This window comes from Trachypithecus francoisi, unplaced genomic scaffold (genome assembly GCF_009764315.1).
Source record: "Trachypithecus francoisi isolate TF-2019V2 unplaced genomic scaffold, Tfra_2.0 Lachesis_group5, whole genome shotgun sequence".
In the NCBI taxonomy this organism is placed as follows: Eukaryota; Metazoa; Chordata; class Mammalia; order Primates; family Cercopithecidae; genus Trachypithecus; species Trachypithecus francoisi.
The window spans coordinates 19,360,056-19,504,234 of record NW_022681470.1 but is presented as its reverse complement, the minus strand read 5'-3'; the positions used below and the strand labels follow the sequence as shown (position 1 = coordinate 19,504,234).

Here is a 144,179-nt window from a genome sequence, read left to right as displayed (position 1 = left end):
CTTGTCAGTGCACCAGGCTCTGGGAGAGCAGCCAGACCCAGAATGGTGGCAGATGCTCCACTCCTTAAAGAAACAGCAAATTGAGCAGTCCTTCCCTATTTCCCAGGCCTGGGGACTCCTCAGATGAGCATGGTAAAAATTTATATACTTATTCAGAGGTTTAAAGATCCCCCAAATACATAAATACATCAGCCAATCAAATGGTATTGCCATCAAAGGACAGCATCCTTGGAATTTATCTATCCATCTTTCAATTGGCCATTTAGCTCAGTTTGGGCCCTTAACAATACAAGCATGATAAGGTCTCGTCACTGCGTCTCCAGGATCTGATCACTGCAGACACTGAGAAGTGATTAGGGAGCATGGGCTCTGGAGGACCAATGCCTCTGACTCTCTATGGCCCCAGGCAAGTCTCCAGGTCTCCATTGCCTCACCTCTAAAGTGAAAGCACAACAGTCACCGCCTCACCTGTTCCTGTGAGAAGTGAATGAGGTGGTAAAGGTGATGTGGCTAGAAGGGTCTAGAACAGAGGCCAGTACGTGCTGACGGTACCCACATCGCACTGCCAGGGGTCTCGGGCTCTGCTCTAGCAGCTTGGCCTGGACCACGGAGCTCTTTGACCAGGACCTGCTCCACCTGAGGCTGATGCCCTGTGGTGTCGCCTGGCCCAGTCACACCCACGATTCTTTGCCAGGGTCTCCGAGAAGGAGAAGAACTTCCTCCTTCTGCTCCTGGGTTCAACCAAGCAGCTTCTAGACCGCTCCAGTGATTCAGCAGCAGTGACCCGCAGGTCCCCAGGACAGCAGACGAGTCCTCTGCTTCTCTGGCTCCCTCTCCGTCCCCTGGCTCTTCCTGGAAATGTGCTTTCACTCAGCTTTGGGCCCACTTTCCCATCCCTCTGGGGACACACCCCCTTGCTTGCCCTGAGACCCACACTTGAGACCCACACCTGGGTTCCAGCCTGTCTACTGCTCTTTTTACTTCCCAAGCTGGCCCACGGTCCCTTCAGGCTCAGCTCTCCAGGCATCTGCTACCCCGTTCCTGCCTCCAGGACCCACTCCACCCTCCTGGCACTGGCTGGGTCCTGGTGGAGGAGCTACCATAGGCAGCAGAGAAGCAGAATTCTGCTGGGAGCTGTGACCTGAAGACACTGGCTCCACCAAGCCCACTGTGCAGACCCTGGACTGCTAGAGAGGGTGGTAGCACCATCCGCTCCAGGAAGAGCCACCAGGCCTGGAGGAAAACCTACACTCTGAGAGCCTCAAAGGAGCTGTGCCAGTCAGAAGGTGCCGCTCAATGGTCCTGGTCCTCTGGGGGTGACAGGGTCATGCTGTGAGCCGGACCTTACACAGCACGTCAGTGTGAAGGATGTCAGCATCCTTGTCTGTCATCTTCCTAATTATAATCCTGCTCAACCCCTCCCCAGCCACCTGGCTTAGGCAGGGAGTTCACTTCTTTGGGCCTTTCCCTCCTTCATACCTTGAGAAGTAAAGGTCAAGAAAGGTCACAGGACATAGGCCCTGGGTCTAGAAGCAACGCCAGTGTGGATGTGTGTATACTAAACCCAGGGCAGGGCAAAGAGAAACACCAGAACCCAGAAAGATCTGTCTCAGACCTGCTTTCATCCTGCTGGGATACACTAAGGTACAGGCAGGAAGAAAGCCCCACGCCTGAAGGGGAAGTCACTGAAGACACAGCAGGTGGCTGAGCAGCACCGCAGGTGACAGCTCACTGCTGGGTTCGTTCCTGTGCTACCGTCTCCGGTTCATCCCCTGGGACGCTGGGGAAAGAAATCGTGTTGGGTTTTTTTCTATAAATAATTTCCTGTCATTGTGTGTAATGATTGGTGAATAATTTCACAACAACTGGCTGTTCCTTTGCTGCATTCTAAACTTGAGCAGCCCTGTGGATCATTAGTATTTTCTGTCTCCCCGCCATCTGAAAAGAACAGTTTCCCGGGACAATCCCCGGATCCCAGGTCAAGGCCGCAGTGAGCTATGATCACGCCACTGCTCTCCAGGCTGGGTGATGGTGTGAGACTCCATCTCTAAAATAGAAATAAATAAATACTAAAATGTTTCCCTTTCTTCATAAGAAAAATGCTTTTAAAAATTTCTCCTCAGATGCAAACATGCTAAACCCAAATAAATGTCCCTTCACCTGGGCAGGCCTCAAAGGAAGAGATTGCAGCCACCTGAAATGCCAGTTAGCTGGTCAGCCTGTGAGATGCTTGTTTATTTGTAAAGAAATCACCCATTCTGTGCATTTCCCAGTCTCAACAGCAGCCCTGGGAAACAGCAGGCCTGCTTTTATTTTCAAACCTCAAAGTTCATCTTAGAGATAAAGCTCTCTTTTCTCATGAGATGCTGAGTGTCGTACATGGGTGTGAAGGTGTAATGTAGGCCTTAGACAATCATTTGTAACCTTAGAGGCAACAGGAACATTCAGAGCCACCTGCCAGGCCCAGACACTCAAAGTGCTACAAGGTCACCTATCTTTGTGCTGTGGGAGACGGAATAGTTCCCTTCCCCAGGGTTATATTTCAACCACGGTTGAGTTCATCTTTGTGCTTGTTTTTTCCCAAATAGTTCACTTTCTGATTTTTGGGGTTTAATAGTGATATTATTTAAGAGGAACCAAAAGAAAAAGTTCAGTGTAAAAACTGTTTTAGCAACAAAATAAATGAGTTAGTATGAATCCCAGTGCTCATGATATTCTTTGACTAGTATACATGTAAAAGATGAATGGCAAAAGAATAAGACATGTCCCTCTTTTTTTCTTCTTCTTCTCGAGACAGAGACTTGCTTTGTTGCCCAGGCTGGAGTGCAATGGCACAATCTCAGCTCACTGCAACCTCCACCTCCTGGGTTCAAGCGATTCTCCTGCCTCAGCCTCCCAAGTAGCTGGGATTACAGGTGTGCGCCACCATGCCTGGCTAATTTTTTGTATTTTAGTACGTTGGCCAGGCTGGTCTTGAACTCCTGATCTCATGATCCACCCACCTCAGCCTCCCAAAGTGCTGGGATTACAGGCATGAGCCACTGTGCCCCACCAAGACGGGTTCTTTAACAATGGAAATAGAAAGGTCATCTTCTGCCACACTGAGCCTCTGTAAAGCCCCCACAGACAGCCTACTCAGGTGAGGACTGAATTTCCTCCCAGAACACTCTCTCCATTGTTGTCCTTCCTCCCCCATCCCAGGTGAATACATGTGGCACAGAGCTCTTCAAAGAGAGCTTCCATTCCCTTGTCCTCTAATTCGATTTTCAGAATGTGGAGCCACGTGCCCCCTAGGGCCTGGCCTCTGCTCCCTGCTGCAGATGCAGCACTAAACAGACCATGGGGCCATCAAGTCTAACAAACTGCCCAGGTCTGGGCACTCAGGTCCTGCTGTTTCTCCCACCTCCCACCTCCCCACCACCTTTTCTGTCACACAGCCAAGGATTCCTGTTCCCTGTCCTCTGTCACTTGTCATTTCTCCTGATCCATCCTCAGCAGGGACTCTATTTCTGGGAGCATCAGAGAGAAGCTTTCAAACTTTTTGCTCACGACCCACAGTAAAAAGTGCATTTTCTGTTGCAATTAAGTGTACACACCCATGCGTGCACACGCACGCACACACTCACATCTAAGTCAAAAGTTTCAGGAAGCAATACTTCCTTTCACTACATGCAAAGCCTTCTGTTACTTTCTGTTATACTCTTCCCAGGCCACACCACCCCCACATTTCAACAATGCTCGCTGAAATCCACTAAACTGATTTCCCAATCCCCTAACGGTTTACGGTCAGCAGTTTGGAAAACACTGGCTGAAATACTAATGAAAGGGCATCACGGGCCTTCCCTGATGCGAGGGGAGGAAGGAAGGCTTTGCTCAGCAATACGTTCCCACAGACCCACTTCTCCTGCCCTTTGCCCCACATCCCACCTGCCACTTGTGATTAAATAACAGTTTAACATCACCAAAGCTCCCTTTCACTCAAGAACTAACTCAATTAGGCTTGAGCTGGTGGGAGCTTAAAGCAGATTAAGGGAAGACAAAGGAGGCTTTGGGGTTTATCTTCAGCTTTCATGTTGCTAGGAGCTCTCTCTTCCTGTGCTTAGTCTCAAGCATCAAAGGGAGGGAGGCAGGGAGGGAGGCAGGGAGGGAGGAAGAAGGGAAGGAAGGAAGGAAGGGAGGAAGGGGAAGGGAGAGGAGGATGGAAGGAAGGAAAGGGAGGGAGGAAGGAAGGAATGAAGGAAAGGATGAAAGAAAGGAAGGAGAGGAGGATGGAAGGGAGGAAGGGAAGGGAGAAAGAGAAGAAAGAGAAGAAAACTCTCCCAAGCCCCCCTCATGGGCTGAGGCCAACCAGCACTGCACTGGTCACCCCCACCTTTTATTTATGAACTTCAAAGTGCATCTCGGAGATAAGGCTCTCTTTTCCCATGAGATGCAGAGGGCTGTGCTTGGGTGTGCAGGAATAATGTAGGCCTTAGACAATTACTTATAACCTTAGAGGTATCGGGAGGGTTCCAGGCTGCGCTGGGTCCAGACACTCGAAGTGCTTCCTAAGGAAGATGTCTGTGGTTCAGCTCAGGGATGGGCACTGCTCCCCACACTCCTCCAACGAGGCAGCTCCCTGCTCCGACCCCACCTCCCATCTCCCCCAGCAGCTCAGACAGCCATCTGTGTGGCGGATGAGCTGCACACAGAAGGTGCTCGGCAAACACTTGCCGAATGCCCTGAAATGGTCCATCTGGGCCCCTTTACAAATCAAATTCTTTCTAGATCAGTGGCGCCCAACAGAATTATAATGTGAGCCACACACGTCATCTTACAGTTTCTAGTGGCTAACTTAAAAAAAAAAAAAAAAAAGTAAAAAGAAACAGGTGAAATTAACTTCAGCAATATACTTCATATATTTCATATATCAAAAACATTATCATTCCAACATGTAATCAGTATAAAATTTGTAAGATTTTTATATTCTCTTTTTCTGATACCAACAGTTTGAAATCCAGTGTCAGTTTGGAATTGCCACTCGGGGCGACTGGGGCCCAGGGCGGAGCTCAGCTCAGAAGGAAGGTGCTAGGTGGAGTCTTCCAGCCACAAGTCACAAAGCAGACTGTGTTGGGGGGTCTTTGCCACTGCACCCCCCTCCCCACTGTCCTCACTTGTCTTCCCCACCTGGCACTGTATCTGGTGGGAGGAGATGGGCAGGGCATGGGAACAGAAGGAATGGATGAGGACTTAGAGATGTGTGAGCAGCTCTCACAGCTATGCACTGCCCCTGCTGGGGAGTCCATGTGGACCCCTCGGCTGGGCCTGACCCCATCACCTGTAGTGAGCCACACCAAGAAACACGCCCCATCAACACAAAAATCTCTGCTAGGCCACATCTGGCACAAGCTTAGTGACAGCTGAGTTAAATTACTGTATCCATGGTGCAGTCACCAAAGACTTGCAGCCCTCAATCATTTTCCGCTGTCTTTTTGGGGACAGCAGAGACATATACAGATTGTCAATTCAACATGAGCTCATTTTATTAGACACAATCAGCCATATGGCACTTTGCAACCAGTAGACGTGCTCCTTTGACAATCAGTGTTACTCAGCCTGCTCAGTAATGAGTTAGCTACTGGTGTTGTCTTCCCTTAGAAGAATCCATTTAATTCCTATGAGTGAGTCAGCTTTTTCCTAAGTGACATCTCTGAGGGGAATAGCAAGGCCAACTTGTCATATGGCAGGCTGTGGTGCTCAGTTCCAGAATGTTAGAGCTGGGAAGGTCTTGGTTCTCTCCTAGTCCTGCAGCTTTTGAGCTTTACTTTCTAAGCGCAAAACTTGTTTTCAAATGAAAGCTTATGGGGAGTCCTGATTAAGACAGATTATTCTGTAGGAGCTGGAAGGAGGACACAGAGCTCTCCCTCCCTTCCTCCTCCCCAGGCATCTCTGTGTGGCCAGGGTTTATTAGAAAACCAGCAATGCTAGGCAAGCCACTCATTGCACACGTCTTAAAAGCAGGACCCAGAGCAGCTGTGCATGATACAGTCACACTGTGCCATGACAGAGCCAGGGTCAGAACTCCACTCTCAGATTCTAAGATCTCTATTATTATTATTATTATTATTATTATTATTATTATTTGAGACGGGATCTTGCTATGCTGCCCAGACTAAAGTGCAGTGGCCCTTACAAAGATCTGTATTTTAGTATTTGAGTATTTCCAGAGAGTTTCATGGAAGATCTTTGAAAGATACAAATGATCCCACAAGTAAAAACAGGTTATCATGAGGTTTGTTAGGGTTTATTGAGTGCTATGTGAGAGGCCCCATGCAATGGCTTTCCATGCCAGCCCACAAATTTCAAACTGCAGTAGGAATGGCATTATATCCCCAGCCTAAATGCAGTTATCCCTAACTGCCCTCAGGACCTGAGATTTAGAGGTTTGGACGCCATGGGCTCCCAAATTCTCTGGGCCCTGAGACCCTGAGTCTATAGAACCATCATGAATGATATAGGAGTTATTAAGAAATTATTTTCGGCAGTTAGCGTGGGTAAAAGAGTTCTCAGTGGAATTTCCTTTTAATAAAAAGCAGCCCCCAGACCGTTTCTTTTCTAACAGAAAGCAGCCTGAAAAGTCAAGCTGCAAGCATAGATGAGCAAGCTGGAAACTCACCTATGTACGTCCCAGCAGCTGTACCTGGAAGTCAAGTACATTCCAACATGGTGACTTCCCCTCCCTCTCCTTGTTGTCACCTGTGCAGGTGTCATGGCACCACCAAGTTGAGGCCACATTTGCATAATAAAAGATGAGGGTAGGAGGGCCAGTTTCTTCGAGGGCTATGTGAATGGCACACCTGGTCAGACCAATCCCCTGAGTCCTATGTAAACCAAACACCGCCTCCTCAAGCCCCTCTGCATCCTACCCCAAACTTAGAAACCCTCTTGGGCTTCTCTGCATGAGGGAGCTCTCTCTCCCTCTCTCTCTCTCTCTCTCTTTCTTTCCACTCCTTAAACCTACTCCGTGGTGTGTGTCCATGTCATTAATCTTGTTGGCTTGAGACAACGAACCTCGGGTATTGCCCCAGACAACGAAGCCGCTTCACTCTCAGACTGGCTAATGAGGCCCCTGCTACTGTGGAGCTGGCAGAGGTTTTAGGGGAAACGGGCAAGAAGGGCCTTCATGGGGCTCTGGGGGTTCCTTGGCAATAGCAGCAGAGGGCTCTAGATAGGTGTATGGATGTCAGGGAAAACCCAGACTGGGGTGGGAAGGCAGATTCCACAGAAAAGGACAGCTAGGTAGTGATAGTCAGGTTCTACTATACATCTGGGAGACTTGGACTTGGCAGGCGCTAAATGGGCTATGAGCAAAGGCCTGGGCTGGACCCTGGGGACGGCCATGACATCTGCCCACCAGAATAGGCAGAGAGACCTTCAGGGATGCATCAGATTCTTTGCCTCCCCATCTGCTCAGACTGTCTCTAACCACCTACCACCATTGTCCTGGTTGTGCAGAAGACGAACATAAGCCAGGGCCATGTGCAGTGGTGCAAGCCTGTAATCCCAGTGCTTCGGGGGACTGAGGCAGAAGGATCACTCGAGGCCATGACTTCGAGACCAGCCTGGGCAACACGGTGAGATCCTGTCTCTACAAAAAATAAATATTATCCAGGCATGGCGGTGCGGGCCTGTAGTCCTAGCTAGTTGGGAGGCTGAAGTGGGAGGGTTGGTTGGGCTCAGGAGTTCAAGACCACAGTGAGCGATGACTGTGCCACTGCACCCCACCCTGGATGACAATGAGACCTTGTCTCTAAAAAAGAAAAAAGAGCATAAGTCAATATTAAAGACCACGGAGGTGCAAATCAGGGCCAAAAAGGGACCAACAAGGCGTTGCTGGGCTTCCCTGAAGGAGGTCCTGGAGCCCCCACAGGCTGGCAGGCCTTGTGCTTAACAAGGGCTAGGAACTGGGCTGTCGTTATGGCCCTAATCTATTGCCCTTACCCACCCCCCACTCCCCCACTCCCCTACATACACACCAAGTCCCTGCCTAGGTCAGGCGGGCCGAGCCAAGACAAACACAAGCACATGAGCTCACTGTTCTGAGACTGCAGCTCAGATGTGCTATCTGAAATGTGGGGTTTGGGCTGGGGTCCTAACCGGAAAAAATAAGCCAGAAATTTTGAAACAAAAGAAAATGTTAACTTGAACCATTTCAGGGATCACTTTACCTTAAAGCTGTTCAGATTCAAACATTGCTAATGGCAAAGCCAAGATTTAAATGGGCCCATTGGGAAAAGAAGTAAAACGGGGGGATTTCCAGGAATGGATAAGAAGGTTAGAATCTGCAGTACATTAAAATTTTAAAAGGATAAAAGGTAAAATACCAGCCCCAGGGGATTGCCATGAACTCTGACACGAGGGGGTTGGAGCACACAGCCCCACCTTTCCTTCTGCAACTGCAGATTTCCAGGATTCAATTCCACTTCAATTGCTTCATTTCCTTTTTCTCTTTCTTTGTTGCACAGCGATAGTTTGGAAAGTGGGAGGGACAGGCTAGAGGAGAAAGGGCTGGGGATAATGGAAGACAGTGTGGTAAAGAGGAACACCACAGTACTCTGTCCCTGAAGAAGGGACTCAGAATGGGCAGCTCCTCAGAGCCAGCAGGTGAGGCCAAGGACACCAGCTTCTTGGTGCATTTTCAGTGATAGGCCACGTTCCTCCTACAAGTGCGTGTGTTTCCCTATCCAGGGAAAAAGCAACAGTAGGTAAAGGGTGTTAGTTGCCTGAGCAGAGAAATGAAGGCTTGATGGTAAGTTGAGACCAGATTTCAGTGAGCTTTGAAAGCTGTGAGAGTTTGAACCTTATTCCATAGGTGAGTGTCCACAATCACATACAGATCTGTGGATGCTCTGGAGAAGTTTACATTCTCACGAGGAAGACAAGCAATTAGCGATCTAAGCTGTTGCACTTAATTAATTAACCTTGGTAAGCCCTACCAAGGACAAGTATGAGTTACTCTGACAGCAGATAATGGGGACAGGACTTCCTCTGTGGTTACCGACAGGAGATGCCCCAGCTCTGGGGGAGGAAGAACATGAGTTTAGTTTGGGAATTGTTGAGCTTGAAAGGGGCTATAGATGCCCAGTGGCGAAGGAAAGCAGGCAGTTAAAACTGGATTCGCTATGCCAATCTAGAGCTCAGAAAGGAAGAGAGAGCTACAGACATGGTTGGAATTGAAGCCATGGACATACATGGATGGGATTATTTGGAAAGAATATAGAGACATAAGAGGGTCTAGAATGGAACTTTCACAATAACATTTATAGGTCAGGAAGAGAAGGATAAATCAGCAAACGAGACTAAGGAAGCATGTGTCTGTCCCATTGATTATTGTGTTCCCCAGGATGAAGCCCAGTACTTGGCACAGAGTAATCAATAAACATTTATTGAATTGATACATATATCATCTTGATTGTCTTTTCCCAGTGAAAAAACAAGCTGTGTTAATCAGCTATTGCTGCAATGGTGCTGTGTAACAAATGACCCTGCAGCTCAGAGATTCTCCAGGCTTCATAGCTGGCTCCAGTCTGTTCACATCTCCCAGCCGGGGCTGAGCCTAAGGGGTAGTGGTTACTCATGCTCTCATGGCAAGCACTTTTAGAACCAGTGCCCACATCATGCCCACCCACATTCCATTGGCAAGCCATGGCCAATCCCAAAATCAAAGAGACAAATAATAGATGAGAATGAGCGCTTACTTTAGACCCTGAGCAATCTGGGTTCAAATCCTGGATCTACCACTGATAAATGCACAACTAAGTCAAATTACTTAACCTACCTGAGCCTCATTTTCCACACCTTTAAAACAAGTGCAATAACAGCTCCTTTAGGGGTCTTGAGGATTAAATGTGATACACATGAAAAACTTATGACACCTGGTAAGTGAGAAATAATCAGTAGCTACTGTGATCTCTGACCTCCCCTTCTAACTATAGCCCTGAAGCTCAAAAGCTTGGATGCTTTAACCAGAGCTCCATGCTTACATCTCAGGTGGGGTTGTGCCCACATCCCCCAGCAGCTCAGGAGTAAAGCTCACCCTGAATTCCATCTGTGAGACACACCCTGGGGCAGAAAAGGGGGGCAAAAAAAATAATCAAGAAGTCTTGAGGCAGGGTCCAGTTCAGCCATTTACCGAATGCCTCCCAGATTTGCTGGAGCTGACGTTTAGTTTTTATCCAGTCCAAATCCACATTTTTGCCTGGAAGCAACCTTATGAGAAGTCCTCTTGCTTTCCAGGCCCAGCTTTTAGTTCTGCCTGTGTTTTGAGTGATACCGAAGTACTAATGGGGAATAAAATTCTGCAAGCAGACAGCTTTTCCAAATGGGACTTTTCCCAGACTGCATTTGAACTAGACCTTGGCCTGAAATGCAATATCCAGAGCTTTATTTGCAGCTTTCTTTATGGCTTGAGAAGCCTTTTTCCATGTACGCTTATGTAAAGATGAAGAATTTATAAGATTCAATGAGATGTCTGGCATCAGTCCCAGCTATATCTACTGAAGACTGTTTTCTTTTCTCCGTATCCACTGTTTAGTAAATTACCAGAGTAGCCATCAGGAAATAGATGATCAGCGATATTGCCGTCATCTTTATTTCATAATGGCCATTCAATATGTTTGTCTTTATAGCTCTTAAGAAATGCACTTCTGTAATTCAGCATCATTTCCCAAATTTTAAGCAGCAAGTTTTATTTGATATTAATTCATTTATTCTACAAGTATTTGTTGAGCACTTACATGTGTCAGGCACCATGGTAAGAGCTGAGAATTTAGTAGTAAATAACTACTGCAGCCACTGCCCTTGTGGCGAGTATAGATGAGAAAACAGAGTCTCAAAAAGAGTAAAGTTTGGCCAAAGTCACAACACAAGTTTGAGCTGAAATTGGAAGTCATATATCCCAACAGGACCAGCTTCAAAACTTGCAAAGCCCAGTGGTAGATGAAAATATAAGCACCTGTCCAAAAACTACTAAGAATTTCAAGACAACAACATCCAAGCATTAAACCAAGTGTAGGACCCTCTGTCCCGTGCCCAGGTAGCTGGCCCTGTGCTCTGAGTCATAGTTTTTAAATCAGTTTTGACTAATTCTGTACTCAAATGAGTATGAAAAAGTGATGGGAGGGGCGTACTGTGGAGTAAGGATGAAACCACCAGTAATCCTGAGCTAAGGAGCAAATAGGAGACTCACATATGGTATTTCTGTTTGCTGGCCCGTTTTTCAGAGTCAGATGTTTAGACATAGTCCTACCTTGATAAATTTTTCACAGCAGAACACCCCAACTGGAATTTCCAAATCCTTCCATCACACATGGAGGAGCTAGGATTTGCAAACTCACTTGTCTGTATACCAGTCCTGTGGGGAAAGACCTTACACATGTAAATAGCCAAACCTGACCAGTGTACAAATCGGTTGCTCAGTCAGGCACTGACATACTAGCAGAAGCTCTGCCTGTGGTTTTTTTGGTCTATTTCTTTGCAAAGACAACATCAGCTACCAAAGAAAAGGAAACAACTTCACCCTTTAGTTGAGATTGTGCACCAAAATCAGCCTGATTAAACCAGGAGGTTTTGCCCAGTTTTCTGGTGGGGATGTGCCCCTACCTTGTTCAGTCTGCAGGAAGGCAAAGCATGGGTTTGTTGCCCTCATAGCTAATTCATTTGACTGGGGCTAGTGTGTGGGAAGATACAGGAGTAGAGGGGAAGATAGAGGCACTAATCAGACAGCATACAGGCCTGGCCTGCTACCAGCAGTCTGGACTGTCATCTCAACAGAAGTTTACTCTGTAAAATTGGAAAAACCACTTCAGTCTCTGAGCCTGCTCTCCCACCTGTGAAATGGGAAAGTGGGACCAAATCAAATAAAAATCTCCCAGTTGCCACTGCCATCTGAGTCATCATGCACATCCTCTGGGCTTGGAGCAGCTCCTCTTTCTCATAGTCCCAGGAAAGAGAACCTGGCTCTCGGAGAAAGTGAGGAGAGAAAATTTTAAATGCCTTTGTTTCATAACTGAAAACCAGAAGGCCTTGCTGCCTTGACCAGACAAACATCTTAGGGAGGTTTCCTTCCCTCCTCTGATTCCTCGGGAGGGCTGGGACTGAAAGATGCAAACTGAGGTCCTGCGAGTAGTCACTGCGACCAGTCCTCATCTGGGAAGTGTGTCCCCGCAGCACTGGGAGCTGTCCTCTACAAGCTTAGGTCTTTTTCTCACTTGTTTCAATGGTTCACACACCCACTCCATGTCTGTCTAATTTTCAGGCCACAACGCCCAAGTGTGACCCCAGAAATTCCTTGGGCTCACTGTCTCACAAGGTCAGGTCAAGAGGAAAGAGGAGCTACCTGTTAGAAAGGGTATCCTCCTTCCTTTACCCTTTCTCCTTGTCTACTTTTTCTTCCATTAGTTCTTCCATTTAAAACTCATTTTCAAAAGCTCCCACATTGCTACTTGGCAGCAGATGGGGCACTGAAAAGAGGAATGACAGGAAAGGTGGAGCCCATCTTATTGACTTTTCCTCCTTCAGTGCAACTTTCTCAGGGTTCTCTGCATTACACGTTTCAAAAGGAAAGTGCTAGGCACCATCCTTGGTCATGGTGGGAGTTTAATTGACTTAGACTCAGATGGCACTAGAGCCAACTGGAAGCCACCAAGCTCTGTTCTCTTTCCAGCTCAGCAACTAACTAGAAGGCTGATCCTAAAAGTAAAGCCCTTGAGATCTAAAACCAGCAGGTGAGGAAGGGTGGGTGGAAAGACATGCCTCACAAGAGATTGTGAGGGTGTTGGAAGGAGTTCACCAAACTGTGAGCTCCTTAGAGGGAATAATGAGGCCAGGTACTGAGTTTCTTAGAGTGGGAGGTAAAGAGGGGATTGATCAATGTGGGGGAGTGACAGAGTGAGGGGGAAATTTCTCTGCCCTTTTGGACAAGGAAAAATAATTAGTCATCCTCCCTCTGCCCACTTCATAACATACATGTGTGTTACAGCACAAATGGGTAAAAACTAATAACACTAAAATCGAAGTTTCCACCAGATTGGTAAACTAGCTGTGGAGAATTTAAAATGGTTTTGAGTAAAGTTTCTAAGGAAAGGACATGCCCTCACAATAGTTTTCCTCCAGAAGGACTTTGGGCCCCTTTCCAATCTCCCTCTTTTAACTTCTCAGCAAAAATATCAGTTTGAAGTCTGATTAGGCACCTGCAGTGGAGTGTCCTTGCAGATGGTCCCAGGATACATAGCAGCCTGTCCAAGGGTTTACATGTTTATTCTCTACTTCATTCCACAAAGATCTGAGGAGGCGTTCAGGCAAAATAGATATGAGAATATCTATGTGTTAATACACATGATTAAAGATTTTGTTGACGCTGGAATATCAGCAAAATGAGAGACTAGGAAGCTCCTAATTTGCATTTCCCCACAGAAACATTTTTAAAAACCTAGACACATTCTGAACCAATTTTGTCACAGCACTGGAAAATGGTCAAATGTTTACAACAATCAAGTAAAGGCCCATTCAAGAAAAAGTCATCTTCAAAATGGCAGGGAAGTTTCGTGTTTTAACTCACCCTGGCCCCATCCTCTCCTCAGTGTGGCAGCAGTCTTTGTCTTGAAACACAGCAGCCAGCCTTGTTCCAATTTCCTCCTTGCAAACTGGAAGAATCAGAGCAGATACTACTTGCAAATTATTATACACATTTCTTTTAAACTGCCTGGGAGATAAGTGAAGGACTGACTCACTAGTCTCTGTTACATTACTCAGAACACAGCTGGAAAAATAAGTAGACACTGTTAATAAAAGCTGCAAGATCACTATAGGTTCATGGTCTGGGCAAGAGATTTTGAGTGGAGCCATAGAGTAGACCATTTAAGGCCCAGATGAGAAGCTGGAGTAAGACTCTTTGGGAAATTAGGACAGTCAAAAGCAGCCGTTATGAGAGAATTTAGAAAGCCATGTGCATGCCCAGGCAAGACACAGGCTCAAAAAGTCCGAAGAATGCCTTAGGCTTTCACCTGAAGCTGATCCTTAGGCTCTGAATAAGCCTCGCTAGTCTTGAAAGAGTGCTGTAGCACAGAGGCAATCTGAAAAGACCACAAGAGCCCTTAGCATTCAAGGAAATCTCTGTCAAAGCATTATCTGAACACAAACTAAAGGAATAGAGACTTCAGTGATTACATATGACAACGAATAGTCTTGGGAAAACAGTCTGAAAACCTCTCAGAAATGGATGCCACAGGCTTCAACAATTTTTACAAAAAAAACAAAAACAAAAACAAAAAAACAGTAACCTCTGGGGAAGGAAAAGATTCTGATTTTCAGACTCATCACATTGTAACAGAGAGATGCTCAGTGTTTACACATAACACAAGGTATACAAAGAAACAGGAAAACATGGTTCACTCAAGTAAAAAATGAAAAAAAAATATTGACAGAAACCATCCCTGTGGAAACCCAGACATCAGACTTACCACACAAAAATCTTAAAACAACTGTTTTAAAGATGTTCAAATAACTAAAGGAAAACATGGGCAAACCACTAAAGGAAATCAGAAAAATGATAGATGAGCAAAATGACAATATAACCAGAGATCAAAATTTTAAAAAATACCAAACAGAAATTCTGGACCTGTAAGTACAATAACTGAAATGAAAACTTCACTAGATGTATTTAACAGCAGATTAAATTTCAATAGGCACAAGAAAAATATATGAACTTGAAGGCAAGACAATTGAAATTATCTTGTCTGAGGAATGGAAAGAAAAAAGAATGAAGAAAAGTGAACAGAGCCTAAGAGGCTTGTGGGACACCATTAAGCAGACAAACACACATTATGGAAGTCCCATAAGGAGAAGACAGAAAGGAAGGGAAAGAAAGAAAACTGAAAAAAAATAATGGATAAAAACTCCCCAAATTTGATGCCAGACATGAATGCACAAATTCATGAAATCTGACGAACGACGAACTCTAAGTAGGATAAACTCAAAGAGAACCGTACCAAGACATATTATAGTCAACTGCCAAAAGACAAAGAAAGAATATTGAAAGTAGCAAGAGCGAAGCAACTCATAACATACAAAGAATGCTCCCTAAGATTATCAGCAGAATTATCATTAGAAATTTTGGATCTCAGGAAGCAATGGGCAGATAGCTTAAAGTGCTGAAAGAAAAATGACCTGTCAACTGAGAATTTTATATGCATAAAAATTGTCTTTCAAAAATGAGAAATTAAGACATTCCCAGGTAAACAAAAACTGAGGGAGTTCATTACCTACCCTATGGGAAATGCTGAAGGGAGCCCTTGAAGTTGTAATTAAAGAAAACTATACAGTAACTCAAAGCCATATGAAGAACTACAGATCTCTGTAAATGTAAATACATGGGCAAGTATAAAGCCAGTATTTCTATAATTTTGAACTTATTTTCTACTGGGATTAAAAAAAGAAGGGATAAAATAATTATAAATCCATGTTATTGGGCACACAATGTTTAAAGATGTCATTTATGATTTGTGATCTTAATGACATGAAGGGCAGGATGGAGCTATGTAGGAGTAGTTTTTGTGTGTGATTGAAGTTAAGTTGGTGGTAATTAAATTGGATTGTTATAACTTTAGGAGGTTATATATGGTAACCATATATGGTAACCACAAAGAAAATATCTATAGAATATACACAAAAGTAAATGTGAAGGGAATCAAAATGTATCACTACAAAAAAATCAACTAAATACAAAAGAAGGTAGTAATGAAAGAAATGAGATAAATGATAATGAAACACAACATATCAAAACCTATTGGACACATAACTGCAAACTATATATGCTTACAGTAACCAAAGCAGCATGGTACTGGCAAAAAATAGACACATAGACCAACAAACAGAATAGAGAACACAGAAATAAAGCTACACAACTACAAACAACTGATCTTAAATAAAATCAACCAAAGGAAGCATTGGGGAAAAGTTGCTATTAAATAAATGGTGTTGGGAGAACTGGCTAACCATATGCAGATGAATTAAACTGAACACCTATTTATCACCATATACAAAAAATAACTCAATATGGATTAAAGACTTAAATGTAAGACCTTGAACTATAAGAATCCTAGAACAAAACCTAGGAAATACCCTTCTGGACACTGTCCTAGCAAAGAGTGTATGATTAAGTCTTCAAAAGCAATTGCAACAAAAACAAAAATTGACAAGTGAGAACTCATTAAACTAAAGAGTCTGCACAGCAAAAGAAACCATCAACAAAGTAAACAGACAACATATAGAATGGAAGAAAATATTTGCAAACTATGCATCTGGCAATGGACTCATATCCAGAATCTGTAAGGAACTTAAACATATCAACAAGCAATATACAAATAACCCTATTAAAAAGTAGGCAAATGACATGAACAGACACTTCTCAAAAGAGGACATAGGAGTGACCAACACACATATTTAAAAATACTCAACATTACTAGTCACCAGAGAAATGCAAATCAGAATCACAATGAGATACCATCTCACATCAGTCAGAATGACTATTATTAAAACTTCAAAAAATGACAGATGTTGGTGAAGCTGCACAGAAAAGGGACTGCAAATGCACTGTTGGCAGGAATGCAAATTAGTTCAGCCACTGTGGGAAGCAGTTTGGAGATTTCTCAAATAACTAAAAATATAACTACCATTTGACACAGCAATCCTATGACTGGGTATATACCCAAAGGAAAATAAATCATTCTACCAAAAAGACACCTGCACTCATACATTCATCACAGCACTATTCACAATAGCAAAGACAGAATCAACCTAGTTGCCTGTCAGTTGTGGATTTGATAAAGAAAATGCAGCATATATACACTATGGAATACTATGCAGCCATTAAAAAGAATATAATCATATCCTTTGCAGCAACATGGATGCAGCTGGAGGCCATTATCCTAAGTGAATTAATGCAGAAACAGAAAACCAAATGTCTCATGTTCTCACTTAGAGGTAGAAGCTAAACCTTGAGTACACATGGACATAAAGATGGAAAAAACAGACACCAGGGACTCCAAAAGGAGAGAAGAAGAGAGGGGGCAAGGGCTGAAAAGCTTCCTATTGGGTGCTGTGTTTATTGTCTGGATAACGGGGTCAGTAGAAGCCCAAACCTCAGCATCACACAAATACCCTTGTAACAAACCTGCACATGTATCCCCTGAATCTAAAATTAAAAAATTATAATTAAAAATCCCTTATGGGATTCAGTAAAAGTGATGCTAGGAAAAAACACATAGATTTAAAGGCTTACATTAAAAAAGAAGAAAAATCTCAAATTCACGAACTAACTTTATGCCTTAAGAAACTATAAAAAGAAGAATAAACTAAAACCAAAGCTGTCAAAAGGAACATAATTAATAAATAATAAAGATTAGAGCAGAAATTTAAAAAACAGAGCAGAAAAATAGACAAAATGAATTGTTGATTATTCAAAAAAACAACAACATTGAGAAACTTTAGCTACATTGTCCAAGGAAAAGAGAGAAGATTCGAATAACTAAAGTCAGAAATAAAAGTGGGGACATTGCCATCAATTTTACAGAAATGAAAAGGAATAAAAGAGAATACGATGGACAATTATACACCAACAGACTGGATAAAGTAGTGAAATTTAAAAATTCCTATAAAACATAAAATCTATCACAACTGACTCACAGAGACATAGAAAATCTGATTAGATCTATAACTAGGAAGGATATTGAATCACTTATCAAAAACCTCCAAGAAAGAAAAGCCCAGGAGTGCGCCCGCCCTGTCCATGGAGACAGGCTGAGGCAGCCGAGCTCCGAGGCACCAGGGCTCCAGGACAGCAAAGATGTCGGCTTCCTTAGTCCGCGTAACTAAAAAACTAAAAAACTAGAAAAACTAGGAAAACTGAAAAAACTAGAAAGAGCAAACTGCAGCCCACCAGGACTGCCTTCACTCTGACACCTTCAGCAGTAAACAAGATAAAACAACTTTAAAGACAAGCCTGAGCATGTAGGTGTAAATGTTGGTATCCAAACCAGGGGCTGTAATGGCCTTTTTTATACTCTAGAACATACAAAGACAAAAGGAGATTCTGATGAAAAAGTTATTCAAGATGGAGTCAGAGTATTCATCGAAAAGAAAGCACAGCTAACACTTCTAGGAACAGAAATGGACTATATTGAAGACAAATTATCCAGTGAGTTTGTGTTCAATCACCCAAACATCAAAGGAACTTGTGGCTGTGGAGAAAGCTTTAATATTTGAAATCTCAGGACTCTTCTAGCCATAGGCTCCAGGAAAGCTCGTGGAAGCCAGGGGGCTCACTGAAGAAATCAGGTGACTGTCATGTGCCTAATGTGTAGCTGCCTTATAAGGAAAATAAAGTGATGCATTTTGAAAATGAAACAAACAAACAAAAAGCAAAGCCTAGGAGCAGATGACTTTACTGGTGAATTCTACTCATTTTTAAAGAAGAATTAACACCAGTGCTTCTCAAATTCTTCCCAAAAGTTGAAGAGAAAGCACTTCCTAACATTCAATAAAGCCAGCATTACTTTTGATACCAAAGCCAGAAAACAAAACTATAAGAAAAGAAACTACAGACCAATATTCCTTATGAATATTGATACAAAAGTGCCTATCAAAGTACTAGCAAACCAAATTTGGCAACATATTAAAGAGAATATACACTATGACCAAGTGGGGTTTATTCTTGGAATGTAAAATTGGTTCAACATATGATACTAAATCAATATAATACACTACATTAATAGCATGAAGAGAAAAAAACAACAAAACCCCACATGATCATCTGAATTGATGAAGAAAAAGCATTTGACAAAATTCAACACCCGTTTTTTAATGCCTAAAAAATAAGGAGTAAGAAGAAATTTTCCCAACATAGTACAGTCCATATATGAAAATGCACCACCAGCATCATACTCCATGGTGAAAGACTGAAATCTTTTAGCCTAAGATAAGGAACAAAACGAGGTTTTCCATTTTTGGCCGTATGTTCAACACAGTACTGGAAGTTCTAACTGAAGCAATTAGGCAAGAAAAAGAAGGAAGAAAGGAAAGGAAGAATAAAATCACTTCTGTTCACAGATGACATGATTTTATATGCAGAAGATCAGACACACACAAAACCTGTTACGGCTATTAATAACAAGCAAATACAGCAAAGTTTAGGATACAAAATCAACATACAAAAAATCGGTAACATTTCTATACACTAACAATGAGCAATTTAAAAAAGAAAATGAAGAAAAAATTGCATTTACCCTAGCATCAAAAAATATAAAATACTTAGGAATAAATTTAACCAAGGAAGCAAAAAACTTGTACACTGAAAATTACGGAACATTGCTACAAGAAATTAAAGAAGACTAAATAAATGGAAAGACATCCTTTGTTCAGAGATGATAAGTCTTGACATTATTAAGATGACAATACTAACCACAGCAATCTCCATTCAGTGTAATTCCTATTAAAATCTTAATAGTGATTTTTGCAAAAATGGAAAAACTCATCCTAAAGTTCATATAAAATCTCAAGGGGCCCCACAAAGCCAAAACAATCGAGAAAAAGAAAGAAAATGTGAACTCTCACATTTCCTGATTTCAAAATATACTACAAAGCTACCACAAAACAAAACAATGCAGCACTGGCATAAGGATATACAAATATGTCAATGGAACAGAATACAGAGCCCAGAAATAAATCCTTGCATATTTGGTTGATTGACTTTCAACAGGGGTTTGCAGAGCATTCACTGGGAAAACGACAGTGTCTTCAACAAATGGTGCTGGAAAAATTGGATATCCACACGTAAAAGAATCAAGTTGAACCCTTACCTTACACCATTTACAAAAATTAACTCAATTTGATCAAAGACCTAAAGGTAAGACTATAAAACTCTTAGAAAACATCAGGGAAAACTTTATGACTTGGATTGGGCAATGATTTCTCAGATATTACACCAAAAGCACAGGCAACAAAAAGAGAAAATAGATAAATAGGATTTCATCAAAATTATAAACTTTTGTGCACACCTGTAATCCCAGCAATTTGGGAGGCCAAGGCAGGTAGACTGCTTGAGCCCAGGAGTTCGAGACCAGCCTGGGCAACATTGTGAGACCTCATCTCTACAAAAACAAACAAACAAACAACAACAACAAAAAACCTTTTGTGCCTCAAAGGGTACTGTCAAGAGAGTGAAAAGGCAACCCACAGAATGGGATAAAATATTTGTAAATCTTGTATCGATAAAGAATCAATATCCGGAGGCTGGATGAGGTAGCTCACACTTGTAATCCCAACACTTTGGGAAGCCGAGGCAGGCAGATCACCTGAGGTCAGGAGTTCGGGGCCAGCCCGGCCAACATGGTGAAACGCCATCTCTGCTAAAAATGCAAAAATTACCCGGGCATGGTGGCACATGCCTGTAATCCCAGCTACTCGGGAGCCTGAGGCAGGAGAATCACTTGAACCAGGAGGTGGAGGTTGCAGTGAGCCAAGATCATGCCACTGCACTCCAGCCTGGGTGACAGAGCAAGACTCCATCTCAAAAAAAAAAAAAAAAGAATATCTGGAATATATTAACTCCTACATCACTGTGGTCCCAGCTACTTGGGAGTATGAGGTGGGAGGATCACTTGAGCCCAGGAGTTCAAGTCCAGCTGGGACAACATAAAAAGACTCCACTTCTTTAAAAAAAAAAAAAAAATTAACTCATTTTTTAAATGGACAAAAGACTTGAGTAGACATTTCTCTAAAGAATATATACAGATGTCCAGCAAGCACATAAAAAGATGCTGAATGTCACTAATCATTAGGGAAATGCATATCAAAACCACAATGAGATCCCACTTCACACTTTTTAGGATGACCTTCAAAACAAAACACACACACACACATACACACACACAAAATAACAAGTGACAAGTGTTGGTGAGGATGTGGAGAAACTGGAATCTTAGTGGGAATGTAAAATGGTTCAACCCCTGTTAAAAACAGTTTGGTGGCTCCTCAAAAAGTTGAACATAGAATTATCATACAGTTTACAATTCTTCTAGTTATACGCCCAAAAGAATTGAAAGCAGGGACTGGAAGACATATTTGTACATTCATGTTCATAGCAGCCTAATTTATAACAGTCAAAAGGTGAAAGCAACCTGAGTCCATCAACAGATCAATAGATAAACAAAAAATGGTGGATGCATAAGATGGAATATTATTCAGCCTTCAGAAGGAAAGAAATTCTGACACATGCCACAACATAGATGAACTTTGAGGACATTATGCTAATTGAAATGAGTCAGTCACAAAGGACAAAGGCTATATGATTCCATTTGTATGAAGTACCTGGAGGAGTCAAATGCATAGAGATAGAAAGTTGAAAGGGGGTTAAGAGGAGGCAGAATGGGGAATTAGTGTTCAATGGGTACAGAAAGATGCCCCAGGCTTACTTCACCAGATTGTAAATTTTTTTTTTCCAGGAGAATGACTCAGTTTATTATTCTCAGTTTGACCCTATATATCCCACTTTAGGCTCAAACACTGCACAGAGCTGCCACACCTAACCTCGTAACAATCACATCCCTGGAAGGTGAAGGGGGTAAACCACAAAGTCAGAAACATTGGGAAAAGCCACGGTCGCACGCGCACTTCTCAAGGAAACAAACTACAAGAAAGGTCTCAGTCATTGTACTCAGCAAGTGTGCAGTGGGCAGAGTTCTCTTCTTTTGACAGTGGCCAAATGCTTAAGTCCCTGGTTTCTTGGAATCAATCATGGCCCAAGGTTAGTAAGAAGGCCAACAATGTTGTGAGCAAGATTCAATTTCTACAGGGTCATGGGGCATCCTCCACCATATGAAGGGGCTCCAGCAGGTTGGACATGATCAATACCCATCCAGACTAGGATCCTGACGCCCTTGCCAGAGCTCGGGCTCGGGCAGCTTTGGCCTCTTCTTCTAGCTCATCTAGGAAGTGCTCCTGGGAAATCGAGTAGAAGGTGTAACCATAAAGAGCTAACACCAGAGCCCCGATGCCTAGGCCGGTCACGATGTTCCGGGTCCGCCGCCGCGGTAGGACCTTCTGCCACTGGGCAAGCTGCGCTCACCGCATGGAATGCAGTTGCTCGGGTGTCAGCTTCTCCCGAGTTGGATCGATATGCTGAGCGAACGGGGCCTCTCCACGCTTAGCATCCAGAGGGTCACCAGCCCCGGAAGCCGCCATGTTGCCGCTCCTCCCTTCGCGGTCTAAAATTTTTAACTTAATACTACTTGAGTCACCCTCTTCCGACTTGGACATCCCTGTTTGCAGGACTGTTCACAGCTGTGGGTCATCAGACCAGGCAGGACCCCCATGGTCTTCATGTGTCATGGTGAAGCCCTCCTTCATCCTGCCCACAGGGCCCCTCATTGAGTTTTTTCTCTTTCTATTGCTGCTTGCCTTCCTCTTTCATCTTCCTCATGGAGAACATCTTTCCAGTGTATGAGAGAAGCCCCCTTCTCTCTCCCTGTTTCTAGCGAAGATGTTTTGTTTACACCTACAAATCCTCTCCCTTTCTGGGGCTTAGGCTTTTGGAAAGTAGGGTTGGGAAGACTGTAAGCCCATGTCTTCTTCTTTCCCCACCAGGGCTACCCTAATGGCAAAGGACAGTTACCCTCTGATCCAAGACCATGAGGAGGTGGGATTCAGAGAAGGGAACTGGGAGGTCAGTCATGTCCTTATAGAAACGGAGACCACCAGTAGATCCTACAGGGTTCCAGACCCAGTGAGGTAGCAGAGGAAGGTTGATACCGAGAGGAAGGAAAAGAGTGAAATTGCATTCAGGTCAAATTTCACCTTTCTCACAATGTGGTCTGGGGGAGGCTAGCATCTGTGATAATAGAAAAACTTTTCCAAATGCTGATGGCTTCTGGCTGGACATCAAACTTGACAAGGGCATGGATAGATGGTATTTTTATCATTTATCATCTCACTGCTCACTACTAGCAAATCACGTGGCACATAGTAGATTCATTGAGTAAATGAATGAATAAATAAATGGATCAATAAGAACAGATCTCACCAAGATTACTTTCCTTTTCTCTTTCCTCCCCAAATTAAACAAAACCTGAAAGTAAATTTGATGTGGACCCAGAAGTAGAAGAGACAGTATATTCAGTATTTTTAATGTGCTGAAGATGCCGAGGTTTCCCTGTGTAACCAAAACACAGGTTCAGTCACTTGCCCCTTGCAGAGTCCAGTGAACAAGAATGAGGTCTGGTATAAAGAAAGTGATTTTGTATTCCGAAGCTAGCTTAGGGGAAGAAGTACAGGCTTCCCTGCCTTAAGGGTATCGCTTCACATTTGGAGCAGAAAGTGGGCACTTTTGGCTAGGTGTAGTGGCTTACACCTGTAATTCCAGCACTTTGGGAGGCCAAGGTGGGTGGATCACCTGAGGTCAGGAGTTCAAGACCAGCCTGGCCAACATGGTGAAACTCCATCTCTAATAAAAATACAAAAAATTAGCTGGGCGTGGTGGTGCATACCTGTAATCCCAGCTACTCAGGAGGCTGAGGCAGGAGAATCACTTGAACCCAAGAGGTGGGGGCTGCAATGAGCTGAGATCTGTTCTCCAGCTTGGGCAACAGAGTGAGATTCTATCTCAAAAAAATCAATAAATACAATAAAAAGAAAGTGGGCACTTTTAAAAGGGGACCTGGCATGAATGACATGCAGGGCAGGAAGTGAACAGGTAGGGGTCCACATACTACCTTCAGTGCCTTATCTACCAGGTGGTCAAGTTGGTGCCTTGGTGGGTAGAACTAGGTTATAAAGATGGCCGAAACTCTCCAGGTGGGAGACAGTTTCATAGCAGGCATACTTTGAATTGTAAATTGACAGTTGACTTCAAGGCAGTTTCCTGGTGGGAGACAGTCCCACTCTAGAGCTTCTAAGCACATAGATGAACTTGCTCTGTAGGAAGTGTCTGGTGAAGGGGAGGTAGAAGGTTATAATTGCATTTCTGAAAGGCTAAGTAGGAAGTGGGGAGCATGGAGAAATAGAGAAAAGAGAAAAGAAGAGAAGTAATAATAATAACAACTTATTCTCTATCTCTTAGAAAAAGGGGGTTACTCAGTTACACCTACACATTTATTTCGAGATTTCTTTTTCAGCAAAGCATTCCTTGACCACACGCCAGGTTCTGCCTTAACTGAATGTTTCTCTGGATGGTGGGACCCGAGGACCCTACCTCTTCCAGACACTCTACCTATGTGGAGATGCCTCCTGGGGACTCCTTCATGGGCATCACCAGCTTTGTCTTCACAGCGAGGCATCCTTTGGCTGGTGCTAGGGGAGTATGGGCAGGTAGAGTGGGTAGCTTTTACTGCAGAAGGGCAGGCAGACACTGAAAACAAGGGAAGACTTTCCTAGCATTGTTCCTATAGCAGCAGAGGCTGTTTTTCTAGATATCACAAGGATATTCTCATGTAATCTGATGATAACTGAAATGAGTGACTGAAGCAAAAGTCTCAGTCAATCAAGGTTTATTAAGCCAGCTTAAGGGAGCATCCAGGAAAAACACAGACACATCTGTGGCTGTTTTTTCTAAAAAGGTTTTCAGAAGGTTTGGTATTTATACATTTCCTTAAAGGGAGGAAGGCAAGTAGGAAGATGGGCAGGTAGGCAGTAAGGTAAATGGTCACATTATTGTGAGACTTTAGTTAGTACCCACTAAATCTACATTTTACATAAGATAAGGTAAATGTTTGAAGAGAAAAAAGGGAGTAAATGAAGAACTGATTATGCAGACTTCTCTTGGTAGGTGGAGGAATGACTGGTCTCATCTTGTCTATGTTTTGCACCTGGGAAGGTAAGTTTGTAACAGACATTGTCAATATAGAATGAACTGACTAGTTTTTGGCTCTAGCCGTAGACTGTAGATCTAAAGTTATAATTGACATGTGCTTGTTTATGGGAGGCTGGCAAAGAATTTACTTTTGAATGATCTGTGGGGTGGTCCTTTGTAGATGCCTGAGGACTTTTACCTTCCAGTGGGGAACCGCATAATGCTAGTAACAGCTATTCATTTGGAAGAAAGTGTTATGTGACTCAGTCTCCAGGCTTAACCTTCCCTTTTGCATAAGGACTTTGGGGGTCCTGAGAGTTTTTATTTTCCTTTACACCAAATTATACCAACAAACAAACACAAGGGCCGATGAAAGAGGATTCAGCTGCATAGTGGGTCCCAGAGCCAACTATTAAGAGATGAAAGGACATTAGGTTAAATAAAAATTCAAATCAAAAAGTGAGGTCTCAATGCTTTGGTTTTGGGGTTTTTTTGTTTGTTTGTTTTATTTTGTTCTGTTTAGGGAACAAAAGAACCTTGTGAAAGGGTTCCAAGCAACGAGTTAGGAGACCTCAAGTCTAAGATGAGCCAGGGGTGTCAAGTAAGCTGGTAACAGCACCTTGCCTTATAGGCCAGCAGGCCTTGGTCTTATGTTATGGGTCACATAGCCTTAGTGTCATGGGTCACAGAATGCCCTAAGAGTAGACTGACGAAAATGATGAAAATGACAGGCCAGGCAACTGAAGAAGCTGCATGTCGGCACCCACTGAGTTGTTGCAAACTATTTTTTAATTGCATTGGATATGTGTTCAATCATATAGGCAGAATGTAAAATCAACCTAGAGAACATAACAGGATATTACATAGGACTTTTCCGGTTGTGTTAGGATGTTTGCTGAAAAGAACTCTTAACAAGCACCTGCACCTTCTAAAGGAACACACTTGAAATAATTGCTAAAAGGTGGCCAAATACTAGTTCTTTGAATTTTAGCCAATCACACACCTCTAGGATACATAATGGAAAAATGAACTTATTGAAGGGATGTGCAGATGCCTTTAAAGAGAGCTGGAGTGTTGGTTGGGTATATTACTCCTCCCTCTGGGAGGAAGTCACCTCCTGTCCACCCCCACCTAGCCTAATAACCAGTCCCAGAAGAGGGGAGGAAAGGCTACCCTCTCACCTGAGGATGTAATTCAGGAGTCAAACCAGGAGAGAAAATGGAAGTGAGAATCAAGGGCATCCATGTGAAACACAGAACGGAAAAACCACTCAGTGGATCCCCAAGAGTGCTGGTCCAGCCTCCGTCCTCCCCTGCTGGAATCCCACCTGCCTTTCGAGGCCCAGCTCCATCTGCCATTCTGGAAGCCTCCTGCAGCTGCCAACTTCAACAGTGATCTCTTGACCCCCTTACAGCACACCTGGCCATTGTGGGCCCTCAGATGCTGCCCAGCTATCATGGCAGCAGCACTCCCTGGGTTATAAGTGGCCTCTGTCACGTGCGTCTTTCACCCCATCCCCAGCCCCAGAGAAGACAAACATCTCACCTCTCCCCACTCAGCGCCTTGCCAGAGGTGCTCAGAAAACAATTCACGAGTGATTACACAGCTAGTTAGGTACAATTCTGCAGACCATTTGTCTAAACTCAGTCCCAGGCCATCGAAGTTACTCCAAGCTGGATACTGGATACGCCTAAATCTCCTTATGTTTCTAGCTGGGTTCTGAAAGCTACAAGACACCCATCTTTCTCAAACATATTGTCTCCAGGCTGGGTCACGCAATGGAAAGGCCAAGAACATGTTTAGGGCAATAGCAAGATAGGGAGCCCAACACTTTTTTTTATGTGATGATTTACATAGGCATCATGAGAAAAACTGGCCTTCTTAAACAGATGGCTTAGTGTCGGATCTGCTTTTAGTCGCACATGGGTGACTGAGGTGGGATGTGCTAGGTCTTTTCATGCTTGGGGCCCCTACTTTGCTGGCACCGACACATGCCTTCTAAGACTGTGACTTTTAAAGGTTCCTGCAGCACTTCCTGTGCAGGTCTGCTCCGTAGCTCCAGGCACTATGCCTTCTCAACCCACAGGTCAGGGAATAGAGGCCCAGCGAGGGTCAGGGATCTGAGTCCAGGGGTGGGGAGCCCCCTGGGTGGGGGATTTATTCGAGGCCTGGGGCAGATGCTATGGATGAGGCTTCCCCACTTCCTGCTGTGCAAGGAGAGCCCGTTGTTGGCATTGCCAGCACACCACCAGCACTTGATCCTCTGGCTCAGAGCCCATTTACCTAAGCAATTTGCTGCAGTGCTCTGAGCTTCCATTTCCTCCATTACAAAACATAGCTAATAGTATCATATCTCTCTGGTCTAATGCCAGAACTTTAATTAGGCTTAAATGAAGCGTAGGAGAAAACAACTCACCCGGGACCTAGCATGCTCCTTCAGGTCTTTGTTAAGGTAGGGGCCCTGGGGGACAGGAGGGCCCATCTTGGAGCAGGAACAGGAAAATGTGACGGACTCTCCTTGACACCCTGAGTGGCAGATCCAGAGCACTGTCACCAGCAACAAGGGGAAGCGCACCAGCAGGAGCCTCCCAGCCCTCCGCTGCAATGTCTTCCGGACTGCTAGTGGGTTTCATGTGTGCAGAGGCCAATGCCTCAGTCCTGGGGATGGGGTCTGGGACAGCTTCTGTGGCTGTCTCTTCAGCCGTGAGCAGACGCATCCTTTTACAAATAATGAATGCCATTTTCCTTAGCTGCCATGATGCGAGAAAACTGAAAAACAACCCGAGGTGAGAGGACAGTCTGTGCTGCTGGGCAGAGGCTTGAACCTGAAAACGAAGCAGAAACTCAGACCACAGGTTGGCATTCTGTGAGATTCAGAGGACCTGGGTCGAGGAAGGAGTGTCTCCATGGTCACAGCACAAGCAGGTCACCTGGGAAAATGTACACTCCCTTCCCCACCCAGGGACCTCATTATCCCACCCACCGAGACATCCCCAAAATATGATTTGAAATGAGCAAAGGATGCTTTCTCATTTTTAAGCACATTGTTATAAATGAAGCATCTTTTTTAAAAATGTACTGTTTTGTTGCTGTGTTACAGGGATTTGCAAACTTTTCCTGTAAAGGGCCAGATTGTAAGTATTTTAGACCTTTGCAGATCACACATACAGCCTGTTTCAACTACTCAACTCTGCCACTACAATGCAAAAGAAGTCATAGGCAATAGAAACGGCATAGAAGCATTCCAACAATACTTCCTTTACAAAAACAAGTAGGGGGCTAGATTTGTCCCACTGGCCTCTTTGTCACCCTCATGCTCTATGATATGTCATCTAAATAAAACCAGTGTGTTTGTGCTGCAAATACAATTATGGACAATTTCTCTTCCAACCAAACTCCTGCCTTCAAGCCCCTTGGTCCTGCAGAACATTCCCGATTCCAGCTGAGGCTTCCGTGCACTAACTCAGGAGACCTTCCGGGCCAGGGGCAGGAGGAGCCAGGAATTCTGAGTTAGTCTTGAAGACCCCCAGAGAGCAGAGAGCTCAGTGCTCTTGGCTATTCACATAGGAAGTTGGTTTTCTGTTCTTTTCCAGAGAACTGCACAGATAATACACAGATCGATGCCAAGTAAAACAAGAAGGAAAAGCTGGCTCTGTCCAGGAAAGAGCTGACAACAAGCATGTCCTGACTGGGAAATACTTTCTGCTGCTTCCTCCCTGCTGCCCAGCAGCGAGGGCAGAGGTGGGACTGGGGCCATCGGGGCCCTCATGTGCCGGGCGGGGCTGCTGTGCTCAGCAGAGGATGCCTCTACAATCTCATTTCCTTGAGATTTTCAAGAAAAGGTGAGATTTTCATTGCTTAGAATGAGGGATAGAGACAAGATTTCTTGAAGAACAGGAAGGGCAAGACTTCTTACAGTTTTTCCCAGCGCTACTATGACAATCATCATGGCCTGATGAAGGTTAGTATTCTAATTTATTAATAGTTTCCTAAGTGCCAGGCACTGGACTAAACGTATAATCTCCATTTTATAGAGACAGAAGCAAAGATGTATGTGTCTGTGTGTATGTGTGTGTATATGTGTTTGTGTGTATGTGTGTGTGTTTCTGTGTATGTGTATGCGTTTGTGTGTATGTGTATATGTGTGCGTGTGTGTATGTGTGTGTTTGTGTGTGTATGTGTATGTGTGTTTATGTGTATGTTTCTATATGTGTGTGCATATGTGTATGTGTGTCTGCATATGTGTATCTGTATGGGTATGTGTATGTGTGTGTATGTGTGTCTGTGTGTTTATGTGTGTTTGTGTATGTGTATATGTGTATGTGTCTGTGTGTTTCTATGTATGTGTATATGTGTGTTTGTGTGTGTCTGTGTGTTTCTGTGTATGTGTATATGTGTGTATTTGTGTGTATGTGTATATGTGTGTGCATGCATGTGTGTGTGCGTAGAGAGGGAGACAAACTTTGTGTGTGTGTTTCTGTGTATGTGTGTGTGTGTTTGTGTTTGTGTGTGTGTTTCTGTGTGTGTGTGTGTGCATAGAAAGACAGAGAGAAACTTTATTTTAAGGAATGGGTTTACATGACTGTAGAGGCTAGGGTAATCTAAAATCTGTAGGGCAGGCAGACAAGCAGGAAACCCAGGGAAGAGTTTCACTTCAAAACTGAAGACCATTTGCTGGAGGAATTCCATGTTCCTTGGGAAATTTCAGTCTTTTTCTGTTAAGATGTTCAACTGTTTGGATGAGGCCCACCCATGTTACAGAGGATAATCTGCTGTCCTTAAAATCTACAGATTTAAATGTTAATTTCATCTAAAACACCTTCACAGAAAAATTTATAATATGTGACCTGTCCAGGCATGGCAGCTCACGTCTGCAATCCCAGCACATTGGGAGGCTGAGGTGGGAGAATTGCTTGAGCCCAGGAGGTGGAGACCAGCCTGGGCAACATAGTGAAACCTCATCTTTACCAAAAATACAAAAATTAACTGGGTGTGGTGATACACGTGCCTGTGGTCCCACCTACTTGGGAAGCTGAGGTGGGAGAATCCCTGGAGCCTGGGAGGTCCAGATTGCAGTGAGCCATGATCGCACCACTGCACTCCAGCCTGGGCAACACAGCAAAGCCCTGTCTCAAAAAAAAAAAAAAAATTAAAATTAAAAATTAAAAAATTAATGTTGTATTAAAATAATAATAATAATAGTTGACAAACTATCTGGGTACCATGGCCCAGACAAGTTGACTTATAAAATTAACCATCACAGTTCCCATAGGCAGCATCTGCATCACCAATGGAGCCTGTTCAAAACACATAAGCTGAGTGCAGTGGTAGGCACCTGTAATCCCAGCTACACAGGAAGCTGAGGCAGGAGGATCACTTGAGGCCAGGAATCCAAGATCAGCCTAGGCAACATAGCAGAACCTTGTCTGGAAAAAAAATTTAAGTATATGGAAGGATGTTTGTAGATTATATGAAAAAGAAAGAAAGAAAGATAGAAAGAAAGAGAGAGAGAGAGAGAGCGGGAAGGAAGGAAGGAAGGAAGGAAGGAAGGAAGGAAGGAAGGAAGGAAGGAAGGAAGGAAGGAAAAAAAGAAGAAAGGAAGGAAAAGTGTAAAAGGAAGCCTTTGTCCTGGATTAGTGGCTCTCAAGTCGTCTTCCCCTTCTACCAGTGGGATAGTTTTTAGTAAGTGAAATATTGCACACAACCCCCAAACACATAACAGATACGACAGAAACGCTCTGGCAGCAAAGGGGAGGTGGGGTGGACAACCTTGACCAGCCTTGTCCAGGGTGACCCTTTCCTTCCCTTGCACCTGCAGGTGGCTCGTGAACACAAGGCTGGGTGGAGTACTTGAGCATTGCTGCACAGGGGAGGAGCTGAGGTCTCTTTCAGCCCCTACATTCTGAGTCTTCATCCAAGAAGTCTGGCCGTTCAGTGGCAGCCTGGGGGGTGGGCAAGCGTGGACTCACAATCGCGATTAGCCTTCGTATCCCCAGTTGTCCTTCTCACTCTCTGATTTCCTGTGCAGACAAAGAATTGAAGGGGACAGAGGACTTTGGGACTTTGGGTTCACCCCGGGCCTGCCTTTCCTTCCATTATCCTTTCCTGTGCCCTTTGAAGTGTCCTCTCATCTGTGCCTACCTGAGTAGAGCCCAAGGGAGAAGAATTGAGCCTGACTCCCAGGGGCGGGGGGTTGCTACGACAGGATGGGCAGTGAGAGGTGGGCAGCCTCCTCTAATCTGGCCTGCAAGCGCAGGAAGCCCCTGCCAACACAGAGGCAGGGCCGGACGCCAGCAGCTCAGCTGATGATCCCAAAGCTCGGGCCAGCAGCTGGCAGCCAGGAGGAGTGTTATAGCTCTACCTAGTAATCTGGAACAGAAGCCAAGGGAGCGGCCAGCCCCTCAAATTGGGACCCGCGGGGATGTGAGGCCCTCAGGCGCAGACACTGGCAAGCAGGAGCACTGGGAAGGGGCCCAAGCCCAGAACTCCTGTGGAAAGTGGGATCTGAGTTGAGCTGAGAGGGAGAGCGTGGCTGGCTGCGCTTGTCTCCATTCTCTCATTCTTTCCTTCCATAGGTGGTCAGCAGGGCACACAGCTTCCCAGCTGGAGACCAGCAGTCCCTGTCTCCCTGAGGACTGCATGTGGCATCGTCTGAGTTCCAGCTGATGGGATCTGAGCAGAAGTAGACCAGGACAGCTTCTGGGTCACATCTCTTACAAAGGAAGGGGGCATCTTCTACTCCCCCTGGGCTTCCCATGGGCTACAGGTGCAGATGTGACCCACCCAGGGGATGACAGAGCATCAAGAGGGGAGAAACCGGGGTCTCGGGATGGCCTCATGCATCCAGCCAAACTGCCAGGACCCCCCTGCCTCTGGACTGTTCTGTGAGAGACAAATGAAAGTCTATCCTGCCTGGCTGCCCTGGTGCCCTCACTCACATGCACGACAGGAGAGAAGAACAGAGACTGGAGGCTACTCCCACACTTTCTTCCAGTCCCACTAGTCTGGGAACAGAAGCGAGGAGTGTGACAATGCAGGATGCTGGAGAGAAGAGGGAGGCCAGGAGAGCCGCCCCTACTGGCTAGCATCTCGGTGCCACCTTTGCATTGTAGGGCTCAAGGGAAAACTTCCCCTTCGCTCTCTGAAGGTTTGCTGAAAAATCAACTGACAAAAGGCAGGTCAGTAAGAGAAAAGGTATACAAAGTTACGAACATGCACAGAGCAGAAAATCACAAAGCGATTACCCAGCCGCCTAGTGGGGTACATCTTGAGGTTACAGAGAGAAGAGGATTCAGAATATGACCAAAAACAAGCAATGGTGGTTCATCAGGTTATGGTGGCAACACAGGTTATGGAAGGGGGAGAAGAGGAGGCCTGGCTAGCAAAGATCACCTTGTTACATACCTGAAGGCCCACAGGTAGCAGCCCTCAGAGAGCATAGGGGGTGAATGTTTCTTTCAGATCTTTAAAGGTGTCAATTCTTTAAAAAAGAAATCTCAGGCCGGGCGCAGTGGCTCAAGCCTGTAATCCCAGCACTTTGGGAGGCCGAGATGGGCGGATCATGAGGTCAGGAGATCGAGACCATCCTGGCTAACACAGTGAAACCCCGTCTCTACTAAAAATACAAAAAACTAGCCGGGCGTGGAGGCGGGCACCTGTAGTCCCAGTTACTCAGGAGGCTGAGGCAGGAGAATGGCGTAAACCCAGGAGATGGAGCTTGCAGTGAGATGAGATCCGGCCACTGCACTCCAGCCTGGGCGACAGAGCGAGACTCCATCTCAAAAAAAAAAAAAAAAGAAACCTCAGTTAATCTTTCCTAGATCCAGACAAGGGAGGGCCTCCGAGACGGCTGTGTCAATCAGATTCGCTGCAGGTGCAAATTTCCCCACAAAAGACAGCCTTGCAGGGCTGCTTCTGTTTGCGGGCTCTGTGAACAGCCATCTCAAAATGTGTCAAAGAAATATATTTTGGAATGAAATATTTTGACTTTCTTCAATATGCCAGAGAGACCCCTGAGAGCCCGGAGGTAAGCATGGAATTTACAACCACCCTGGACGGCCTCTGCCCTCTCCTATTTTTGTCCACCTGCCCTCTCCACTGGCACTCACTTGACCTCAGACTTCCAAAATCTCCAAGGTGTCAGCTATTTGATTCAATGAATTAATCTGAACCAAAGACAAAGGGCCCCAAAAAGGAAGCTCTGTCCTATGTCAAGTTTGCTACCAATGATTTAGAACTCATTGATGTTGAATATTGTCTCTTTCTTTCTGTATATATTAAGAAAAGAACATATTTTTCTACTTCATTCTATTAATATGATGAATTATAATATATGAAATCATTTTTATTAATTCTGAATTTGCTTTGCTTTCCTTGGTCTCAAGGTACCAAAAAAAAAAAAGCCCAAGGCCAGTACTCAGTGTTTGGACCCTGTGAGGTGAAGTTTATCTGCTCTGGCAGCACAAAAGGCCAAAAGGGAAGCATTTTACTGATTTTTTTTTGTGATTAGGACTAGTTGGTAATTTTCCAAGATAGATCAACCTGGATAAAATGATGATTTCCTAGAAGGCAAGAAATTCTTGCTTGATAGTATTTTTTGTATGAGAATTCACTGCTCACCACAAGAATTTTTGTGAACAAGAAAAATATTTACTTAGATGAGACCCAGGAGATTATCCAGCTAAAACAAAAAAGGTCAAGGTCTAAGGTGTTTTGTCTGGCCAACAGGGCACCATGAAATGCCCAGAGACCTGTCTGTAGGATATGATGAACCTGTCTGTAGGATCAGATGAACAGGTTGCAAAGATTCCAATGAATAAGTCAGAGAACAGAATCCTTCACTGACAAGAGTGCTCCATAAAAGAGTTGTGCCTACTTTGATCTGGGAATATTTGCTGTCTAATCCGAGAGTTCTACAGAAGCCTTGACTTTGAGGTCAGTGTCATTTGTTTTTATGTTTAGGGTGAGACAAGACCTGGCAAGGCTCCCTGGAGAATCGGGTGTGGCCAGATCAGAGGCACGTTGCCCAATTCCCAGCCCTTCCTCCCATAAGAATCAGCATGAGGGAGCGAGAGCCCAGGAGTGAGGAGGGGGGTCTCGGATTGCTGGCCTTCAAGTTACAATGCTACCGCATCAGCAAGGGAAGCAAGAGCAGAGGGGGAACTGAGCCAGATGCTGAGGGAAGAGAGATCATGGGGATGAAGAGCAGGGAGGAGCCATAGAAGTTGAAATTAGGCCACTGTGGAGGTGGCATGTCTGAGAACACACCTGCTTGGGCCGCAGGGTGGGGGCTATGAGAGACGCGTTCTGGGGCTCAGTTCTGCCTTTTTTCTTGGTGCTACACAAGCAAAGTAGCATATGGAAGAGATTTGATTTCTCCCCAAATGTTGATGCTAATTTTGAAATCTTTCTATTCTAACAAGACATCAAACTATATAATAGGAGGACACACAGATTGCTCCCCAAGTGACAGCTTTTGAAAGAAAAGCCCACACGTTCTGTGTGATGTTTGCTAAGTGGGATGAGGTGCCACCTCGGCGCGTCTACCACCTGAGGCTCCAGAGCGGCAGGAAGCTGCAGCCAGGGCTCGCCCCAGAAGCCGCACGCTTCCTAGGGTTAAATGTCATTCTAGACTAGGAAAAAACACCTCATGGTAGCATCTTCTACCAGCAGGACTTGAATACGATCTCTCCAGAGAAATCTACCTCTCCAGAGAAATCCCTGTAAGGGTGCATAGCAGCCAAACAGCAATAAAAGAAATGTCCAGCACACTCATCTTCAGAATCTATATGAATTGCACTGTGATTTATCCTAGATGTTGACTTTAATGCATGGGAAAGAGAGGAGTGAAAATCAAGATGGAACTTGTCAAAAGTTTTGTAGTTGAAGAGCCGATCCAGCCTCCCTTCCTCACTCCCTCCTTCTCTTACTTCCTTTTTCCAAGTGCTGACCATTAGGACACGGCCAACTTTACTGCCAACTTCCAAATTTTAATCCTCTAAAATGCATTTTCTCCTTCAGTTACAAAGGAGCCATCTCAAGGATCAGAAAAACTCTCCCTGGACTTTGCTCTCATGTATGCAACTGAGGGGCCTGTGTTTGCAGAGCGTAAGATGCCGCCTCAGGCGGCCCTGCCACCCTTCAGGGCCAGCCATCTGGCCCCTGTGTCCAGGCTGAGAGCATGACCACAATGCATGCAAGTGCCTCTCCCTGCAGCCCAGCCTCCAGCCCATTCGTACCTTTCCGATAATCATCAAACCTTCCCACTGGGGGTTTGTATGGAGAGAACTCTTTCTAACTGTTTTTCCCCTCTACTCTCATACCACAGCAATCATCAAACACAGAAGACTTCTGTCACCATACGTGGGTTTTTTTTTACCACACACTCCAAGCAGAGGACACCAGCTGGGTGTCCTCTATTTGAGTTCCGACACTACCTACATGGAGATCGTGTCAGATCCCACAGGTTGAGGGCTCAGTCCCCAAGACTGCCCCCGCAAACACACCAGTTGAAAGTCCAGACCTCCGGAATTTCTGACCAATCAGCTTCAAGAGGGGATCATGGGACCCTTTCTTTAGGTTTGATTAATTTGCTGGATTGGCTCACAGATCTCAGGGAAACACTTACATTTACCAGTTTATAATAAAGGATATTGCAAAGGATACAGATGAAGAGACAAGTAAGGTGAGGTATGGGGGAAGGGGTGCAGAGCTTCCATGCCTTTCTTAAGCACCCTCCAAGAACCTCCAAGTGTCCAGCTATGCGGAAGTTCCCCACACCCCGTCCTCTTGGGTTTTTATGGAAACTTCGTGACATCAGTACTCCTTTCCCCAGTGTATAGGGTGGGACCCTCATAGGAGGTCTTAAGATGCACAGTCAGAAAGGCTGGGGAACATTTGAGTGGGAGGAAGGCAGGAGAAGGTCAGCAGCATGACGGTGAGGCCTAACACACCCAACATTATAATAAAAGACTAACGAGGGCTATGGGAGTTATTAGCCAGGAAGCATGGACGAAAACCAGTATCTATCATAACACCACGGGGCTACACTTGCATTCGCCGCCCTCTGTGGCCAGTTCTGGCAACTTCTTGTTAGAAGTGAACCTCTTGACTGAGGCACACATTTTTAAGATAAGCACCCTGTGAAGGATGGGAAACCTGAATGTCTGAACTCCAGAAGCTGCCCCAGAAAAGAAACTCTCTCCAGCCTCATCCGCTTTTTGGAGGCCACAGAGATATTCCCAGACCAGAGCAAGCAGGCCAAGGGCTCCTTTTCCACTCCAGCCCGGAGGAAGCATCTCTTGATGTTGAGAGTAAGCTTTTTTCTTACCCATATTCTGTAGGGAGAAGACCCACATCTTTCCAGCTTCCATGCATTGCATAAGCAGCCTTTATAAGCATAAGAATGATTATTACAACCAAGATCACCTCCTTTGTGCCCAGCCCTGTCCTCAGCACTTTCTGTGCTGTATCTACTGAAATCTTATCACCACCCTGTGAAGTGGTCACTAGGATTCTTGTCATACAGAGGAGGAACAGGGGCTTCAAGAACTTCAATAACATTTGAGATGTCATTGTCCAGGGCACAGAAAGCATTTCAAAGCCAAAGCTCCACATGATTACACGATTCAGTCTCCTCAAATCCTGCACAAACACACCACCCCCAGATAGGACAGGGGAGCTGCCAGCCTCCAGAGTCTCCAGGGCTCCTGACTTCCGGGGTGCATTCTTGGGCTGTACCGGTGATGTTTTAAGCTACAGAATTGACCTTGGATGAAGAGTGTCCCAGAAGCTCTTCTCTAAGCCACATGGAGTGGCCTTCTCTGTCCTCATCCCTCCTTCTTCCCCCGTTTGCTTTCTTGTCCCCGGCCTCTGTCCCTGTTCAACTCTGCAGACCTGCTTCTGCACGTCTCCAATCCAGCACTCTGCCCCTCGTTCCTGACTTCACATATTTGAGTGCTGTTTTCTAGGTCCTCCTCCAGGCTGTGCATAAGGACAACAGTGGTCCCCTTCTCTGATCCTTGTGTCTGCTCTGTGCCTTGTCTGGCCACCAACGCACCAGACAAATCTGTCCAGTAGTGCCGAAGCCCGCTTCATGCAGCTGAGCGGGACAGCTGCTGACTCCTGGGAAGTATGATTTCCACACATTCACCTCCATGACCATCGTACTTTCCGCCTCCCAACAGTCCTGGGAAACAGGTCCCATTATTCCCATGTATATGGCAAAGAAACAAAAGCTCAGAGAAGCTGAGGAACTTGTCCCTGGTCTCACAGCTCCTGAAGGGCTGCGTGTGTCCTTGCACCCAGGTCTCCCGAGTCCAGTGCTCTTGGTCTTTCTGCTTCCCTGCTTTGCATAAACACCGGCCCCTTCACTGAGGCGGGGCAGGGCAGGTAGGAGCACACTCTAGGACAAATTCAAGTAGAAAGATCCCTCAGTAATGACCCTGCAATATGCTCTGGCACTGACAAAGCTGGAAGAGTCCTGGGAACCAGGCAGAGAAGCACTGGAAAGAGGCAAGTTGAAGCTGAGTGCTGAGGGCCCCGAGGGTCAAGGAGTGTTGGAAAACAGTGGTGGGAGTGGGGGGCACGTGCACACTGGAAGGAGGGACACGTGCAGACAGACAAGGGGCTTGCACAGAGATCAGCATTCGGGTTTGACCTTAAAGACAGTAGGGGGGCAGGGAGGGTTCTTGAGGAAGGAGATGATGTAAGGAAATGTTGGAAGAGGAAGACTGTGTGGTCAGTTGTATAAACAAGTGCTGCAGAGGGGGAAAGCCTACAGTCCAAGAGGAGCCGGGGAGGAGGAGGTCATTGCAATCATCCGGCCTTTGCCAGGAGGAAGCCTCTTGCTGGGTAGGTGAAGCACTTACAAGTCTTCTCCCTAGTTTACCATATGATCTATCTGATGCACAAGATAGCAAGGCCATAGCTAGGAGAATGAGAAGCCAAAATGTCTTGCATCGCACCCCAGGCCAGAGTACACAGTCCATCTCAGTTGCTGGGGTAGGGTGGGGGAAAATGAGAGTCCCATGGGAGGGGGACCTCACATTGTAGCTCTTTCTGTCTCTGCCAGTTACAGGGAGAAGCTCTGAGGTTTTGCTTCTCTGAGGGTGACCCACATGCCACTGGCATCAGAAAAGAGAGGAAAGTCATCAAAACGTACATTCCCAGGCCCAGCTCCAGCACTAATGAATCAAAATTTCTTGTGGATGGTGAGAAGATCCCAGTCATATAATCTTTCTTAAAGAAAAAAACCATGATTTTTTAGAGCAATGTTTTTAATCAAGGTTCACCAAAGAAACAGTCAATAGGAGATATAGAGAGAGAGACAGATGATTGATAGATAGATAGATAGATAGATACCTAGATATACAGACAGATGATAGATAGATAGATAGATAGATAGATAGATAGATAGATGAGAGATAGATAGATAGATAATAGATAGCTAGATGATAGGATGATAGATGATATATAGATGATAGATAAATAAATAGATACATAGATGATAGAATGATAGATCATATATACATAGATAGATAGATGATAGATGATATATAGACAGATGACAGATAGATGATATATAGATAGATGATAGATGCATAGATACATAGATGATAGGATGATAGATAGATACATAGATAGATTGATTGATAGATAATAGATAGATGCTATGACATCTGTGTGAAGGCTTTTGTGTGGTCATAAGTTTTCAACTTATTTGGGTAAATACCAAGGAGCACGGTTGCTGCATCATATGGGAAGAATATGTTTAGTTTTGTAAGAAACCACCAAACTGTCTTCCAAAGTGGCTGTACCATTTTGCATTCCCACCAGCAATGAATGAATTCCTGTTTCTCCACAACCTCACCAGCACTGGGTGTTGTCAGTGTTCTGAATTTTTGCCATTGTTAGGTGTGTAGAATCTGAACTTTTAACGAGCTCCTCAGGCATATCTCACACTTTCTAAGACTGAGAGCCACTCTCCAGAGGTGTATCCACTCTCTGAGAAATTGGGAGTGACTTTGCTGAAGAAACTGGAACTTCAGAAAAGCAACTCCAGGATCTCTGGAACTTTGGCTGAGGTTCTAAGTCCCAAAGGACCTCAGGATCTGCATTTCGTTTTGCTCTACATGATGTTAACAATCACCAAGTAATGCCTCAGCCTGGGGGATCAGAAACTCCTGGAATCTACCAGAAAGCTTGTGAAGAGTCCTCAGGTGATGGCAAGGAGTTGTTTTATTTGATTGGTTTTGTTTTTGAAAAGGTTAGGTTCAAACCTCTAAATGTGTATTCCAGCCACCCTCAGCCCATACACAGGATGCTTTCCGCTTTGATTCCTATCAGTTATTGCAGGAACATAAAGCAGCCACCATGCGTGGCAGCTTCAATCTCAGGCATTCTGTGAGCTTGCCAGAGTCATGATGCCTGGCCCACCCCCAAGGGCCCGGTGACGCACAAATCTTGAGTCAGCAGTTTCCAGCACTGAAGAGGCACTGGCCTTGAGCCACCTATCTCCAGCACATGCCCAGCTGCCCCAGGGCTCATGTTTTATCCTTGGAGGGCTTGGCAGCCTTGTGGCCTGCTCTTATTCAGCTTACTGAGCGTGGTGAGTACCCAGCTTCCCTTTCAAGGGCTGAGCAGAGGCTGGTCCACCTACAAAGTTAAAGCAACTTTAACTGAACTGTCTTGCAAAGCAGTCCCAGGATCTGTTCATACTCTCTGGACATTAATTGCTCTCTGTGGTGAGTGACCCTTCTCTTTTTTATTATTATTTTATTATTTTATTTTATTTTAATTTTTTTTAGAGATGAGGTCTCGCTCTGACACCCAGGCAAAGTGCAATGGTGTGATCACAGCTCACTGCAGCCTCCAACTCCTGGGCGATCAAGCTATCCTCCCACTTCAGTGGCCCAAGTAGCTGGAACTACAGACTTGTGTCACCAAGCCCAGATAATTTTTTAAAACATTTTTTTTTATAGAGACAGGGTCTTGCTTTGTTGCCCAGGCTGGTCTCAAACTCCTGGCTTCAAGCAATCCTCCCACTTCAGTGCTGGTTGATGGGAATTGGTGGGATTTGATCTCAGTTTTCTGTTCTCAGTTTGTTCAGTGTGTCTAGGAAATGGGGCTAATGCATCTATGATAGATCAAAAAGAATGCACTCATTTCAACACGAATAAATTGCTGCAGCCTCATTCTGCTAGGGAGGTGGAGTCCTGATGCTTCCCCTTGGCTACTCTGAAGAACAAGACCAAACCAATCCCTCCCTCTCTGTTTGGGTCAGTTTTCATATTACTGAGGACACAGTACACCTCTAGGGGATTGTGGGGTCACTTCGGCAACAAGCCTGGCTCAGCAGATTTAATTTAAGACAAGCCTTAATAGGTACGTCATAGAGGAGAATCTGCCAGACAGACTGAAATCTGGGAAAAAGATCTGTAGGCGAGGCCACTAAGACCCCACTGCAGCCTGGTGAAAGGAGAAACTCATTCCCCCGCACCAGGCCCTAAGACAGTCTTTTAGAGTAGAATAGGCTCAACAGATGTGGGATGCGGGGAACAGAGTTGGAGCCTGGTCCCTGCTGAAAGCAGGCATGCTTTAGTCCCTTCATTCCTTTGGACTTAGAACTTCTATTTTCTCCAAAGAATAGTCGGTGCAGCCAAACTCTAACCCAGGAATTGTGAACTCCTCTGCCAAATGTGGGAGAGCTGCTTAGGATGACAGTGATGGGCCTGCTGCCTTCATGAAGGATATCAGTAGGACCCTAAAAGACCAGGGCCCCTAATGGTGGCCACGAAGCGATCCCCATGTTTAGCCCTGTAAACCCAGCTGTGCAGCTAGCTCTTTCTGGGTCTGGAAAGCCAGGCTGCAGCTTATGAGACAAAGATAAGTTTTCTGGTCATGGGAACTACGGTCATGATCATAGTTCAGTTATTCATATATCTTGTGTGACTTTCATTCAAAGTGAAAGCGCAGCCTATTGTAGGCAGGAAGCATGCAAAGAGAATGGCAGAGACCTAGTGAGTTTGCCTGCTGGGGCTGCCCAACTCAGTGGCCCAGGCTAGGTGGAAGGCTGACAGCCAGGCATTGTCAGGGCTGGTTTCCTCTGAGGCCTCTCTCTGGCTTGGAGATGGCCATCTCCCCACATGGGCTGTCTTCCTCACGTAGTCTTCCATGTGTGTGTGTGTGTGTGTGTGTGTGTGTGTCTCCTCATCTCTTCTTATAAGGACAACAGTCAGGTTGGATTGGGCCCACCCTAAAGACCTCATTTTATCTTAATTAGTTCTTTAAAGGCCTTGTCTCCAAACAGTCACAATCTGAGGTGCTGGGGGTTAGGACTTCACCATGTGAATTTGAGGGGACCTAATTCAACCCCTAATGCCTTACGAGCTTCTCTCTTTGCTGGCATTTCCACCTCCATCTCTCTCTCACTCTGACCTCTCCAGGACTACAGCAGGGATGGGCAGCGCTGTACTAGGCAGGGAGGGACTGTTTGTCGGCCTGAGATCCAGCTTTGGAATGCTGGCCATGGCCTATAGGAAAACTGTTTTCCTCTCAGGAACGTCTTCTTGGGTCTTTGGGGAGCCCTCTCCTGATTTCTGGGAACCGCTCACCCCCAGCTATCTTGATGAGGGTGACGCACCGTTCATGCAGCCACCATCAACTCCCTTTCAGCCCTGGATTCTCAGAGGCTCACGTCCACACAGGGCAGCAGGGGGACATTCTCTGAGGAGTGTCGAGGGCAAGGACATGGAGAAGAGCCTGGGCCTGCTCTGTCGCGTCCTCTCTGCTGTAAACACAGGTGCATCCCTTCCCAGGGTGGACAACTTCCCACCGGCACCCTTGGTCTCACTCCCTCTCCCTCACCCCCGAGATTCCACAGGCTAGGGCAGACCAGTCCACTGTGTCCCCATCAGTGCCCCGCTGTGTCTGCCTAAGGCCCTTCTCCCTCAGCTGGAGGAGAGGAGATTGTTCTGTACCCTCCCCACAAGGGGAAGGACTGGCTGCACATACTCCAGAGAATTCTTGTCTGGACACGGTGGCTCACACCTGTAATCCCATCACTTTGGGAGGTCAAGGCAGGTGGATCACCTGAGGTCAGGAGTCTGAGACCAGCCTGGCCAATGTGGTGAAACCCTATCTCTACTAAAACTACAAAAATTAACCAGGTGTGGTGACGCACACCTGTAATCCCAGCTACTCAGGAGGCTGAGGCAGGAGAATCACTTAAACCCAGGATGCAGAGGCTACAGTGAGCCGAGATTGCACCATTGCACTCCAGCCTGGGTGACAGAGTGAGACTCCGTCTCAAAAAAAATAAAAACAAAAAAAGTTCTCCAACTGCCCAAAGATCTCTAGCCTCTTTTCTAGGATGGCACCACACTGGGTCCAGAGACTTCTGGAGGGGGCTGGCTCCCATCTTTGGAACATGGGGGTGCTGGGTACTTACTGACTTGTGCCTCATGTGAGACTGAGACAGAATCGCACGTGTGGACATAGAGTGTGGAAGAAGAGCCAATGGAGGCTTGGGAGGGAAGGAGGGGAGGAGGGTGAGGGGTAAGGGGTTACTCAATGGGTACAGTGTACATTTGAGTGACAGTTATACTAAAGCCCAGACTTCACCACTGCACAACATATTCATGTGACAAAACTGCACTGAACCCCTTAAATTTATACAAATAAAACATATAAAAATCAAAGTAAGTAAAGAAATAAACACACATTATCAAGGTAGAAGTGGGGTGGGCAGGGAAGCTGGGCTCAGCAATCACTCTCTGTGGGCTGATAGGAGAGAGGCAGCTTTTTCCTCCTCAACACGGGACTCTGGGACCAGGCAAGCCAGCACCGTGGGCTCAGGGCTCTGTGGTCTGAAGACCTTCACTCCCATGGGCTTGGTGAACCGAACTATGCTTCTCTATGGCATGTACTCAATCCTATTCAAGGACAGACCAGTTAAGGCAGCAAAACATCATCACATTATGGACTGGGCACAGTGGCTCACGCCTGTAATCCTAGCCCTTTGGGAAGCTGAGGTGGGTGGATTACTTGAGGCCAGGAGTTCAAGACTAGCCTGGCCAACATGGTGAAACCCCATCCCTACTAAAATTACAAAAATTAGCTAGGCGTGGTGGTGCATGCCTGTAATCACAGCTACTTGAGAGGCTGAGGCAGGAGAATCACTTGAACCCAGGAGAAAGAGGTGGCAGTGAGCCAAGATCGTGCCTCTGCACTCCAGCCTGGGAGACAGAGCAAGACTCCATCTCAAAAAAAAATAAAATAATCACATTATGTTTTAATATGATTAATAATAATCACATAAAATGTTTATAAATACATAAAGTTCAAAGGAAAAGCATAGGCCTGCAGGCAGGAGAGAGCACATGTGAAGGAGTATGGAAGAGAAGTGGGCACCCCAGCCCACAGGAGGGCAGAGGGAGCTTGGAGGCGGCCAGGCGAGTCCACACTCAGCAGGCTGTGTTTTATCCACGGGTGACCTTCTTCCAAGGGTTGTGAATCTGTTCTGACATTGCCTTAAACATACTAAATCAAATGCTCCCTCTTTAAGTCATGGTGTTAAACCTTCCTCAGCTTACATCATCATTCCTGATGTTTGAAGCTAAAGATCCCTTTTAGGCTAAGTCAAGGGAGAGAGGAAATTCTGTGATGTGTAGAGTGCTGATGTTTTGGAGGGGGTCAGGGATGGCGCCTGATTCTGGCAGGGTGACATCCAAGCTGAAATGAGAAATAATAATCAGGTTAAACAAAAGGAGACAGAAGAGCAAGGATCCCAGGCAGCAGGAACAACTGATAGGAAGGCTTGGAAGCAAGGGAGGTGGCGAGGATGGCAACAAAGAAGAGAACGTCTCCCAGCGCCTAGGGATACTGCTGGAGAGTGATGACAGAAGAGACCAGGACCAGATCCTAAGCTGTCTCAAGCATAGAATTCTATCCAAGGGCAATGAGAAGCTGTTGAAATGTTTTCTGCAAGAAAATGACATCATGATCAGATATGTGTATTTGCTGCTGTTGGGAGAAGAGATTGGAGAAGGGCAAAGACAGGAGAGCAGTTAGGGAGCTGTTTCAATAAACTAGACCCGGGTCTAGTCTATGCCAGGCCCTGTACAGGTACCAGAAATAAAACAGTGTAGCAAAAAAGGAAAGACTCTTGCTTTCGTGGAGCTTACAATTCAAAGAGGGAACCAAAAATCAGGTGACCACAACAATGAATGTGTAGTTACAAACAGAGGTCGGTTTTCTAATGGAAAAGAATAAGATTCCTTGACAGCATTTAGCAAAGAAACCTGCAATGAGAAGTAATGGTAATATGGACTGGGGTCGTTCTGAAGGGAGAAAGAAGTGAAGAATGTCCTAGATACTTGAGTGTGGAAGAGGAAGGAGGGAGGAGTGAAGGGAGAGGACATTTTCCGGCTGAAGTAGCTGGGAGGATGGTGATTTTATTCTGAGCAAGAGCAGATCTCAGATCACAGGAGGCAGAGCTGACTCCAGTGATGGGCACATGGGGTGTAAGCACCCATGGCCATCCAGAAGGAGCTGTCCAGCTGGCAGGTCAGTATAGTTCCACAGGTCAGCAGAAGGGATGAGGTGTTGTCAGTTCACAGGTGGAAATAAAGCCTTGCGGCTTGACGAAGTTGCTCAGCAAAAAGGAGGAAAGAGCAGAGGAGAGACAAGAAGAGTTCCTACCACTGAGCCCTGGGAACACAGCACTTAGGGGATAAATGGAGTACAAGGAGGGCCTCTCCACAGGAGCCTGAGGAAAAGCAGGGAGAGGAGAGGAAGAGAACCCGGACAATTGGTTGTCAAAAAAGGGTGGAGGTGGGAGCATTCCAAGAAGTGAGAGGAATACTGATTCAAATGTTGCCAGAAGAAAAGTTAGACTAGGACCATGAAGTAAGCCAGGTAAGCCAAGAAGGACAGAGGTCTTCTTTGAGCACCATTGAAACTCAGGGCCTCCAACAGGTCTGGCACATTCCAGGCCATTAATCCAAGTTAGTCGCTGCCCAAATTTCTGAAAGAAAAATGCAGACCTGGGTGAGAGCAAGTGGAACAGAGCGGTGAGGTGAATATCAAAGAGCAATGAATTAATTGGTGAGAAAGCAGAGATGCTCGGTGTAGACCCCGCTTTCAAGCGGTTTGGCTGTTAATCTGGAAAGAGACAACAGTAGGGAGGACTGATTTAAAGACCACCCACAACCACGATGTGGAAGCACATTCTGGAGGTGAGGCCTGGAGGACGGCATAGTTGAGATCTGACTTTGAATCCAGCTGCTACTTATTTATTGGACAATCTAGGTGAAAACCTCTCTAAGCTTCTGTCTCCTCATATATGAAATGAAGATAATGCTAGAACATTTCTTATAGGTTGGAAGAACTAAATGTGTAAATAAGTAGATAACACTTAGCTATTGATACTATTACTTTTTTTACATTATTTTGGTTATATGGTGATCAAATAGTTGTGAATGTGCTCTGAAGACTCTACTATCCAAATGTAATAATCCACATAGAAACTGAGTTGTATTACCTTGAACATTCATAGAACATTTGCACATTGATAAAAAGGTGTGTGTGTGGTGAGGGGTCAGTAACTGCTATTTGGTACCTACTTAATCACTCTGCTGTACTTTCACTTTCTCTCTCTCTCTCTCTCTCTCTCTCTTATTTATTTATTTATTTTTTTAGAGATGGGGGTCTCACTATGTTGTTCAGGCTGATCTCGAACTCCTGGCCTCAAGCAATCCTCCCACCTCAGTCTCCCAAAGTGCTAGGATTATGAGTGTGAACCACTGTGCCTGGGCACCTTCACTTTTTATGGGACCAGTGGTGGCAGATCCTGGGATGTTGAACAAAACATAAAACAAAACAATAGAGGTTTCCCTCATGGCTGGAAGAACCTGAAGTTGTCAGGACCATGCAGTTCTGACTCTGTTCTTCAATTATAAGAAGCTGAATGATCAATGTCAGGGACCTTAACTTCCCAATTTTTCCTCCAAGCAAGCAGGAAGTATTCAAAAATTACAGAGTAAGAAAATCATCCTTTCTTAACATTTATTAACAGATTTTTACTGAGCATCAAGAAGGTGCCAAATATCATACTCAAAACTCTTTTAACATAGTGATTTTAAAAGAGGATAAAATTGATGAGCCCAAAATACCAATCAACACCAAAGACTTAGCTGGACAATCAAAGCTGGATAATCAAAGTACTCCAGAGCTGCTGGTGGATTCAAAGTAGAAGAGCAAATGGCAAATAACAGCCTGGATGTCTGGAGGCATGTATTCCAACCCTTTTAATGCACTCATACATCCATTCATTTGAGTGTTCATTCAATATATATTCACTAACCACCTAGCTTGTGGAAGGTGCTAAGTGCTGGGTGTCCAAGAACAAATAGGAATTAGGTCCTGCCCTCAATAGATCTATCTCCTAACAAAGAAGTTTGCAATTATTAATCATTCTTCTCAGTATTAGCTGGGTGAGTTCCAGACAAGTCAAACTCTGAGAATATCTACATCTTTAAAATGAAGAGTTTAACTAGATAGAACATCTCTAAGGCCAATTCTAGTTCAAATCCATATGCATGTGCATTTTCTTTGTAACAACAAAAAAATTAGTAAGTCTGTATTTTGAGCTCATTATCAGATATTGTTAAAAGGGTCTTAAGTCCTATGGATGTAAGATTTTGGCAGCAAACACAGAGGCTGATCACCAAGGCCCAGCATGTTGGGCTGAACAGTTTGCCTTCTTGTGTTCATCCAGTTGTGGCAGAGATTTGTCAGTGGCATTTCTTCTCATTATTACACAATGAGGCAAGAAGCAGGGTTTCAAGATCCCTGAAAAACAATTTCAACCTCCATAAAGCTTTACTGATGGCCAATGGCTGATCCCAGAGCTGAATTAGTGGAGCTTGTATTTATTTTTCTCCTATCCTCTATAATACTCAAAAACAGGAAACTGTGCTGTCATTACAGAAAGGGACAATTTAGTGTAGAATGGTAATTGATACAACCTCACTTCTGTGGGCCCCAGGAATCCCCAAGAGGCTTGTTTTTAGTTTACTTTAGAATTACCTATGAAAGGAAAGTTTTGCTAAACAAGTATAAGGCAAAAATGCTACAAGGTTAAGGTTTACTTAATTAGTAAGCAGTGTTTTATAGGTTCTTCGGCTTACTTTGTTTTTTAAAAAAATACATTTTTAGAGACAGTGTCTTGCTCTGTAGCCCAGGCTGGAGTGCAGTGGCATGATAATGGCTCACTGCAGCCTTCAATTCCTGAGCTCAAGTGATTCTCCTGCCTCAGCCTCCCAAAGTGCTGGGATTACAGGCATGAGCCACCAAGCCCAGCCAGCTTTTTGATCTGAGTAGTTAATGCTTTTGGAGTCCAGTGGTTGCCTTTGAAATGCACTTCTCTGATCAGGCAAAGTTCAGGTGGAGAAATCCTTCATGAGCAGTTTGTATTGTCAGGATGAGTTACAAACTCCTGACTGTCAGCATGTTTGTTCCTCAGGCTCAACTCTGTGTGTAATGTTTCAATACTCGCATCATTTCTGTCTTCCCGTCTGCCTTGAGATTCTGATTTAGTCATCTGTTCAGTTGCCTCTTGATTCCCAATACCACCTGCTTTTCTTACATTTTTTTAAACCAAGAGACTCAAATTTTGAGAGCAATTTCAGATTGACAGAAAAACTGAACAGAAAATACAAAGCCCTGTTTACTTTCTTCCTCCCCACCTTCCGCTATTATTCACATCTTGCATTAGTGTGGTGCATTTGTTACAATTGGTGAGCCAATGTTGATACAATTTTAGGGCTCACTCTGTGTGGTACACTGTACAAATTGTGACAAATGTGTAATGACATGCATCTGCTATTATAGTGTCATGCAGAGTAGTTTCATACCCTAAGAATCCTCCATGCTCTGCCTCTTCATCCCTCCCTCCCCTGCCCAAGCCTCTGGCAACCACTGATCTTTGTACTGTCTCCATGGTTGTGTCTTTTCCAGAATGTCATACAGTTGGAATCATACAGGATGTAGCCTTTTCAGATTGGCTTCTTTCACTGGTACTATTCGTTTAATGTTCTTCTAAGTCTTTTCGTGGCTTAATAGTTCATTTATTTTTATCATAAATAGTATTTCATTATGTGAATGTACCACAGTTTGTTTATCCATTTACCTACTACAGGACATCTTGGTTGCTCCCAGGTTTGGCAATTGTGAAGAAAAACACCATAAACATTCATGTGTAGTTTTCTGTGAGGACATAAATTTTCAATTCATTTGGGTTTATTCCTAGGAGTGAAATTGCTGGATCATATGGTAACTGCTTACTTTTAAAAGAAACCACAAAACTATCCTCTAAAGTGACTGTTTTATGTCGTGTTCCCACCAGTAATGAATGAACGTTCCTGTTGCTCCACATTCTCATCAGCATTTGGTGTTGTCAGTGTTTTGGATTTGGGCCATTCTAATAGGTGCGTAGTAGTCTTTCGTTGTTTTATTTGCAACTCCCTAATGACAGATGATGTGGAGCATCTTTTCATATATTTATTTGCCATCTGTGTACCTTCTTTGGTGAGGTGTCTGTTTGAGTCTTTTGCCCATTCTTAAATTGAGTTGTTCATTTTTTATCATTGAGTTTTAGGAGTTCTGTGTCTATTTTGGATACCAGACCATTATCAGCTTTGTGTTTTGTGAATATTTTTCCCCATCTTGTGAATTGTGTTTTTTTTTTTTTTTTTTTTTTTTTTTTTTTTGAGGCGGAGTGTCGCTCTGTCGCCCGGACTGGAGTGCAGTGGCCAGATCTCAGCTCACTGCAAGCTCCGCCTCCCAGGTTTACGCCATTCTCCTGCCTCAGCCTCCCGAGTAGCTGGGACTACAGGCACCCGCCACCTCGCCCGGCTCGTTTTTTTTTTGTATTTTTAGTAGAGACGGGGTTTCACCGTGTTAGCCAGGATGGTCTCGATCTCCTGACCTCGTGATCCGCCCGTCTCGGCCTCCCAAAGTGCTGGGATTACAGGCTTGAGCCACCGCGCCCGGCCTGTGTTTTATTTTTTTAACACTGTCTCTCACAGAGCTGAAATATTTAATTTTAGTAAAATCCAACTTCCTAATGTTCTGCGTTATGAATGGTACTTTTACTGTTGTGTCTAAAAAGTGATTGCCGAACCCAAAGTCACCTACATTTTCTCCTGTGTCATTTATAGGAGTTTTATGGGTTTTTGATTTACATTTAGGCCTATGGTTCATTTTGAGTTAATTTTTTCTGAAAGGCGAAAGATCCGTGTCCAGATTCATTGATTTGCATGTGACTATTCAGTTGTTCCAGCACCGTGTGTTAAAAAGACTATCCTTTCTCTGTTGAATTTCCTTTGCTCTTTTGTCAAAGGTCAGTTGATTATCTTTGTGTGGGTCTATTTCTGGGCTCTTTTTTCTGTTCCACTGATCAGTTTATTTCTGTGCCGATGCATACTGCTGTGATTATTGTGGCCTTAGAGTCAGTCCTCCAACTTCAGGTCTTCTGCCTCTTCATATACACTTTAGAATCAGTTTTTCAATATCCACAAAATAACTTTCTGTAATTTGGGTTGAGATTACATTGAATACATAGACCTAAGTGGAAAGAACTGATGTCTTGTTAATATTGAGTTACCCTGTTAGGGGCTGACTTATGTCCCCCCACCTTGAAAATTCATGTATTGATATCCCAGTAGCTCAGAATGTAAATATATTTGGAGATAGGACAGTTAAAAATAAGACCTTAAAGTTAAAATGGAGCTATTTAAAGAGGTAGTTAAGTTGAAATGTACCCTAACCTAATCTGCTAGTGTTTTTATAAGAAGACGAGATAAAGACACAAGGAAAGAGACAGCAGAGATGCACACGCACAGAGAAGAAAACCATGTGAGGACACAGGAAGGAGATAGCCATGTACAAGCCAAGGAAAAGGGCCTCAGGAACAGCTAATTCTGCCAACAAGTTTTTTTCCTTTCTTAAGACGGGGTCTCACCTTTTTCCCCCAGTTGGAGTGCAGTGGTGTGATCACAGCTCACTGTAGCCTTGACCTCCCAGGCTCAAGCTATCCTCTCACCTCAGCCTCCTAACGAGCTGGGACTACAGGAGCACGTCACCACACCCAGCTAATTTTTCCGTTCATTTTTGCAGAGACAGGTCTCACTTTGTTGTCCAGGCTGGTCTCAAACTCCCATGATCCTCCCACCTTAGCCTCCCAAAGTGCTAGGATTATAGACATGAGCCACAGTGCCTGCCTTGCCATCACCTTAATCTTGGACTTCCAGCCTCCAGAACTGTGAAAAGATGCATTTCTGTTATTTAAGCCACCCAATTTGTGGTATTCTGTTACAGCAGCCATAACAAACTAAAACACTCTCTATCTGTGTGTGTGAACTATCTGTCCACTTACTTAGATTTTCTTAGGTTTATTTCATCAGTTTTCTTATTTTCCTTACACAGATCTTATACATAGTTTGTTAGATGTGTACCTACATATTTCTTTTTCTTCTAGTTCTTATGTAAGTTGCATTTTTAGTTTTAAATTTCAAGTGTTTATTGCTGGTATATATATAAAAAATAACTGACTTTTGTATACTAACCTTGCATCCTGCAACCTTGCTATAATTGCTATTATAGGAGTTTTGGGTAATTATGTCATTTGTGAACAAAGAAAATTTTGTTTCTTCCTTACCAAACCACATACCTTTTATTTCCTTTTCTTGTCATATTGCATTAAGTAGGACTTCTAGTACTACTTTAAATGGGAGTGACAAGAGGGGACGTCATTGCTTGTTTTTGATCTTAGTGGGAAAGCATCTAGTTTCTCACCGTTAAGTTTGATGTTAGCAGTGTATTTTTTATAGATGTTCTCCATGAAGTTGAAGAAGTTCCCCTCTATTCCTAGTCTGCTGGGAGTTGTTTTTGTTTTGTTTTATCATGAAAGGATATTTGTCAAATATTGTTCTGCATCTGTTGATATTATCATATGATTTTTCTTCTTTAGCCTATTGATGTGTTGGATTATGTTATGAGCTAAATGTGTGTGTCCCCTCAAAATTCATAGATTGAAGCCTTAATCACTGGTATGACTGTATTTGGAGATAGGGCCTCTAAGAGAGTAATTACTGTTAAATAAAATCAGAAGGGTCTCTGGTCTGATAGGACTAGTGCTCCTGTAAGAAGAGACATCAGAAAGCATGCCCTCTCTTTCTCCATGCACACACACTGAGGAATGTGAGGACATAGGAAGAAAGTGGCCACCTACAAGCCAAGAAGAGAGCCCTCACCAAAAACCCAATCTGCCAGCACTTGTCCTTGGACTCCTCAGGCTTCAGAGCTGTGAGAAAATAAATCTCTGTTGTTTAGGCCACCCAGTTGTGGCATTTTAGCAGCTAGAGCAGACAGATTACATTATTGACTTTCTTTTTTTTTTTTTTTTTTTTTTGAGGCAGAGTCTGGCTCTGTCGCCCAGGCTGGAGTGCAGTGGCGCGATCTCGGCTCACTGCAAGCTCCGCCTCCCGGTTCACGCCATTCTCCTGCCTCAGCCTCCTGAGTAGCTGGGACTACAGGCGCCGCCACCGCGCCCGGCTAATTTTTTGTATTTTTGGTAGAGACGGGTTTTCACCATGGTCTCGATCTCCTGACTTGTGATCCGCCCGCCTCGGCCTCCCAAAGTGCTGGGATTACAGGCGTGAGCCACCGCGCCCGGCCCATTAATTGACTTTCAAGTGTTGAACCAGCCTTGCATACCTGGAAATATATCCCACTTGGTTGTGGTGTATAATTATCTTCATATGTTGTTGAATTCAACCTGCTGATCTTTTGTTGAAGATTTCTATTTTTTACCTTTTATTCTTTTGTTTTTTGTTTGTTTGCTTGCTTTGTTTTGTTTTTGAGACAGGGTCTCACTCTGTCGCTCAGGTTGGAGTGCAGTGTTGTGAACATGGCTCACTGCAGCCTTGATTTCCTGGGCTCAAGTGATCCTCCCACCTCAGCCTCCCGAATAGATGGGACTATGGGCGTGCACCACTGTGCCCAGCTATTTTTTTCTATTTTCCATAGAGACAGGGTCCCACTGTGTTGCCCAGGCTGATATCAAACTCCTTGACCTCATGTTATCTTCCTGTCCCAACCTCCCAAAGTGCTGGGATTACCAGAGTGAGCCACCATGCTTAGTCTGTTGGGGATTTCTGCATCTGGGTTTGTGAGAGATATTGGTTGGTAATTTTCCTTTCTGGTAATGTCTGTGTCTGGTTTTGTTATTAGGATAACCCTAGCCTCACAGAATAAGTTAGGAAGTATTCCTTTTGCTTCTGTTTTCTGGAAAAGATTATAGAGAATTGGTAGACTTTCTTTGTTTAATGTTTGGTAGAATTCACTAATAATCCGTCTGGGCTTGGTGCTTTCTTTTATTACTGATTCAATTCCTTTAATAGATATGGACTTATTCAGATTATATATTTATTTCTGTGTAGGTTTTGTGTGCATTTCAGTAGATTGGGCCTTTCAAGGGATTGGTTCATTTCATTTAGCTTATCAAATTTGTGGGCATAGGCTTTTTCATAATATTCCTTTATTATTCTTTAAAAGTCCATGAGATCAGTAGTGGCAGCCCTCTTTTATTTCTGGTATTAATAATTTGTGTCTTCTCTCTTTTTTCTTAATTAACCTGGATTGATCAGTTTTATTCATCTTTTCAATGGACCAGCTTTTGGTTTTACTGATTTTCTCTAGGATGTCCTATTTTAAATTGTTTCATTTCTATACTTATTTTGATTACTTATTTTCTTCTGCTTACTTTGATTTTAATTTGCTCTTCTTTTTTCTCATTTCTGAAGGTGGAAGCTTAGATTATTAATTTTAGATCTTTCTTCTTTCCAAATATATGCAGTTAATGCTATACATATCCCTCTAAGCACTGCTTTCACTGCATTCTACACATTTTGATAGGCTGTATTTTCATTTTCACTTAGTTCAAAATATCTTTAAATTTCTCCTGAGACTTTATGTTTGACTTGTGTGCCATTTAGAAGTGGCTTGTTTTATCTCCAAGTAATTAGGGGTTTCTCCTACTGTCTTTGTATTACTGATTTCTAGTTTAATTCTACTGTCATCTGAGAGCAAATTTTATAGTTTCTATTCTTTTAAACTTGTTAAGGTGCTGCTTCATGAATCAGAATGCAGTCTCTCTTGGTGAATTCTGTGGAGCTTATGAAGGATGTGTATTCTGCTATTAATGGATGAAGTATTCTATAAATGTCAATTAGATGCAGTTGACTGATGATGTCGCTCAGTTCAACTATATCTTACTGATCTTCTGCCTACTGGATCTGTCAATTACTGATAGAGGAGGGTTGACGCTTCCAACTATAAAAGTGAATTTACCTATTTCTCCTTGGATTTTTATCAGTTTTCTCTCACATATTTTGTCTTACATGTCAGTTCTTTTAGGTACATGCCCATTAAGAATTGCTATGTCTTCTTGGAAAATTGACCCTAATCATTACATAACATCTCTATTTTGATAATTTTCCTTGCTCTGAAGTCTACTTTGTCTGAAATTAATTCTTGGGCTAGAATTGGGTATTTTCCTTCCTCCACTTGGTTAGGCTCTGATAAATAGATTAGACTCTGGCTAAATAGTATCTCCTGAGGGGAAGCCTTGTTAAAAAGAACAGAATATTCTGGTGTATTTTAAAATGGTTACTTTTCTTCTCCCCCTGCCAGAAGTACAAGGAGTTTTTCTTCAGTCTTTAGAGAAGTGGATATATATCCAGTGCCTACAACCCCTTTGCACAGCAACTGGGGATTATCTGTTAATACGGAAGAAGTACAACCTCAGGGCCAGTGATTCTGCTTGTCCCATGTGCGCACAGGAACCTTAGAGAACACTCGTCACAGCACTGTGTGTAAAGAGTTTACAAATGAATGTACAATTTGTGGATAACTAACATTACCAGGGGTTTCCAGCAGCAGCAACGTGTGTTGAACTGGAGCTACTTGTACCAATGTGGGTAAATCTCAAAAACAAAAGTAAGTTTAAAAACCAAATCGCATATACTATACACAAAAATTAACTCAAAATGAATTGAAAACCTGAATGTTAAGACCTGAAAGTATAATATAAAAGTCATAGAAGAAAACATAGGGGAAAATACTCAATTCTAGCCCAATAAAACATGAAGAAAACTTCATGACATTGAATTTGGCAAGAATTTCTTAGATGTGGCACCAAAAGCAGAGGCAACAAAAGCAAAACTAGACTAATGGAATGACATCAAGCTTAAAAACTCTGCAGCAAAGGAAACAATCAACAGAGTGAAAAGACAACCTATGGAATGGGAGAAAATATTTTTAAATGATACATCTGATAAAAAGTTAATAGTCAGAATATATGAAGAATTCCTGCAACTCAATAACAACAACAACAAACCCAAATAATCCAATTAAAAATGGGTAAAGGACTTAAATAGATATTTCTCCAAAGAAAATATACAAGTGGCCAACAAACACATGAAAAGGTGCCCAGCATCACTAATCACTAAGGAATTCAGTCAAAACCATAATGAAATGTCACTTCATACCCATTGGGATGGCTACTATAAAAACAAAAGACAAACAGAAAATAAATTTTGGCAAGGATGTGAAAAAATTAGAACCCTGGTGCAGTGTTGATTGGAATGCAAAATGGTGTAGTCACTGTGAAAAACAGTATGGAGATTCTTCAAAAAACTAAAAACAAAACTACCCTATGATCCAGCAATCCTATTTCTGGGTGTGTTTCCAAAAGAATTGCAAACAAGATCTTTAAGAGATATTTGTACACCCATGTTTACAGCAGAAGTATTCGCAAGAGCCTAGAGATGGAAGCAACCTAAATATCCATCAATGGGTGAATGGATAAAGCAAGTATGCTCTGTAAACACAATGGAATATTATTCATCCCGAAAAAGGAAGGAAATTCAGTTGCATGCCACCCAATGGATGAACCCTGAGGCTGTGAAATAAGCCAATCACAAAATACGAAAAGTGTATGATTCCACTTGTAAGAGGTGTCTAGAGTAATCAAACTCACAGAAACACAATGGTGGTTGCCAGGGGCTAGGGAAGTAGGGAAGAGGAGTTGCTTTTCAGTCGGTGCAGAGTTTCAGTCATGCCGGATGAGAAAGGGGACTTAGGAATCTGTTGCACAACACTTTGAGTGTAGTTAACGATACTGTATGGTACAGGCAGAAATGGTTGGAAGGGTGAATTTTAGGCTATGTGGTTTTTTGCCCCAATTTTCTAACAGAAAAGAAAGTTGCAGAATCATATATACAGTAAAAAGTCAAAGGATTTTAAAACACAAAACAATGTCACATAGAGTTTATTTATAGATGCACACATATATAGTAGAAATATTAAAGCAAGCATGAGAAAAATAAACACAAATCGATGTTGGCAATGTCCTCTGAGAAGAGAGTGGTATGGTATGGGTCAGGTTTCCAGAGGAATAGTCATGTTTTATTTTTATTTCTTAAGATCTGGAGTGAAGTGGGTAAATTTTTTAAAGATTTGTTTTCAAGATTTTTTTATTTTTCCATTTGTTTGAAAAACCTGATCATTTTAAATAAAATCCTGGAGGCTCCCTCCTGCTCCTGACCCCTGACCATCCCGGTCACCTCCCTGCAGCCAGGACCAGCAGGGCAGGCAGTGCTGGAACCTTTTGCTGCTGTCAGAGTAGCCTCCACACACTGGCATGTGCTTGTGATTATTGGAACTCATTCCTGGCTTTATTTATGCCACAGACAAAAATAATTCTCCCTTCCTGGGAGACATGTCATGGTTCCGGAATGTCTTGGGAGGAGAGAGCAAGAGGATAGGACTCTCAGGGCCACATGTGTGCCTCTGCTTATCCAGACCATACCCAGGGCCAAGAGGGTGATAGACAGATGCCAGGCTCCTATTCCTTGAGAGCAAGGTCTGAGCTGGGATAATCCTTAGAGTCCAAATCAACCTGAAATATACATCAACCCTGTCCATCTCTGTTTCCCCCGAGGACCTCAAGTTAGTTGAGGTAACTCCACAGCAAGCCCAAATCATCCCAGGGTATAATTTAGGGGAGTGCAGCTTCAGGCCAGACCAATCCCTGATGTTGTTCCCTTTTTCCTCAGCATTCCCTGCAACAGAGCCTCACCTGCCTTCGGGGCACTGCTGTGACATTTGGGGTTTCAAGAAAGGTTCAGAGTCAGCCTCACTTCAGGGAGAACCCAGGCCTGGCCTGAACCCCACGCTTCCCCTGACTCCAGGACCTAGCCTGACCCACCTTCGAGATTTCATCTTGAGCCAGCCCCTCCCACTCCAGGGTTGAGAGTCAAGTGTAGGCTGTACCCCACGGGGTGAGGAGTCAGTGTGGGCTGTACCCCGGTGTCATCCACCTGACTTCTGTGCAGGTGGCTGGCAGCAGGTCCCGGACACATGGGGATGTGGTGTGGTTTTCATGCTGTGGGAGGCACCCTCCTTCCCCTAGCAGAACCAAAGGCCTGGCTAAGCACCTGCGGGGCTGGTCTGCACTGCTGTACTTCCCTTCCCACTGATACTGTGGGAGGGTCACTACAATTCTCTTGGTCCTGGTGAACCTTCTGATGGACCTTAGGCACCTGCAGTTGGAATGATAGGCTCTGGTCCACTTTCCAGCTCTTCATTTTTCATTCTCCCTGGGCTCTCCCAGGGTTCTGCATGGACTCCTTTACATGCAGCTCTGCTGCACAGGCTGCTGCCAGGTATAGAATCACTGCTGGCTCACATACCAGGCTGTGAAAACACTCAGGACGAGCCTTAGAAAAGTAAGAAGATGGTGATTAAACACATAAATCAATAAAGCAATTAGGAGGAGGATGCGTAACCAAAACGCAAGGTAAGGAGAAAGAGGAAGGGACGTCGGGCAAGGCCTCTCCAGCTACTGTCATTAGAGCAGAAATCTGAGAGAGGTGAGGGGCCAGCCAGCAGGAAGGGCACCCCAGGTGGGGAACGACAGGTGTGAGGTTCTGAGCACAGAGGGTGGAGCTGGGCTGGGCAAGGCCAGGGAGGGAGAAAGAGGCCACAGCTTTGAGCACAGAAAGAATGAGATTCTTGTCACTTATAGGGCCAATGTTGGAAGCAGGGCCCCAAGTAGGAAGCCACTTCGAAAGTCCAGGGGTGGTGACTGGGTTTGGGCAGTTTTCTTTTTTTTTTTTTTTTTTTTTTTTTTTTTTGAGACGGAGTCTCGCTGTGTCGCCCAGGCTGGAGTGCAGTGGCGCGATCTCGGCTCACTGCAAGCTCCGCCTCCCGGGTTCCCGCCATTCTCCCGCCTCAGCCTCCGAGTAGCTGGGACTACAGGCGCCCGCCACTGCGCCTGGCTAGTTTTTTGTATTTTTTAGTAGAGACGGGGTTTCACCGTGTTAGCCAGGAGGGTCTCGATCTCCTGACCTCGTGATCCGCCCGCCTCGGCCTCCCAAAGTGCTGGGATTACAGGCTTGAGCCACCGCGCCCGGCCGGGCAGTTTTCTTTACTGTGATGGAAGAGAACTGAGGGAAAGGTGGACGGGGGAAGGGACTGCTGGGGAAACTTAAATAATTTACTTTGATATTATTTACGCAAATGTTTAAAACAAACAGTGTATTTCTTATTTATGATCATTCCCATAAACAACGTATTTAAAATATGAAAAGCATCGAATAAAGCGAACTTATCAGTGGTTGCCATTGGGGAGAGGGAGACAGGAGGGGAATCGCACTGAGGAATGGTTAAAGGGGGACATAAACTTTATGTGTCATGGTTTTATGCCACAGAGATATGAAGCAAAAATCGTAAGTTATTGTATCAGTATCTGTTTTTCCAGGTGGTAACTGCTGCAGTATTGGCTACAGTATTCTCTGTACTGTCTTTGTCTGGATTTTTTTTTCCCCAGTGGAGAAGTGGGAGAGCAATGCCCTGCACTGCCCGGTGGTTTCATTCCCCAGGCACTTCCTGACTCTCTTCATGGTTCTCAAAAGCTCCCTGCCATGCAGGCAGGGCCAGCTCTGCCTCATCCTTTGGGTTTTGTGAGCGACTTGGCCAAGTCCACAGCCGGTAAATCTAGGCTGAGACTGGAACCAGATTTCCCAGCTCCACAGTTCAGAGCTCTTTGTCCTGTGTCCTGGAGTCTCTAAGGTCCAGGATACACCTCCACCTCCTGGAGGAAGATGCTGCCACCCGAAGTAGGTTTCCAGGGCAACCAGCTTCCCCAGCTGTTCGGAAAGAGGAAGGATATTCAGGGCTCCCTGGTGGGCTTGCCATGTCCAGCAAGTCGAAGCCCAGTGGAGCCAATGAGTCCTGGATGACTTCATTCATTCATGTAACAAGTATCTAGTCTTGACTATGATCCAGGCCCACTGTGAAACAGACAAACCAGAGATAAATGTTAGATCCCCTTGCATTTCCCCTGGGGGGTAGACGGAGATGTAAACAGAAGCCCTGGGCTTTCCTCGTTGGGGTGGGGGGGTCCTCACCCCCATCAGAGCACAATCCCCACCAGAGTCTCCACAAGCTGAACCACAGAAGCTCTGGACCAGTCAAGCCTGAGTCCCGTCTGGGGGCAGAAGGAGGGGGCACAGAGTGCTCCAGAGGCATCATTCTGTTCCTGCACCCTCCACCCTCCTTCCTCCTTGGTGTCTGGGCAGAACTTCCTTCCATTGCCCATCTCAGTTGTATTTCCTTCATTCACTCTCCTCCCCACTTTAAAATAAATTTTTTTTTTAAAATTAGAGATGGATGTCACTATGTTGCCCAGGCTGGTCTTGAACTCCTGCCTTCCAGTGATCCTCCCACCTCAGCCTCCCAAAGTACTGGGATTATAGGCATAAGCCACCATGCCTGGCCTGTCCTCCCCACTCATAATGTTTGTTTTTAAAGTTTGCATAAATAACATCCAAAATAAGTTATTTGTGCTCCCCCAACAGCCCCTGCCCCAATCTAGCCTTTCCCTTAGTTCTCCATCTCAGTAAATATATCTGGGTCCTGTCAGTTACTGTACGGCTGCCCTTGGTTCCTCTCTTTTCCTCAGGCCCACGGCTCTCCTTCCGAAACTACGGTGAGCTTGCCTTAGACTGAAGGCTTACCCAGCACTTACCGAAAGGTTACCCAAGACTTACCAAAATGATCTCTTTTACATACCAATTCCTCCCCCTGCACTCCTTATCCTGCTGTTTTTATCCAAAACATGTATCACCTGGCCAGGCACAGGGGCTCACACCTGTAATCCCGCACTTTGTGAAGCCAAGGTGGAAGGATCACTTGAACTCAAGAGTTCGAGGCCCCATGGGCAACATGGCAAAAGCCCATCTCTACAAAAAATCCAAAAATTAGCCCAGCATGCTGGTGCGCACCTGTAGTCCCAACTGCTTGGGAGGCTGAAGTGGGACAATTGCTTGAGCCCTGGAGGTCAAAGCTCCAGTGAGCTGTGATTGCACCACTGCACTCCAGCCTGAGTGACAGAGCAGCACCCCGTCTCAAAAAAAAAAAAAAAAGAGTATCACCTCCTGTCATAATATTATAATATTGACTTATGGGCCAGGCGTGGTGACTCACGCTGGTAATCCCAGCATTTCGGGAGGCCAAGGCGGGCAGATTGCCTGAGGTCAGGAGTTTGAGACAAGCCTGGCTAACACAGTAAAACTTTGTCTCTACTAAAAATACAAAAATTAGCTAGGCATGGTTGCACACGCCTGTAGTCCCCGCTACTCAAGAGACAGGAGAATTGCTTGAACCCAGGAGGTGGAGGTTGCAGTGAGCCGAGATCGTGACACTGCACTCCAGCCTGGGCAACAGAGCAAGATTCCATCTCACAAAAAAAAAAAAAAAAGAAAAACAGATTGACTTACTTATCATGTTAGATGTTTGTCTACCCCATCCCCACCATTCCCATAAAGGCAGAGGGTTTTATCTATTTCGTATCTGCTGCATCCCCAGCGCCTAGAATAATGCTTGGCCCAGATCAGTCATTCAATAACTATATTTTGAGTAAACAGAGATAATTTTATTTATCAGAAGCTACTAGAATTAGCCAGGCATGGTGTTGGGCTCAACTTCTCAGGAGGCTGAGGTGGGAGGATTGTTTGAGCCCAGGAGGTTGAGGCTACAGTGAACTATGATCACACCATTGCACTCCAGCATGGATGACAGCATGAGACTGTCAAAAAATAAATAAGTAAATAAAAGCAACCAGAATCCGAGCATGTGGACTTAGAGGCCTGGGCAGTGTGTAGGTGGTGGTACCTGGACACAGGTGTACGCAGGTGTGTAAGAATGAAGGCCACCCGAGAGCCTCCTGCATGCCTCCAGGTAGACCGGGCATATGAACAAGACAAAGTTACCAAGCAGGGACTCTCCTTGTAGGGGCCACCCCTCAGAGTAAAGAGGCTCTACTGGAGGTGACAGTGCCCAGGGGAGCCAGCTGAGGGAGAGCCAGCCTTTTTGGCAAGCCACCACAACTAAAAACGAGGCTGCCCTGCCAAGCCACACAAGTCTGAAACGCACCGTGCTGTTTCCACGATGCTGTTTCCATAGCTCTTTAGGATCTGTTCATCTAAAGGCTGGCAGAGGCAAGAAATAAAATGGAAACTGACGCAAATGAAGCTTTTAGAGTGGGTTTTCTCTCTCTTGCTAAAGCCTCTCACTGCAGCTTGAATTCAGGATATGCACAAAGAGATATCAGAGGACAGTCTTTGGGGGTGGGTAGGGGAAGACGTCACTCAAGAAATCAGCTTTTAAAATGCAATGTAATACAAATATTGATTGAATACCTGCTGTGTTCAAGGCTCTCTTTGGGGATGTGGGCTCTGAATCAGAGTAAGATGTGGGCAAGAAACCCTCTGAGGCTAGAGCTGCCTCTGAGAGCCCTCCAAGGGGAGCCAGGAGAGGCCTCAGTTCATTTAACATGCAAATGTGAGCAGCATTCTCTCCAGGCAAAGCTTCATTGCTCCTGTTTGGTTATAGCTTCTTCCTTCCCAGGGAATGAAGCTTCCCAAGAGAAAACCCACATTTTCAAGCCGCACTGTTGATTGGTCACGATTTCCCCACCCCCACGTGCCCCTTCTTAGCTAGACTCCATTGTAATAGCTGGTGATTTCTCCCCGGTCCACAGGATTTCATGTGGTTCACCTACAAGCCTCATTTCATTTTATAGTCACTATTTTCTCAGCCTTCCCTACCAGCAGATGTGGCTGAAGTAGCTATTTCTCAGATTGGGTTATCCAGAAAGTGTCTTTGATGTACAAAGGGCTATTTATTCTCTTCCAGCATGCATATCCCGGGATCACGCTAAGCTTTTACATTTTATTCATTAAGTCAGTCCTCAAAATCCTGATGACAGCTCAGGCAGTAGATCAGAGAAGGAAACAACTTTTCCATTTTCCACCTGGGAGGTAGAGTTCCACGTGCCATCACCAAGTAAGGGCAGGGTTGCCTCTATGAGCAGTCTCTCCACAGGCTGCTTTGCTGTCTTCATAGTTTGGGGATAGCAGGAAATAAGGATAGCTGAGCACCTGCAGCTGCTTCTTCCAGAGCAATCATGAGGTGGTTTCTGGTGTCCTGTCCCAACTCATACATGCTGCGTTGCTTGTGGGTGGTGATGGCTGAGGTGTGGCCTTGTGCCTGGCTGGGTGGTCCCAACTTCTCTATTTCTGGCTGGGTGGCATCCAAGTCTTCTCTCTGGCCCTCCTGGAGATTCTTCAGATTCCCTAGAACAATGCAAGGAATTCATCCCTTGCTTAAACTAGACAGACAGGGCTGTTGGGATAGAAGGGGAGATTCCACCAGTTCCAATTAGTCCAATGTTAAATTGTTCCTCCAAACAATGGACAATTAAAAAGAATGCTTGAGAGACAGACAGTGCCTGTGATCAGCTTGGGATGTGGGGTTTTAGCCTGGATGTCACGTGAAAATTTTTGACAGTTTTGTCTATAAAGCCTTATTTGCTAATAATAGAATTTTAGAACCCATTACATGTAAAAAAAAAAAAAAAATCCAGATGGAAGGATGTGAAGTCAGCTATGGAGTAATTCACTTCTTAGCTGGACTCTCATCTTTTAAAGGGCTCAATCACCTACAAACTGTAAACCAAAAATAAAATTCCAAGCCTCCCAACTGACTGTATGGACCCTCCTCTTAGCCACGGAGACCCAAAGAAACCAGAAAAATCAGTTTAGACCATGACAGGAAACAGGGAGGGTCGGACATGTCTCACCACACCCTCCTCCCGCTGGAGTTCAGGCACAGCTGACCAGCATTAACATTAAATTAGAGATCCTGAGACGGATAGAACAGACTCCTAGTAGCAATAAGAGACCAAGCTTCAACCTGACCCCAGCATAGCATCACATGACAGATAGCAGGCCCTGAGAGAAATCCAAGTATTCTACCCCAGAATAGATTCAGCTGTCTCATGTAGGGGAAATTTGCATTCTGTAGAGAATCTCCTTCCCTGACTAGGTCTCTTCAGAGTCTGACACCTTTGATAAGAGACAAATTCACATCCATTCTTTCTGTAGCCCGGAGGCTTCATGTACATGATAAGAATCTTGGCTTCCACAGTCTCCCCCAACCCACCTTTACCTTATTGCAAGCTGCTTTCAACTATTCAGGAAGAGCTTAGCCCTTTCAACCAATTGCCAATCAGGAAAGCTGACTGGCAAATCCACCTTTCCAGGCCAAACCAATGTATACCTTATATATATTGATTTTTGTCTTTGCCTGTTCTGTCTCCCTAAAGTTTATCAAATCAAACTGTAACCCAACCACCTCGGGCACAGATTCTCAAAATCTTCTGAGGCTGTATCAGGGGCCATGATCTTTAACCTCGGCAAAATAAATCTCTAAATTGATTGAGATCTGCCTCAGATACTTTTTGGTTAACAAAGCAAAGCCAATGGAAATAACTGGATTTTAGGGATGCGGAATAGCTTGACTCCCAGTCCAGCATTACTTGCCCTCGCTGTCGCCCAGGCAGGAGACCAGGTAGTGCACTGCTCAGACCAGCCATCACCTGAACACAGACCCACAGGCCTGCCCACCCTGCCAGGCCTTCCTGCAGCTCTTCCCAGGACCGCATGGACGGGCCTTGCCTCTTTGCCACACTGTGTCCACGAAGACAAGAACAGCTTCCAGAGGCTTTGCCTGTGCGAGGGTTAATTGTCACCTGTGAAGGTGTGTGTCCCACGTGGTGTCACAGGGCAGGGGGGAGCCTGGGTCCTCTGTGAGTAGCTGCATTTAACAGCTGAGTGTGGTTGATGAGGCGCACTGGAGGCCTCTCCTTTAAGGAAATCCAGTACAAGAACAGAGAGGGCTGAAGTAGGAGTGGGTGTGAGAGAGATAGTAATCTATTTCACAAAACTGTCCGCCTGGGCTTGGGAGAAGCCACTCATCCACATTTTCAGGATGATTGAATTCATTAAAAATTTCACTTATCACAACCTTTCTGAGACACATCTACTTAATGTGAGGTGTGAATGTAAGCATATGTAAATAATTCCTAAATGGAAGCAATGAATCCATGGACATTGTGACCCTAAAGAGGAATCTCCAGGCTTGATTTTGCCGAGAATGTGGGGATTCTGGTGATGACTCATGCAAGAGTGGGACTTTGTAGAAAGCCTACTCCCTGGGGCACTGCAGGAAACCACCCAAGACGCAGCCCTGTTACTATCGTCAGTGGTGAACAGGACTGTCTGAGTCCACTGAACTTCTTTCTAACACATTCTAAAATATTAGTTATCGAAGTACATATTCATCAGCAATTCTGGAAAATTCAGGAAAAGCCAAAGAAGAATATTAAGTATTTCTATTATTCAGGAATATCCATAGTATTGTATTTTTCCTTTTCTCTTTTTCTTTCTTTCTCTTTTTCTTTATTTCCCTTTCTTTCTTTCTTTTTTTTTTCTTTCTTTCTTTCTTTCTCACTCTTTCTCTTTCTTTCTTTCTTTCTTTCTTTCTTTCTTTCTTAGCATGCTCCTTTCAACTGATAATATATAATAATTCTTTTTGTATGTTATTCATTATTTTTCTATAATGACTTGTTGAAATTTGGTTATTGGCTGGGTGCAATGACTCACGCCTGTAATCCCAATTCTTTGGGAGGCCAAGACAGGTGGATTGCTTGAGCCCAGGGGTTCGAGACCAGCCTGGGCAATATGATGAAACCCCATCTCTACAAAAGTACAAAAAATTAGCTTAGCTGGGCATGGTGGCATGTGCCTATAGTCCCAGCTACCCTGAAGGCAAAGTGGGAGAATCACCTAAGTCCAGGAGATTGAGGCTGCAGTGAGTCATGATCATGCAAGTGCCCTCTAGTCTGGGTGACAGAGTGAGACCTTATCTCAAAAATAAAATAAATGTGGTTATTATAACAGCTTTAATATTGATAGTATCTTTTTTTCACCACTTACGAGCCAGCTATTTGACTGAATTAGATTCTTAGGGCTGCTGTAACAAATTATTACAAACTGGGTAGCTTAAAACAGCAGAAACTCATTCTTTCTCAGTTATAGAAACCATAAGTCCAAAAATCCAGGTGTCAGCAGGGCCATGTTCCCTCTGAAGGCTCAAGGGGAGAACCTTTTCCAGTCTCTCCCAGCTTCTGGTGGCTGTCCACATTCCTTAGCTTGTGGCCACATCACTCCAGTCTCTAACCCTGTCTTCACGTGGCCTTCTCCTTTTGTCTCTTATAAGGAGACTTATCATTGGGATTAGGGCTCATTCTTGTTTTTCATATGATTTCATCCCAAGATCCTCAACTTAATTATATCTACAAAGACTCTTTTCCCAACCAAGGTCATATTCGCAGATCTAAGGGGTTTGGACACATCTTTTTGGAGCCACCATTTAACCAACTAAAATGACTTTGGACAAATATTTTAACCTAAACCTCAGGTTCCTCACCTGTAAAACGGGGAGATTGTAGTTGCTATCTCAAAGAGCTATGAGGATTGAATGGGTTATTCTGTGTGAAGTACCTGGCACCTGCATGGCACAGACTATCCACTCAATCATGGTAAACTATTTTAATAATTATTATTATTCACAAGTATCAACTTTCTTTCCTCACAACAGTACTGTGAATAGAGAGAAGCAGAGGTCTTGAGAGAAAAGAATCGCTGGGCACTGAACATGAAAAGGCATTGAAAGATGGCCTGAGCCTTGGTCTCCAAATGTCCTCACCTACCTGACAACTGAGAAAGAGCCATGTGCTAAAGATTTCTAAAGGTTTTTCCACTCTATCCTGTAAGCCTAACTTGAAGAGCAAGAGTGGGAGGGAAGGGAAGGGAAGAAGAGAAAAGGGGAGGGAAGGGGAGGGTAGAGAAGGGAAGGGGAGGGAAGGGGACTACAAGAAAGAAAAGAGAGAAAGGGAGCAGGGGGCACCAGGCTGTTCCTGAGCCTATTTATTCCTATTCATTGTCTGGATATTTTTGAAAACCCACCCTGGGAAGCAATAACTAGTGCACTGCACAGCTCATGAGTTTTGATCAGAAAAGGTGTAGCCTCCATTTGAGAAGAAGCCATACTTGGGAAATGAGTTTCAGAGAGGGAGCCCAAAGGGAAGAGAATGCCCAACCATACCAGAGAGGAGGGAGGAAGAAGAGCCAAAATCAGGAAGGGTCCTGAGCCTAGCTCCACCTCATCTTGCCAAGTGATCTGCAGGGGGCCTCTTAGCTTTGTGAATTTCTTCTTAAAAAGGATCCTTCACACTGATTGCCTCCAAAGGCCACTAAAATAGACTCACAAAAGATCTCACAAGCGACAAAATGAATGGGCCCCCTCTGGAAAAACCGGGCCACTCTGGGAAAGTTTAGGGCTCCAGGCCTTGCTCACTGCTTCAGCGTCGTTTCTGTGAGTGTGTCTTCTTGAGGAAGCTCAAGCTGCCTTTCACATTTGCGCTTCTCTGAATTCCAACCCCCGACTCCACATGCATGGAGGCAAATGTAATGAGGGGAAATGTGATCTGTGTCTGAGATGAATCTCCTCCTGACTCATCAAAGTGTGGTTTTGTCACGGTGGAAGGAGTTGGCTTGCCTGCATATCCCCTCTAACTCAGGAAGTCCTTGGCCAGCGCCAGGGTTCAGGGGAGTTTGGGGGAGCCCGTGGATTCTGACCTTGCAGCAGTTCTAGCTCGGGTTACCAGGTTCTTGGCTCCACTCTCCGGATCTAACTTGAATCCCTGCCCCAGCCTCCCACTCTCAGCACAGAGCACCTTCTCCATGTCATTCCCTGCTTCAAAGCCTTCATGGTCAGTGTCTTCTATTGCAAACACCCTTTGCATACATGTCAAAACGACCCATGTGTTGCACACTGATAGGAAAATATCAGCAGTGGCTCCTCTCCCTGCAACAGGAAATGTTACAATGAGCACCACACTCAGATCTGCCAAATGTAGAAACTTTGATATCAAACAGGCGTAGAAACAGTCATACAATCTGCTCCTGTAACCTCAGTGAGGTCCTGTTCTCTGTCCTTTGTGGCTCCCCGCAAGCATCCTGCATGAAAGATCCACTCTAAAGCAGATGCTGTAGGAGTTCTGTCAGCAAGCTGTCTATAGGGGTCGGTGAGTCCTCTGTGAAGGATGAACTGGGGTGGGGCAGAGGACCAAGCAGAGTTCTCCACTGACAGCTGCACTCCAGGAGTGGGCAACTGAGCGTGCTGTGTCTTTACACCTCACTGTGTAATGGGGCAAGTACTTATACAGCCCACATGTCCTGAATCCCACTATTTCGCCAATGAAAAAATTGACATTGGAAGTACTTGCTAGAGCCTCCTGTGAGTGTTAATTCTTGAATGCTTACTAACTGATCCTAAGCTAGGAAGCTAACTTCACACATAAACATGTCACAGGGTTCACAGTGGTCTATTCTGAAATATATGGCAAGCAATGCCATGCAATGATCTGGCCCTAGCCAACTTCTTCCAGTTTATCTCCAATTACTCCTTATGTATGCACCACCAAACTCAAGTAAAACTGTCCATGGTAGCCTCCAAAGAATCCAGAACTACTGAGGAAGAGAAGGCACTAACACACAGAGAAAGTTCAACAATAAAACAAATGCAGGTGAATCACACGAATAGGGGTCAGATGATGGTGGAAGAGGTATCGCTGCCCCACACAAGTAACTTGAGTCTATCCTAGTTGTCAGGCTGTCTGTGATCATCCTTTCCTTTCTATTAAAAAAAAATTTAAATCACCCCCGCCCACGTCTCCCGCAGGACTGTGGGACATTCCGTGCCTTTCCCAGGACTTCCTGGTAATACCAAGTGACCCCTCCCTACTCTCACTCCAAATTCCTGCTCTTACCACAACTCTCATCATCTGGAGCTTCTCTCTCTCTCTCTCTCTCTCTCTCTCTCTCTCTCTCTCTCTGTCTCGTTCGCTTGCTTGCTTTTTCTTTCTTCTTCCTCCAGGGTGGACACAGCCTCCTCCCCTCTATTCTCTACCTCCTCCCCTCTATTCTCTAAGTACAACAGGCAGTGTGCTATTGGGCCCAAAGTCTGTCACTGACAGTGTAGGATTAGGAAGATCTGAGACTGAACGTTGGATTCAGTATTCTTGTGGTTCACGGGGTATTTCCGCTGCCAGGGACTCGCACACTGACCTCCTCTGTGTGGTGCCAGCGGCCACTATATTGCTGGGACTCTTGATCTCCACAGGGAGCCTGCTACCCTTCCACCTCACCAGGTCCCAGGGCCAGATCTTTGGTCTCTCCTGCCAGCACATAGAAAACAGAACATTATGCAAACAACTGTCTGTCTCAACCGCTCCTATACAGACAAGGCAAAGGTTAACCTTTGAATAACCAAAAAGCCATTAAGGGCTAAGCATGGTGACTCCTGCCTGTAATCCCAGCACTTTGGAATAAGAGGCAGGAGGATTGCTTGAGCCCAACCAGGGCAACATAGGGAGACTTCATCTCTACTAGAAATAAAGAAGTGAGCTGGGCATGGTGGCTGCCCCAGTAGTTCCAGCTACTCAGGAGGCTGGGGTGGGAGGATTGCTTGACACCAGGAATTAGAGGCTTCAGTGAACAATGATGGCGCCACTGCACTCCAGCCTGGGTGACAGAGCAAGACACTGCCTTAAAATAAAAGAAAGCCATTAAGATGTTTCACGAACCCAAGAAACATTTCCTCCCTAAAAGGAACTTTGCAACGGTCCCAGACCAGAATTGCTTCATCTCCCAAAGTGGGTCTGGGGAGTTGCATGTTCCTAAAGGTGTGCTAGCTAATCATAATTTTAAAATTATTTTGTTTTCATTGCAATACTCTAAAAATTCAAAATAAACTTATCCTGATCATCTGGGTGATCTAGGAGACTTTAGTAGCAGCATTAGTGTTTCTACTTATGACCAGGTTGACACAAGTGCCTGCCTAAAGCCCTTAACTAATAATGCAGGGTGGCCTCCCTTGATCTGAAGACCCCTGAAGGTCTGAAACACTCGTCCCAGGATCCAAAAGAATTCATTTTCTTTTCTTTTTTTATTTTTGTTTTCTTTTTATTTTTTTGAGACAGAGTTTCACTCTGTCGCCCAGGCTGGAATGCAGCGGCGCAATGTCGGCTCACTGCAACCTCTGCCTCCTGGGTCAAGCAATTCTCCTGCCTCAGCCTCCTGAGTTGCTGGGATAACAGGCATGTGCCACCACACCCGGCTAATTTTTTGTATTTTTAGTAGAGACAGGGTTTCACTGTGTTAGGCAGGATGGTCTCCATCTCCCAACCTCGTGATCGCCCACCTTGGTCTCCCAAAGTGCTGGGATTATAGGCGTGGGCCACCATGCTGGGCCAGAATTCATTGTCTTTACAAGGACTATACAGAACTTTCAGTAGAGCATGTATACTAGAGTGAATATAGAGACAGAGTGACTAAATATATATGCTGTATGTATATATATATATATACACACACATAGTGTAGATATTATAGTGATTATACTCCCAGATCCTAAAATGTGTGTGTGTAGATATATGTACACACACTGTATGTATACTACAGTGAATATATATAGTGACTATATGACACACACACACACATCCATAGAACATAGCTTTTTTTTTTTTTTTTTTTGAGACGGACTCTCACTCTGTCACCAAGGCTGGAATGCAATGGCACAATCTCTGCTCACTGCAACCTCTGCCTCCTGGATTCAAGCAATTCTCTGCCTCAGCCTTCCCGTAGCTGGGATTACAGGTGCCCACCACCACACCCAACTAATTTTTGTATTTTTTTTTTTTAGTAGAGATAGGGTTTCACCATCTTGGCCAGGCTGGTCTTGAACTCCTGACCTCTTGATCCACTTGCCTCAGCCTCCCAAAGTGCTGGGATCACAGGCATGAGCCACCGCACCCGGCCAAGTATAGCTATTATAGTGAGTATGTTCCCAGATTCAGAAGCCGAGCACTATGATGTGTATGCTTATAGCTATATAATATATCAAATATGGTACATATATTGTCACCATATATAAGTGGGCAGCTTCAGGAGACAGGAATAGCCCCCTGCCAGATTCACTTTCCTCCCTCTACACCATTGCTTGTGCCTTTCTCCCAAGTCATCCCACTCCATTCCCATCTATCTGCTTATCTACAACTCAACTCATGTTCCACAAGCCACCTCAGCAAGCTTTTCCAGTGTGAAACCTCCCCCTCAGGCTGGGGTGGCCTGTTCAGCTTCTGATCATAGGTTACTGTCATTCCCCAAGGCCAGGAAAGGCAATTATAGTGCATGGAACACACCTGGGAAGAGAGAGAAAGCTCAGCTCTCTGGATGCCTTAAATTGCTCCAAATACTTTGGCCTCATTTTTTCCTAGAAGTTCTTTTTCTGTATTATTTGCATGTCATTTGGCTTATGCATTCATTAAAGAAACCTTGGATTCCTCTCGTGTTTCACAAAACGTCCATGAAAGCATGTATTTGACTCTTTCTGGGCAGATTTTTTAAAAATTCCATTTCTACTTACACACCCCCAAAGTGCTGATGCTTATGCTGGTTTGTAAAGGATGAGTGGAAGTTTGATAGGTGGACAGCAGGCAGAAAGGGTTGGCACTCCAGGCGAAAGGAACAGCATGTGGAGAGGCACAGAGGCGTGGAACAGCACATCTTCATTAGCTCCACATGGCTGGGCAAGAAGCAGCAAGCTGGGTGGTCTGAAGAAAGGAAGCTGGCAACGAAAGCGGGGTGTAAATTACAAAGGGCATGTTCCCATGCAAAGGAGCAACTTTTGTTGGTGATGATGGGACCATTGGAAATACCTAAGCAAGGTAGTGACATGTTCATTGTTTCCTTGGTGTTAGTAAGAAAGAGGGCTTGAAAGTGCACAAGAGTTATAGCATGGGGACATGGTACAGAGACTCCCGTATTTCAATTTTTATATCTCCCCAGAATGCCTGCTCTATTCCACCTTGGACTGGAGCTGGCTGGTTTAACACCTGTGTTGGGGGCTGCCTTTCACCTGGGTTTCTGGCTCATGTCCTTGAGGACAAGGATTGTTCCTCAGGCTTCTGTGGATCTCCTCCCCTGCACCAGCTCAGCGCATCTCTCTGTCTCATTTTTTGGTTGGTTGGTTGGTTTTGTTTTTAATGAATCACTCAGTCTGCTGAAAGTACCTTTGATGACGGGTTTGGATGATTATATTAGATTTCTATTCTCACTCTGGTTATTTGTACCCAAACAGAGGCAAAGGTTAAAATCCCAGTACTACTATGGGTCTCTTAAGAGAGACCTTGGAAAATCATTGATTCCTCTAGACCATTATTTCCTCCCTAAAAGATGAGACGGTGTCCCCTTTCCTCGAATGCCGTTATGGAATCAGATAGACGGAGTACTGATTAGAAGGACATTACAGTCCAGTGTTGGAAATGGACCACTGACTTCTCACCCAAGAGATACTTTCTCATCCCCTACCACCACCCCCATTCCCCCAGGAAAATGCCAGTCTTTCCCCCAGAGCACTGCCTGTCTCCACCCCATCCCAAGCTTCATCATCTCCTTGACAGCCCAAAGAGACAGGTCAGAGGCTGCCATTTATCACCCAGGAATGTATGTCTGTGATGTATCATATAGGGCCTTCTCCCCTCCCCGCTCACCTTCCTCCAACCCCAGTGCCCTGTGTCATCCACCTGGGTCAGCAGCATCTTCGAATGCCTGCTGTGTGATGTCAGTCCTTGCAAACTGACCTGAAGTGAGGCTGTGAGTCTTATTTTCTGGGGTGTTGCCCATCATAGTTCCCTTCTTACTGTGGGGACCCAGCCCAGGGGCTGACCTGGACTTTCAGAGACCCTCCAGGGACAGGTGCTGAGGGAGAGAGCACAGCACCACCCACAGGATCAGCTCTGGTCCAGCTGGGTGTCCACGTGGAGCCATAATTTGCACCCACGACCCATGACCCCTGGATAAAATGGAGCTGGGAGGCAGGGCATTGTATATTCCTACCACACTACCTCCCAGCACCCAGCACACTGCCTGCTACCCAAAAACTGCTCAATTAATGTTTCTTAAACCAATAACTGCTGAACTACTTTTGACCTTGCCAATTTTTTGTGTTGTCATTACCCATTAGACTTGGCTTTGAAAAAGAATGAGTAATTAATAACAAATGTACTCCATGTAAGCCAAGGTACCAAACATGAGTTTCCATTAAAAACGCTTACTTTCTGTAACCACATTAGCATTGTATTAGCAAAAGAATGTTTCACTTAAAACTGGAATAACATTGAGATCATTGATTGTCCAAGGATTTCTCAATTCCAGCTATCAGGCCTCTTCTGTAAACCTCGGAATTGCTATCTAAGCCTACAGAACTTTATGTTCTGATATTCTTAAGCGAAGAGACCTTTTAAATGGCCAACTGCTATTTGGAAAACTGTCTAAGTTGATTGGAGAGATAATTATCTATTTTCCTTCGGTTTCACTGGAAGAAATGTGAATTTGTTGACCAATTATTGCTTACTATGGTAATAGGTACATATTTTCCATTATCTTCACTTGTTGCATACCACATAAAACTTATAGTAAAGCACGGGCTTGTGTCTTGAAAATGAAACAGAGAAAGACATTTAGATGGATTTGTGGTCTAAAAATAGTTAATTTGGGAGATCAGTCAATCAGCAAATACCTGTTAAGCATTTGTGCACAATTCTAAAAAGGACAAGGTGAGGCTCCTGCCCTCAAATTTCTTATGGTCTTAGAGATGACATAGGACAATGACACACTTTGCCGTGAGCATGATTTCAAGAATCAAAACCAGGTCTTCTAATTCTCAGGCTCCATACACCAGAAGACACTTTTGTTTATTGTTTGTTTGTTTGTTTTAAAGATGGAGCCTCGTTCTGTTGCCCAGGCTGGAGTGTAGTGGTGCGATCTCAGCCCACTGCAACCTCCGCCTCCTGGGTTCAAGGGATTCTCCTACCTCAGCCTCCCGAATAGCTGGGATTACAGGCGCCTACCACTACACCTGGCTAATTTTTGTATTTTTAGTAGAGACAGGGTTTCACCATGTTGGCCAGGTTGATCTTGAACTCCTGACCTCAAGTGATCCATCCACCTCGGCCTCCCAAAGTGCTGGGATTGCAGGTGTGAACCACCACATCCAGGCCCCAGAAGACACTTTTGGATGATGCCAGTGCAGTGATCAGAGATCTAGTCAAGTAAATGGATAGATATCAATACTACAATAGTTGATGTCATGGACAGAATGTTTGTGTCCCTCTAAAATTCAAACCTTGAAATCTAAACCCCAGTGTGATGGTATTAGGAAATGGGGCCTTGGGGAGATGATTAGGTCATAAGGGTGGAGCCCTCATGATGGGATTTGTGCCCTTTTAAGAAAAGACATGAGGCTGGGCACGGTGACTCACTCCTGCAATCCCAACACTTTGGGACGCCAAGACAGGCAGACAGCTTGAGCTCAGGAGTTCAAGATCAGGCTGGGCAACATGGTGAAACCTCACCACTACAAAAAGCTAAAATTAGCCTGTGTGGTGGCACATGACTATAGTCCCAGCCACTCAGGAGGCCGAGATGGGAGGATTACTTGAGCCAGGGAGGTTGAGCCTGTAGTGAGCTGTGATCATGCCATTGCACTCCAGCATGGGTCGCAGAGCTGGTGTGCCCATGCCAGAGCAAGACCCTGTCTCAAAAGAAAACAAAAGAAAAGGCGTGAGAGAGATGACTTTCTCTTCACCATGTGAGGACACAGCAAGCAGGTGCTGTCTGTGAACTAGGAGGCCTGCCCTCACCAGACGCCGGATTTGCCAGTGCCTTGATCTTGGATTTTGCAGCCTCCAGAACTGTGAAAGTAAATGTTTGTTATTTAAGCCACCCAGTCTATGGTATCTGCAGTCAGTTTCCTGACAATGGACACCTCTGCTGGAGAATAGATGTAGAAAGAAAAGAGTGAAACTCAAATTCATCAGCTGAGCTGATGTTTTTATTTTTGCTTTTTCCAGTTTTCTTGCTACCATTAGCATCTCATTAGCTTGAAGCTGATCTCAAGGTTTTTTCCAGATGGCTGGGTCTACCTAAATGTATTAATGCAAGTGGAAATGTGGCTGTTGATCCTCAACCCAAGCCCACAGAAACAGAAATGTGCAGCCAAATTGAGAGACTCCTGGCCAATCACCATTCAAGAAAAACAAGGCTGACTGTTCGGTAGGACAAAAAAGCCTTGGCCTCACTTGCTAAGGCTAAGGCTAGTAGGAGGGCCAAATTCAACAGCCCAGCTGCAGCCTCCTTTGCTCTGCCCTCCTCCCCACCCTCTGACACAGCAAGAAACCTGGTCAATGGAGGGCGAGGGTCAGGGAGCTGTGAGCCGTGTTTAATTTGGCTTTTCGAACACGTGGCACCCTAGTATCCTGCCATCTCTGGCCAGATTTAATTTAAAGCAAATTATCTTTTCCATTTCTCCCATCATCTCTGCATATGTCTTCTTTCTAAAATGTGGATTCATTGATTATTTATAATAATGATCAGAGTCAACATTTATGGAGCGCTTAGCATACAACGGGTCCTACGACAAACCCTAGACCTAGATTATCGTGTTTGACCCTCCCAACAGCTCTTAACGAGGAGGTACTATTATTGTGCCCGTTTTTCACAAGATGAAACTGGGGTTCAGAAAGCACGTAACACATTGAAGCTGGAAGTCGCAGATCCAGGAATTGCATTCAGATGGTCCAAGTTTAGAATCTGTGGCTTGCCCTCTGCAATTTTTAACACAATTGCTTGGTTTGTTCGTTTTCTCTTCCCACAAACTCTTATTGTGGAGTGTTCAGTGCTGAACATTTTGTCTGTCTCCTTGATTATGGAGCATGGTGGTCCCAGCTGAGCCTACGTGACCACATAGGAGTCTGGGGACTGGGGAACCTGGAAAGATTTATTTGCACAGCTGATCCACTTAGGCATTTCTAGATTTCACCTGAAGGAGAAGCAGGGACAGTTTAGGCGGCTCAAGCCAATGGGAAATAGAGGCGACTTTGTGCCTGTGTCCCAGTGTGGCTCAAGGACAGGAGGCGAAGCAAGGAGTATGAAGCCTTCAGTCCAGCCTGTGGGGTTCTCAGGAGGGACTTTGTGAGGTTGGAGTTCAATCAATGCTGTTTCTGGGCCCACAAGACCAAATGAACCTTGGTGGAGGGCCTTTCCGTCATCTTCCACCTCCAGCAGATTGTGGACAGGGGCAGCGTTAAATATTCAAAATATTTAATGCCCAGCATGACGTTAAAGCCAGCACTAAGCAGCCATAACTAATGTACCCAGCTGTAAACAGCTGGTACGCCCACCCCAGAGTGGGGCTGCCTACTGTCTGCCCTGGACATAGGCACCCAGCAGTTCCTGGGGGAAAAGCAGCAGTGTCTGGATGATGTGAATTCAGGTGAGCACACCTGAGACAGCGTTGGGAGGACACTGAGGAGGGGTCAGAACCCTCCAACTGAGTGTTAATGTGGATGGTTTTTCTGGATCTTCAGGCTGATGACACCTGGGAATATTTGGATTATAATTAGAAGGCTGAATTAAACAGCCATCTCCTGAGGTTATGGGAGAAAAACTGATTTTATAATTGGTCACTTTCCAAACTAGTTTTGTGCAGTCCCTCACCCCGAACTGCCCCCACTTACACACTCACATCTCTTCCCAGCCCCCACCCCTGAATCTATGTCTTACTTTCCCTAGATGTTCACAAAGGATGGCAAGTGTAAATAGGGTGCAGTTTCAGCCTCGCTCAGTTTCCTCCATGTGATAAGATGCCTTTGCTTTGTCTACATTTCAGACACTGTTCAACAGGAGAGCACCCAGTGATCTGGAGGCAGTATGATGGCTGGGTGCCTGGGACCAGGCCAGTCCCTGGGTGTTGGCTGTTCGTCTCTTTCTCACTGTAAAATGAAACTCATTCCATTTTAAATTTGATCCTGGCAGGTTTTTTTTTTCTTTTACCACCTGGCCTACCATCCAGGACACAGCTGTGAATTGGCTGTTTGCTGATTTCTTTTTTTTTAACTATTCTTTTCAAACTCTTCTTGGCCTCCCAAAGCCAATAGATCTACGCAGACGGACAGAGATAATGAAATTGTATCATTTGATCACTCTCATTGCCCAATACCCTGAGGTTCGGGCAAAACCTCAGGGTGTTTGCTCTTGAAGAGAACCCTTCTCTCCTTTATCAACATTCTGAAGCCAAACTACAGCTTATCTCTCAGGGATCTGAAAGTCATTTGCTCAGAGGAGAGGGACTGGGAAGTTGGACAAAGCAGCTATTCTGCCTTTAGAATGAACTCTCCACAGCTCTGGACATCTGAGTCTGTTGCATGGAAGGGAAGTGTCCAGGGCAATGGGTGAGGGTGGTTCCTTTGAGGAGTGCAATGGGATCTCTTATTCCCCACTGGGAACAAGCAGAGGGAATGTTAATTTTGCATTACGTGTATACAGGGCATGGCGTTATTCGAGCACCCTTCCTCCTCTCCCCTGCTACAGAATACAGCACAGCTGTGTCTGTTTCTAATCAGACAAGGGCACCCTTTCACTCTGTGCTCCAGGAACTGACTTGGCAGGTGACCTTCCCAGGCCAGGGGAGATGCAGGACTTTCACTGTGAAGTTCTGAAGGGCTGCTCTAAAAAGAGCCCCGAACACGACCCAGACCTGGAGCGTCCTGCTTCCAGCGCTGTGACAAGGGACTAGAGGACTGCAAGGCCCCTTACTCAGTGGCCTGAAACCTGCTGAGTATGAAGACAACCCAGGAGACTATTTGAATGCAGATTCCTAGGTCCTGCCCCAGGGCTTTCAATTGTGTAGGTCTGAGAAGGAGCCCAGGAATCTGAATTCTTAACAAATCTTACCCAAGGAATTCTCATAGACAATCAGAAGATTGCAAATAGTAATACAGTCCAATGTTTCTCAGCCATTGTGGCCCCTTTCAAATGCTCTCCAGAGAGAAGGACAACATGAGATTTTTGGAAAAGCTCCCAGTGATGCTGAAACCTTCCCTCACTCCCTACCTTCCTGCTATTGGACTCAGGGATCGAGAAAGAGAATGTTGGTGGGGCATGGTGGCTCACATCTGTAGCCCCAAGATGTTTGGGAGGCCAAGGGGAAGATGCTTGAGGCCAGGAGTTCAAGACCAGCCTGGGCAACATAGCAAGACCCCATATCTACCAAAAAGGTAAAAAATTAGAGGAGTCCAGTGGTGCACACCTATAGTCCTAGATACTAGTGAGGCTGGGGCAGGAGGATTGTGTGAGCCCCCATGTTTGAGGCTGTCCTGAGCTATGATGACACCACTGTACTCCACTCTGGGCACCAGAGTAAGACCCTGTCAAAGAAAAGAAAGAAAAGGAAGGAAGGAAGAGAGAGAAAGAAAAGAAAGAGAATGTTTGCAGATGTGGCCCTGAGGCCACACAGGCTGGAGACCCACACTCAGTGCTCCCCCAAGCCAAAGGAGGGACCAAGCCTCCAGGGCTGTTCATGGCCTAGCAGTCCACAGGGCAGACTGCGGTTAGAGGCAGGCTCTGGGCAAGGGGAGGCTGAGGGAAGCACTCAGCCCCACCCTGCACAGACCGGCAATGGAGATGCACCCTGATCAAACTAGGCGGTGAAGGATGGCAGGCAGGGGGTTGTAAGGACAGCGATGACCAGTCCTGACGCCTGCATAGTGCACACCGGCACCAGCCTCACCAGTAGCAGGAAACAGCACTGAGCTCCCGTCCAAGCGTGTTCATGATGTGGCTGGTCTGGGAAGCAGGGGTTTCCCAGAGCAATGTCCAGAGCGTGGAGCAGAGACTCACTCTGTAGGAAGCCAGGGGAGCAGCCTCTTCCCTCGAGCTTTGGAACAGCCTGGGTTAAAAGTTAGTTGGGTGCTCGGAGGGCAAGGAAATGCAAAGAGAAGTCAAGCCGCCTGGAAAGAAGGGTCCTGGGAGCTCAGCCAAGCTCATTAACTTTTAAAGCTGTTCTTGCCCCTCATCTCTCACAGCACCTTTCCCCAGGCGGCCTGAATTGCACAGCCCTGCCTGGAAGCTGCTGCTGCTGCTTGGGGCCATTCGCCCTGTCAGTCCTTCCCAGAACCCAGCGGTCCCCCCAACGCCTGAAAAAGGAAATGCAGCTTCCAAAGGCACCAGGCCCACTACTGGGAAAATGCTTAAGACACTGACACTTTAAGTTAAGCTCCTGGAATGGGAAAACTCAGGGGAGCTCATTAAACCTCCCAGGTAAAAATGCTGTAATGGAAAAGGCTGGGAAACTGACAAGAAAAAAAGTGTGACCCTTTCTCGGGTTTGACGCCCAGGCTCTGGCCAGCCTGGCCCTTATACTCCCACCCCCTGGGGTCCTGTCCACCAAGGAGTCGGAGTCAGCACTGGCCCGGCTGGGCCTTCTAAGTGCAAGGAGGCTGTTCTAGGCTCCCTTGGGGTATAAAACATGTACAAGTCGGCAAATTATGGTTACACAGATTTGTGATTTAAGCCAGTTAGCCACGGTTCGGCCCCATGATCAGCTTTTCCAGTTCCTCTGTGTTTCTTTGTTCTGTCAGCCCTTGGCAGTGCGGAGCGACAGAAATAACCTGACCTCCCAGTTCAGCTGCTAGGAAGCTGTGTGGGGCCAGGCACAGTGGCTCACACCTCTAATCCCAGCACTTTTGGGAAGATGAGGCAGGAGGATCTCTTGAGCCCAGGAGCTGTAGTTTATAGCGAGCTATGATCATGCCACTGCATGCCAGCCTGGGTGACAGAGCAAGACCCCGTCTTTAGAGGAAAAAAAAAAAAAAAAAAAAGCCGTGCAATCTGGGCACCTCAGGCGCCCTCCATCAAATGCATAAATTTCCACTAGGAAACCTGTTATTCCTTCCAGCTTCAACATTCAGCAGTCGAACACAGGAGAGAAGCAAAGTTGAGGTTGCAGGTAGGTTTTCAGCATAGACCAGTTCTCCTCCTGGAAATCAGCTTGCAGCATCTCAACTGCTTCCCAAGCTGCCTTTTCTAACTTCTGTGGTTGCTTCTACAAAACTAGGCATTACTATTGCTTTGAGATTTTTGTGAGAGTCAGACAAAGGTTTGTATTTACCAGAGTTCTTAGCTGCACGCAACTGGAATCAATACTAGCTAGTTAAAGCAGAAAGAGTAATTTATTAAGAGATCTAGACAACTCATAGAATTTTCAGGAAGGCTGAACATGAAACAGGCCATAGGCACAGCTTTTAGAAGATGGCTCCTCTTCCAACATCACCGAGACCTCACTGCTTGTGTAGTTATAGGCCACGGGAGTTGCACAAGAATGAAGAACTAAGTTCTTTCCCAAGCCACCACTACTGGAGGCTTCATGTCAATCTAAGCTAAAAATACTCCTAATTAACAGCATGTTTGACTTCATCAAGTGTCCCAAACCCTAAGAATGTATTTCTTCTCATTTTCCATGGGAATTCAAACTCATCTCTTCATTCATTTAATTTGTATTGATTGAATACCTTCTGTGTGTTATGCTCTACAAATTTGATCAATGAAAGACTGAGCCATGCTCTCATGCAGCTAAAAGACCCAGTGAAGAATCACAGCCCTCAGATGTAAGTGCCTCATAGAGATTATCCCAATATGCCACCGGACCACTAATGCCTTACCCAGCTGGGCAAGGGATGGGTAAGCTTCCCAAAGAAGCCACCTCCCAACCAAGCCCTAAAGGAAAAAGGGAGTTGCCAACCAGCACACACAATATAGGCCCAGGAGCAGCACATGCACAAGTTTGGGAATGCACAGAGCTGATGCCTTGGAGAGCTGTAAGAAGCGACTATTTGAGAAGAGATTGGATATCAGACCAAACAAAGGCCTGATCGCTGGAGGCCCTGTACAGCCATGTGAAGAAATGTGGATTTTATCTTCAGGATAGTGAAGAACCATTGTATGATTTATTTAAACAATTGATCAGATTTGCAGTTTAGAAAGCCCCATCAGGGCCAGGTGAGGTGGCTCACCTGAGGCTGGGGTAGGAGAATCACTTGAGGCCAGGAGGCCAGCACCAGCCTGGGCAACATAGCATGACTATCTCTACAAATAAATTTTTAAAAATCAGCCAGGTGTGAGGGTGCGTGCCTGTAGTCCCAGCTATTCAGGAGACTAAGGCAAGAGGATGGCTTGAGCCCAGGAGCTGGAGGCTGCAGTGAGTTATGATAGCACCACTGCACTCCAGCCTGGGTGACAGAGGGAGACCCTGTCTCAAAAACAAAAACAAAGAAAGAAAGCCCTATCAGGCTGCACAGTGCTTGGTGGAGGGGCAAGTCACTGTCATGGTGACTTAGTGGAGAGAGGGGTGCTGTAGGGAGTTAGACATGGGGCTGGTTTCCATGTGGAGGCTGTAATCGACATGGCGTGGGGAAGGATGAAGGGTGAAGGTGTGGAGAGGATGTCAGTCTCAGAGAGAGGGGAAGATGATTAGTTCAGTCACATACATTTCTTGGGTTTAATTCCAATAACTCAGTGTGGGATTTTTTTGTTTGTTTTTGTTTTGTTTTTTGAGACAGAGTCTTACTTTGTTACCCAGGCTGGAATACAGTAGTGCAAACTCAGCTCACAGCAGCCTCGACCTCCTGGGGCTCAAGGAGTCCTCCCACCTCAGCCTCTGGAGTAGCTGGGACTACAGGTGCATGCCACAACACCCAGCTTTTTTTTTTTTTTTTTAGAGATGGGGTCATACTATGTTGCCCAGGTTGGTCTCAAACTCCTGGACTCAGGCAATCCTCCTGCCTTGGCCTCCCAAAGTGTTGAGTGTTAGGTGTGAGCCACCCCACCCAGCCTCCAGTGGAAGGGATTTTGTGTGAGAAGTAAACACATTCACGAGTGTGGGCTTCGTGGCCCCTCTGAGTGGGATGTCTTCACGTCACTGCCTAGAGATAAAAATAATTGCTCTGGCTTCTGGAAGCCTTTTTGCTTACTTATTGGCGTCTTGGTCGGTTACCAGATCAGTAGTACCCTGTGGATAGGAGATATGCCACTGTGCAGTATTTTCATGATTTAAAAAACATTTTGACACATTGTTTAAACAAAGATTACCACAGAAAACAGGGTGAGATTAAAATACTGGCAACTGGAGTCAGACTCTGGAGTTAGATGGAAAAACTGTACTGCTCATTCCCCAAACATGGATGCAAGACGGGGTCGGCTGAGTAGGCATACCTGCAGCAGGTGGGAGCCATGCCTGGTGACCCCCACCCCACCTCCCCCAGCCACATCCACAGGGACAGGCATTCTCTTCCAAGAATAATGCCATGCTATGCTACTAGAAGAATGAGTGAGTATTCAGGAGACCCTGTCTCTACAAAAATACAGAAATTAGCCAGACATGGTGGTCTATGACTGTAGTCCCACCTACTTGGGAAGCTGAAGCAGGAGGATCACTTGAGCCCAGGACCTTGAGGCTGCAGTGAGCCATGATTGTACCACTGCACTCTAGCCAGGGCAACAGAGTGAGATCCTATCTCTAAAAAAATACAAAAAAGAATGAGTATTTAGTGGTAGAGTTTGGAAGGACAACAGCACAGTTGAAAAAAGACTTAAGTTCTTTGGGCCAAGAGAAAGTAGCAAATGATGGGCACCACTCTCTCTTTAGAGTACACTTTCCTGGCTCAGCTGTTCTCTTTTTCTCCTCCATTCCCACCAATTCTGGGCTAAAGGCTTTTCCTCTACCCTCCCACAGCATCCTCCCTGAGCCTTCAATCAAAGCACCTACGATGCTATCTTTCTGTCTTTCCCTAAGGGCCGGGACCCATTGCATTTCACCCATTTATCCCCATGGCCTAGCACATGTCTAGCACAACACAGCAATTAAATAAACCCTGTGGATTAAATTAATTGTGGAATAGCCTGGTTTCCATGGATGGTTATACAGGTTGTGCACTGCACAACCATGTGCAAGATTCCTGGAAAAAGACAGGAATTTATTGATTGGCTGGGCGTTTTGAATAGCCAAGGAAAAGTATTTGACCATTGCATGCCTTCTACCTGGGAAAATCACATATCCTAACAACTTCTTAGGCCTTACCGCATGGTCGCATGGGGTGACATTCATACAGTTTCTCCAGCTCTCCAGTCTACCCACAAAGGTGATATTGTTTAAAGGGGCAATCTTTCCTTGACTTCCACCAGTCTTTTCTTAACTTGACCCAGGTAATCTCTTTCACTGCTTACCAAAGATATTTCAGCTCCAGGTATGCTGTTTGCAGAATGGTGACATATTCCATTAGGCAGGCAGGACCTAACAAATATCCTCTCTGAAGCCATCAGAAATTGTGTCAGTTAAACCTGGCCTGGCAAGATCCCCGGGCCCCAGCATGTCTCAGAATGCCCAGCACTTGCTGTCTGCCATGTCTCAGAACACCCGCCATCAGGACCAGCCAGGAAGAAGGAAGAGTTTTCATCACAAGCACACTGCGACGGGGGCCGTATGTTGAGTTCCCCTCAAGAACCATCCAGCGGCACAGGCTTCATGGAGACTAAGGGATTTTTCTAGGACAACTGGTTTTCCAACCTTATGATTCAGGTCATGAGAGAATCGCAGATGTTAGGTCTGGATGCACGCTTAGAAACCATCTGGCATCCCCCTCGCTTTACAGATGAGGATGCAGAAGCTCAGGGACACAGCCAAAGCTCAACTATCCATGGAAGTGACAGGCACAGAGAGTCAGAGAGATGAAAGCTCATGAGGGCCTGTCGCCACCAACTCTTCCCACCAGACCTGTGCAGAGGAACCTAACTTAGAAGTCAAACCTTTTGGAGAACTGCTCCAACTTACCCATCACTCCCCACAGCCCCTCCATATCATGCAGGCAGGCTGTGTGCTGTTAGAAAACGACGTTCTTACTCAGAACTCTAGGCCTTCGCTTCTGCAGTTCCTCCCACCAGGAATACTTTTTCCTTCCTCTCTAGCCAGATCTTACGTTTCTTTCAGGGACCAGCTCCAGTGCCACCTTTGAGAGGGACCTCCCTTCTTTTTATCCTACAGAGTGAATGATTCCCTCCTTCACACTCCCCTGAAGTGATAAACTTCCTTTAGGAAGGTGACGGAGTTGTTTTGCTGCCTGGAACACTTTCGTGCTCATCACCCTCAAATTTCAAGCCATTGTCTCCACTTCGTCCTTCTGGGACTAACTCAGATGCCACCTCTTTCTAGTAGCCTTCCCCGACTGGTTTCTCTCCCATTCTGCCTTCCAATAATCCTGCTTATTTCCTTCTTTGTGTTCGTCACCAGCTGTAATTTTACATTTACTCTTTGTGTTCGAGCAGCTGTAATTTTACATTTGCTCTTACTTATTGCTTATTAAAAATTATTTATTGCACTCTTGCTACATTTCAGTCACTTTCAGACGCAATGGTAACAAGAAAGATGGGATGCATGCTCTCAGGATTTTACATCTTGGTACAGCTGAGAAGAGAAACAGGAAACACCACAGACACTATGATGGACAATTGCAGATGGTGCCAGGTGACAGATGAGGTAGTAAGTGCAGGCAAGGGGTTGAGGGCAGCTCGGCCAAGGTCCGCACCACTACTTAGTGCCAGGAAAGCATGCACCATGAGGACGGGGACTCTGTACCTGGGCTGCTAGGGCACCCAAGAGGCCACAGGCAGGCCATGCACATTCACTGAAGATATTTGTGGGCATTCCTTTTTCATCTGCCCATCACCAGACCCTGAGCTCCCCGAGGGAAAAGATCACTTATGATTTCTCTCTGTACGTCCTATACATGACCCATGGCAATATGAGTGTGTCCCCCTAAAAGACCCATTCTCCATCTCGTCTTCAGGGAGCATAAAGCAGATCAGAGAAGGTGAGCTGCCTTCCTCCTCTCATTCAATGCAAGAAATGTTGCACAGCTGCTCTATCTACAGAACGTGACAAATGACCTTGTATTCATTCTACTTGGCTTAGCTCATCAGTGCTTTGCCAACTGTGTATTGTGGCTCATTTATTCATCTGATACACCTTTATTGGATGTGCACAGATGTCAGCGGCACTGTGGATCACCATAACTCCTCAAGTGGGAGCTGTCTCAGCCTCCTTCCAAACCGAGCTCCCCCTCCTGAAATCTGATCCCTCCCTGGAAGCACACGGGAATCTTGCCTGTCTGGGAGACCACTGTTATCTCCAGTCCCTAACACAGTGCCATGTTTACAGCAGGGACTTAGTCAATGTTTTGCAAATAAATAGGGCCCTGCTGAGGACTCAGGGGTGGGGTGGGGAGATACATCAGATTGGTGGTGCAACAGGATTTGTTTGAAAGGCAGAGATAGGCTGGGCACGGTGGCTCACGCTTATAATCCCAGCACTTTGGGAGGCCGAGGCAGGGGGATCACAAAGTCAGGAATTCGAGACCAGCCTGGCCAACACAGTGAAACCTCTGTCTCTACTAAAAATACAGAAATTAGCAGGCACCTGTAATCCCAGCTACTCGGGAGGCTGAGGCAGAAGAATCGCTTGAAGCTGGGAGGCAGAGGTTGCAGTGAGCCAAGATCGCGCCACTGCACTCTAGCGCAACAGAGCTAGACTCCATCTCAAAAACAAAAGAAAGAAAAAAAGAAAAAGAAAAGAAAAGAAGAAAACAAAGGCAGGGGTTTCTGAGTCTATTTAGACTGGAATACCAACCACATGCTTTTGGGCAGTCACTTGGAGCCCTTGCCCATCACTATAACACGATGCTGCTTTTCACACAGGGTCCACGTGCTTTAATCAGAACTGCATATGGGAAAGCTCAGCAAAGCCATATGGCCATATACACAGAAATGACGGTGATAGTATCCCCATGACTGAGAGCATGGCAAGAAGAAACTGGAGGAGTTTCCAGATTTCTCAGGGGATGGGATTCCCACTCATGATTCTCAGGCACAGAATCAACGTTGTCTCTCTAAGAAGCCTCCCCCATCCACTGGAGCCCCTGGGGTGCATCACCGAGTCACAACACCCGCAGATTCACTGCTGTTATCTGCTGCTTGTCTGACTCCCCTACTACCTCGAGGGGTCACTCAGGACCAGAATGGTGTCTTATTTATTTTGAAACCTCGGCTCATAACAGAAGGCCCTGGCACATAGAAAATGTTGTGTAAACTTTTGCTGAACTGAATTCTTATTCCAACCTTCTCTCAGATTTATTAAAGACACAAAAGGTATGTCTGTAGACTGAAGACATTTTTGGCTTCGCACCCAGCTCTTGGTCTATCTCAGTGTGCATGAGCCAGGATCCGTAATGATGTGTTATGGAGACGAGTGACGTTGTTGGATACTGAGCAGTGCGTTCAGGCTGCATTCCTGCGGGCACACACTCAAGTCCATCATCCCTCAGGAGAGGCCGAGTATCACACTGGAACGCACACAGCCTCTGTAACCAGACCCCAGGCCAATGTGTGGCACCCAAGTGTGGACAGTGGGATACTTCAGCGACGTACTTAAACTCTCTGTGCCTCAGTTTCTGTTCTGTGAAATGGAATGGTAATAATGCCTCTCATCTGGGGTCATAGGGAGGATTAAATGAGCTAATACATGCAAAGAACTGGGAAAGCACTGACACGTGACAAATGCCGTATGGGTGTCAGCTATTGTTCCTACTGAGGCAGGACACACAGTGGCCTGGCGGGAGGGGCAGGGTTTGATGTTGCAGGTGTTACTGGAAGCCTTCTCCTTGCCTGACTTCCCCAAATATTTCTTCCACATCCTCACCTTGGTGGCTTTTTTGATTTAAAAAAAAAATGGCAGTAGACGTAATGCCTCCCAGGATTCTGTATCCCCATCCCCAACCATCCTCAGTCCGTATCTGGGTGGTCAGGCCCACGGTTCCTGGGGTGCAACCCTGTCACTCAGCTGGACTCCAACTCCTTGGTGACCAGCACAGAGCCTAGTGCCAGGTCAATACTTAGAATACGGTATGTGGATGGGCCACTCCTTGTTGCTAGACTGGCTGGGGCTACAAGTTCTATATAAAAGAGTTCTCCGTGCGGAAAAGAGTAAAATGCATAATTGTGGATCTGAATTCATCCAAGGCAATTATGGTGAAGCCACCCCTCTGGTCAGTGACCGGTATGTGCCCGCAGCTGGTTTAAGGGTAGAAATGTGACCCAGCTCTGTTGGCTGTGACAGGAGAGGGAGAAGTCTCCCAAGAGCCATCTGGGGAACATCTCTTTGGTCTAAATTTAAAAAGGAAAATAAATGCTTGGCGGGAAATCAACGTCTTCTCCCACTGAACGTTCTTGTAGAATAAGGGGTCCTGACACTGTGGCATTTACCCTACAACCATGCAGTGGGCCGGCGACAAAGATGCAGGATGAAGATGGGGCTCGACGATGTGGTGGAGCCTTGAAGCCAACCGGCCCACGAGCTCTCGCCGCATGTTCCTGGAGATGATGCTTTCACCTCCTTCGCTGAGCTCTTGGGGGTTGCTTTTTCTGTTACTGGACCAGTTAGGATGTATTTGGCTGATAGTCAGCAAAAAACCAACTAGCCAACGATTTAAATCAGGAGATGGCTTTTTCTGCAAGGGGCTAGAACATAAATATTTGAGGCTTCGCGGGCCACATAGCCTTTGTCACGACAACTCATGCCTGTCCCTGAAGCGCAAAAACACCGCTGATGAAATGTAAGCACAGGGGTAGCTGTGTGCCAACAAAACGCAATTCGCAAAACCAGGCAGCAGTCTGGGTTTGGCCCACATGGTTTAAGCCATGAAAACATTCATTGTTTACTTAACAAAAATCCCTGGCAAGATCCCAGGACTGGCTGGGTAACTGTGACTCAGGCACCTCTGCAGTTTCCCATCCTTCCTCCCCAGGCTCCAAGGTGGAATGGACAGGAGGCTGAGAGGGACCCCAATGTCCTCCTTACTGCCCGGCACACTGGCCTTGCACTCCATGTGCCATCCTCAGTGGCAAGGCGAGGTGCTGTCTCGGCTTCTGTTGTGAGAAATGAGCAAGCGGAGAAATGGGTGGGGACGGCTCTGGGGAACTGACTTGTCAAGGAGACCCAGGGAGCAGTGACTGAGAGAGGAGGCCAGCCTGGGAAAGGAGCCAGGTGCACCAGCCCCCGCCCTGGGGCCAGGACAGCAGCTTCCATGCACACAGAAGAAGCAGAAAACTTTTTTTTTTTGAGATGGACTTTTGCTTTAGTTGCCCAGGCTGGAGTGCAGTGGTGTGATCTCGGCTCACTGCAACCTCTGCCTCCCGGGTTCAAGTGATTCTCCTGCCTCAACCTCCTGAGTAGCTGAGATTACCAGTGCCTGCCACCATGCCCGGCTAATTTTTAATATTTTTAGTAGAGATGGGATTTTGCAATGTTGGGCAGGCTGGTCTCGAACTCCTGACCTCAGGTGAAGCCTGCCAAAGTGCTGGCATTACAGGTGTGAGCCACTGCACCCAGCCAAACTTATTTTTAAATATTAAATATTAAGATTTAATTAAATTTCAATTACATTAATATTAATTTTACAACTTAACGAAATCACAGAGACAAAAGGAACACTCAGGAAATAATTTGAAGCACTCTCTCAGAAAAAAGTCTTATGATCTAATTGTAAAATAGTTAATACTTCACAAACTGCATTCACATGCCTTTTAACTGTATCCTCTTGAGAATTTGTGACAAAGTTTCAGTCCCCAGTTTGCAGGTGAAACTGGCAGAGTTGGGGATTTAAACTCGGACCTTCTCAACTCCAAGCTCAGGTATCTCTTCTGCTCAGTGCTGTTAGATTGCACAGTGCAGCCGACAGGTGGCTGAGCCTGTGACATCAGGTGCCAGGTCTGGGGCAGAGTTTCAGGAGGGACTGGAGAGAGCCACAGGGCTGTCCTGAGAAGATCATCTTCCTGCTCTGCTCGGTGGCCTCTGGTCAGAACCAGGAGGGGAGGTGGAGACTTACTGGTGACCCAGAGCTCAGCTCAAGGCAGCCAGGCACAACAGTCAGAACGGATGAGCTGTCACCCCAGATGTGCTCAGGTGCAGAAGGAAGAGCCCTTGGAAGGGGCTTTGGCCCAGGTTCAGTGTCAAGGGCTCAGTTCCTAAGGCCCCTTTCACCCCAGAAATTTCGGGCAAAGGAGAGTCAGGGAGGCTGAGTGGTCCGAGGAGCTGCCCAGGTGGCTGGCAGGACCTGTGAGTCAGAAGGGTCGGGGCTTGGAGGAAGGGCATGGGTGGGATGAGGAGGAGAAGGCCACGTGGTCAGGGAAGCTGTGCCAGCCGCTCCTCACGGCTGAGAGACCCGGGGCAGCCAGGACAGGTAGGCAGAGACATCACCTACACTCCCACCTTCTGACTACCTCTGTTCTGGGAGAAGGAGGCAGACGCCCCACATCTGCCCTCAAGACGCCTGGTGAAAGTTAGAACAAAAAGGAGATGCAAAAATTATTCTCACCACACATTGATGCTCCTGCAGTCACACACACACCCATGCTCATATGCCCTCGTATGTACTCTCACCCACGCGCTTGTTCACACTGTCATACTCACACAGTGCTATGGGGCTGAGTGTCCGCCCAGGTTCGTGCATTGAAACTTCATAGCCAATGTGATAGAATGAAGAGATGAGGTCTTTAGGAGGTGATGAAGTTACCAGGACAGAGCCCTCCTGCATGGGGTTGGAGACCTCATAAAAGGGCTAAAGGAAGTGGGTTCATTCCCCCACAAGAGGACACAGCGCCCTCCTTTCCAGGGACTGCAGCAACATGGCACCATCTTGGAATGAGAGACCCCTGACCTTCCCCAGACACCAAAACTCCCAGCCTCCAGAACTATGAGAAAAAAATTTGTATTGTTTATGAATGACTCAGTTTCAGGCATTTTATTACAGCTGTCTGAATAGATTAAGACATACAGCCATACATTCACATTCACACACATACACCCACACACTTACATTCATGAACACATTCATTCATGTACAACCACATGTGCCAACAATTATGAATATTTTGCAGATGAAAAACCAAGGCTGAGAGATGAAGAGGAGCCTCTATGGCCACAAGGTGTGTAAGTCAGAGCTGCACCCAGACCTGGGCAATTGACACCTGCCTGCTTCTCTCTCCTGCCCTCGGCTTCCAGTCACTGATAGTTGTCCTGAGCAGTGAGTGAAGTCTAGGAGGAGAAGGGTCAGGGTGGCCACCATGGCCTGCGACCTGCCACCGACAAGCTGCTGCCCTCGCATGGGCCAGAGACACGCTTTCCATTGCTCATTACCTCGTGCTCCGGCGGCGCCATGGGGGCACTCTGAGGGGTATAGATGTCGATGTCGACAGCAGCGGAGAAAAGAAGGATGGGGTGGGGATTCAGGCCATGGGACAAACAGCTTGTGCTGCCTCCAGGGCAGTAGTAATGAGCTGGTCCATGTCCTGTCAATGTGCACCTTCTAGGAATGAGGGCTCTTACAAATGAAACCCAGCAGATAAAACACTCCCCTGGGTGTGGGCCCAGACTCAGTCTGAGGCCTTATGCTAATGGCTGGCTGCCTCAGTCAGGTGTCCCAACTGCCTGGCTCTTCTCGAGAGAGGGAGTGTGTGAAATGTGTGTAAGGTGGGTCCTGTTTTTGAGCTCAGTCCCCCCTGCTGAGGACTGGGCCTCACAGGCACAGTGCCTCTGGGCCTGGAGATTCGTAAATCAGCTGGGATCTGCATCAGGTTCCACTTCCTCCAAGCCTTGCCTTTGTCCCTGGCCTTGTCTCCCAGCAGGAAGGGTGTCCCGGGCACAGAGCTTGTCCTGACCTGCCCATGACCTAGACCCTGGGCTGCGTTTCTGCAGGGGAGACAGAGGCCTGTAAGCCACCTACAGCTTCTGTGCCTCATCTGGGCCAGTCAGACCACTCTGAGAGGAAGAAGGGAAATTGCCCTGATGAGGAAAGTGAAATCTTTTTGAAGTGAGGGTGGAGAACCTGGGAAATCCTAAACAGAAATAACGGAGGCTTGTTTGCAGATTTAGAAAGAGACGGTCTCTCTGACTGAGTGGGTTTTCCATTTGAGAGGCTGGTGTCAGCCAGTGTGTGCAGACCAGGCCGCCTCACAGCCATGCGAGTCTAATTGTAGCCCAGAAGGGTCAGGTGAGCCAATTAAGTCCCTACAAACCCACCCCCTTTTCTTGGGTACATGGGAGGGTTGCTGAGGAAAATGGAACCCACTCTAGAGGCCAAGAAACAGATCGTTTTTAATTCCCACACAACTCCAAGCCCAGCCAAACCTCACAGAAGTATTTAGAGAAAGGATTTATAAAGTAGGGCAAAGTCAGTTACAGGGACTCCAAGCACCCTGATAAAACCTTCCCAGTTAATAGAAATCACACACCGAGCCTTCCCTGAGACCGAGGCTGCACCTTGGAGCCACGGGAGCCCCGCTGTGCTCGTTCTGGGTAGCCACAGAAGAGCCTCCCTGCTTTCTACTCGTGTGCTTTCATAAACCCCTCAAATTCCCAAGACTTCGTTCCAAGACATGACACCTCACCTGAAATGACTCTCCTGGATCTGGCACCTCAGACCCCAGGGTATCCTCGGCACCTGAGAGAACATTCTGGAAGAGCTGGTGACACCGTATACCTGGTCCTCACTGTCAGGTGGCCCCCACTGAGCTGTCACCTAAGATCCTGCTCGCGGCTGAGCCAGCCCTAGACCATCCGGATTCAATAGGCAGACCCCACAGGTGAAGCCCCCGTGCCACACTTTCTCACTTCACCAATTCTGTTCCCACCCTTCAGGCCCCTGCTCCACATAAATCTGACCCATTTATCCCTGGAAGATACAGCAGCACCCCCCAATCTGTGGTTGAATGAACCATGGTCCGAAGACAGGTCAGTATGGTACAGTCAGATATGTCGAGAGAAAGAGAAACCACATTCACATAATGTTTGTTACAATATATTGTCATAAATTGTTCTATTTTATTATTATTGTTAATCTCTTATTGCACCCAATTTATAAACTAAACTTCGTATTAGGTATGTATGTGCAAAGGAAACAGCAACATAGAGGCCTATAGGCGCTATTGTTAGGATATTTGTCCCCCAAACCACATGCTGAAATTTGATCCCCAGTGTTGGAGGTGGAGCCTAATGGGAGGTGCTTGGGTCGTGGGGCGGATCCCTCGGGAATAGATGAATGCCCTCCCCCGAGAGAGTGGGGAGTTCTTGCTCTGTCAGTTCCCTTGAGAGGTGGCTGTTAAAAAGAGCCTGGCACCTCTCCTCCCTCCCTTACCTCCTCTCTCGAGCTTGACTTCTGCACTCACCAGCTCCCTTCACCTTCTGCTGAGAGCGCAAGCAGCCCGTGGTCCTTGCCACATGCTGATGCCCCATCTTTGACATTTTCCAGCCATCAGAATCATGAGCCAAAGAAGCCACTTTCCTTAAATTGTCAGCCTTCTGTATTCCTTTAGAGCAACACGAACAGACTCAGACAAGAGGGTTCGGTACTATCTGAGGTTCCAGGCATCCACCGGGGAGTCTTGGAACATATCCCCTAGGAAAGGGAGCTCTACTGTATCAAGCCTTCCTTTGTCACCTCCTCAAATAACTCTTTCCACGGGCACTTCCTCAATTTTTGCCTAATTTCCACATATACGAATTGAGCCCCTGCTATGCGAGGCACTGAGAGGTCACCATGATGGATTGACAGAGCTTCTCTCCTGGAAGAGTAGCTGGGGAATTCTGTCTGGGAAATGTCTGGGGACAGGGAGGGGACAGACAGCTATTAAAGCTCAGGAGAAGCCAGAAAGGAGATCGTGTCTGAGCTGGGGACTGGAGGGAAGTGTAATGAGAATTCAGACCTGAGCAGAAATGGAGGCGTCATTGGAGAGGAGACGGAGCAAATCCTGCAGTCAAAGCAGAGGCCAGGCCCCTTTGTGTGGAGCTCTTTCAGGCACTGCGCTCTCCTGGGCATCCCCTTTGCTGCTAGAGTCAGGCCTCTGTGCAGACCAGAAGCAGCTTCCACAGGTGGCACTCTGCAAAAGGCTCGCTTTCCTTTCCTCAGCCCTCCTGTCATCTGGCTGCTGCCACTGCATTCCTACCTTCTCACTTGCCCCTTCCTTAATGCCCATCTGTTTGTCTCTGTTTTTCTGCTCCACTGCTTATACCCCAGACCCCAGCATTGCTGGTTCGTTCCCTGGTGGTTCGAGTCCAAAGAGATTGCCCACTCCCTAGAAAAGGGAGGCTCCTCTTTGCTTATCCAGACCTGCAGATGAGTGAAAAGCCACAGAGAAGATTACGTGGTTTGCAAACTAAGAAAAGAGGAGGTTGACCCCTGTATTAAATACACTAACTCTTAAAAACTACTCTAATTTGGAAGCAAAAAAGGAACTATCGAAGGATCCTTATTCCTCCCTGAGAAATATTGCTGTCTCCCACTATTGCTCTGAAAGAACTAACTCATTGGTAAAGGGCTTCCAAGCAAATGTTATGCAGGATCTGTCAGGAGTTTGGACTTCACCTGTTAAAGAGTGGACAACCATTAGGAAGCATGGCTTGCAAGCCGGGGAGGCAGATGATGGCTCTGGACCCCCTGGAACCCCATGGTGACATTCGTGGGAGCAGCACCCTCCCCACATGGGGACGGGTTCTCCTGAGCAGGTGGATACTCCACGGCAGGGGCTTGCCGTCTGGTTTCCTAACCATGTTCTCAATGGGACAGGGTCCAAGTTTCAGAGTATAGAATCCCGACTCTGCCAGTTAGGACAGCCTGGAAAGCCCTGAGAGAAGCCTCAGGAAAAGCTGATCTTCCTGGAATAAAATTATTTTCCTGCACATGGCCTCTGAGTATCCAAGGGCCCCAACGCTCCTGGCAGCTTTCTGAGTGGGAGTGACTATTCTTTAGAAAGAATTGATGCCATGTAATAACTGATTCCCCAGGCTGAACACAAGAGCGGGAGGGAAGAGCTGAACAATTACTCCATTGAAATCATCTTCACGTGCACTGCAGTGTGGGAAGGTGGTTTGATAAAGCCTGGCTAATAGTAAATCTCTGTAAGGATTAAAGGGTTGATTCATTAATAATTACCTGCAGTACTATTTGCGATTCTGTTGCCCAAGACAACATTCTTTAGGGCAGCTTTCTTTTCACGGTCATTAAGAAATTATTAATAATTGTGATTTAGTGAGAAATTATTAATGACTTCTTAATGGAAGCGGAGAGAAAGCTGACCTAACAAAACCATTGTCTTGAGCAGCAGAATTGAAAATAGCCCTGTAGTTAATTATTCTTCAAGTCAGTTACAGAGATACTCATTTTTTCTTTAAGTAAAATACATATTGTAGAATAGACACCCAAGTAATATGATCTTGAATTATACAGCCAGGATTTTTAAACGCTTTATTGTTGCTCCCATAAATTCCCCAACTACCAAAATTTATGCTGGGAAAATTAATCCTTCCTATCTTGCTTTCTTGGGTCTCTAGAATTCTCTTCCTTTCTGCCCTCAAAAGGATGTGATCTGCCACATTTCCAAACACCAACTTCCCCTCTTGGAATCTCTGTCTTGGTGGTTATGTCCTTTCTGGAATATAATTGTGGACAAACTTGCTTCACCATCTCACTAAATTATTATTCCCTGAGGGGCACTAGGGCTAGGACATCTATACTTCGTGTTAAACACTGTGTGGTTTATCCACAGCACACACTTGGTAAATGTTTCTGAAATGACTACTAAAGACCCAAATCAAAATGTGGTCACTCCCATGGTGTGCAATGGAAAACTGGCCCTCAAAGAAGTCACACTGAGCATCCAAGACCTGGATACTACAGCCCCCAGTTGAAATCTTAATTTTAGTTCTTATCCAAACTATAAAGCTAGGAAGCTTTGGCTCCTTCCCTAAAGAAGCCACATTTCCCGCTCATTGCCATGCGCCCTAATTGGAAGGAGAACCCGCATTTTTTTCCTGAATCCAAAGTCTTAGTCTGGAAGTGGTGCTGTTCTCTACACCTTCGTCCATATCCTATCCTCTCAGCCAGCTTCTCCTCCCTAAACCAATGGATATCTTGAGAGCTCAAGTTTTCATGTTCCTGTGGGAAGATTTTAGACAAACAAAATTAGGAGATGTGGGATATGGAGGACAGAAAAAGTTAGACAGAGGGTCAGTATGACTATAAGATCAAATAAAGAAAGATGCAGTTGGTATTTTTATTTTAATTTTTTTCACACTGGGAATTGTTTGGTGTTTTTGTTTTTGAGACAGGGTCTCTGTCATCTGGGCTGGAGTGCAGTGGTGCCACCATAGCTCCCTGCAACCTCTGTCTCCCAGGCTCAAGCAATCCTCTTACCTCAGACTCCAGAAGATCTGGGACTACAAGACTCTTGCCACCACGCCTGGCTAATTTTTGTAATTTTTGTAGAGAAGAGGCTTCACCATGTTGCTTGAACTCCTGAGCTCAAGTAAGCCACCTGCCTTGGCTTCCCCAAGCGCTGGATTATAGGCATGAGCCACCTCGCCCAGCCACGGTTAGTGTTTTTAAGCATGAAGAAAATAAATGTATTGCATCTGCTATCTGGCTCCATGTGCTGTAACTAGAGACAAAATAATCCTTGAAGGAACCTGCAAACTTACTTTCAAATGTTTTTCTGGGATACATCACTTCGCTAGGTGGTAACTCAGGCAAGCATAGAGGGTGTGACAGTACGGTTTTCTTTATAAATTGGATATGAGATGAGAAGCAAAATGCATAAGGATGCCTCCACTAAAAGAGGTCAGAAGAAAGATGGAGGTGGTAGCGCACATAAGACAAGTTAGCAGAGGAGGGAGAAGGTGATGTGGAGGGAAATGAGGTTTAAAAAATTAACTGAAGAATATACGTGGGCAAAGGAATTTAAAGATAGGCTATATTTTGACTAAGCAGATTTAGTCAGACAACAAAGACAAAAGTCCCCTCAAAATTAATTTCAATAAACGTTATTCTTTTTTATTATAGTTTTCAAATTTATATATAATAGTTGTGCATATTTTGGGGGTACGTGTGAGATTCTGATACTTGTCTACAGTGTGTGATGCTCAAGTCCAGGTGATTGGGATATTCCTCAGCTCAGATGTTTATCCTTTCTTTGTGATGGGAACATTATAATTCTTCTCTTCTAGTCATTTTGAAATTTACAATAAACAGCTGTTAACTGTAATTTTCCTATTGTACTGTCAAATACAATGAACATAATTCTTAATGACAGACATCAGAACTTAGAAGTTTTCAAAATGGGAGCAGAGCAAGTTTTGATCAAATATACACATTCTTAACTTGTGAACTGACCACCCCAATCAAAACAGATTTGAGCAGCACTCAACATGAGATGACATGTTGGAAACCACAAAGGAAGTGGCTAGTGGGAAGGTGGAGGGATGGGGAAGCCCCCGGGGGGCCTGGAGCCAGCCCTCAAACTCAAAGCCACAGCCAAGCGGACTACAGACAGCCACCCTTTGCTGGAGGCATCAAAGCCTTGTACAGAAGAGGTCCAGTTCTGATGCCCACACTATCTGCAAATGTTAATTATTCTCAGTGAATCCCAGAGCAAACTTGAGGACAATGAATGAAGCCTTCAATTAAACTTTTAAGCATTCTTGACCTTCCCCTCTGCAAACACTTGTTTGTGTTATAGTTAAGTTTTGAGTTACAGATTGTCGACATGGGGGATGGATTCAAATGATTCAGCTAAATTTCAAAAATTCTCAACCTAGAGATCAAGTTTGAAATCAATATGGATCTAGAACAAGCTGAGAAAACAATTCTAAGAGATTTAGAGGAACAAAAATGTATTTCTTCTCCCCAGCCCTAAACTACTCCATGTTTTTGTTCTAAGCGGCCTGTTGTACTTTTGTAAAACAAAAACATGACCCAAACCTCTAGTATTCAGGGGCCTATGTAATCAGCGGGCAGAGTGAATTTTCCTTTCTTTCTATGGACCAAGAAGAGCCTCATACACCCAACTCTGGCCTCACCAGATTGTTTTTAGCCCGATGATGAGCGTCTATTAAACTCAGAATTTCTTTGTCCCAAAGAAGGGTCATGGGTGTTTAACAGACATAAAATCTGCACCAAGTGGGAGTCCTGGGCCAGCCTGCTGTGGTCTGTCCGTGGTGAGAGGGAATCCTGCATAGTCCATCTGCTGCAGAAGAAGCTTCCAGAAAGGAAGAGAGGCCAGCCAGAGACAGAAGCTCATCCTCCCACATCTCTCTAAATGATCCTGGTTTCTGCTCTCCTGGGCTGCTCCCAGAATCATTCAGATCTCCTCTTACCCTCTATTTTGCTACTGACTTGTAGAGACAAGGCCCACTTGGGTCTGCCTAATATAGAGTTCTCTGTGCTAGAGCCAGTGCTATATTAGTGAGTGTTGGGTGATTTTCTTTGTCCTCTTTATAAATGAAAAAACTAAAGGTAATTACAATAAGAGCTTTGCTTTTAAAAATTAAGCTCTTAATAAGTACCATGAACTATTCTCTCCCCCCACCTCTCTCTCTCTCTTTTTTCTTTTTAGACAAAGTCTTGCTCTGTTGCCAGGCTGGAGTGCAGTGGTGAAATCTCAGCTCACTGCAACTTCTACCTCCCAGGTTCAAGTGATTCTCCTGCCTCAGCCTCCCGAGTAGCTGGGACTATAGATGCCTGCCACCATGCTCAGCTAATTTTTGTATTTTTAGTAGAGACGGGGTTTCACTGTGTTAGCCAGGATGGTCTTAATCTCTTGACCTCGTGATCTGCCCGCCTCAGCCTCCCAAAGTGCTGGGATTACAGGCGTGAGCCACCGCGCCCGGCCTCTCAGTTTTACAAACGTTACCTTATTTGAATTTCACAAACAACCTGAGTGGTTATGAGCTGGGTAGTGTTGCCATTATTAATCTAAAAATGAGGAAACTGAAGCTCAGAGAGGCTTATTTACTCCCTCAAGGCCACACAGCTAGTAAGTGATGGAGCCCAGATTAAAGCTGCTCAGTCTGACTCCAAAGTCTCTCTGTCTCCCTCATCTCTACCCGCCCACCTTAACCACCATAGTAAGTTGGTTATCTAAAGGTACAAACAGGAGTTTTAACATTTATTTTTGTTCATGTGAAAAATAAACCCCAGGACATTTGAGCCATAAAAGCATCAGACCCACCCTTGGATTCTTCTGCAAAATCAATGCAGAGAAAGCAGAAAGGCTTTCATTGAACCATATAGCTAAAAATAAAAGGCCCAACGAGCAAAGATTCCCTAGTGCTGGGCAGGAGAGGGGATCAGGGAAGTGGAAGCAGAGAGAGGCAGCCTCTGAAGAGGCTCCCACACATGTGCAGGGCAGCAGCAGCTTAGCTGCAGAGCCGCAGGTGCTCCTCTTCCTGCCCCGACACCTGAGCTCACGTTCTCCTCTGCTGCTTGCCTCTTAGCACTTAAGCTGAGGCGTCACAACCGCATCCCAGAAGGCAAACGGCGGACAGTTAAGAAGCTGAGCAGCCAACTGGGGTTTCTGCTTCGTCCCCAGAAGCCCCACCAGCAACTTCTGTAGACCTGCCCATGGCCAGGACCTCATCACAAAGCCTGCTATGGATGGGGGGCCAGCCTCTTACAACTGTCCACCCAACCAGGGTGCTCATAGGTGTCAGGCAGGACTCAGCAGCAGAGAGACAGGTCTTTCTGAAAGCAGAAAGGGAGTGCTCATGGGGAATTACATGACTCCCAGAATCATTAGGAGGCAGGTTCGCTTCCCAAAGCCACACCACAGGGCTGGATGGGGAAGGACACCTGCCTTCTGCTACAATTAGGGAGGCCCCAGTCACACCGGGAAGCCAGGGCTAAAACTGTAGTGCTTTTTCTAGGAGCTCTGCCCCTACATGGGTGCGTCCCTCCCCGCCTCTGTCTCTCAGCTTAACCCAGCCTCAAATGTAGTCTCATGACAGAGATGGGACTAATCTGATTGGCAGAACCCACATCACATCCAGAACCCTAGCACAAAGGTGCTGGGAAGTGCAGTCTTGCTTTCCAGCTATTGCAGAACTGAAAGCACAGAGGAGGAAGCTGGAGTGGATGCCACGTACCCCCAGTAGCCGCAAGTTAGCAAAGGAAGCAGAGTCCTATTTACAGGGTCCTTTGGCTTCTGAGCTACTGGTGGTGGGGGAAGGGAAAGGGAAGGGCATTGGGGTAAAAACAACCCTTCTTGCTTTCCTGTATAGAGGACTCAGGATGTGGATGGTGAGCCCATCATCTGGGGAGAGGCATGAAGGGGAAAGGGGGAAGAAAAGCTTCAAAAGAAACATGACTGAAGGGTTCCTGTCCTGGAGAAGAAGGGGTCACACTGGCCATGACGCTTACCCTATTGCTCCACAGACCTGGAACGATTGACCTCTCTTGTGCACACCAGGGAGTGGGAGAGACGAGGGGACGAGGACACAGGCCTGCCTTGAAGAGCTTGCACCCAATGAGACAGCTAGAGCTGAGGAGCACAAAGACAGAACGGAACAAGCAGGGTCCTTACAGTGCTACAGATGGGTAAGCTGAGGCCTGGGGGTGACCACCTGCCTGGCATCCCCTGTGCCGACCTCCACCCGCCAGCAGGCTACTTCCACAGTGATCCAGGCTTCAGAGCATCTCAGGTTCCAGAGAGGCTCCTAAATGCACCAACTCAAAGGCTGTTTTACTGGAAATGTTCATGAGAATCGATTCCATTACTATTTAGATTTTCAAGGCACATCACAGGGTGAAGTTTAACCTGTAGCAAAACTTTTCTCAAGCCTTTTTCTCCAGCTCTCTCACTGATTCTCCAAAACTTCTCTCTTACTCTCTGTTCCAGCAAAGCCTTGCCTCCTGGCAGCCCATGTGGGTGCCTGATTTTCTTCTCTGTTTCTTTTATTTTACCTCTACTCTTAATTCTATCCTGCAAGGAAATCTCTGATTCTTCTGCCGTAATTCCCAGCTGTCTCCCCACCACCTGCCTTCTTGATTCTCTATTTCTCTTTCTCTCTCTGCCTTGCCCTGATTATAAATTGCAAAAGCTGAGAAATGGAGCTGGCCAAGATAGAATCCACTTTGGTTGGTGAAGGGCAGAGAGGTTATGAAGGCTCCCATTGCAAACAATCATGGTCTCTGTTCACTCCCATAGCAAAGAGAGGAAACGTGAATCTCCTTCTCTTGAGCAGGTAGCTTGGCGTTCATAACCCTTCTTAGGAGCTCTCCATAAATGTCTGAATCTCAGCAAATGTGGCCCCCCCCCCACCTCCTCCCCATCTCTGCCCTTGAACACTTGGAAGATCTTTAGAACATGTCATCACTTGGCCAGGTTCATGGCAAAAGCAGAACTAAGTTAGAAACACCTGGCTCTCAGCCTCTCCACCTTCACCCCTGGCTTCTTCTGCTGTCAAACTCCTCCGAGTTTTTAAGTACAAAATGTGGCATGTTCTGTGTTCACCAAGCTGGAAACCAGGTGCCCACACCTTAGACTACCCCTGCCCTCAACAGCAGCTTAAATACTTAAAGTTTATTAAATCTGTTTACCACTACTCTGCACCTTACCCCAAGCATTAGTTAATCCCCTGTTTGGAGATCAAACTCAAGAAACATTTAAATATGATCTCCTGCCCAGTGTGGCAAACAAATCATTTCCATCATGGAAAAAAACAAGGAGGAAAACAATAGTGCATTGAAACCAGTTATGCAACACAATCCTCAGTGATCAAAGTCCTCTGGTTTTCAATTAACACAGGACATTCAGAGGAAGAGGGCTGCCTGCTTATTGATTAGTTGATTGTTTATGAAATGAAGAAACCTCATCTTTTCTCTATATTATACTACTGGCTGGGGGTCTGGGAAGTGAAAATTGCCACCAGCACCATCCTGCAAAGCAGAGAACATTCCATTTACTCTTCCTTGCTTCCTGGGTGGCAGCACTCCCACCTTACCCAAGCTAGACCCTAAGGAACCTCTAGTTTCTCCTTCCCCTCACCTCCTTGTGTAACTTCTCCCCAGATAACATCTTGTTTACTTGAGCTCTGCCTCTCACATCCCTGCTCTCCTTTACTCCTGTCTCTTCATTGGTCCTTTCTCACCAAGACAGTAACTGCAGCTTCCATACTTGTCTCTTCCCTGTCAACCTATGTGACCACTAATGCTATTCATCTTTCTACATCTTAGATTGGGTTCTAACTGTCCCTTGACACAAGCCTTCCTTTGAGATGTGATTGAAAGTGATGTCTGTCACTTCTGGCAGAGCCTTAAGGGCCTGTCCCTGCTTCACTATGATCCTTTTTCCCTCTGCTGTTGTGACTGACCATGTTCCTGATGAGGCTGCCACATTAGCCTGAGGAACAGAGTGGTACCACCTCACAAGGCCCACATAGCACAAGTGAACTACAATGCTTTATTTCAGTAAAGCCACCCATATCTTGGAGCTCTATGTCCCGAGTGATTCAGGAGGTGGAGAACAGCTCTGGTTGCTTCCTTCTTTAGAGAATATCATTACTTTCCCAAGCTAATGCATGAATTGGAATCTAAAATGTAGGTCAGGCACAGTGGCTCACACCTGTAATACCAGCACTTTGGGAGACCAAGGCAGGAGTATTGCTTGAGCCTAGGAGTTCAAGACCAGCCTGTGTAACACAGCAGACACCATTTCTATTACATAAATAGATAATCTGAAAAATAAAACAGGAAGGCTAAGAAGCCATGTTGTATAATAATAATTTTTGTTTAATGACTGACCTTTGTCCCAGGCTCCTGGGAGGGCAACTCTAAATCCTTGGAATTTCCCACATAATAGGAGTGTCTTTGTTTTTCAAGAGGCCCTGCACCTGACTTTATGCTAATGAAGTGGTCTGTGGTGGTTCCTAGATAATCTCAGGATGGGGCTGGTCATGCTAGAAAGACCAACCATGTGATAAGAGGGCTGGGACTTTGAGACATGGAATATCAGTCTGACTTCCCATCCTCCAGGGAGGAGAGTGGGGGCTAGAGATTGAGTTCAATCACATGGCCAATCAATCATGCCTATGTAATGAAACTCCAATAAAAACTCTAAACACAAAAGCTCAGTGGAACTTTCTCATTGATGAAGACATTGATCTGCTGGGAGGATAAGAATCCTGATTCCATGGGGAAAGGGCATCAGAGTTTTGCAGGTGGGGCCCTCCAATACCTCACCATATGTACCCCTTCATTTAGCTGTTTCTGAATTTCAACCTTAATAATAAAGCTGTAATCAAAGGTATAGCACTTGCACAAGTTCTGTGAGTTGTTCTAGTGAGTTATTGAACCTGAGGGAGATCAAGGGCACCCCTAGATTTTTGTCTGGTCAGTCAGAAGTAGGGGTATTGTTGTTGTGAATCATGTTCTTTAATCTTTGGGGTCTGTTCTAACTCCAGGAAGTTAGTGCCAAAATTGAATAGCAATATATCAATTGGGGTCAGAATCACCAGAAAAATAGGTTAAGTGGTGGACTGCATTGGAACATCCAGGCAGAGGTGGTGCCTTGGAATAAGGAAGTGGAGACAGAATGATATGAATAGGTGAGATCACTTCCACTGGAGTCCAAGCTAAGTCAGCGTCTTAAATCACTCACATTCCCACCTCCTCACAGCCAAATGAGACCATTTCCTGCCCAGAGACTGGTTTCAGCAGGGCATCAATTTTCTGAACAGGGAAACCTACCAAACTTCCCACCTCCCAGAGAACATAACATGGTACCCTCACATGGAAGATGAGAACAGCCTGCTCCTCTCATTCCAGCTGCTCTCTTCTGCTGGCATTCTTATTCTTTGCACACATTTTACAATTCACAGTTCCCAGAGGTGGCAGGTCCCTAGAGTCTCTTAATTTGTCTTGTAGAAAATTCTAAAAGCACACTCGAACATCAGGACAAAAGGGAAAAGTGTCCCCCTAGGATAGTTCACTGCTATTACATAAGTTTCAAAAACAGACTACCTAAAAGATGATTCAAACTGAAAATATAATTCACTGATATGGTCTGGCTCTGTGTCCCCCACCAAAATCTTATCTTGAATTGTAATCCCCATGTGTTAGGGGAGGGACCTCATGGGAGATGATTAGATCATGGAGTGGTTCCCCCCATGCTGTTCTTGCTATAGTGAGTGAGTTCTCATGATATCTGATGGTTTTACAAGGGCTTTTCCCCCTTCACTCTGTACTTGTCTCTCTTGCCGCCATGTGATGAAGGACAAGTTTGCTTCCCCTTCTGCCATGATTGTAAGTTTCCTGAGGCTTCCCCAGCCATGAGGAACTGTGAGTCAATTAAACCTCTTTCCTTTATAAATTACCCAGTCTTGGGCAGTTCCTTATAGCAGCATGAGAATGGACTAATACAGTAAATTGGAACCAGGAGGTAGTGGGGTGCTGCTATAAGGATACCCAAAAATGTGGAAACAACTTTGGAACTGGGCAATAGGCAGAGGTTGGAAGAGTTTGGAGGGCTTAGAAGAAGACAGGAAAATGTGGGAAAGTTTGGAACTCCCTAGAGACTTGTTGAATGGCTTTGGCCAAAATGCTTATAGTGATATCGACAATGAAGTCCAGGCTGAGGTGGTCTCAGATGGAGATGAGGAATTTGTTGGGAACTGAAATAAAGGTGACTCTTGCTATGCTTTATTTTGCCCGTGCCCTAGAGATCTGTGAAGCTTTGAACTTAAGAGAGATGATTTAGGGTATCTAGTGGAAGAAATTTCTAAGCATCAAAGCATTCAAGAGGAGGAAGAGCATAAAAGTTGGAAAATTTGCAGCCTGATGATGCAACAGAAAAGAGAAACCTATTTTCTGGGGAAAAAGTCAAGACAGCTGCAGAAATTTGCATAAGTAACAAGGAGCCAAATGTTAATTCCCAAGACAATGGGGAAAATGTCTCCAGGGCATGTCAGATACCTTTGAGGTAGCCCCTCAAATCACAGGCCCAGAGGCCCAGGAGGAAAAAATGGTTTTGTGGGCTGGGCTCAGGGACCCCCTACTGTGTACAGCCTAGGGACTTAGCGCCATGCATCCCAGTCAGCTCCAGCTGTGTCTAAAAGAGGCCAAGGTACAGCTCAGGATGTGGCTTTAGAGAGAGCAAGCCCCAAGCCTTGGCAGCTTCCATGTGGTGTTGAGCCTGCAGGTTCTTCAGAAGTCAAGAATTGAGGTTTGGGAACCTCTGCCTAGATTTCAGAGGATGTATGGAAATGCCTGGATGTCCAGGCAGAATTTTGCTGCAGGGGCAGAGTCCTTATGGAGAACCTCTGCAAGGGCAGTGCAGAATAGAAATGTGAGGTCAGAGCCCCCACACAGAGTCCCCACTGGCACTGCCTAGTGGAGCTGTGAGAAGAAGGCCACCATCCTCCAGACTCCAGAATGGTAGATCCACCTATTGCTTATGCTGTGCTCCTGGAAAAGCCACAGACACTCGACACCAGCCCATGAGAGCAGCTGGGATAGGAGCTGTAGCCTGCAAAACCACAGGGGTGGAGCTGCACAAGGCCATGGGATCCCACCTCTTGCATCAGCATGACCTGGATGTGAGACATGGTGTCAAAGGAGATTATTTCAGAGCTTTAAGATTTAATTACTGCCTCATTTAATTTCAAACTTGCATAGGGCCTGTAGTCCCTTTGTTTTGACCAATTTATCCCATTTGGAATGGGTGTATTTACCCAATGCCTGTACCGTCATTGTATCTAGGAAGTAACTAATTTGCTTTTGATTTTACAGACTCCTAGATGGAAGGGACTTGCCTTGCCTCAGATGAAAGACTTTGGGTTTGAACTTTTGGATTAATACCAAAACGAGTTAAGACTTTGGGAATCTGTTGGGAAGGCATAATTGTGCTTTGAAATGTGAGAAAGATGAGATTTGGGAGGGGTCAGGGGCAGAATGATATGGTCTGGCTCTGTGTCCCCACCCAAATCTCATCTTGAATTGTAATCTGAATTGTAATTCCCACATGTTGGGGGAGAAACCTCATGGGACGTAATTAGATCATGGGGGCGATCCCCCACCATGCTGTTCTCATGATGGTGAGTTCTCACAAAAACTGATGGTTTTATAAGGGGCTTTCTCCCCTTCACGCTGCACTTCTCTCTCCTGCTGTCATGTGAAGAGGGATGTGTTCACTTTCCCTTCCACCATGACTGTAAGTTTCCTGAGGCCTCCCCAGCCATGTGGAACTGTGAGTCAATTAAACCTCTTTATAAATTACCCAGTCTCAGGTACCCAATCTCAGATATGCCACTTCATAGCAGCATGAGAACGGACTAATACACTCACTTAAAAAAAAAGTTAGATGAAATAACAGACAGCATCTATCATCCAATGCCTAGTGAGCAAGGTTCAAGTGAGCCTAGCAAAGTTCTAGGAAAGGATGGCTGGAGTGGGAAAAGGCTAATAAAAAGAATCAGGACACAGCCCTCAAGGCCTCAATCATCTATTACAGGGACAGAGTTTATAAACAGAAAAAGTACTACAAAGCAAGCCATGATTCAATTTCCAAGTGGGTTAAACAGATCAAGTCTCAGTTTGGTGAAGAATTAGAGTTACAGAAGAATAGAGTGTGACGCAGAAGTCACAATTGTCATGGGTCTTGAATGGGCTCTTATCAAAGAAAAGGATTCGTTTGTTTGTTTTTTCAATTAGATATTTTAATTGTATACTCCTAACCTACTGAAATTGCACCAAAATCCACATCCCTTTGTTCTCAAAAAACATCTGGACCCCATAGTCAGGATGGCTGGGCCACTACACTTCCCCAGCAGGCAGGCTAAGAGCTCTTAAGGACAGGTTTTTTCAAAGGCAGCAAGAGGACCAGCTATCTCCTCAGCCAGCCAAGGCTGTTCCTCTTTGCCTCCTGAAAATCTGTTTTTGTGGCACTTGGAAGCGTGTATGAGATACTCAAAAACCAGCCCACTGCAAGTCAAGAGTAGAACAATACCAACATGACATCATCAGTGCCAAACAGAGTGGCCAAAATAGTTAGGATATATTACAGAAATCTGTATTACCAGGAACGATGTAGAATTCTTTGGGTGTAGTGAGAATGGAGGTGAACCCACCATTTACAAAAGATCCTACCTTTATTTAAATGCACTTGGTTAGGAGGATCCCAGCAAGGCTTCTAGCGAAGGACCCAAAGCCACAAGTACCTGTGGGCCAGGCCCCCAGGTGGCCCTGCTGGTGGCTGCATCTGGGGTTGCATTCTAGCCCCAGCAGTCCTAGGTAGGGCACATGCAATGGTACATCTTAAGTCTACGTGGGCTGTTGATCAAGAAGTGCAAGGCCCAGCCGTCTACAGCAGAAATGGAACAGGAAGTAGCCTCTGGGAAATAGTTATTTTTTTTTTATTTTTTATTTTATTGTTTTAGAGGCAGGGTCTCACTGTGTCACCCAGGCTGGAGTGCAGTGGTGTAATCATGGCTCACTGAAGCCTTGACCTCCTGTGCTCAAGTGATCCTCTCACCTTAACCTTCCAAGTAGCTGAGACCACAGGTGCATGCCATCATGACTGGCTAAATTTTTAAATTTTTTGTAGAGACGGAGTCTCACTATGTTGCCCAGGCTGATCTCAAACTCCTAGGCTCCATGATCCTTCCACTACCTCAGCCTCTCAAAGTGCTGGGATTATATGCATGAGCCGCTGTGCCCAGCTACTCTGGACAAGGTTTAAATCAGGACTTCTGTGGCAGGAACAGTGTGGGAGGATTTTACTTTCTCTGGAAACTCCTCCCTGGATTACTCCCCCTCCCCCATATCTAGGTTAGGATCACATTGAAGCCTCCTGCAGTGTCCTGTTCTCACCTCTTCTTCTATTACCCTGCAATGGAATCATCCATGTACCCATCCACCTCCTCAGCTAGAATAAATGCACCTTGGGGTAGCATCTGTGTCTGACTCATCTTTGTATGCAGCAAACAATGTCTGGCACACAATGGGTGCACAGTAAATGTTTGCTACTGTTATTGAATGTGGATTGCAAATCAGGGAATCAAGATCCCATCGGGAGCCTGGGCCATTTGCATATGGGGGAGCTTCTGGTCCTGAGACCAAGTGTGAGACTGGAGTCTCAACAAGCTGTTGAGACATCAGCTATTGCAGACGTAGCACAGAGCCCACCTGCTAATCAGGGTGTCTTAGAAACTCAGAAGGCTAAGTTCGTGATTGAATGGTCCGTATGGTCCCAGATATCAGAGCCTGTAGTTGGATGGGAGCCAGGAAATGTTACAAGCTGACAATTTTATCAGAACACTCATTTTCAGGTGTTCACTGTCCATTCAGTATGAAGACTTACTCTGAGAAGCAGAGTTGACACCGGCCACCCTCAAGCAATAAAATCCAAAATCTAAGGCTGCCAACATAGCGATGGTTCCGCCTTCCCCTACCCTCCGGAGGAACAGAGAGGAGTTCAAAATGCATCCCTAGTACTCTGTGCTTTGTGACTCAGAGATGGTGTTTATTGCCTGAACACCCTTCTAAGCCTTCTGAATATCCACACAGCCCTTCCTCCCAGCTCAGCCAGATGCACTGGTATAACCATCTCCGGTTACATGTTTACTATGCCAGGGAGAAAAGGAATTCTTATCCTAAATTACTATTCCTTGCAAATGTATTTGCCAGAATCAAAATAAAGCTAAAGTTAGACACAAAATGGGATGGGACAGAAACTTGCCCAAGCACGATGAGAGAAATAGGGGGAAGAAGAGGTCTCAGCATCACTTTGTGACTCAGGACAAGACTTTTTCCATCCACCTCTTGTAATTCTGGGTAGCAGTGAGTCCCGTTGTGAATCAACAGCTCTAAGGTCAGTAGTGGCCATTGGGTTTTTTATTGTAGGCCCGGGGACACCGGGTCATGATAAGGCTATCCAGGCTTGCCTGCTGCCTGCTACCATAAGGGGCTGCAAAGCGAGTCCATCAGCCCAGGGCACGGCTTCTGCTGTGAGAACCAGGAGGAGAGCTCATGCCTGCAGAGCAAATTCTTGGTCACAAGCACCAACCTCTCTCAGAGACCCTTGATTGATGGCAGCACCCTACTCATATCCAAGAGACGTTTCTACCTGTTGGCGCTGATGACCCAAAGAGTGCCCTGCTCCTATGGGCAGGAGGTAGACCCCGGGTCTGCCACCCTTCCCTTCCCTCTCCTTTCGGCACAGGTTGCGCTTCCTTGCCCTTCCTGTTGTGGAGAGTTGGTGGCAAATGAGTCCTCCCCCATTTCAGAGCTGAGAAGAATAACAGGTCACATAATTTTCTTTTAGCTGCTCCTGTCTTCCAGGTCATGTTCTAAGTGACTTATGAATCTCATCTCAGTTCATGCCCAAAGCCATCTTATGAGGTCCACTGTTGTCTCCATTTCACAGATGAGAAAACTAAGACGCACCCCCTCCCAAAAAACAATCCCACAGTGGTGAGTGGTGGAACCAGGCTGGAACCCTGAAAGCTGACTCTGGGCTCACATCCTGACGCTCTTTCCTCTCCTTGAAGAACCCACAAGGGTGGGGGCTCTGGAGTGGGCAGGATCACAGGCAGAGGCTCTTCATGTTTTTCCTCACCTTGCCTACTTCAGGAGAGAGATGAAGGAGGGCCCGGCGAGATGCACAGAGCCATGCTGCATTGTGAGTGGGCTCAAAGTGTCTCACAAATAGTACACGTCCAAGTCAGACAGCAGTTCCGAAAATCGAAAGGGCCGAGTTTATTCAGGTTTTGTTTCATTTTGTTTTACCCACACTTCAAAACATGTCCTGCCCCAGTGGTCGCATTAGCATCTGCCATTGATGTGTGTTCTTTAAAGCCAGGCAATGTGTTAACTGAGCTGAAGGATGAGTCATCTGTCCCTAAGGTGAGATGGCTCCTTGGATCCTCAATGCACTTGAAACAGACAGTCCCACATGCAACCAAGAATAGAAAACTCTGCATGGCAAGTGTTAGTGGTGCAGCGAGATTGCAAGAGTCAGAGAGCACATGTGTAGAAAACAGGGTAAATGCAAATAAGAGAGAAAAGAAACTAAGAAAATAGGAAGACATAGATATTTACACAGATACGTAAACATCCACTTCCCCATATGTAAATATCCACTTCTCATGGATATTGAAGATGTGTCTGTATGCGTATTCATTTACTCGGGCCGCTGTAACACGGTTCTATAGAACAGGAGACTTAAACAACAGAAGTTTATTGTCTCATACATTTCATCTGGAGTCTAGAAGTCCCAGATCAAGGTGTCAGCAGAGCTGGTTCATCCTGAGGCCTCTGAGGGAGAATCTGCTCCACGTCACACCCCTTGCTCCTAGTGGTTTGCTGGCAGCCTTCGGTGTTCCCTAGCTTGAAGATGCATCACTCAGTGTCTGCCTTCATCTTCATGTGGTATACTCCCTGTGTGCGTGTCTCTGTGTACAAATTTCCCTTTCTGATGTGGACATCTATCATATTTGATTAGGGTCCACTCTCATAACCTCATTTTAACCCGATTACCTCTGTTATGACCTCTGTTATGATCCTGCCTCCAAACAGGGTTACAATCTGAGATATATTAACATATAATTCTTGAGGAGACACAATTCAATCCATAGCAGCTTGCATTTTTCTCACATGTGAGAGGGATCTTAGCCTGTGACTTTTAAAAGACATAAAACAAAGAAAAACGTTTGAAATGCATCTATCAGGTGATGAAACGCATCTATCCACCACTAGCTGTGGGACCTAGTGTTCAGGTGAAGAGAGGTGGAGGTATTGATCCTTTTACATTCAACCCAGTTTCCTGTGTGCTCCATTTCATGGCACAGGCTTGCTCAGTGAGGCCAGATGCATTGTAGTATTGCCCCCTTATTTTCTACGCAAGACCCATGTTTTGAAACTACTCCTGTCTCTGTCTCTCTCTCTCCTACCTCTTCCATTAGAAGAGGATGATGACCCTTATTCGCTGAAGACTCAGGGCTAGCAACAACTGAAACAGAATAAAATCAAACTATTTTAATGGGTGACATAATAGGTGGCTCCTTTTGAAGGGGAGGACAGAGTATGGACCCTGGTGCTGAACTTCCTGGGTTCAAATCCCAGCTCTGCCATTGAGTAGCTGTGGAATGTGGAGGAAATTCTCAAACTCTCTGTAGCTCAGTTTCCTCATTTGTCATCAGGGGTGAAAACAGCATCTCCCTGATGGAGTTGCCAGAAATGAATGATTTAATATTTGTATATCCCACGAACAAGAACCTGAAGCCTAGTAAGCCCTATGTAAATATACTTCAATTAAAACCATAAGAATTGCAGAGGAAGCTGACTGCTTTTAACTGCATTGGAATCCTTTTAAAAAATAACAAACTCATGGAAAACAGTATGGCGATTCCTCAAGGATCTAGAACTAGATGTACCATATGACCCAGCCATCCCACTACTGGGTATATACCCAAAGGATTATAAATTACTCTACTACAAAGACACATGCACACGTATGTTTATTGCGGCACTATTCACAATAGCAAAGACTTGGAATTAACCCAAATGTCCATCTGTGACAGACTGGATTAAGAAAATGTGGCACATATACACCATGGAATACTATGCAGCCATAAAAAAGGATGAGTTTGCGTCCTTTGTAGGGACATGGATGCAGCTGGAAACCATCATTCTTAGCAAACTATCACAAGAAGAGAAAACCAAACACCGCATGTTCTCACTCATAGGTGGGAACTGAACAATGAGATCACTTGGACTCGGGAAGGGGAACATCACACACTGGGGCCTATCATGGGGAGGGGGAGGAGGGAGGGATTGCATTGGGGAGTTATACATGATATAAACGTCATGCACATGTACCCTAGAACTTAAAGTATAATAAAAAAAAAAAAAAAACAAACTCAGGCCCACTGGTACACTATGAAAGTAAAAAGACCTCAATGGCAGCATTTAAGGAGACATTTGTCTCCTGCAGCCATGGGGCAGATGGGGCCGAACAGCAGGTCCAGGGTCAAAGTCTTAGCATGGCAGAGCTGTGAGAGCCATAGGGAAGATTAATCTGCATCTTCATAGGTTTTCTGTGTCAAAGTCAGGGCCCTGGTGAGGAAAAAAAAAAACAAGTGAAACCCTGAGGCTGTAATAAGAATATTTGAGTGGACAAGCCTAAGAATTTAAAGTCCCTATATTGTACAAAACCGAGTGTGCGCCAGAAGTAGCCTCATCCTCCTTTGCAAATGATAAGAGTGCTCCTGTGCCTGGAATTGAGCAGCGAGAGGCCTTGCCTGAGGCAGGTGCTGGCCCTCCTCAAGATTCCCTTCTGCTTCCCCTCATTGATTCCAGTACCAAAACTTGGCAAGGTCTCAGCACCACTTGAATGGAAAAACAAAGCCCTTGCTCCAGAGTACAGTTTACATGCCAAGGGAATTGCAGTCCTGGCTACTAAACACTACCAAGACCTGGGGAAATATGGGAAAATAGATTTTAAGGGTTTTCAAATCGGAGCAAGGAGAACATCAGGCTGGATAGGGGAGGACTGATTGACATGGGAGACCTCCCATGTAACCTGGGGTCCAATGTTTTGGTAAAAATACCTGAAGCCAGTCCTACGAGTCTGTTGAGATGCCTCCTTGAAGATGTGACCTAAAGGAAATGTACGTGAAACGAGGCAGAGCTATCACCATCCTTATCATAGCATCAAGGAAAGTGCAATGAGCTCAGACAGATAAGGTTGTTAGAGTGGATTTACCAAGTTGGACCTGAGAAAGCACGCTTGTCTATTTCCCCAGGGCAGACTAGAAGACACACCCTTCTCCACCATCATAAGGAATGCACTGGTGATGCCTGTACTGATATCTCTTACAAGCCTGAAGATGGTTGTACCTTTTTAAATATATGAAAAAACAAATTTATTTCTTACAGTTCTGGAGGCAGGGATGACTGTCCATTTTAGAGCAGAGCTGACAGTTAAAGATGATATGATAGAAATGGACTCCCTAATAATAGTAAGCATAATGGGATCATAGAATGACGAGGCTAGGAGGCACTCAAATCTCAAATGAAAATAGAGTGTAATTACCCTAAAGGACAGCAAGACTGGAATGGCCATCAGGGTGCCATGATCTGCGGACACCTATGGTAATGGCTATTGGCTATGTTGGAGCTCAGAAAGCAATTCCCCAAAATGAAGGCCTCAGAAGCAAAAGTTTTCTTCTGACATTCTCCTGTCCTCCTGCCTCTCAGTCTCATTCGCCTGCAAGGTTAGACAGAGAAACTAGAATCCCTCTTCCCCAAGGCAGGTCATAGAAACCAGAACCCTTTTCCCACACAGCCAAAGGCAGCCATAAAACCTAAAAATACGACTCTAACTGCCTCTGCCACTCTGCACCCACCTGCCTTTCTGTGTAAAAACTAGCCTTAAAGAAATTATCTGACCTACCTTGTTTGAATGTAGGTCATGAGATGCCCCCATTCCAGAGACGGCCCTGCTCCATCCCCAGAAGGAAGGAATGTCACACAGAGATAGCAGGAAGAACCTAGACAGACAGGTCTTGCTGGGTGTCCCACCGGGTCTGTTAGCATCGGATCATATCCTTTTCATCCAATCATGTTTCTACACAGCTGTCCAGAGTTTGCTAAACCTAGGCTTAAAGATGGACAATTTCCCCTGTGTCTTTGGGTCTTCATTCTGAAGGCCTCGTGTCATGTAAACTAGGATGAAATAAATTTGTATGCTTTTTCTCCTATTAAGCTGCACCTTGCCAGTGATTTTCAGTGGACTCTCAGTGGCACATTGGAAATTTCCCCTTGGCCCCAACAGCTACCAGATCATGGTGTTCTCCTGACATGGATAGTCAACTAAGATGGTATTCAACTTTGCATACAAAAGATTGAGAGTTAGTCCTTTATTCAATTTTCAGATTAAAATGCTTAACACACCTAAAGTCGACTGACTAAAGAAGAGTCTGGATTGCTTTGAGGAAAGACTTGGCAACACCACCACAAATAATCTATAGTAAGCATTCCCCCAGTTCTTTCCCATGTGATCCGAGAACATTTGCCAAAATCACAAGCCCTGGGAAGAGAGTCTGGCCAGATCCTTCCAGGACGATGAGACATGGGTGGGAGCTGATACTGATACCAGGAGAACTGAAACACCATCACCATCCTCCAAGTAGAGTAGGGACTTATGAAGATCAGGTGACCAACATCATTTTCCCCAGATTTGTCTGTCTTCAGGAAATACTGCCCAAGGTAAAGGACAAGTTATTGCAACTTGCACCTCCCACCGCTAAGAAAGAAGCACAGTGCTTGGTAGGATTCTTCAGGGTTTATAGGCAGCATACGCGGCACTTGAAAATACTTCTCTGGCCCATTATTAGGTGACACAGAATTAAGCTTCACGAGGACTTTAAACTCCGGGGGAGAGCTCATGTCTGACTTTCTTTGTATTCCACCGAGCAGGGCCAGGGCAGAGAGGCCCCTCTGCTTGTGGACTCCGGTCCCTGCACTTCGGTCCCATTGTCACCAGGCATTATCTCAGCAGCCACAGACACCTCAGGGACATCTGCCCTTCACCCCGAGCCAGGAGTGTCCTGCCCCAGACTTTCCCACAGGGCCATGGCCACCCTGGAAGCACAGTGCTGCTCAGTGGGCTGCGGTCCTGGGCCCTTATCTCATCAGGGCACAAGCCCATTATTCAGCCGTTATTGACATAACCCTTCCCTCCCGCCTGCCTCCCACCTCCAGCTGCTCCCTGGGCGCAAAGCTCCGGTTTCACCTAATCAACCATGCAGTCTGCTGTCCCAGGTAACAAGCCATCCGTTTGTGTTGGCAGCATTTGAAGGCGAGGGGCAGATAACCCTGAGCCCTGCCGGTGGCTCCACTGACAGCACTGGGAGTCCTAGGCCATTTCCTCAAGTGATACATCCAGAGCAAGGGCTCCTCTGGGAACACAAAATCACTCCCTCCGTGTCCAGACTCACATGATAAGACTTCTTGCAGCAGCTCATTTTCCTCTGAGGACAGAACGCAGGACGAGTAGGGCACCTGTCCCTCTTGATGGCATCTTCCCCACACGCTCTCCATGCAGCAGCCGCAGATGACAACCTTCACCACGCACAAACGCCACGCCGAGCCCTTCACACACGGTGCACTCACTGTGGCTCACACACTGCGGTAATCAAGGAGCATCTCACACAGGGTATCGCACAGAGTAGCTCACACACAGCATCACGCAGAGTATCACACAGAGTATCACACACAGCATCGCACACAGTATCACAAAATATCTCACACAGGGTATCACACAGAGCATCACAGACTTTCTCACACAGCATCACACAGAGTATCGCAGAGTAACTCAAACATAGTATCACACACAATATCACAGAGTATCTCACACACAGCATCACACACAGTATCACAGAGTATCTCACACACAACATCACACACAGTATCACAGAGTATCTCACACACAGCATCACACACAGTATCACAGAGTATCTCACATACAGCATCACACACAGTATCACAGAGTATCTCACCAGAGTATCACACATGGTATCACAGAGTATCTCACCAGATTATCACACACAGTATCACAGAGTATCTCACACACAGCATCACACACACTATCACAGAGTATCTCACACAGAATATCACACACAGTATCACAGAGTATCTCACATGCAGTATCATAGAGTAACTCAAACACAGCATCACACACAGTATCCCAGAGTATCCCACACACAGCATCATACACAGTATCCCAGAGTATCTCACACACAGCATCACACAGTATCACAGAGTATTTCACACACAGTATCACAGATAACTCATATACAGCATCACACAGAGTATCTCACACACAGCATCACACAGAATATCACAGAGTACCTCACATACAGCATCACACACAGTAGCACACACGGTATTACACAGAGTATCTCATACACAGCATCACACATAATATCTCACACACTGTATCACACATATAGTATCACACAGACTATTTCACATAGTATCTCACTTAGTATCTATCTCACATATGGTAACACACAGAGTATCTCACAGTGTTACACATATTCTCTCATACCTAATATCCCACACACAGTATCACGCAGAGTATCTCAAATAGTATCACACAAAGCATCATGCACACAGCACCTTCACAGCCCTGTGAAGTGTGAAGTGCTATTCTCCCTATTTCACAGATGAGGACATGCGGCTAAGTGTCTTGTCTTAGGTTCTAGCTGGCAAGTGGTAAATCCACTCTGGCTGTAAACTCGTGCCTTTGAGCACCTCAATCCCATGGTGTCCAAGTGGCTCAGCTGGCCCAGGGCCACCCTGGCTCAGCCCTCAGAACCAGGCTTTATCTGCGGAACTCTGCTTCCTAAGAAATCCACCTTTATAAAGCCCACAGGTCATGATTCTGGCACATTACTAAGTTTTGGGGCCACTAGACTAGATAGTCCCCAAGGTTCCTGCCATCCCTAGAAGTTCTCTGGCTCTGAGAGATTTTAAGGAGAAAAGACAAGTCATGTTAAGTGAAATAAGTAAGGCACAGAAAGACAAATTTTGCATCTTCTCACTTATGTGGAGATAAAAAGTTTAAAACTTGAACTCACGGAGATAGAGGAGAATGATGGTTACCAGGGGCTAGGAAAGGTAGTAGTGGAGGCCCGGCGGAATAAGTGGGGATGGTTAATGAGTACAAAACTACAGTTAGATAGAATTAATAAGGTCTAGTATTCAGTACCACAGTAGAGTGACCATAGGTAACAATAATTTATTGTATCTTCTAAAATAACTAAAAGAGTGAAATTAGAATGTCCTAACACACAGAAATGATGAATTCTTCAGGTGACGGATACTCCAATGACCCTGATTTGACCACTGTACATTGCATGCCTGTATCAAAGCACCACAGGTACCCCATGAATACAAGCAACTGTTATGTACCCATAATAATAAAAAATACAAAGTTAATTTGAAAAAGGACAAGTCAACACCCGCAGCCTTCCCCTTGTGTTGAGACGGCTGGCGACCACCCCCCGTGTCGCGTGTACCCTCTCAGCCGCTCTCCCCATCATGTGAACCATCTGGCTTCGCAGGAGGACAGTGAGCCCCTCCGAAGAAGGCAGGCTCTGATCCCTGGTGCTCAACTTCCTTCCAAAGTTCTCGGCCTTCAGAGCCAGAGATGGCCTGAAGGGAAGGGGCCTCAGCAGCCATGTCATTCCTCCCTGGAAAGACTGAGGAGCACAGAGGCGAAAGGCCTGGGTACGGCACCTCGGAAGGGTTAGGGTATCTCTTCATTTATAGTCCACATCCTCTGGGCCTAAAAGTGGGAAGGAGGCATTTCACCTCAGGGTCAACAACACACCTGTCTTCATTCTGACAGGTAGAGTTGATCTCCGACACGTCTAAAGCACGATCCAAATATAAAAATAGGAGCTTTGAGGATGCCTTTAAACAGGAGATCAGTCCTGTCTTGCGAGATATCCCCACCCAGGCCTACCTCGGAGATCGTGCATGTTCAGTTCCAGACCACTGCAATAAAGAGAATACCACAATAGGCCGGGCGCGGTGGCTCAAGCCTGTAATCCCAGCACTTTGGGAGGCCGAGACGGGCGGATCACGAGGTCAGGAGATCGAGACCATCCTGGCTAATATGGTGAAACCCTGTCTCTACTTAAAAATACAAAAAACTAGCCGGGCGACAAGGCGGGCGCCTGTAGTCCCAGCTACTCGGGAGGCTGAGGCAGGAGAATGGCGTAAACCCGGGAGGCAGAGCTTGCAGTGAGCTGAGATCCGGCCACTGCACTCCAGCCTGGGTGGCAGAGCAAGACTCCGTCTCAAAAAAAAAAAAAAAAGAGAATACCACAATAAAGTGAGTCACCAACTGTGTTTTAGTTTTCCAGTGCATATAAAAGTTATGTTTATACTATACTGTAGTCTATCAAGTGTATAGTAGCACTGCATCTAGAAAAAAAAGAAATGTAAATATCTTAATTAGAAAATACTTGCTGAGTGTGGTGACTCACATCTGTAATCCTAGCAATTTGGGAAGCTGAAGTGAGAGGATTGCTTGAGGCCAGGAGTCGGAGACAGACTGGGCAACATAGTGAGATGCTGTTTCTAAAAAAAAAAAAAAATTAATATTAGCCAGACTTGGTGGTGCACATCTATAGTCCTAGCTACTTAGGAAGTTGAGGCAGGAGGATCACTTGAGCCCAGAGTTCAAGGCTGCACTGAGCTATGATCATGCCACTGCACTCCAGCCTGGGTGACAGAGCAAGACTTAGACTCTTAAAAAAACAAGTAACAACAACAAAAACTTTATTGCCAAAAAATAGCAGTACAGGTGGCTCACTCCTGTAATCCCAGCACTTTGGGAGGCTGAGATGGGTAGATCACGAGGTCAGAAGCTCAAGACCAGCCTGGTCAAGATGGTGCAACTCCGTCTCTACTAAGAATACAAAAAAATTAGCCAGGTGTGGTGGTGGGTGCCTGTAATCCCAGCTACTCAGGAGGCCGAGGCAGAGAATTGCTTGAACCTGGGAGGCAGAGGTTGCAGTGAGCCGAGATCATGCCACTGCACTCCAGCCTGGGCAACAGAGCAAGACTTTGTCTCAAAAAAAAAAAAAATGCTAATGGTCATCTGAGCCTTCAGCAAGTCATAAACTTTTTGCTGGTGGAGGGTCTTGCCTGGATGTTGATGGCTGCTGACAGATCAGGTGGTGGCTGGTGAAGGCTAGGGTGACTTTGGCAATTTCTCAAAATAAGACAAAAATGAAGGTTGCCACTTTGACTCTTCTTTTCATGAAAGAGTTCTCTGTGGCATGTGATGCTGTTGGATACCATTTCACTCACAGTAGAACTCTTCCAAAATTGTAGCCAATCCTTTCCAAAGCTGCAGCTACCTTACCAATTAAGTTTACATAATATTCTGATTCCTTTGTTGTAATTGCAACAATGTTCACAGCATCTTCACTGGGAGTAGATTTCATCTCAAGAAACCACTTTCTTTGCTCCTCCATAAGAAACAACTCCTCACCCACTGAACGTTTATCATGAGGTTGCAGGAATACAATCACATCTTTGGTCTTTACTTCTAACTCTAGCTCTTCTGTTATTTCCACATCTGCAGTCATTTCCTCCATGAAAGTCTTGAAGGCTCAAAGTCATCTATGAGGATTGGCATCAACTTCTTCCAAACTCCTGTTAATGCTGATATTTTAACCTCCTTCTGTGAATCACAAATTTTTTTTTCTCTCATATGTCTTAACTGTGAAAACAAATGTTCATAATGGCATCTACAACGCAGAATCCCTTCCAGAAGGTTTTCGGTTTACTTTGCCTGTATCAATCAAATGAGTCATTATCTATATCAGCTTTTGCCTTACAAAATATATTTCTTAAATAATAAGACTTGAAGTTCAAAATGACTCCTTGATCCATGGACTACAGAATGAATATTATGTTAGCTGGCATGAAAACAACATCTCCATCAGAGCTCCTGGGTGACTAGGCATATTGCCAATGAATAGTAATATTTTGAAAGGAATCTTTTTTTCTGAGCAGTAGGTCTCAACAGCAGACTTAAAATATTCAGTATACCATGCTGTAAACAGATGTGCTATCATCCAGGCTTTGTTGTTCCACTGATAGAGCATAGGCAGAGTCATTTTGCATAATGTTTAAGGGCCCTAGGATTTTCAGAATGGTAAATGAGCATTGCCTTCAACTTAAAGTCGCAGTTGCATTAGCCCCTAACAAGAGAGTCAGCCAGTCCTTTGAAGCTCTGAAGCCAGACATTGACTTCTCTATAGCTATGAACACTTCAGATGGCATTTTATTCTAATATAATTAGGGTGCTTAATAGATGTTGAAAATATGCTGTTTAGTGTAGCCACCTTCATCAAATATCTTAGCTAGCTCTTCTGAATAACTGCTGCAGCTTCCACATCAGCACTTGCTGCTTCACCCTGTACTTTCATGTTATGAAGGTGTCTTATTTCCTTGAACTCCACGAGCCAACCTCTGCTAGTTCCCATCTTTTCTTTTTTTTATTATTTTTTCTACTTTAAGTTCGAGGGTACATGTGCACAACGTGCAGGTTTGTTACATATGTATACTTGTGCCATGTTGGTGTGCTGCACCCATCAACTCGTCAGCACCCATCAACTCGTCATTTACACCCATCAATTCGTCATTTACATCAGGTATACTCCCAATGCAATCCCTACCCCCCCCCCCCCGTGATAGGCCCCGGTGTGTGATGTTCCCCTTCCCGAGTCCAGGTGATCTCATTGTTCAGTTCCCACCTATGAGGTTCCCATCTTTTCTTCTTCAGCTTCCTCACCTCTTTCAGCTTCATAGATTTGAAGAGAGTTGGGACCTTGTTCTGGGTTAGGCTTTGGCTTAAGGAAATGTAGTGGCTAATTTGCTCTTCTATCAAACCACTCAAACTTCTTTGTATCAGCAAGAAAGCTGTTTTACTTTCTTATCATTTATATGTTCACTGGAGTAGCAGGTTTAATTTCCTTGAAGAACTTTTTCTTTACATTCACAGCCTGACTGGCACAAGAGGCCTAGTTTTTGGCCTCTCTAGGCTTTTGACATGCTAAACTTTATTATTTCTAGTTTTTAATTTAAAGTCAGAAACGTGCAACTTCCATTCACTTGAACACTTAGAAGCCACTAATAGAATTATTAATTGCCCTAATTTCAATTGTGTTGTATCTCAGGGAATAGGGAGGCCCAAAGAAAGGAAGAGAGATGAGGGAATGGCTGGTGGGTGGAGCGGTCAGAACACACATACGTGGTGATTAAGTTCCCTGTCTTATATGGACATGGTTTGTGGTGCCATGAAACAATTACAATAGTAACATCAAAGACCACTGATCACAGAGCACTGTAACAGACATAATACCAATTATAACAGACATAATACTAATAACAGACAAAATTTGGGAGAATCACCAAAATGTGACACAGAGACATGAAATGAGCACATGCGGTTAGAAAAACAGCATCAATAGACTTGCCCAACTCAGGGTTGCCACAAATCTTCAGTTTGTAAAAGACACAGTATCTACCAACCACAATAAAGCAAAGCACAATAAAACAAGACGGGCCTGTAAATGGTGCCTTCTGCACTCACACTGTCTGAGCAAGTGTATGCAAGCTCCAGGGTGGACAGATCCTGTGGATTCTGCAGTTTCTACAGAAAGCCCTTGAGAGCCCTTGGGAGCCCTTGGGCATTAGGATAACCTATGAGGACAGCTAGTAAGTCCTTGAAATCTTTCTCCCCCAGAGCCCTCTGTGGGCACAAATAGGTGTGGCACATTCAAGCAGCAATAGTCCCCAATTTGGGCCATTCCACAGGGACCGTGTTCAACCAAACCACGCCACTGAGATGAAGATGAGAAATCTCAGGTGAGTCCACCTGGGCCAGGGACTTCCCCTCCATAACACAACATCAACAAAAAAAAAGCATGTGGTGCTCCCCTGGGACCAAACTTACCTCCAAGAACGAACAGCTGTAAAATGCTTGGCGTCAGAACCATGCCAGGGCTGGAGCACCCACCACAGTAGACACAGAAGCTGGAACATGGGTCTCTGTGGGCATCCTTTTACCCACAAGGAAGGAGAGGTGAAGGAAGCTGAGAAAGGGCAGCCTCTGGTACTTGCTTGCTGCCTTCCACACACTGTCTCCTCATTCCCTCCCTTGGCGTTGGCCCCTCCTCCGGTCTCTAGTCTTTGTAAGTTGGGGATCTAAGCCCCTTCCCCTCCACCCATCATGGGAAGCCTGAAAGAAATCTGCCAGTGATGCAAGGAGAAGGAAGCTACTGGGACTGGCAGAGTCTATGCTGAAGAATTGTCTCCTGTTCCACCTGATTTAGCAAAGTTCCAGAGAATGGCACGAGAGGCCAGCACCAAAGTCTTGCCATGTAATAAAGTCCTCTTGTCCTTGGAACTGCTCCCTGGGTTCATCTCTCCCAGGAGGCCCAAGGAGTTGTCCATTGAACACATGAGGGGGAATCCATGCTCTTAGGAGTCAATTGCTCTCATTTCCCAGCACACGTGAGAAATTTCTCTTAACTCATGACTCTGCAAAGTAACACTGTGATAAGGTGAACAGAATTGAGTTCACACTATGGCATAAAATTTCAGCAAGTTATTGAACAACTAGACTAAACATAAATATAGAGAACTATAGTTGTACTTCAATTTCAGCCCCTGCACATACAAAACTTCATTGTGAGTCTATTACTGTTATCCCCCTTGGCCTTCAGCCACTGACCCAGCCCTGGTTTGTCCAGGCATGTCACTTTTTTCATCTGACTCTGTCCTCTATCTAGTCGGCATCATCTCCTATGTCCAGGGTCAGGCTGGCTGCAGAGACTGGTAAGTTCTCCATTGTTTCAGCTCAGAATTCAGCTGTGGAAGTACAGAACTTTCCTTCATAACCACACTACATCATCAAAGCAGGAGCACAGTCTGACTGTTGGTGGTCCTGCACCTGTGCAAATGATGACAGTCCTGGAAGCTAAATGCTCTGGGCTCCTCTGAGCGTGCATTTCTGTGAATCCCCAATGACACAGTCACTGCTGGAGAAAACGCTGTGGCTGACACACAGCATGGTAGAAAGAGATTTACAGACTTTGTTGGCGCCGAAAGGGGGAAGTACATCCTACTGCCGATGGCTCCCTGGAGGATCTGCCTTCGCCAATCAGAAGTCTCTCCCTGATGGTTTCCTGTCTCTTCCTCAATATCATTTTCTTCCTCTCTACCCTCCACCTGCAGCTCTAAAACCCAGAGCTAAATAGCAACCACCCTGGAAAAAGTGCTGTCTTCCCAAGGTTGTAGGTTTACCATTTCATGCTGAGAAGTACAGGAGGAAAAGTCTGTTAACCAGACTACATGAAGAAAAATACCAAAAATACCAAAAATACCAATACCATTCTGGAGTTTCCCATTCAACCATCCCTGAGTTTCACGGGAAGCTGCTTTCAGCAGTGAGGCATTGGTGCACCACAGTAAGCTAGGGAAGACTCTTTTAGAGCGATTTACTTAAACTCTGCTTCCCAGCCTCAGGAGTTTCATCCTTCACTCAGGAAAAGCATACTAACTATCTCCAAGAGACAATTAAGGGGAAAATCATGGCACAGCACTTTAGGAAAATGTATCAACACGTGAAAATATCAACAGATTTACTGGAGGAGGGTGAGGACAGCCCTCTAGTTGGGAAGCCAGATCTTTGACAAAAGAGTTTAAAACTTCCTAATAAGCATTTTGTTGACAAGGCCAGTCTTCACTCTTTCTCCCAAAATTAGAAACCACCCTTTTTTCCTTGTCATAACAACACTGGTGCTTATCACCAATTGTGTGGAGGGAGAAGAGTGATGTCCTTTAGATCTGAAGATTGACAGTACAGAGGAGGGAACTCTTAACTTCCAAAACCACCCTGTCCAGGAACTATTTTCCCTTTTCCCGCTTACCAGACACCCAGATGGAAATCTGCTCTTCAGAGAAGGAAGGAAATGACACAAGAAAAAAAACATCCACAAATGAGTAAGCTTTGCCCAGGAGGCCATGTTAAGTGAGGTGGGTGGAAACGTAAATCATCTGAGAGAGAGAGAGAGACTCTAACCCTGCCTGCCTGGCTCTGCTTTGCAAAGATGCTCACTCACCACCACCTCACACGCTCAATGATGACCACAATAATATAATTGTATTTCCTTCTCCATTGTAGTGTGGGGTAACTTGCAATACTGAGCAGTTTATGGGCCTTCCCCATGCACTCTGCAAGTTCCTGGAAAAACAGAGAGTTAGCACGCCACGTTTCCAGCCCCTGGGACCAGCTGCCTCAGGATGCCTGGCTGCCAACCTCCATACATCAGGGCCACAGTTTCAGATGCTCATTCATTGACCTCACACTTGCTCTAGGACAGAGGCAGCAGGCACATGCTGATCCAAGTTTAGAGCAGAAATATGCAAGGCAATTGCGGTTATAAAGGGTGTGCAGAGGTGGTGGGAAGGTCACTCATAAAGTGAAGCAGGAAAGACACGATTTCTTGGGATGAGGGTAAGAGCACTTCAGAAAGCTTGATTACTAGAAAGCTGCAGTTCTCCCCCAGGAGGGGATGCACACAGACAGGCCTGTGATCAAAGCAGCATTCCAGTGTAGAAGGGCAATGCTCAGCCTAACCTGATGTGAAAATGCCAGTCCTTTCTGTCTCGTTTTTCCTGCCTTAGATTTAACCCATTCTGGGATGGGCAGGAAGAAAGAAAGACCTTCCCCAAGAAGTGCTGACCAGGCAATTGTGTTTGTGGGGAGAGTCTTCCTGACAGCAAAGAAAGAAGAACTAACTTATTTTGCCATGAACGACTCAGAATCCTGGGGGTGAGGGGGGTGCTGCTGTTTTCTGGCCATTTTTTTAGAGACAGGACCTTGCTCTGTTGTTCACTGCAACCTTGACTCCTGGGCTCAAGAAAGTCTCCTGCCTCAGCCTCCCAAGCAGCTGGGACGACAGGTGTGCAATCACATCCAGCTAACTTTGAAGTATTATGTAGCGATTGGTATCTCACTATGTTGCCCAGACTGGTCTCAAACTCCTGGCCTCAAGCAATCCTTCTGCGTCAATCTCCCAAAGTGCTGAGATTACAGGTATGTGCCGCCACACCAGGCTTTAGAATCCTGTTCTAAAAGTTATTTCTTATTTGACCACCATAGCTTCTTATGGAAAAAAAAAAAAAGCCAGGAAGACAGCTTTCATAGGAAGGAGAAATGGTGGACCCAGGCAAAAAGTGGCTGAAGGCGAGGAAATCAAGAAGTGGAGAGAAGCTCCAATTCTAGCGTACTCAGTGACCACAAGGGAGAGAGTGGTCCAGGGTGGACATTAAGGCAGCCCTGCAACGAGGAAAGAGCTCCCTGGAGGGTGCAGTTGAAGTGCTCAGGAGCCCCTTGCCCTCAGGGTGTGCCCCTAGAGTTCTCATCCCTCACCAGCCTGCACCGTGCACTTCACACACACCCACATGCACACACACACACAACATAATACAAAGAAGTCTCCTGACACCATGCAGGGTAGTAGGCAGTGGCTCACCCCAAACTACGGGTTGAATTGAGCAACCTGGGCTAGAACAGTGGGGGTCGACACACAGCAGGAACTGGAAAACAAAGGGATTTTGTGACAATCTGAAGTAAAGTGAGTTTGGGGAAAATTACGTCATAACCTCTACTTAAGGTTGAACAATGTCATGATTGCCAGCCTCCATGTGGCCCCCAAAGATCTTGCCTCTGTGTCCTCATACCCTTGTAGAGTCCCCTTCTCACATCAATTCAGGGCTGGCAAGTGTGACTGACAGATTATGTGATACTGTTTGAATATTTGTCCCCTCCAAATCTCATGTTGAAATTTGACTCCCGACTGTTGGAGGTGGGGCCTCGTGGGAGGTGTTTGGGTCACCGGGAAGGATCCCTCATGGCTTGGTGCCGTTTTCACAGAGTGAGTGAATGCCCATGCTTGTTCCCATGGAAACTGATTCCTCCTCTCTCTTGCTTCCTCTCTCACCATGCGATGCCTACTCCCCTTCACCTTCTCCATGAGTGGAAACATCTGAGGCCCTCACCAAAGCAGATGCTGGCACCCTCCTGTGGAGCCTGCAGAACCATAAGCCAAATCAACATCTTCTTCTTATAAATTTCCCAACTTCAGGTATTCCTTTATAGCAACACAAATGGACTAAGACTATATGGCAGGGGCAGTGATGTCTGACTTCCAAGTCTCCCTCCTATGGGGCATTGCAGCTTCTGCCTTGTTCTCTGGGAGAGGCTGGCCTGCACACCACGAGTATCCTCAAGCAGCCCTGTCAAGAGGGGCCCATAGAGAAGAGCTCCCACCAAAAACCTTGGCATCTTGAAAGTGGATCCTCCAGCCCCAGTCCAGCCTTCAGATAATGCAGTACCAGCCAACATCTCAACTGCAACCTCAGGAAAGACCATGAGCCTGAACAACCCGACCAAGCTGCTCACACACTCCTGACTCACAGAAATTGTGAGTGGTATCAATATTTATTGCCATTTTTAGCCACTGAGTTTTGGGATAATTTGTTACATAAAAATAGATACCTAATACAAATACAGAGTAGCATATTTTAATCTTAGAGGGAGTCCTGCAGTAACAAAAAAAAAATTAAGTATTTAACTTTTTGTGACTCATTGATTCACAAATGCTCTGGTTATATTAAATTTTTTTTGAAGAGTGCCTCAATAATATCTCAGGGTGCTAATGTTGCACACAGCATAGTTTAGAAAGATCTGGGCTGGCTATGCTGGTATTTATACTAGAGTTTGATGCCAGATAAATTACATCTGATAAAACACATTTGAATAAAAACTTAATCCCACTTTTTTTTTTTTTTTTTTTTGAGATCAACCAGACTGGAGTGCAATGGCATGATCTCAGCTGACTGCAACCTCCACCTCCCGGGTTCAAGCAATTCTCCCTCCCTCAGCCTCCCAAGTAGCTGGGATTACAGGTGCCCACCATTACACCCAGCCAATTTTTGTATTTTTAGTAAGACAGAATTTTGCCACCTTGGCCAGTCTGGTCTCAAACTCCTGACCTCAGGTGATCTGCCCACCTTGGCCTCCCAAAGTGCTGGAATTACAGATGTCAGCCACCACGCCCGGCCTAATTCCAATGTTAGAAACATAACCACATTGCAAACATTTAGGTAGTTAAATGAATGCTAAAGGAAATTTTTTGTTAAGTTAGCATTTTGAACATGGAAATATAATTCCCATCCCATCAGTTTTTACTATCTTGGTTTTTGTAAATTTGAAGCTTATTTTTTATGACTGAATTTAAAGCATTTGTAAAATGCAAGCGATAGATAGATAGATAGATACATAGATATGTGTGTGTGTGTATATATATGTATGTGTATATATATGTGTGTGTGTGTGTGTGTATATATATATATATCTCCTGGTCATTAAGAACTTTAACCCTGGCTGCTGGTTAAAATGGGTCAAGGTGACTCAGCACAGTTCCCAGGCATCAAAGAGGGCAGGAGAGAAACCCTGAGCCACAGTCCTGCATGCCACAGTGGAACCACCCTGGCACATTCATCTAGAGAAAACCCATCTCCTTTCTTTTTCTTTTTCTTTTTCTTTTTTTGAATTGAGTCTCATTCTGTCATCTAGGCTGGAGTGCAACAGTGCAGTCATGGCTCACTGCAGCCTCAAACTCCTGGGTTCCAGCAATCCTCCTGCCTAAGCCTGCTAAATAGCTGGGACTATAGGCATGTGCCACTATGCCCAGCTACGTGTTTTAATTTCCTTAGAGATGAGGTCTTGCTATGCCCCAGGCTGGCCTCCAACTCCTGGGCTCAAGTGATCTTCCTGCCTCCACCTCCCAAGTCACTAGGATGACAGGCCTGAGCTACTGTACCCAGCTCTATCTACCTGTTTTGAAGGATAAGAGGACTTAACGCTGAGAAGGGCTTCAAGGAGCTAAAAGTGAGTGTGGCCTAGAAATCCAAAGACAAAGTCGCCCTTTAAGGTTGTTTCTCACGGAAAGACCCCGGCGCCAGGAGGAGGACTTTGAGCACTTGGGGCCTTCTTCCAGTCTGGGTGTCACGGTGGCCTCAGACTGACTCCTGGCACAACCCTGACCTGTTGTGTGACCTCAGACATGTACTTAACCTCTTCTGAGCCGCATTGCTTTCATCTGCAAAATGGTGATAATAATACCTATCCCCCAGGACTCCCAAGCAGATTATCTGAGAGCAGGAAGTACTGGTACTTTCCCAGTGCCCTGCTTTGCCCCCAGGTGTCTGCCTCCTCAGGAACCAGGTAGATGAGGCATGAATTCCACAGCATTAAAGATTGTAGGCTGGACGCGGTGGCTAACGCCTATAATCCCAGCACTTTGGGAGGCCAAGGTGGGCGCATCAGAGGTCAGGAGATCGAGACTATCCTGGCCAACATGGTGACACCCCGTCTCTACCAAAAATACAAAAATTAGCTGGGCATGGTGGCGGGCGCCTGTAGTCCCAGTTACTTGGTAGGCTGAGGCAGGAGAATCACTTGAACCCGGGAGATGGAGGTTACAGTAAGCTGAGATCGCGCCACTGCACTCCAGCCTGGCGACAGAGCGAGACTCCATCTGAAAAAAAAAAAATTAAAGACATCAAGGGAAACCCCATTTACCACAGGGATCAATTAAGGGAGATTTTCTTCACTACAAAAGGAGTTTTTGCTTTGCAAAAGGATTCACTTAAAATAGCTTATTGCCTCAACTAGGAAGCCTTCTTCTTTTATAGTTTACAGGCAATTAATTGCTTAGGAAATTAATATATGTGCTGCCAAAGCAAGCACAACTGCTTAGGAAATTAAAAGAGGCAGCACTCAGGGGCACTCTGAGATCAGTCAGAAATGCAGCGGTTCTGATAAGATAATGTCAACCAAATGTAAATATTTATAAAAACCAATTGTACGCCATTTCTGAGGAATATTCTTAATGCAGGCAGGCTCTCCAACACCAGTGTGCCCCCGTGGTGCTCCAGCATCAAAGACAGCCTCATATCCTCTGCTGGCAGGCAGAGGCAGGCTGCCGCTCCCTTACGCGCACGGAAACTGGGCCAATGCATGGCTAAGTGATTTCAATTTAGTAGTGAAAAATGAGTTATAATTACATTGTCAAGAAGTCAGTTCACGTACTCTCCCCAGCTTGAGTCTTGAATTCCCCTCATTAAACAGAACACATGCCTGTTTCATGAAAAAAAATCCCTCTTTTCTTGTTCCAATTTGTTGCCTCTGATGACGTGCAAAGCAGGAGGCTGTCTGGCCCCTGGGGACCACAGTTGTATAGCCCCTGTCACCCAGCAAGCCGATATGATGCCAGGTGCCTACAGGTAAGTGACTGGGACCCAGGACACAGCGACCCCTACACTGGCCACAGGTCTGCTCAGTGCAGATCCAGCTCAGGGTGTCTGCTCTCCAGCTGGGTGGCCCCAGTCCTAAATCTTATGGGAGCCACAGTGCTTTGAGGAGCCTAAACTCAGAGGACATGAACTCACTGTGGATAAAGAAAATTCCCCATGTTCCCCTTACCTCTGACCATAAAAATCTGTAAGTGCTATAGGTCTACGAAAGGAACTAGAAGAAACCGGTCAGACGTGGTGGCTCACGCCTGTAATCCCAGCACAAGGCAGGTGGATCAAGACCAGCCTGGGGAACACAGAAAGACCCCATCTCTACAAAAATAAAAATAAATACAAAAAATTAGTCAGTGTGGTGACACATGCCTGTAGTCCCAGCTACTCAGGAAGCTGAGGTGAGAAGATTGCTTGAACCCAGGAAGTAGAGGTTTCAGTGAACTGAGATGTCACCGCTGCACTCCAGCCTGGGTGACAAAGTGAGACTCTGTCTCAAAAAAATAAGAAAAAAGAAAAACCACAGTCTATGCCTGTAAGTGCACAATCTAGTTTGAGAGATACGTCTCATCCATTCAGCACATGGAAAATAATTCAGGACCAAATCTGGTGTCCTCAATGCAATTGAACTTGACTGCTGCTAGAAAAGTCGAAGAAGCCTTATAACAAGGCAGGTCTGGAGCTGGACCTTAAGGAACACAGGATAACAGTGACCCTGACTTGGGTCTTCCCATTGGCCCGCACCTGTGCTCATGCTTCTCAGGGGGCTCTTCAGATGTCACTCCTCTGCCAACACTATTGCAATTGCTGTTACCATTTTCCTTTTACATTAGGAAACTCTGACTCCGAAGGTCATATACAGCCAGTCAAGTGATACTGACATAATTTTAACACAGATCTCTTTAACCTCAAAGCCCATGGTCCTAACAAAATTTAGATGGGTAGGAGGAGGAAGAGCAGTGCTTTTAAAAAAGATGAATGGGCCCGGGCGTGGTGGCTCATGCCTGTGGTCCCAGCGCTTTGGGAGGCCGAGGCGGGCGGATCACAAGGTCAGCAGATGGAGACCATCCTGGCTAACACGGTGAAACCCCGTCTCTACTAAAAATACAAAAAATTAGCCAGGTGCGGTGGTGGGCACCTGTAGTCCCAGCTATTCGGCAGGCTGAGGCAGGAGAATGGCGTGAACCTGGGAGGTGGAGATTGCAGTGAGCAGAGATCACGCCACTGCACTACAGCCTGGGCGACAGAGCGAGACTACGTCTCAAAAAAAAAAATAATGGAAAGGCAGGGGTTTGAATGAGCCTAGGATCTGTGTTGGAGAGAAGGAAGGGCATCCTTGTTAGCCATCAGGGGTCAACTTGCAGAGGAAGGAAGATGAAGCCAATGTATTGGGAATGACAAGATCGTGGATGGTCTTGCAGCCCTACCAGGGGAGTCTAGACTTGGAAAATGTGTTCAGAAACTAAAGATAGGACCTACAGCAGAGGCTGGACTGGGGCCAGAGAGAATAGGGCCAGGGGCCAACTAAGAAGTCATTGCAGAAGTTGAGGTGAGGGTGAACTCCTCACCTCGGTGCAAATCCTCAATCAGGGTGTGCACTCCAGATTGTTAACAGATGGAAAGGAAAAAGCAGAGATGCAAGGGCAAGAGAGGAGCAGAGGGAAAACGAAAGCGCCAAGATCGAACTTCTGTGGACGCACTGAGCACCCAGGGCCCAGGGCCGGGGCCACCCAAGGGCCATATCTGCCTTGGGGTGCCTGTCTCCGACCAGAGGGAAACTCCCATCAGAGCAGGTGTGTTTTGTTTACCAATATCCCCAAGGAGCATTCCGTTCCTCTCACACCCTTACTGCATTCCCTCTGTGTCTCTAGATCCCAGGAGGAAGAAAAAGGGACAGAGGGAAGGAAGTCCCCTTAGCTGCTGTAAGAGATTAGTACATTTTATAACTTCTCTGAGCCTGTTTTCACATCAGCAAATGCAAACAGCGACCTCCTGCAGTTGTTAGGGGAATTAAATTAGACAATGAAGGTGTCCAGAACACACCACCTCAAAATACACCACGTTGGCATGTTGATAGTTTTAAGTCAAAGACACAAAAAATAACAGCAGCAGCAGGCACGGGAAGGGCACTCTGACCTTCTCTAAAGCAGGATGTGAAACTCCCATGTGGAAAGTGTCTCTGCTTACTCGTAGCTCAAACAATGGACCATTTTTCAGTGCTAAGACCTGAAATGTAACTTGTTCTACATTAAGTTTGAGGTCTCTGGACCCTGTATCTTCTGGCAATGTTTTGTGCCACTGTGACCTCATAATGTTTATGTTGGGAGAGACTGCGTGGCCAATCAGTGCAGCCTGATGCCTGCCCATTCTCCATTCATTCAGCCCATGCTCGTGGAGCCTTTACTGCATGCTAGGTGCTGTGGTCTCCACAGGAAACGCAAACGTGAAAATGACCAGATTCTGCCTGAAGTTGCTCATAGATCAATAAATCTATGTCTACCATTCTGTTGGGTTAAAAAGGGGAAAAAACACACTCTTGTCTCCAAGCTCCTTCAACTGTGAAACGAAGAGGAATAAATCCCGTGCACTAATCTGTGGTTTGATCCAATGAGCCTTAGAAGCTCAAGTCTGCTTTGGTGAGGGCTAGGACATCAGATGAAATGCAGAAAGGACATCCTCAGAAAAAAGTAATTGTATGTGTGGATAGGGTACGTGGGTTTGTGAGTGTGTAAGTGTGTGAGTGTGCAAGAGAGAAAGTGCACACACTCAATCCTCCAACACCAACCACGGAACAAACTGAGCACAACTCTCTCTTGTCCCCTCTGCCTAGTGCAGGGCTCCTCGCTCTCTGAGCACACTGACCTAGTGTAAATAGAAAGAGCATCAGGTGGGAGTCAGGCCACTACCACGTTGTGTTTGTTTGTTTGTTTTTGAGACACAGTCTCGCTCTGTTGCCCAACCTGGAGTGCAATGGCGCAATCTCGGCTCACTGCAACCTCCGCCTTCTGGGTTCAAGCGATTCTCCTGCCTCAGCCTCCTGAGTAGCTGGGACTACAGACATGTACCACCATGCCAGGCTTATCTTTGTGTTTTCAGTAGAGATGGGGTTTCACCTTGTTGGCCAGGCTGGTCTTGAATTCCTGACCTCAGGTGATCTGCCTGCCTCGGCCTCCCAAAGTGCTGGAATTATAGGCGTGAGCCACGGAACCCAGCCTAAGCTTTCGTTCTTGGACCAGCCACTTCAATTCTTTCAACCCCAGGGTCCTTGTCTAAAAGGGGAGATGTATATAGCGTTTATGGAAATGAGCAGAAACACTTCCATGGAAAGGAGCCCTGCAGCCTCTGGGGTCAATGGGTCCAGGATGCCAAGCGCCCCGCCATGCATGTGTCAGCCCCACGTACAAGGAATTATGGCAGGTAGTAGTGCCCACAGTCAAACACTAGGCTCACTGGAGGCCTGTATGGCATTAGATGATTCTGGGAACATTTAAATTGTGCATCTGAATAAAATTAACACAAGATACTCACCACTCTGGACTTACAGATTAGTATTTTCAAACTGTGTTAGCTTTGGATATATATCAACTGCCATCTGTAAAAGCAGTTTCCTTCTTCTCTACCCTAAACCATGTCCTTCAAGCCTCAAAGGTACCCACTGCCTCCACTGTGGAGAATCTGCACACTCAGTGCATACGGGGCAATATCAGCCTCAGCCAGGCCTGGCACCACCCGTGACAACGTCCAAGGACAAGGAAGGGATTTCTCGCCCACAGATGACTGAAGCAGGTGTTTTATTTCAGAGTCAGCCCTGATATACCTACCCAGAGCAAGAAAAGAAAATTAAACAACCACTTTCAACAAAGAGCCAAGGACTTGCCCTATGAATGAAATGGCAGCTCATTTACCAATTAAGGAAGAAGCCCAGAAATCCAATTAGGAAGTAATTGGATTTGAAGGTTTAGAGCCTCGTATTGGATGTGGGCAGAGGAAATCCCTCAAATGTTATAAATCAAGAAAAATACAGCCTGCAGTGGAAAAGAGAAAGATGTCTTAAAATAATATGATAACAAACAAGCAGACATACCAAAGACAATTAATTTTGTTTTGTACTTAGTGGACTTTTTACTAGCCTGCTGCATGTAACTTGTTGGCTGGCTTAGCACTTAGGCAAAGTCAATGATGAAAACATCTGTTCACACATGAATCCAGCTAGCAAACCAAGAAATTAAGTAAATCTGCAGGGTAGGAGGGATGGAGAAAGACAGGCAGAGAGAGGAAGAGGGAGGGAAAGAGAAGGGAGAAGGGGGAGGGAGAGGGGAGAGGGAAGGAGGCTAATGGTAGCAAGCAATTCACAGGATCGGGGTTTCATATGCAGCTCACCCTCCGACAACAGCAGGACCAGGGGTGCCAACCCCCCGTGCAGCCAAAATCCCCATATAACTGTGACTCCCCCAAAACTTAACTAACAATTAGCCTACTGTTGACTGGAAGCTTCACTGATAACATAAACAGTAGGTTAACCGCTATTTTGTAAGCTATATGTATGAGTTTACTGGATTCTTACAATAAAGTAAGCTAGAGATAGGAAAATGTTATTAAGAAAATTGTAAGGAAGAGAAAATGCATTCCCTGTTTATTAAGTGGAAGTGGATCATCATCAAGATCTTCATCATCGTCTTCAAGTCGAGGCAGGAGGAGGAGGAAGAGGAGGGGTTGGTCTTGCAGTCTCAGAGGTAGCTGAGGCAAAAGAAGTGTAGGAGGTGGAAGGGAAGACAGAGAGGCGAGCACACTCAGTGTTACTTTTACTGAAAAAATCCATGTGTAAGTGGACTTTCACAGCTCAAACCGCAGTTCAAGGGTCAACTGTATTTTTAGGTTCCCACTTTCATGGAGAATGAAAACTGGAGAGCATCGAAGCTTTGTGGCATAAAGACACAGGACCTTCAGTGACTGCTCCACATAGAGCTGTTCATGACTAATGCCTTCCGAGGAGGGAATGGGGAGAGCCCACTCTGCGCAGGGCTGGGGAGTGGGGGGCACACACTGTTCTGTCTGTCCAGCCCCCTCACCTCACCCCACACAGCGTTGTCACAGTACCCTCCCTCCCTGGGAGAGCTGCTCTTCCTGCATCCATGCGTTACTGGTGGGGCTGTCCATCACAGACTCCTATGCTTGCCCCTAGACTGGCTGATCCACACCCTCTATGTGACACAATGAGGGACTGGCTCGAGGCCCGCTGTTTACCCCGTGTGCACAGTGAAAGCTTATTCCTTTGTCCTGGGGTTATTACACTTAGGTGACATGTGTGCCTTTCTGCTACACAAAAAAGAGGCCCCCTTTAGGAGGAGCTTGAGTCCCCCTATCTGCACCCAGGACTGAGGGAGGGTGAGAGACGGCCCTGACCACGTTCACTGAGCCCTTCCGTCTAGCCTGCCCAAGGCTGCTTCGCTTCTTTCTCAGTTAAGTGAGGTCACAAAGTCTCCCTTTTCTTCAAGCTAGTCTGAGGGGTTTAAGTTTTTCCTTGCAACAGGAAGCGTCCTGATTAATAGGGAAGGCTTTTCGCAGCATCACTCTTAGACCTTGGCCACCACAGGCTTTGGGGCCCACATTTTAAGGGTCCTGCCTGGGCTCCTGTCTGGCTGCTCCCCTCCCGGGAGGCAGAGGAGTCTGGGAGTGAAGGGACCTGGAGCATCTTCCCTTCTGGGCCAGACTCCAGAATCTCCTGCCGCAAACCTAGCAATGCTTCCAGGGCCACACAGCCCTCTCCCTCTGGGCCTGTCTTCCAAAGGACAGAACGTGCTGCAGGCGTGTGGACTCCTAGGCTTGAACCAGGTCAGGCTGGGAGGGAAAGAAGAGAGTCTTCCATCTGCATTCTTTCTTGAGCTCACAAATATTGGGAGGGAGGTTCCATTCGATGCATTTAAACCTCCAAAACAACTGATGATGTCATGATTAGGACACCTTTTTATAAATCAGCCAACAGAGGAGTCAAGCACCTGGGAGAGAACCTCGTTCAGCCACAGATGAGATTCTCAAGAACTGGTCACATTCTCTTGACTTTTGTGTCTAACAAAATTAAAATTAATTAATAACAGGGAAAATATCCCAATGCCTGCAGGAAAGACACAGCCACACCTGGTAGAAGTCATGGGCACAGGCAGCAAGGATATTCACAGGCGAGAAGCCTCTCCTGTCAACTCTCAGAGCCAGCATGAGCCAGAGGGGCAGGGATCGTTTGCTCACAGACATCGATGACACATGGAGCTCTGCATTCTCCTGTGACCTTCCAACTGGCCATCTGAATCTCTCCACAACTCGCTTGCCAGCCTGTCTTTCTACACTAAGCCTTTGATACTTTATGTTTCCCCTTTCTCTTGCCATGAAACAAAATGAGCAATGAACAATTTTGCATGCCTGTTTTGGGACAATTCCCCCCACGCCCCTTCTATCAGACAGAACTGGATTGTACAGCACAGTATCCACTCCAGCGAATTCAAGCCCAGGGAGATTTCTCCAGGGACAGTAATTGGTCAACAGAACTCATAGGAGAGTTGAAGAAGCAAATCCTAGACTAGTTTTCCAAGAATGACAAGGAGCTGTTCCCGCTACAGCCAGTAAGCTCTTGATGGCACAGAGAAGCCAATGTTAAGGTGGCTGGCTGGCTGCAGAGCAACGACGCTCATGCTTGAGCCACAGTAGCAAAACTGGGGCCCACATTCTGCCTCTCTCCCTGTTCGACTCTGCTCAGAATGCAAGTCCCTCATAGGTCACCAAATTTGTGGTCTTAAGTCACCTCTGGATCTTTGGTTGTAAAGGTGTCTGAGAGATGTTAGTCTTTGCACCCTAGAACAGAGGGCCAGCCTGCTATGTACCACCCTCCCCTGATACCTGCTCAGAACACTGAGAGCATTGCATCTGCCACAAAAAGAAGGTGGCCTCGGCACAGGTGTCCGAGGTGGTCCAGGTTGCAAACCCCCAGCCTTCACTGGGACATTGGCAGCCGTCGACCTTGCAAGAGACAGCAAGGACGAGCTCTCCCCTTAGTGCAAGCAGACAACACCCACGCAGACGGGACTGAGGAGGGGGCTGGCAGGTGCCTGGGAAACCAGGGACCCATCCTCCAGGCTGTCTGAGCTACCCTGGGGCCTCTCAGAATTCCTTTGGAGGAGAGCTGAGTTCTGACAGAGAGAAGAAGACAGAGCCGGAGGAACCGTCACTGAGTACTATGACAAGGCTCTTGTCCACCCTTCATCCTGTGTGGCCTGAGAGGCACAGGGTCCATGGGCCACTGCCCCATCTGAGGGCCTGAGGGAGGCCGGCCCTGCCCCCTGCCTCTAAGGGCCCTTCCTGTCTCCCTAGACTCTCCTTTCTTACCAAATCCATGCAGCATGAGAGTCATCTCCCCAGAAAGTCACTTTGTGATTTAGGATCACTGTCATAATTCAGCTTCAATAAGACACTTAAGGAGGTTTAAAAGAACCAAGTGATTTAAGTCCATTTGCTTCAGGGACTTATATCTTGGGAGGCCAAGACAGCCAGCCGTGCATGCAGCTCCCGGGGTGAGTTCTCCCTTCGTGCCCTCATATCAAACGGCAGGAACAAAAGAATCATAAATCAACGTTTTCAGAGAGGGCCAAGATCTTCGTGCCCAACGAATCTTGAGTGCCAGCATGGTCTGAGCAGCACACGGGTTCCATGATGCAAACAGCAACTTGAGAGGTGAAGCAAACTCCAGGAACCGCCAAGCAACCACCCTCTTCTCCAGGCGGTTAATATTAATACAACACTAGAATTCGTATTGGACTTATTTTTAGAAATATCAAAGGGCCCATTTTCCTGTATTTTGCACTTGCACTGCTAAACGCACTCACTTACCTGTTCAAGGCCCACATGTATGTCCCAAATCTGCAGCTCAGAGCTCAGGCAGAATCTCTCTGAGGCCTGAACTGCTCCTCTCACTCTCACGGAACCTTGAGAAGGGCTGAGACACCAGACTCAGGGCCACCCCTTCCACCCCTGTGCTGGCAAACATTCGGGAAATGGCCAAATGAGCCCCAACAGTCCCCAACTTTTACCTCACGTCAAATTCATTATAGATTCTCTGAGGGCAAATAATGGGGAAGAGCGGAAAGAGTGGGGTCTTGCAATCACATTGCTAATGATTTATCATGAAAACTTGAGGCTAGGTGTGGTGGCTCATGCCTGTAATCCCAGCACTTTGGGAGGCCAAGGCGGGCAGATCAGCTGAGGTCAGGAGTTCAAGACCAACCTGGCCAACATGGAGAAACCTCTACTAAAAATACAAAAATTAGCCGGGAATGGTTGTGGGCACCTATAATCCCAGCTACTCAGGAAGTTGAGGCAGGAGAATCTCTTGAACCCCAGAGGCAGAGGTTGCGGTGAGCCGAGATTGTGGCATTGCACTGCAGCCTGGGCAACAGAGTGAGATTCCGTCTCAAAAAAAAAAAAAAGAAGAAGAAGAAGAAAAGAAAAATAAACTTAAATTGCTGGTCTAGATCAAAAGACGTTTTAATAAATCAGTTTAAACCAGAGTCAATAGGAATAGGTAGAGGTCTAGATTTATTTTTCATCTTTTAAACATAGAAAACATGTAAGGCTCAGAAAAGCTAAAGTTGATTCAAGACCACACCCAGGACAGGTGAGCAGCATGTAACGTCTCTTGACTCCTCTATGGCAGTTTGAGTCCCGAGCTGTGGGGTGCGGAATGGGTCCAACTGAAGTCGCTGCCAAGTGGGACAGGTGCACTGCCATTGTTCCCATGGTAACAGATGGAACAAATGCAAAACACAGGAAAGTCAGCTTATCTGAACACAGGTGTACCTGCTGCTTTCTCAATGTCTTCTCCTTGGTTGAGTCTTGACTGTTAAAATCCTTGGCATCCTGAACTCTGTTCAGGAATTTCATTATCAGTCACTAAGAGGAAATGGTCCTCCGAAGGTAGATGGGGAGATGATTGAGGGGTGAGATGGCCCAGGTAGGGCAAAGAGGGGAGGGGAGGGAAAGACCCTGGGGAGGGGGACAGGTAACTCCCACATCCCCAGCCCACACACAGTGCAGATTCCAAAACGGCAACAATTCATCCAACTCAAATAAGAGAGACAAGTATATTTCAGAGCATCAAGAACCAATTCTTTCTTCAAAGAAGCTTTTCAGAAAGAGCAAGATTTGTCTATGAGAAGACTATAAGAGCCAGATTTAACCGCTAGTACTTTTAGGTTTTTGCATAGTAGATCAGTAACCATTTGGGTCAGTACATTCAAGCATTTCTCTTCCGAGATCTGTATCAGCTTTGCAGGACTAAGAAATTTATGTTCAATAGCATTGTACACTGGGGACAGGTTCATTCAACCTCATACAAATTCAAATTTGTATGAAGGTTCCAGGTAACATAGTAGATAATAGTTTCCTTAGGTATGTAGATGACAAAATACTAGGAAAAGGACAAGAGCCCACGTAAGTGAGGATTAAATTGAAATTCATCTGTAATATGCTGGAGAAGCAGACACCATTAAGAAAGAAATTTGACTAGGTGCAGTGGCTCCCAACACTTTGGGAGGTCAAGGTGGGAAGATCACTGGAGGCCAGGAGTTGAAGACCAACCTGAGCAACATAGGAAGACCCTATCTCTACAAAAATTTTTAAAATTTAAAAAATTAGCCAGGCATTGTGGCACACACCTGTGGTCCCAGCGACTCAGGAGGCTGAGGCAGGAGGATCCCTTGAGCCTGGGAGGTCAAAGCTGCAATGAACTGTGATTGCACTCCAGTCTGGCTGGCAGAGTAAGACCCTGTTTCAAAAAAAAAAAAAAAAAAAGAATGAAATTTGATAGAGACAAGAACAGGACATTATGCTTGGAGAGGGAAAACAAACTGTAAGACACGAATGAGGAAATCTCAGTCGCACTTTCAGACACCGCAACAAGCTCAGCCAGGGCCATATCTGGGCCTGGTAACAGGTCTCTTATTTAAGAGGGCAGACAACTTGAAGGCAGGTTTACACAGCATATTTCTCATGCCTGACTTCATGCAGATCCCCCAATGCCCAGTGCAGAAGAGGAGGTGTCAGTACCCTCTCTATCCAGGGGTCAGAGAGAGTAAATGACCCACATGGACCACAAGGCTGCTGGGCCTCAGCCCAAGGCCCAGGGCAGGGCCTACCCACTGAGCTGGGCAGCTATCCCCTCAGAGCTGTAAAGATGTGACCCCATGGTAGGGTGTTCACTATATCAATTCAGCTGACATTTGCACAAACACACACCCAGAGTTTAAATGAGAAAGGCCTTATGACTTCAAAGTGAACTCCATCCTTGGGGCCCTCTAATGGGTTGGTCAGGCTAATCCACTGTCCTTTCAAACAATCAGGAAATAGCTTTAAAGTTCTGGGGGAGTGTGCTCCCGGGTGAGGAAGAAGGAAGTGCTGGTCAGTGAAGGGGGCTTCAGTGGACTGCAGGACAGACCCCACACTGGGAGCAACAAGTGGGGGTGGTGGAAAGGACATAGATAATTCAAAAAACCAGCCTTGGCCAGGCACAATGGCTCACGTCACGCTTGTAAACCCAACACTTTGGGAAGCCAAGGCAGGTGGATTACCCGAGGTCAGGAGTTCAAGACCAGCCTGGCCGACATGGTGAAACCCCATCTCTACTAATAATACCAAACTACACCTGGGCGTGGTGGCAGGCACCTGTAAACCCAGCTACTCGGGAGGCTGAGGCAGGAGAATCGCTTGAACCGAGGAGGCGGAGGTTGCAGTGAGCCGAGATTGCGCCATTTTGCTCCAGCCTGGGCAACAAGAGCGAAACTCCATCTCAAAAAAAAAAAAGAAAGAAAAAGAAAGAAAACCAACTTCCAGATTTGTCCATTGTACCCAACACAGGCCAGACTGAAGAGCAGCCACAGTCCATTCTCCCTTCTCAATCGGTGACACTGACCAGAGACAGAGGGGACTGCCAAGAGGCCACTGCTGGTCAGAAATGCCCACACTCACTCACGTGTTCCCACACACTCTCACACAACTCACACACACTCACTCATACACACTCACATACACTGACACACACTCACACACACTCACACTTTCATACACACACACTCACATTTTCTCACAATCTCTCAAATTCTTTTTGTTTGGACGAACGGAGGCAAGATGGTGCACTTCCGGGTTCTTCCTCACCAACTTTTCCCGCCCGCCCGAAAATGCAGCCGGCGCTCAGGAAGGTGCAGACCAACTGGGCATGCGCCAGGTGACGTCAATCCGAAGAGACCAACATTTACCTGGTCGCACCTGTGGAACGCCCCCTGACACGCCCGTGCCCCGCCTATTGCCCTCCCACTCCTAGAAAAGCCGCTCTGGAGGGACGCCACGCGTGGCCTTCCTCAGTCCTGCACTCCTGTCGGGATGTCAGGACTGCAGGAGCTCCATCCGAGAGCCCCACCAGGGGACTCTGTCTGCCTTCTTTGCGGGAGGCTGACAGACCTCTTCCCCACACCTTAGGTGACCAAAATAAACTTGCAGTTTTGCTCCTACACTTGCCTACTCGCTGGTTCTTTTGTGCCCGCTCTGGTGGTCTTAGAAAAACGAATCACTTTTTTATTGAAAAATGTGTTATTTATTGAAAATAGGTGTAACTTTAACAACTTACAGTAACTCCATCATCCCCACAGCCATTTTCATTTTTACTGGCCTTCAGTCGTTGTACACATTAAACAGACCACACACAGGGTTCCACACGGCAGCAAGCGGCAGCTCAGGACAATTCCTTAGGCTGTCCTGTGCAATGCCACCCCGTACAATGCCACCCCGTGCAATGCCACCCCGTGCAATGCCACCCCAAGAATGTCTCCAAATTTTAAGTCCAGAAGACAAACACAGAAACCCAACAAGATACATATTTACAAATACAGTGTAGAAAACAGCAAAATATTTCAATAGTTTTGTCTAAAATGCTTTCTTTCCTGCATCATCTAGAGGCTACAGAGAGGGGAACAGCTGACAGTCTCTGCATCACAGAAAGGGAAACTTAAGCAAAAAACAAACAAAAACAATGCTGAGCCTGGTGCAGTGACTCAGGCCTGTAATCCCAGCACTTTGAGAGGCAGAGGCAGGTGGATGCTTGAGCCCAGGAGTTCCAGATCAGCCTGGGCAAAATGCTGAAACTCCATCTCTACCAAAAAAAAAAAAAAAAAAAAAAAAAAAAGAAGATACAAAAATTAACCAAGTGTGGTGGCATGGACTTGTAGTCTTAGCTACACAGGAGGCTGAGGTGGGAGGATCACCTGAGCCTGGGAGGTCGAGGCTGCAGTGAGTCATGATCATGCCACTGCACTCCATTCTGGGCAACAGAGTGAGACTCTTTCAAAAGCAAAAACAAGCAAATAAAAGTGTGCTTTCCAAAACCTTCCGGTGACCCTCACATGAGACACAAAAGCAACCAAGTATACTTCAAAAGTCTCAGATTCTCATTTAAGTTGACCTTCAGTCATCAATGTTAGGACCATGCTGCTGGTTTGCGGAAATTGTGTGTGTGTGTGTGTGTGTTTGTGTGTGTGTGTGTGTGTGTGTGTGTGTTTAATCATCCTTATTGTAGTTGAACATGCTGCTGTTTAAATGCAAACATTACCATTTTTGGTATTCCTGCTGTTTTCATTTATGAGAAAACCTGCAGAAAATACTCTGCCTACACCAAAGTGAAGTAGCAAAGAAACAAGTGACCACAGAATCACAAGGCCCTAGGCAGGCAGCAGGGCATACGGTTACCCCCAAGTGGGAAAAGCCCTAAGACAGGCAGCAGGGCACATGGTTACCCCCAAGTGGGAAAAGTGCCTTCCCTAGAACTATGCAACCTGCTGCCTCTTCCTAGGAATACTATTTTTTTCTCTTGCTGGTCTTCTGTTTGACAGATGCACTTCAAATTAACCTGTTAAATTAGGCCATGTTCTTTGAGTTTTGTTTCCAATTCACACCAACAAGAATTCTTCCACTGTTTTTGAAAAATTATTGACCATATGACTGTGACAAAAAACTATAAATGGGGTGTGGTGGTTCATTCCAGTAATCCCAATGCTTTGGGAGGCTGAGGTGGGAGGATCGCTTGAGGCCAGGAGTTCAAGACCAGCCTGGGCAACATAATGAGACCCTGTCTCTGCAAAATAAAAAACCCTACAAATGTGAGGATGCAAAGCAGTTGTTTAGTACTCAGCCCATCACATATTGTTGGAGCCACTGATTTTATTTAAAATATTTAATTCTCAAAATTTTAAATTCAAATTTCATAAAATCTCCAGAGTCTTGATAACCTGGAAAGTCAGGTAACACTGTCTATAAATCAGCCAGAGCAAATAGCTCACCGTTTGTCACCTTCAGACACCGTGTGTTTCCCTATTACAGCCAGTCCTTCCTGGGCCTCTGAAGGTATTTCAGTTTTTGACCCCTGAATTATAGCAAACAGAAGCAAATTCTGATAACAATGTTTGTCACCATTAAAAATAAGCTTTTAGAGACAGTCACACTCTCTATAAAGGAATTTTTAAGTATTTTTACAAAATGTATGGATTCTCCACAGTTTGATCCACTTACTCTGCTTGGCTAATAAGGATGTGAAATGGGCCCTATGTCATTAGTATATGATATAAATTCATTCTTCTCCAGACCTTAGTTAATAGTTGTGTAGATAAGGATAAGTTTCCAACTGCCGGGTGGTAATGATATGCATGCTGAAGGCACACGTGTCAGAAAACCAAACAATTTCAAGACTACCTGCACACTTTCAGCTGGTAAGTTATACATATTGTCAATTTAACCAAGACTGAGCCAAAGAGAATTTCTTGAACATTCTCACTTTTCTTTGGCACATCAAAAGGCAACAAATGCCATTTTCTCCAGTGTTTATATGTCCAGTATAGAAAAAAAAAAAAAAAAGACCAATTATCCATCTATATGCCAAGCATGAAATAAAAAGCATAAATATAGTCCAGGCTAAGTCACCTGGGTGGGGACCATCCAAAAGAGAGTTTGACGTTTCCTTGCATGGAAAGTTTGTGCCACCAATAGCACTGTACTGTGATTATCTCAGATACTAAGATTCAAGAAAAATGGAAATATTTGTGGAAGAGGTGACCTCTCCCTCACTACCACATTGTCTGTTTTCCCTTTTCTACCAAAATAAGAGACTTTAAACAGCAAGCACTTAAAATAGCTTTTAGACTTGCTTTAGTATAAGGTCCAAGATACCACATGGTTTGGTCATTGGAAGAAAGCTGAAACATGGGCCTTCGTGGGTGTTAAGATTCAAGTAGCCTTTCTAGCACTTTTCTCATACGTTCTTTAAAGCAACAAACTATGGACTTTCCCATGTGACAGTTTCAGGTGATCTCCCTTTGTGAATGAAGGACCACTTCAGAGTTTGAGGGAAACGCCAAGATCTTAGTGACTTACCAGAGGGCAAGGGTAGAACCCAGAGCCCCTCTCCCCTTTTCCAGCTGGACACTGAAACTGAAGCCTGTGAAACAGACCCAGCAATGAGGCAGTGCATACCAGGTTCTCCAAGGCCACCCCAGCCCAAACTCAGAAACAGTCCTGATCAGCCTGACTCCATTTCAGCTGAGGCACTGCCCTCCCAGTCTGTACTTCCCTTAATCACCACATCCTCACGCTGGACGCTGTATCAGGATGCGAGGCAGGGAACATATTCACAGCTCCAAAGGGGGCTGGTACCCTATTTGGATCTCCCAAAGGGTACTTACTTATTTTCTCCACTCTTTGAGATTTTTGCTTAATTTCAAATTTCCGAAATATATCATACATGAACATTAAAAACATGCACACACATTACTTACACTCATACTCTCTCACCCTCACATACACTCACATTTATTCACATGTCCTCTAGGCCACACACATGAACACGCACACACACAGATGCCCCAGTGTGTTTGTACACACATAGCAGAGGCTCACTCCCAGAGCTTACATGAGAACAAGAGAACACGCCTTTCTAGCCTCACACTACTCAGCACTAGAATCTACTGGTCCAGCAATACTAGTCTAATTACAATGCCGGAAACTTACCCTGCAAACCAGTGTTGGCCAGTCTCTGTGTTTTTTGTGGATGAATCCTCCAAATGATTTCATTCATCTTTCAAAGCTCAGCTCCAATCCAATCTCCCTCATAAAGTCTCCCTCAACTACTATTAATACCTCACCTCTATGAAAGGCAGAGTGGCCAGTGGAATGCAGCTCACAAGCGAAATTGGGGACCCACTGCTAGAGCCCGGTGCCTTCCTGTCTGCAGCCTGGAGGCGGCTTTGGCTGGCTCACTGAGTCTTCCAGCCCTTGGCACGGAACAGGCTCTTCATCAACAATGAACCTTCTCACTGACTCTTAAGAAGCTGTGACTTTATTCTGTAGGTGATGGAAATTCAGTGGACATTTCTAAGAAGATTAACCCTGGGAGCTAAGTGATGAGAACTTATGAACATAAAGAAGGAAGAAAAGTCACTGACGTCTACTTGAGTGGGGGGTTGGGGGAGGGGAGAGGGTGGAGGGTGGGAAGAAAGAGAGGAGAAGACAAGATAACTATTAGGTACTGGGCTTGATACCTGGGTGATGAAACAATATGTACAACAAACTCCTGCGACACGTCTCTACCAATGTAACATGTCTCTAACCACATAACACGTCTCTAACTACGTAACACGTCTCTACCTACATAACACGTCTTAACCTATGTGACACGTCTTTACCTACGTGACGTGTCTTTACCTATGTTACTTACTTAACAAGTAAAAGTTAAAAAAAAAAAAAGAAAATTACAGAACACTGCTGGAAGAAATATAAAAAAAATTGTAAAAGATTAACACAATCAAATCTGTGTCATAGGAAAAACAAGTTTGGCAGTGGGGTGGGAGGGGCTAGATTCGAAGGGAGAAAAGCTAGAGGCAGGGAGATGGAGAGTCATGACATTTCTGCATGGGTTCAGTTTGTCAGCAGGCTCATGAGCTGCTAGTTCCAGAAGATGCCTGAGACCCCATGGAGTCCAATCTTCTCCGCTTACGGCTGTGAAAACTGAGGTGGGGAGAAGAGAAAACACAGCATGTTCTAGCAAAAAGCCAACGAAGGCATGTAGCAAAACCAGACCTTTGCTACCCAACCTCAAGGCACATAGGCCACAGTGGAGGATCAAGGCAGAGACACAGGCAGCAGAAAGATCCAGAACAGAACAGGACCTAATTACTTCCAACATGAGTGACAAAGACCATAAACCCCAGAGGAATTGCAGCGAGGGAAGCACGTGCACAAGCTGAGAGACACGGAGTGGAATTTGTGCTGGAAAATGTATGTCCAGGAATTGCGAGTAGGCTTTAGGGGACCCCTCGGGAGTCCACCCAACAGACGGAAGAGCGCTAACGTGGAATAATACATGTGGTTGGACACATGGGATGCAGGAGGGAGAGCTCATGGAGGGCACGGAACCTCAAGCTGATGAATCTGGTTCAGACTTAATTGGCAAAATATAGTCAGTGCAACTGCACTGGACCAATCTGGCTCAATTTTTTTTTTTTTTTTTTTTTTTTTGAGACAGGTTTCTGCTCTGTCGCCAGGCTGGAGTGCAATGGCACAATCTCGGCTCACTGCAACCTCTGCCTCCTGGGTTCAAGAGTCTCCTGCCTCACCTCCCGAGTAGCTGGGATTACAGCCATGCGCCACCACGCCCAGCTAATTTTTGTATTTTTAGTAGAGACGGGGTTTCACCATGTTGGCCAGGCTGGTCTCGATCTCCTGACCTCAAGTGATCCACCCACCTCGCCTCCCAAAGTGCTGGGATTGCAGGCATGAGCCACTGTGCCCCACCCAGCTCAACTTTTATGTAATTAAGTTGCGAGTTGTTTTTCAGTCATCATGGACTCCCAGGTTGAAGGTCACATGACCTGAGCCTGCCCAGGGGATCCAAGTGTGCAGCCACAGTGGGGACGTATGTGCTGGGATGCAGGAGCAGGGACTGAGTTAAGAAGCAGACAGGATCCAGGATCCAATCAGATGGAGCTCTGGCATCATCCCATGATAGGAAGCAGTCAAACCATGCCTCCCAGCATGACTTCATTGCAAGACCCAGCCTGGGGAGACAGACTTGAGCATTTCCTACTGTCTCTTTCCCAGCTAAGTCGCAATAAAGCTTTTTCTTTTCTCAAAAGCTGGCACAATGGTATTGGCCTCTATGCACATTGGACGGCAAGCCCACTGATTGCTAGGTTACAAGTGTTCTTGAAAATAAGAATGGCTGGATTAAATTTGTATCTTAGGAAGACTTCATCAGTCAGCCTTTAGGATGATTTAGAGAGGAGAGTAGAGTTGGAATGACAGTTTTGAAGCTCATGTAATAAGTCAGTGTATCTATCATTGTGTATTGAATAATCCCACAACTTAGTGGCTTAAAACAATAATCAGTGACTTGTGTCTCTCAAAGTTTCTGTGGATCAGGAAGTCAGGAGTGACTTGGCAAGGGTAGTCCTGACTCAGTCATGAACTTGAGGCTTCAAGCAATACAAACCTATGTTGTTTAAGGGTCAACTATGTCCGGAAACCAATTAACATACTAACAAATATATTTATATTAAAATAAACTAAAAGGAAAATTATAAAATAAATGTTAAAACTTTACCTTTACCTTGAAGACTGTGAATGTTGCAAAAATTTATGTAGATGTCTTAATAATATCTGCCGGGAGGCAGACTGTTGAATGCCACGTATCATCATGAAACGTTATCAGCCAACTTGGAACATATTGTACAATAGAAATGATTGGTTTTGATGAGGTTTTTAAGTATCTGACCACGAGACAACCCTTGTGCTGTAAAAATTTCATGACCATCCGGAATGAAAGTTTAGAGATCTTTTATTTATTATTTATTTATTTATTGAGATGGAGTCTCGCTCTGTCACCCAGGCTGGAGTACAGTG

General features: G+C 45.7%; 3 long non-coding RNA genes and 1 pseudogene across 4 annotated transcripts; all 4 read right to left on the bottom strand.

Moving 5' to 3' along the window:
• Positions 1–21,522: 21,522 nt before the first annotated feature.
• Positions 21,523–22,275, bottom strand: LOC117074438 (annotated as a pseudogene). The gene has a single exon (XR_004433586.1). The product of XR_004433586.1 is annotated as a cytochrome c oxidase assembly factor 3 homolog, mitochondrial-like (transcript).
• A 41,932-nt stretch (positions 22,276–64,207) lies between these two features.
• On the bottom strand, positions 64,208–91,250 carry LOC117075179. Its single transcript, XR_004433871.1, has 3 exons — positions 90,606–91,250; positions 67,540–67,649; positions 64,208–66,277 (listed from the first exon to the last, which is right to left on the bottom strand). It is a non-coding gene; the product is annotated as an uncharacterized LOC117075179 (long non-coding RNA).
• Positions 91,251–109,152: 17,902 nt separating this feature from the next.
• On the bottom strand, positions 109,153–114,762 carry LOC117074731. The gene is made up of 3 exons (XR_004433681.1): positions 114,320–114,762; positions 109,844–109,892; positions 109,153–109,349 (listed from the first exon to the last, which is right to left on the bottom strand). It is a non-coding gene; the product is annotated as an uncharacterized LOC117074731 (long non-coding RNA).
• Positions 114,763–134,765: 20,003 nt separating this feature from the next.
• Positions 134,766–135,948, bottom strand: LOC117074550. Its single transcript, XR_004433614.1, has 2 exons — positions 135,902–135,948; positions 134,766–134,968 (listed from the first exon to the last, which is right to left on the bottom strand). It is a non-coding gene; the product is annotated as an uncharacterized LOC117074550 (long non-coding RNA).
• Positions 135,949–144,179: the final 8,231 nt, after the last annotated feature.